Genomic DNA, 144179 nt, shown 5'->3' with positions numbered 1-144179 from the left:
GGGCTACTAGTCTACAGAGTACTGTCATCTTTTCTCCAGTCCCAGTGATGCCTTGTTGTTGGTCTGGACTATGTGCATGTATAGTAGAGTAAAATTGGAACTGAGATGGTAAGAGCTGAAAATGTATTCTTCTGCACCCAACAGAGCCCAGAGCAGCCACAAGGGCAGGAGGATAGATGATAGCACAACACTCACTAGAATACTGCCACAGCCCACTGCTAGTGAAGGATTTGCGGCAAATTTCCGCGTTTCACAGCGGGCGAATAAATTTGCGAAAATTCGCCAGCATCAGAAATTTTTGGACGCGCATTTGTTAAGTCGCTTGCGTCAAAATCGGTGCGCGCCAACGCTATTCGGACGCCCATTGCCTTTAATGCCAACATCAGCTTGGACATGGGCGTCAATTTATGATTTTCAAGATTTTACGTGAAAATGGCAGTTTTTCACGATTTTTTCATGAAAATGTCTGATTTTCATGATTTTTTCGTGAAAATGTCCGACTTTCATGATTTTTTCATGAAGCTTTCCGATGTCAGGATTTTTCCGAAACTTTTTCGGGAGAAATTTGCCCATCACTACCCACTGCATTTTTTCAACAAAGAAAAGCAGCATCCCAAGCTCTGAGGTTAGCAGCTATAGTCACTAGAGGGGATGGGGGTGCCTAAAAATTTCATCAACCCACCTTATCATTTTCTTTTAAAGGTGTGGTTCACCTTTAAGTTAACTTTTAGTATATTATAGAATGGTCAATTCTAAGCAACTTTTCAATTGGCCTTCATTATTTATTTTATATCATTTTTTTTTAATTATTTGCCTTTTTCCTCGGACTCTTTTCAGCTGACTGTTGCCAAATCACATTGTGCCACAAAACTGACCTAACAAAGTCTCCTAGGTTATTATTACCCCTGAGTGGGCCCCGATTGGCAAGACCCTACAATGATTCCCACAAATTGGCAACGTAAAAATGGAGATATGCATATTTGGTCTAGGGAATTCTCTAAATGAAGCAACCCACTATGACAGCTGGAATTAATGTAATATGTGTATTATATTGCTTTTTGAAGCTATTCCAGTTAAAAGGAAAGTTTATTAGATGTTTGTGCATTTCTGACAGGTGGACATTAGCTTGGCTGCTGTCAGACTTGTGTTGGCTCACTAAGCCAAATGAGTATTTCTGGAAGCCCTATGTTTAGCTAATGGCATATAGTGCTGATTCAGCTTATTCTGAAATCTGCAGCAGAGCGCTCAGGTAACCAACAGACCGGCACAGCTACTTCGACACTACGTAGCATAGTTCTTGCCAATTGTCTGCCAATTAAAAAAAGCTATCATTAAGGATGACCCGGTGTAATTGTATTAACCAGCCAAGGCTCTCTCTATTTTAAAGACTGAATATCCAAGCACAACCTAGCAAAATGAAAATCAGCAAGCTCTTATTGCATAAAAGTTCAAGCAATTCAAGACTTTAAACCTATTCACCACTTGAAGGTTTAGTACTGCAGTATATCTGTGACCTTCTATTCTTTATCACTCTCAGCTATTCCCTTGTATAAAATCAGCAAAGCTTACTTGTGCTGCATGCAGTTTTTACTTGTTTATAGAGAAAGAGACAGTGAGAGAGTTTTCAAGTGCAGCTAAATTTGCAAATAGTGAGGTCAGAGGTTTGATTGTGCCACTGTAGGGCAGTCACCTTTTGCTTGATGGACCCTGGTGTTACTTTGGCTTTGTGTTTGGGATCATTGACTTACTTAAAGATGAACTTTCATGTTCTTCTGTTTCAACAAGGTGCCTGATAAAATGCAGCCCCGCAACACCATATTTTTTCCCTAAAACAACATCAAATGAAAAATTGATCATTGCCCCAGTTCTGTGATTGATGTGGCCTTCAAAACGTAGCATTAGTGAGTATAAATGAATCTGATCACTTACCCCTATGCAATCACCAAAGGCACTCATTGCACATTAAAAGCTCCTTGCATGCAGCTGCCTTCTCATTCAATTCTAATTTACACTTTGTCACTCATAACCCGCTCTCTGCTGACACAGGAACTTTAAGGCAGCCATACATCGGACAATCTCCTATGTTCTCCAACCAGTTGGCCCATGGGCTAAACAGACAAGATGCTACACACAGCATGGCCACAAAACTATTGTTATGTTTTTTGTCAAAAGTGAACGATTGATTAGAACGGCAGGAAGCAAAGAAGTGCTGTGGTTCCTCTTCACTCTCTTGTCTTCTGATGCACCATGCATAGGGTTGCCACTTTTGCCAGCAGCAAAAGCCAGGGTGTGAGTGGGTCTATGTGTAGGAGGGCAGGCTGTAGTATACCATGAAGCACACAGCAGACACTCACTTTCAAAACTGAAACATTTTTATTCTTCAGCAGGTATACCAGGGCATCCAACCAAAGGCATTCACATCCACACATTCAAGACACTTGGTGAACATTTCTCATTGGATTGTCTTCCCCGCACTCACAGGATGATTGGGTAGCATTACCTTTTTTCACTTAGGTCCAATTCTCTTCCACTGTCCTTCTTGGGATCTTTCCATTCCCATCTGCCCTCAACAACTCAATGCTTGTTGGCATCCCCTTGTTATTCTTTCCCAGTAATCATGGCCCAAAGCCTGCACTTTATTATTCTAACTAGCACTGCATCCCTAACTGATGGAGTATCCATCGGAAGGCTGCTTCCACCAAGTTGCTGGTTGGGGCATCTTGCTGCCCTTTCTAGCTTTACCCTGCCTATCTTGTGCATCTAATGCACATCATGACTTTGACTCTCCTACTTCTGTCTGAGCCTATTGCTGGGCTCTACCCCTCTATCTGGACCACACCCTGCTTCAACATCTCCTCCTGCCTCTCCCGTTGCCCTGTATATAGTTTCCTCCCTTTAGCTTCCTCTGGTGGCGTGGGGGGGGGGTAAATTACACTACACTAAATAATGAACAGAACCATTTAAAAAATTTCCAACATTTTCAAAAATTGGAACCCCACATACATACTGTTACCCATTACACCACTCACATTCCACTCCTTTCACCTTACATATGAAATCTTGTGCTCATAATTGGAACTGGACAGCACCCTGGAAAACCAGGCTGTCCAGTTCAAAACCAGAGAGGTGGCAACCTTAGCAATGCACTGGCTGATCCTGGATATTGGTTGTATCAGTGTTCATGGACATATAATTGTACAAACGTTGTGCATGCATGTACAGTATAACTTTCATTCCCCAAGTCCCCTGCACCACACCAGTGGGTGTCAGACACAGAGGTTTAATTGGCCATCCCCAAGCCCCCATAACAAATGTATATATACTGTATTTTGTCTAAGCTCAACCGGGGAAGAACAGAGTGATTTTTATATTTTTTGTTCATCTTTTTGCAAGTTACCAGACTTTGAACACTATAACAAAGAGGACTGGTGAAGCAGATATCTCACTTTACATTAAATCATCTATTTTGGTCAGCTACGAGCACTGTAATTCAGCTGCAATCCATTTATATAGATATAAAAATGAAGTTAATTGTACTTTTGACTTGTAGCTAGAAAAAGTTACTAACAGCTGTTTGGAAGCAGAATGTTTATTCTAGTGAACAGCACTTTCTTCAGTGACCCGAGTGTGCTCCTCTAACCATCTGTAATCACATGGTCAGTTGGTTTCTTCTATTTAAAAACACCAAAAATAAATCTATTTGGCTCTTCGTATGTTTTCCCCTTCAATTACCGGTACTCTGAAGCAGAATTCTCCTGTGCAAACTCATGCGGGAAGCAGTTGTGAATTATTAAACATTGTTCATTTGCTTATGAAACTAATCTCCCCTCTGGACACATCCCATTCACTGCACACTAAGCCTGATGCCAGTAGCTGCCTCTAAGCCAGGACCCCGGTACTTCCTCAAAGTGTTTGTGGCCATTCTGCAAAAAACCTTTGCCTATAAAATAGGAATTATTCTACTCTTTCTAGGGTACAGAAAAAGCTTAGGAAGAAAACTTTATAAAGTAAAAACAAGACTTTTAAAGAAACCTTACTACCAAAATACAAACTAAATATTTATATCAAATATTGACATTTTTTCATGTATTTATAGGCACAACGTCTATCAGTCAGTTGCATATACTGTATGGGATCTGTTATCTGGAAACCCGTTATCCAGAGAGCTCTGAATTATGGAAAGGCTGTCTCCCTTAGAGGCAAATTTATTAAAGGGCGAAGTGACAAGAAATTTGCCAGCTTGATGTCATTTCGGTACTCCGGCGATTTACTAACGGGCACAGATGTAACTTCGCTAGTGAAAGAGACTGACACTGGCGCTCATTCGCACTCAATCGCCATGTGATGTTGCGCCAGCGTTTGGCGCCCTGGACACATCTTCACATGTTAGTGAATTAGCGTTGTCTGATCAAATTTTCGCCTGGCGAAGTGTTGCGCTGCCTGCGAAGCCGTCGATGGCGAATTTTCGCCACTTAGTAAATTTGCCCCATAGACTCCATTTTATCCACAATATCCAAATTTTCAAAATTGATTTTCTTTTTCTCTGTAATAATAAAACAGTACATTGTACTTGATCCAAACTAAGATATAATTATTCTTCACTGGAAGCAAAACCAGCCGTTTGGGTTTTTTTAATGTTTACATGATTTTCTAGTAGACTTAAGGTATGAAGATCCAAATTTCTATATTTTTTTACCCTGGAATTAAAATAAAATACAATGTAAAGCAACCAAAGTACAATTCCATATGCAGGTGTAAGACATTTGAGTATAGAGGGGATGGGAAAGCCCATGTTTTAATATCTTCCCCTTAGTAATATTATACACCCTGTACCCCCACTACATATACTGTTTGGGAATGTAATTAAAGACATCCATCACCTTATTGTCCCCAAATATCATGGGAGCAGGAAATGACCGTTACTGTATATGTTTTGACCTGTAAAGCTGACTCTATTGCCTACCGCAGACAAAAGGTAAAGGCATTTAATTGTGAAGTCATAATGGGGTACAAGGCAGCAGAGAAAACCCAAATAAGAACTGTCTTCCAGAACAGATTTAGTAATGGCCAGAGAATAAATGTTTTTGCCTTTGTTTTCATGATGTATATAGTTATTGATAAATGAATAGGGATCGATCTATTCACTATATACTTTACTAAAGCTCTTTTTGGGTGTAAGAGATAAATGTGCCAATGTTAAACTAAAAAGGCATATGGGACTGTTGGGAATCCCTCTGCATCCCCCCAGTTCTCTATATAATAAATCTGCCAGTAATTTCTAATGCTGAAACGATAGAAGAGATAAATTCTGGTTTTTGGCAGGCTGGGAAATACATTATTTATTTATATCCATTTCTTTTCTTTTCTTGGCTCAAGCTTGTGAAAAGTGAGTGTGTCCAATACATAGGATTTATTACCATAACTACCATTTTACGGTTTAACAGACCTGGAGAAATGTTTTTGTTACCATCCTTTTTTTTTCTTACTCTGTCCCTTCTGAAAGAGCAGAGAGTAATCACTGACCTGTTTATACTGCTTTTAAAGGTAAAATGTAACCTGTTTCTTTGAAAATACATGTATACTCCAGTTACATCAATAATATACAGTATATCAACAATAGAAAAATAGAAAGGCACTTCACAGGCTCTCCATCAGTTTGGCCCATGGGCTGATTGGTTGGACGGTGTAGGAGATTGGCACACGTATGGCCTTCTTGAGGGGAAATAGTCGTTTAAGAATGTCTTCTATACATTGGGTAATAAAATATAAAAACAATATGTTGATATATATTCACATGAGTACTTTGAATAAAGATATAGATATGTAATTGCATATGTCTCTGAATGTACTGTGCATGGAAAACATTACTTTAAAATCAGGGGAAAAAATCATTAAAAAGACACAATAGGTCTATGATGCAAGGGGAATTCTCATATGATTACTATTAGTAATTGTATTAGTAATGAGTGATTAATATTAAGATCTCCACTGTGTACCAGGAAATATACATAAAAATGGCAATATAGAAAAAGTTGTCTAAAATGATCATTTACAGGATTACCAACAATCAACATAGCTGCTAATGACAGAAACATCCATATACCTAATACAGGTTTTCTGCTCACTTGCTCTTCTTGACCAAATAGGAGTGGCGTACATGGGGATCAGTGAGAAGCCCATTTGTTGTTGAGAGACCTCAATCAAAAGGTTCTGTCCAAATGGAGGCAGTAATGGACCAAATTAACCAGATTGCTGACATTGCAAACTGGAGAGCTGCTGAACAAAAAGCTAAATAACTCAAAAACCACAAATAATAAAAAATGAAAACCTATTGCAAATTGTCTCAGAATATCACTCTCTACATCAGTGATCTCCAACTAGTAGCTCGTGAGCATCATGTTGCTCTCCGACCCATTGGATTTTGTTCTCAGTGTGCTCAAAGCAGGGGGTTATTTTTGAATTCCAGTCTTGGAGGCGTCAAACAATGCACATATATAGATATGTAGCTATTTATAGCTGTCATTTAATGAAGACAGTGTCTTGATATTTTGGCAACCAAAATATAGCATGTGCTTCCCCTTGAAAAAGGTCACAGACAGTGTCCGAAGCGTTGGGATTTTAAAAAAAATTTTTTAACTTCGAAAGACCTAGCACCCAGGCACCTTTTTTTTTTAGTAGTGTCCTTCCAGATCAGCAATATATAAGATATATATATAAACACACACACACACTTGCAATATATATATTTGTCCTTTTTCAACTTCAACAAACTATTAACTACTCTATACAGTATATGTCTCCATATTTAAAGAACTAAAGTTCACACAACGTCATAACTGGTACATGCACTTGGTCCAAGTCTCTCTCATATCCATTAAGCAAAATACATTTAAATCCTCCCAAAAAACTGCCAAAGGCAGTTTAACAAGGAGAGCCTGATGTTTCTTGTAAGGCCGCTATCTCTGCCTTTGGCACTGAACTACATAATATATCTGCTCATTGTATGAATATGAAAAGCATATCTAAAACTACAACTGTGCATTATAGAATGGCTTGCTTCTGTTTAATGGGATAGGACAAATCCTTAGAGAGCCTTTATGTTGTTCTGGACGGCAATGTAAATGGATGAACATCTCTCCATTCTTTGATGGATTCCCATTATTACACAGACGCCTCGGGCATTTCCTACAAAAAAAGTACCAGTGTTGGACCAGTACAGATGGGACACAAGTTTAATTTCAGGTGAATCTGTACTAGTGTCCTAGTGATAAATGGCTAGGCTGTTCAAAACAGAATTTTTTTTCCCTTGTAGCTTTTCAATTGTTTAAATGGAAACATTTAGATATTATGTACCTATGCTTCCTGATCAAACAGTTTTGTTGGTATTGCTGTGGAAGCGACCCAAGGGAAATGAAACAAACACGGAGGAAATTAGATAATAATCTGTGTATGTATGCACATTTTCTAGATCAATTTTATATTACTATTATAATTTAAATTCTGCGCACCAAGGAGCTTCTATTAATGTTTTATAGGAGCTGTAAGAGCACCAGATTAGTCAAGGTCTGATTAGATACACGATTATCTTCTGTTGTATCAGTCAGACGTAGTTCTGCGTGATTCATCCAAATGTATTAAATCAGTTTCTGCAGCATCAATGCTAGCCATTAATCTTTTAGAGCAATTCTATCAATGCTACTGTATATATTTATATATATATATATATATATATATATATATATATATATATATATATATATATATATATATATATATATATATACTGTGTATATATATATATATATATATATATATATATATACTAAAGGACCCATCTCTCTTTCTATATATATATATATATATATATATTTATATATAGTACACAAGCAGAAGATAGCACGCACACTGATTATCCTTTTTCTCCAAAAAGTTTATTTAGATTACATTAAAATACATCTGGTTTACACCGACATTTCGGTCGTGTTCTGCAACCTTTATCAAGATGTGTTACCAAGTCAAAAAGTTATCAGCAGTATGAGTACAAATTGAAAAGCTGTGTGACCCTGCCCACTTGATGACATCATTACCTTAATTATTCACACATACATAGAAGATCCAAGCATAGGTTAAAGGGAAAGCTAGAATCACAATGTGAACCGCATGGATGTCAGTGTGACAATTACATCTAAATAAATAAGTATATATATTTTGATGTTTATAATAGCCATTGTAGTCAGTTGATCTAAATTACCGCTGCTCTAAAAAGCAGCTAAAACAACAATAGTCATTAAGTCCTGCAGGAGTTAAAGTACCCAAAGTCTTAATCCAAAACGTTTCTTGCTGCAATAGCAGTCGAGATCTGTCTCCACCTCTTATGGGCCTAGGTACATGATCAATTGCTTTATATTTAAACATAGATAGCCTGTATCCTACTTCCAAAAAGTGTTTCACCACAGGTTTAGTAGTCTTCTGATCCCTAGAGGCTGTATTTATGGCTGATCGATGTGCATCCATACGGAGTCTTAACATTAAATCCATCTTGCCAACATATGACAACCCACAGGGACAGGTAATCAAATAAATTACATGTGTAGTTGTACAAGTAATATGATGCCAAATTTTAAATCTGTGCCCTGTCATAGGGTGAACAAAACTATCCCCAGGTGTTATATATCGGCAAGACAGACAAGTGGGACATCTGAAGCAACCTAATTGTTTGGTTGCGGACAACCAAGATGTCTCGGTTATTTGTTTCTTATAGGCATTGATAGGATCATTTTTCACAAGTAGATCTCTCAAATTGGGATAACCTACCATCGGGGGTTTAGGACATAAAGCTCCCAGTCGTTCATCCACCTTGATGTTCCAATTGGCGCTAAAGACTCTACTAATGGGTTTAGACAGATTATTATAACAAGTAGATAAATCAGGGGGTTCACTGTTCGATCTCTCGAATTGGGTGTTGAAATCCTCAATCTAGCCTTAGCTAACGCTGAATCAAGCAAATCTGCCTTATAACCCCTTTGTAGAAAGCGTTCCTTCATTTGTAACAGTTGAGCTTCACAAGAGGAACTATCTGAGTTGTTCCTTAGAACCCTACAGAACTGTTACAATGGAAGTGGATTTTTTAGCATTGGTGCATGGCAACTGTTAGCGTGTAGCAACGAGGTGCCATCAGTATTTTTTCGATATAATGAATATTCTATCACTGAATTATTTCGTTTCAGAAGAAGATCTAAAAAATCTATTTCAATGTCACAGTTAGAGGTGAACTTGATATGATCTGAACACTGATTCAGAAGCTCCATCATCTTATTAAAACAAATGATATCCCCATGCCAAATAAGAATGACATCATCGATGAAGCGTTTATATAGTACTATGTTTTGCTTGAAATTAGACAGAATGTGTTGCATCTCAAACTGATACATAAAAAGAGTTGCATATGAGGGCGCCATCGGGGCCCCCATAGCAGTGCCGGAAATCTGTTGATAGTAATCATGTTCAAACCGAAAATAATTAAAGTTTAAACACATCTGTAGTAATTCCACAACAAAACATATTGGTGGTCCATCATAAGCTGTAAATTCTACGAGAGACTTCTCTACAGTTGACAAACCTTCTTGATGAGGAATGCTAGTATAAAGGCTTACAACATCAATCGAGGCCAACAAATACTGATCGTCATCTGTTAATGTAAGATCTCTAATACAATCAAGAAAGTGAGGTGTATCTCTTAAGTATGAATTAGTTGAACTAACCACCGACTGTAAAATGCTATCAATAAAAATGCCAATTGAATGTAAAAGACCCTCTCTGGCGAACAGTCCTTTAATGGGACCAAAATATTGACTGTAATACATTTTTGAAGATTTTCATTAAGACCCAGACTAACTCATTTAATACTTATTTAAAGGGAAAGTCAACCCCACATTAGTAATTTGCTTAAAGGAGAATTCAACCCCCTAATTTGCACCCCCTTCCCCCCTACCCTAAATAGGCCACCTCCCTCCTCCCTGCTGGTCTACCTGGCACCCTTGGCAGATGCCCCTAACTTTATACTTACCCCTCCTTGCAGGTCCTGTCCAGCGGAGTTCACAGCAGCCACCTTTTCTCCTTTGGTCTTCTTCCTGTAGTGATCGGCATTTTCGGGTGCATGCGCAGTTGGAGGAATCTTCCGTTGAGGAGCTACTGCGCATGCGCCGAAAGTCACAAAATTCTCAATTTCCTCCGTTGAGGAGCTACTGCGCATGCGCCGAAAGTCACGAAATTTAAAATTCTGAGCATGCGCAGTAGCTCCTCAATGGAAGATTCCTCCAACTGCGCATGCGCATACTTGGGGGTGCCAAAAGTTAGGCAGCCCCAAGTGATTGTATTTGCTTACCTGACATCCCGGAGCTGGTGCTCCTATCAGAATAAAACTGCCAATGAGCACCAAGGAGCAATCCTCTTCCTGCTTCTTCTTTCAGCTCGAGGCTGCGCAAGTACAGTATAGCAAAAAGCAAAACTTTAATGAAAAAGCCAGCTATTTAGTTCTGCTGCGCATGCGTCTGCCCCTGGAAATTCAAATAGAGAAGAAGTGAAGAAGAGGATCACTCTGGTGCTCGTTGGCAGAACCCCAGGCCGGTGCTGTTTTTTGCTGATCGGAGCAGCAGCCCGGGGTGTCAGGTAAGTAAATACAACCATTTAGGGTGCCTTACTTTAGGCTTCCCAAAGTGTAAATGACTTTCCTTCTCCTATAAAAGTATAACACAGAAAAAAACATCCAGAGGCATTAAGATGGGAGTTTGTCTGCTTGCTTGTTAGACTTGTTCCACTGAAAACCATTGCCAGATAGTTTGTTACGGGTTCCTGTTAATTCCACCATTATTCTATATGAATAATATTTTACCTTGTTGGAATGTTCAGAAGAAAGTAAGGTATAATACCAAATGAACTAAAGAGGCTCTAAACATTGACACATTTTATGTTTTTGAGAAAGCATTTCCAAGAAGTGATCTATTTTACAGTATTATTTAGTCTCCAAGAATTGCAAACCAGTCTGTATTCAATAGCTTCAAACAGGTTAAATTGGAAATAAATTAAAGGGAAATGTCAGCACTTATTTAAGTCCTGTTTCAAAACATTTTCTTTAGGCATGCTCATATGTGATGTCGCTAGTGTAAGGACCTCTACAAATACAATGCAGCCACTCTTCTAAATAAGAAATATATTCATAAAATAGTAAGAATGATTCCTCAGCATACACTGTATTTGCCTGTCACCCTGTCATTGTACTTGACTCTGATTTAGACCGCCCGGAGTCAAGGCACCACCATCATTTATCCAAGAACTGATGCCTTTATTTCAATTTTAGCTGAGCTCTTCCTTTGCGCAACAGCGAGGCACACAAATGGGAGTCCTTGTTCTCCAGATATTGGAATGAATAACTTTGAATAAACACATGTATTGTATATTTTCATAAACAGTTTCAGAAACATACTGTTTAGTAGAGTTTATATAGATCAATTGAATGTGATTATAGCACTTTATATATTTTATTAAGAAGTTAGTGTTTTTATGAAAGTTTTCACACAGTGTACATGCAACTAAAAAGCAGTCTGTGTACCTTATATAATCAAGGCAAAAGTCTGAATACAATAATAAGGACTGTAAGCTTGTGTTAATTGGATAAATATTCTTTTAGGTAAAGGAAATAGGAGGGCAATTAAAAGGTGGGGTAGTAGAGAGAAGGGGAGAAGACCAGGGGGCAGATTTACTAAAGGCGAAGTGGCTAACGGTAGCGACTTTTCACCAGCATTGCCACCCGCAGGGACATCGCCAAGTACCGGCGCATTTAATTTCTCTTGTTCAGCTTTGAAAAATATATAAGATATATTCTTTCTGTTTCCTCTACACTTTCTGGGAAAATTAAAACATACTTCTATCAATAAGAATTCTCACCAATGTGACTTGTAGGGCAATGTCTGACTGCTGTGGTTTCAAGTTCTAAGTGCTAAGCACCAGTAATATCAATAGTGCTTTTAGGCAATTTCTATTCTTAGGAAAGGGTTGGGGGGGGGGCTTTGAGTACTGTGTACACCTTTGACCTTAGACATTTTGCTTAGCTAGTTCATGAAAGGTTCATTGTTTTCAAATGATACACACCAATTATATAAGTAAAAAAGAAAAAATGATTCATTAAATGAATACAAAAGTTAGTCAGTGAAGTGTGAGTAATAAATAAATAATACATGTGACTAACCTAAATAACTCATGGGATTTTCTAAATTCAGATGCACTTGAGCTCTACTTGGTAATTTATGAACGCACACAGCTTCATTAATTAGTTTTAATGAAATCAAGTTGATATCTCATAATCCCTTCCATCATCATAACGTGTTACATCTCCTGACCTTGTTGTCAATGGTATATGCAAAGTTATGAAAGACAATGGCTGTTTAGCTCAGTTTGTTTTTGTTGTGTATTTCAAGCATATTCCTATGAGCTATAACAGTAACTGGAATAACTTTCCTTGGTACTATAGGATAGCTGAAGTACACACTTAATTAAAAAGAAAATAAACCACAATCATGGCAGTTATTATGCTTCAAATTTGACATTAAATTGCCATCAATTTCAAAAGAGAAATAATAATTGAACGATTAAATAAAATGTTATGTACTGAAAAATGTTCAATTCAAAACAAATAATTCAAAACAAATGATACAGGTACATTGAAAAGATTAGAAATACCAGACACAAGGAGATGATACAGTATATATTAATATCATATGGTATTTTCAGTCTATTATATAGTAACTTTTATATTTGGAATCTAAGAGGTATGTATTCTACATTATCCTCTCTTAAGCATTCTCACCTGATGCTGACAACAATATAGATATTTCACAGATGTTGAGAAGGCTTTTTTAGATTAATGGGGTAAAGACCTACGGCAGCACATATTCCAGATAAATTGCACCTGTAACCCAAAGATGTTGGCTGTTACTGCAAAGTGCACTATACTTGTAAGACAACAGGGTCAGTTACAAGTCTATCCTACCAAGTTAGATGTTAGGGCTTTACCAAGTACAAAGATGCACCTATAGGAGAATGTAATTGTAATGCAATTAAAAATTGTGCCCCAGTGTAGCAACACATTACAGTTGTTTGTTTTTAGAGGCCTGTGATGCTACCTGCTGATTGCTTGCTATAGGTGACATATTATTATTATTATATTGCATCCTTAGGATAGGGTCAGGCAAGGAGGATCCTCTACCAGTGGAGAAACACCACTCCCTAACTAATGCTGCTTCTACTTCTATCTCCTGCCATTGACTTACTTGCCTCTGACTGTCAACATCTCTGATACCCTATATATGGCACCACAGTAAGCAGCAAATAAGGCAGTTTGTTGAGGGACACAAGGGACACTTGTCATCTAGAAAACGTTGATGCAATACAATGCAAGAATACAAAATAGGAAAACAAAAATAATATTGAAATGGCATCCACTGGCACTGGCTGTATATACTGTAGATAGAGCATACATACTGTATCCAGCAATTTAGGAGAATACTGTATGTTACAAAGTTTTGTTATTTGGAAATATTTGCTAGTAATTCTCTGATTTTGCAAACAATGCTGAAAGCATGAACGGAATGTTCTCCCATGTACAGCTATAAAATATATTTTTCACCTCCACCCACAGTAATCACATCTTGGGATATTGACATTTGCTTTTTTTCCACTTAGTAAAAAGGCCATTGTTGATTGTTTCTGACTGTAGAGATCTTAGAGAGAAGACGTATCCAGTATGCTTTTCTCTATACCAAGAGCACCATCATCCACTTTGTCTGCACAAAACACACAACCTCATCCTAGACTTAAAAACATGGGCAGTTTTATTTTGGGTTTTACATCAAGGTTTGTTTACAGAACTAATATTGATTATATTTGAGCAGAATGAATAAAAACTATGCTGTTTGTTTGACCAATGTGAGGTTTAGCAATTTTACTTTCAAATCAAGCTTCTTCTTAAAGATATTGCTGCTGCAGTAGAGGGAAAACTAAGTCTAAGAACATCAATGCTATAATCCCAGACAGGCCAATCGCAATTACCTACTTCAGTGATCCCCAACCAGTAGCTCGTGAGCAACAATTCCTTGGATGTTTCTCCCAGTGGCCTCAAAGCAGGTGCTTATTTTTGAATTCCAGGCTTAGAGGCAAGTTTTGGTTGTATAAAAACCAGGTGCACTGCCAAACAGTCTCAATGTAGGTTAACAATCCACATATAGGCTACTAAATGGCCAATCACAGCACTTATTTGGCATCCCAGGAACATTTTTCATGCTAGTGTTGCTCCCCAAATCCTTTTACGTCTGAATGTTGCTCACAGGTTCTAAAGGTTGGGGATCCCTGACCTAATTAAACATGTAGTTGTCATCTTCCCATTATTATTATTACATGCTGCTTTGCCTTTCCATATCATAACTGAACACACACTATTTCAGGCAAAAGTCCTGCTGTGTAATTATAATAAAACACACTCACATTCAATAAAAATGTTATGTTTGTAACAGAAAGTGTTGTGTAGTCTTTATATGTGTAGAGTAGTTGTCAGAAAATAAAATATTTACTTACACTTTGAAAATGCTATAATCATATTTGTGCTTTCATATGGAAATTCTGATTATTACGTTTCCATCCTTCCTCATATAATTCAGAAATTCTGTTTTATGAATCATATGCTAGGTATCTTTACTGCAGACAGGTGCTGATTAAGTGAACCATGGGTTCTTGGCTCTTCTAAAGATGTGGATCCTAGCTTTTGAAATGTCACCTGCTTTTTAGTTTTACATAGCTTCAGCACCAATGTTTATAGTATAAGGTGCATGACTTTGCCCTGTACTTTTGTAGCACTTGGTGACAGTCATGTAAAGGGTGAGAGCAAGCAATAAGCAGATATTATATGGGGAGACCACCACTGACCGTTGCATAACTATCAGCTATAGTATCAACACAAATGAGTAGAGGTGCCACATCTAATAATTTGTAATGGACCATAGGCAGGACATATTTTGGGCAAGTTAAAAGGATATGAATAGGCCATTGCTTCTCTTAAAGTCACACCAACTTTATAGGGTAACTTTTTGGACTTTTTTTTCAATAGGTTTTTATTTATGCATTTATAACATAAAACAACTTTAAACAATACATATTGGTTCAATGAACATGTGACATATTCATGACTAGGGTACTTCCATACACCTGTAATATTCACTAATAATGTAACTAACCTACTTATGGTGATATTTGGAAACATAGTAGAGATGGAGAACTTTGGGACCCCAGTGGGGAGGTTCATAGTTTTAAAGGGGAGATCAAATATTGTTAGTCTATCGCCGCAACCCATTTCCCCCAAACCTTGGCCTTGGCTTTTGAGGACAACTTCTTGCCATGTATATGAGTTGTATCAGCGGGAGGAAAGCTCTAGGGGGCAGATTTACTAAGAGCGAAGTGACTAATGCTGGCGACGATTCACCAGCGTTGCCGTTTTTAGGCACTTTGCCGATTTACTAACGGGCGCAGGTGTAACTTCGCTAGCGAAAGAGACAGACGCTAGCCGTCATTTGCACTCTATCGCCAGGCGAATTTTCCCTCTGGAATGGACGTTACTCCGCAAATTCACTAAAATGCGGATTTTACTGAACAATAACTCTTTCGCCAGACTTGCCTTCGCCAGCTCAGACCAGGCGAAGTGCATTGGAGTGCATAGATCTTCCTCAATTTTTAGTGGAAACATTTTTAAGTCCCAAAAAACGCTGGCGTCTTTTCCTTTTTTCAGAGTGATAGCCTGCAAAAGTCCTTAAAATTATTTTTGGGCAACCGGGTTCCCCCATACATTTCCTAACATATGGAACATAAACTATACAGTGGGCTCAGTTGTAGAGCCTTAAAACAACTCTATTTTTTTTATTAAGGTTCCCTGGACTTGTTTAATGAAATGTATTTGCTGCAACATATATGTCCATTTAACCTTATAATATTCTGCCATATCCAAATTAGTGAAGACCTCTAACTAAGTTGCACTAGGCTAGTGCATCTTCACTTTGATTGCCGAAATAACGCTAGCGATAATTTGCCAGAATTCGGCACCCTGGACGCAACTTTGCATTCTAGTAAATTAGCGTTGTTGTAGCGATGGGTGCGAAGCCATCACTGCCGAATTTAGTGAATCTGCCCCGAAGTAGGTTGAGCCATGTGGTAAGCACTGGGGAGGCACACGCCATCCATTGAATTAGAATACACTTCCTGGCATAAAACAATAGGGTTCTGAAGAGGGTATGTGTTTCTGAGTCAAAACCAATATCATCCACTATTCCAAAAAGTCTTGGGTGCAAGTATTTTAGGTAAGGATGTTGTGTTCTGGATATAGTCTAGAACCTGTTCCCAAAAGTAATGTATTGGTGGACACAGCCATATGAGGTGGAAGTAATCAGCATCAGGGGCATCACACTTGACGCAATGGGAACTTTTTGTAGTTTTAATAAAAAATGGTTATCCAGATAGAGGTAGAAGCTACTGCCATTCCAAAGGGATTAAGTCATGACATCCAGTAGTATTATATAAAATAAATAACATTTCATGTATAGTATTATCCCCCACAACACAAAACAACAAGGGATTCTTAAAGGGTTAAGTTTATTTTACCTTTCGACATTAAAAATATATTTGTAAGTTTATTTTCTAGCATAACATGTGACATATAGGGGCACATTTACTTAGCTCGAGTGCAGGATTCGAATGGAAAAAAACTTTGAATTTCGAAGTTTTTTTTTTGGCTACTTCGACCATCGAATTGGCTACTTCAACCTGCGACTACGAATTCGATTAGAAAGATTTGAACTAAAAATCATCCGATGATAGTCGAAGTATTGTCTCTTTAAAAAAAACTTCGACCCCCTACTTCGCCACCAAAAACCTACCGAGCATCAATGCTAGCCTATGGGGAAGGTCCAATAGGCTTTCCTAGGTTTTTTTTGATCAAAAGAATTTCGTTCGATCGATGGATTAAAATCCTTCGAATCGTTTGAACGATTATTCCTTCGATCGTTCGATCGAACGAGTAGCGCTCAATCCTTCGATTTCGATATTTGAAGTTGAAGGATTTAACTTCAATAGTCGAATATCAAAGGTTAATTAACCCTCGATATTTGACCAATAGTAAATGTGCACCCCTCTGTGTATACAAGGAATATTTGAAAAATCTAGGTATTGAAAGGATGCCCAAAACGCAGTAGGGGATCTTTTTAAAAATAATTCCTCCTCTTTAAATTGCTTTTTGACAAATACAAGAGAAAAAACTAAATATGTGAGTTTAATACAACTCCAAGTTTTAGGAGCTATGTCCTGTTTAAATGTACTGAAATGAAAACTTCTTTGTACCAAATCACTGGCACATAACAGAAAAGACAGAGAGTCAAAAGAAGATTGAAAATAAAGCTGAAACAGAATTAAGGCCTCGGAGGACAATTGGCTGATATCCATCTGGCCCAGGAGTTGTGCTCACTTTTACTTTGTGTAACAATGCTGGAGTGGACAGCATGCTATTTTTTGGTTTTGGGTAAGAATAAGCAGTACTTCAGTTGCAAAGCTGTTTTAGCTGTTTTACATTTCTGCAAATACAAAGAGTCATTTGTACTGAAGTTCTAGAAAGAACGGTTAGAAATTCTAAACGGTAGAGTGTTCATTTTTATATGGAAAAGTTGTATGTTTCTAGTTGCAACCTATGTTATTTTGATTATTTTTCATTGTTCCTGTGACCAAAACACGTAAGGCAAAACAGGTATTCTAACGGTTTCCGTTTTCTGAATAGGAACTTTCAAATTGAGGTCTAATTCTGTCTTATGGAAAAAGGGAAATAGCTGACTTTGAACTCCAGGCAACCTATAAAGACCATTGTATTACCTTGTTACTGTTGAAGAAGCAGCCTGTACTGACATGGAAAATAGGATTTGACAAATGTCATTGGTATTTTGTTTTACAACCCCCTGGGAGCATCATTAGTTCCTGAGCCTTCAGAACCAGTGTTTCGTATAATGCAACATTTATTTCTGCCTTTGGCTATATTTCACTAAATGCAGTCCTCGATTATTGTAATATATAAACACATGTATATATTATATAGTATATCACAAGTGGAAGTATTCTTAAGGCATTTGCAGAGAAATCTTTAGAATAGACCTGGCGTAATTACACAAACAAAATGACTTATGCAACTGTTCTCTCTAAAAATAATGTTCAATCTGTGTAATCTTTAAATTAGGGATGCACCGAATCCACTATTTTGGATTCAACCGAACCCCCAAATCCTTCGCAAAAGATTCGGCGAATACCGAACCGAATCCGAACCCTAATTTGCATATGCAAATTAGGGGTAGGAAGGGGAAAACTTTTTTTACTTCCTTGTTTTGTGACAAAAAGTCACGCAATTTCCCTCCCCGCCCCTAATTTGCATATGCTGAATATGCCGAATCCTGCTGAAAAAGGCAGAATCCCGAACCGAATCCTGGATTCGGTGCATCCCTACTTTAAATGTGCCGTCTCTTTTCTCATTCTAGGCTGGTTGAGTGCAAATGATTTTTTATTAAATAAACAACTATGTTTGTTGCTTTTCAATGGGTCTTTCTGTAATTTGTATCACAATAACTTTAATGGTGCAAGTTACTGTTTTATTATTACACAGAAAAAGGAAATCATTTTTAAAAATTTGGATTACTTGGACAAAATGGAGTCTATAAGAGAGGGCATATAACAGATAAAAAGGAAATCATTTTTAGAAATTAGAATTATTTCATTATATTGAAATCTACGGAAAATGGCCTTCCCATAATTTTTTTTCCCAGAAGAGTTTTCTGGATAACAGGTTTCCGGATAACCAATCCTTTACCTGTACATACTGTACATACTGTAATAATATCAGCTTGTTAAAAGTACCCAATTTGCTGTGACAGCCTTTAATGTGTAAATGTAAGCTTATCAAGGCAAGGAGAGAGTGCGGCTGACAAATTATTTACAGAAAAAAAGATATGATTCAAAAACACACAGATATATTGTTTGCTAAGAAGATAAAATCAATGTGAGAAAAGGCAAAAAATAAATAAATCCATTCTATAAAGGTAATTACTGTTAAAGGGCATGTAAAGTCTAAAATAGAATAAGGCTAGAAATGCTGTATTTTGTATACTGAACATAAACATGAAGTTACTGCACCGCAAGCCTAATCAAACAAATAATTTATGCTTTCAAAGTTGTCTACAGGGGGTCACCATCTTGTAACTTTGTTAAACATCTTTGCAAAACTAAGACTGTGCACATGCTCAGTGTGGTCTGGGCTGCTTAGGGATCGTCATAAACAAAGTTGCTCGAGTTCTGCATGGCTGGGAAGTAAGGTGGGGGCTCCCTCTGCTGTTCATAAGTATGATTGTTTCCTTGCTCAGCAGTTAGGGACCGTCTGACAATTCCTATCCACAGTAGTAAATGAAGGGAGAATTTCACTGCATACATTCAGGTTTCTTATAAAAACAGTACACATTTTTTAAAGTATATTGGAGATAGGTTTCTTTTTCATTAAAGAAAGTAAAAATGGGATTTTATTTTTTTGCCTTTACATGCCCTTTTTTGTCCCGCTGGGCAAATGCCCCTAACTTGTTACTTACCCTTCTGCGCAGGTCCAGTCCAGGGAGTTCACAGACGACATCTTCTTCCACGCGATCTTCTTCCTGCTTTGACTGGTGTTTTGGCGCATGCGCAGTAGGAGCATTTCGCCGGTACGGATCTACTGCGCATGCGCCAAAAGTCATGATGTACTTTTGGCGCATGCGCAGTAGATCGTACCGGCGAAATGCTCCTACTGCGCATGCGCCGTTCAAAGCAGGAAGAAGATCGCGTGGAAGAAGATGTTGTCTGTGAACTCCCTGGACTGGACCTGCGCAGAAGGGTAAGTAACAAGTTAGGGGCATTTGCCCAGTGGGACGGGTAGGCCGGGGGGGGGGAGAGAGGGTGGGCAACACACGGGAGGGGGGAGGGTTTTTGCACCAACTAGGTTTCCTTCCCCTTTAAGGGCATTCTTTTCCCCCTATATTGATTATTGATTGTATTTTTGTATGTAATCTATATGTTTAATGTATACCCCCCCCATTTATTGTACAGAGCTGCATATGTTGGCCTTTATAAACATGTTATTATTATAATTATTATTATTATTATTATTATTGTTAATAATAATACAAATAATACTAATAGTAATACAAATAATAATTATAAAACTGCATTGTTTGAAAAGAAAACAATAAGCGTCTGGCCTCATATAGAGAAGTGCAGAATCCTATTCTTGTTTACTGCCAAGACACTTTATTATTTAAACTGACAGCAATAAGGAATTATTAGTAATATATTGATCAAAGGTCCACAAGGTCAGAGTTTAGATCCAGACTAAGTGGTCAGAAACTGAAATCAATACCATTTGTAAAATGAAATTATTTTACTTACTGTCCCATGGGGGGTGGGGATGCATGTGTTTGACTGAACATCTATTCACTGAGGCCCTCGGCTGGGAGTTTGGAGTGCTTAATGTGCCAGATATATCTAATGCACTTTCCGGTAGATGTAAATACTTTATGTCAAGGGAGATTGGCAGTTTTAGATCTTTGTTTGTTAATGAATAAGTGGCGTTTTTAGAAATATTGATACATCCTAAACAAATAAAAGGAAAGTGGATTTAACTCTTTGTGTGATGGTAAATCTGTGGGTGTACACCCACTCACTCTCTCCTGCTTTATTATTTGATGAATCTGGAAGCTGACTTTTCTTTTACTCACAGAGAAAGACATTCACGTTGCCAGAGGATATAATATTGGTATCCACTCGAATGTAATATTTCCTGCAGTAGCAACTATTCCACAGTATCTGTTAATGGATTTATATGGATTCATAAGGGCAACCACAGCTACGTCTACCTGCCATATACCTGTGTTAAGCGTAAGAGGGACTGCAGCCATAGAAGGTATCTGAGAAATACAGAGAGTTCATGAGAAAGCCCCATTTCTTAAGACCCCATTCTATCCACTAGCACATTCCCTCTGGATATGGTGACAAGGGAGCTTACATTTGCTTACCTTACATCATTAAAAAAAGAGGAAAAAAAACTACTTTAAATTGCACAGCTAAATGATGCCCTGAAAGAGTAATAGAAGATGGGAACGATCAGGAATTTCCATTTTTATTAAATTGGCAAAGGGACGTGCAAGTCGAGCTGTGTATTCATTAAGGTATATGTGGTGCTGTGCAACTGACTGCACTCTGGGACTTGTATTCCCTTCTGTGCTCAGGGAACCTACGATTTAGTTTACTGGCTTAACCAATAGACAGGAATGAAGCCAAGATTCAACTAAGGGCATGACAACTAGTTTTGCTATTGTCTCTTTTTCTATCCCAGTGTTCAGTACATCAGCCTAAGGTTTTGATCTTTAATGGCTCATAGTAGAAAGTTTTATGACTGATTTGGATTTTGGTTGCAAGGTGTGAAGCTCAGTCAGCTGCAGACACACAGGTTTTTGGTCATTATCACTCCTATAGGTCATGAACTGCTTCTCTTTTATATTAACAGAAAATGATCAGAATTCCAGTGTTTTGGTGAGATCGGTTTTGCCTCAAAAATTGTGACAATCACAAAACCCCCTATGTCCAAATTCCGTGGACAGGTTAAGGGGAAATATGTTATTGGATGAGGACAGCAATATTTGACTACCAAACAAAAATCATTTCAGAATTCAGAGTGTTGGTGTAAAGGGAACAAATGGTGGATGCAGCATTTAACCAGCCTAAGTGGCTAGGAATTCAGAGAAGGGGTTGGTGCAAACTGGGGCCCTGCTGCTAACAGATACCAATATTGAACCAAAAACATTAATTATTTCATTTTAGCATATATGTACAGTATGTATTTATTCATGATTCTGTATTTTAAGAGTTTAAATCCTAAAAATGTTTTAATCGAATTTGGCTTATTTCATGCCAAATTTTGCAATAATGGCAAATGTTGCAATAATTGATGCTTGCCTAGCCTTTCAGGTGTATCTCTGGGTACAAATATACTTTCCCCCAAGTCTTACCCAAATAAGGTTTCAGGTTAAGCCTCCTACCATTGGTTTAACCCCATTCCATGGGGTTAGCCTCACAAGTTTGGAAATACTGGTAGAGGGGCACTGAAAAACTGAACAAATCACCTTGATATACTGTAATAAGAGGTCTGGGGCTGCCTTGTGTAGGACTAAATTAAAAGAGAATCCAACTCCAAAATCTTGCCCAATAGCTTTCCATCAATACATTTTCCTTCATGTACAGGGGCATGTTGGCCATAGCTGCGGTGGGAAAGTTCTGCAGAGTGTACTTCTTTTTGTAGCTAGAAGTAAGGCAAACGTTTTCAATGTAGAGAACTGCAGTGCGTTTTGGTGACCATTACTCAAGCAGTTGTCACTTGTGTTAATCACCACTTATTCAAAATAGCCCCAGCTGGTTATACAATAAATCTGTGTAGCAAAATACATGCTAACATTTACACTGCTGGCGCTAGACATCCTCTCTGCTTCTGATTAGCTATTCACAAACTCATCTCAAACAAATTAACATTTCTTTTCACTGTAAGCAGGGAATGAATGAAACGAACAGTAAATAACAATAGCGGGGCAGCTGTATTGTGATCCACATGCATTGTTCCAGGCTGAATAAATTAAATATCTTACTGTCTGTGCCATGAATCAGGACAGAAAATCACATGGTTGCTGAAGCCCAGTAACTCATTGTTCTGTGCACACAAACCAAAAGCTGATATTTGTACAAGTTATCAAAAATGCAAGTTAAGCTGGAATAAAAGAACAGCTGAGGTGTAATGAACTGGTGTCATTTGAAACTTAAAATGCAGTTGCTGAGCCTCTCACTACAAATGTTATATTCCTGTGGAAAAGCAGCTGAACGAATGGTGAGACGCTTTGGTTTAATTGCCAGTCAGGAAAGCGGCAGGAGGCCTAATGATTTGGTTTAATATTTTCTTACAAAGAACTTTTCTCTTACAGTTAGCATCTGCCATTTGCCTCATTCCACAATTTGGTTGTAAACCTTCTCTAAAGAAACACCACTCCTGCAAAATACTTTAGCTAACAATTAAAAGTGCAATCACCTACGCGATTTGGAATTGAATTCTCTTTAATAACATTTGATACTTGTTTAAATAAAGTGGCCGCGCCACTCCATTATTTAAAGGGATATTGTCGTGAGAAAACATGATTTTTTCAAAACACATGAGTTAATAGTTCTGCTTCAGAAGAATTCTGCACTGAAATCGGTTTTTTAAAAAGGCAGATTGTTTTATATTTAATTTTGAAATTTGGCATGGAGCTAGACATGATGGCTGTTTCCCAGGTGCTCTCAGTCATGTAACTAGTGCTCTGATAATCTTCAGTCACTCTTTACTGCTACATTGCAAGTCGTAGTTATATCACCCCCCTCCTCCCGGATGCTCATCAGCAGCCTATCAACAGAACAATGGACAGCTTACCAGATGGCAGCTCCCTGATACCTCTGCTGAAGGATTCAACTGCCTCCATTCCTTCATGTTGCTACTGTTCTGAATTTTAGCAAGTGGGTAAATAGGCAAAATTGCCTGTACTAGCTCCAAATAATTTAGGGAGGCTTCAGGCATTTCTCTGCCAGCTAAAATACACCATGGATAAACTGTCCAGTGTACAATATATAGTGAATAAAGTACCCCCTCTTGTAAATTATAAGGATATTATAAGTTACCGAGGAGTTTCATGACCATATAAAAACACGAGGCTGAAGGGCGAATGTTTTTATACAGGTCAAGGAACTCAGAGGTAACTTCTAATATCCTCATATTTTGCAACTGGGGGTACTTTATTTATTATAATACACAAATTTTAGTGAGTCATGTGACAGAAATGACATCACAACTCACCGTTTATAACTGATGACATCAGAACTCACCGTTTATAAGGATATAATTTATATTCATGGCTTTTGTGTATTATATATATATACATATATACATACATACTTACATACATACATATATTCAGTATGTACTTGTAAAAAATGGTACACTGGCTTCTATGAACAATAAATCCTAAATACATTATACAGTGGGAGGTATAATCAGCTAACTGCTGATTGGTTGCTTTGAGTTACTACTTCAGTGAACAATTTAATATAATATAACCTTGCACCAGGCACTTACACTGGAATGAAAGGAAGAAATGTATATTTAACTGCTATTTTTGTAATCACACTCTGGAGGTGGTGGATTTGAGATACAGTAAGAGAGTAGATTTTCCTATGTCATGAAGAGGTGGCTAGATAGATGGCAAAAAAGTTAACAGCATGCAAAGAAAAAATGTGCATTGTTTTAAACTATAAAATTATGTTTATAAAAGGATATCATGAAGGATAGCTTTAAGGGCAAAGACAGAAACTTGGTTGTGGTGACGATTCCTGGTGTCTTAGCGGCCATAGGCAAATGTACAAGATGCCACCTGCCACCAGGATAAATCACAGGTCATTTGCTGTATGGCAATAAGTCACAGCTACTCGTTTTAAAAGTCGCAGCAATGAATTGCTACTTGTATCTTTGCCTTAAATGACATGGAGTCCAATCCTTTGTTCCTGACCTGCATTTTACAGCATCACTGTATAACAGGGGTAACTGTCTAATCAGACACCATTATCTAGAAAAATCTGATATAACCTAGTCATTTACATCTCTTACAGACAATCATTTTTGGTGACACATCTGTTTTCTAGCCCATAAACAGATACTTTCATTACATTTTATAATACAGTTTCATATAAACATAGCCTTAAGGGACTACTTGTTAGCCTGCAACAAAGATAGCCACAGTGCACTTAAATTGTAATCTTTATTTGATTTAAAAAAAAGAAAAGAACACAACACAAATTTTTTTTATTACAATTCAATCAGAAGTGGTCTGCTTTTCCACTGGTGAAACAACACAGACAAACATAACTTCTATACCTGAGTGAGCAAATTAAAGACCATGGGGCAAATTCGCCAGCGTGACGTCATTTCAGAACTTCGCCGATTTACTAATGGTCACTGTCGTAACTTCGCTAGCGAAGGAGATAGATTCTAGCGGTACTTTGCTCCCTAACGCCTGGCGAATTTGCGCTCTGGCGAATGGACGTAACTACGCAAATTAACTAAGATGTGGATTTTAATGAATGTTACCTCTTGCGCCAGACTTGCCTTCTCCACCTCAGACCAGGCAAAGTGCAATAGAGTAGATAGGACCTCCTCAAAATTTAGTTGAAAAATTTTCTAAGTCCCAAAAAACGCTGTCGTCTTTTCCTTTTTTCAGGGTGATAGGCTGCAAAAGAGCGTAATTTTTTTTTTGGGGTAACCGGCTTCCCTCCTACATTTTCTAACATATGGCACATAAACTATACACTGGGCACATGTGTAGGGCAATATAATAACTCCAGCGCTGATCCGCACCTTTATGCCGCCTGAGGCAGCCTTCCGTTGCCACCCCATTTTCTGCATAGGAGGGGGTCGGGGCGTTGTATGACGCTAGTGCAGAGAGCGCAATTGCGCTCTCTGCACTAGAAGAGCCGAATTTCCGGGTTGAAAACTGGAAATTCGGCTCTTAGTTACCAGGAGCAGCATTTTTGCCGCCCCTGGCTGCCGTCTGAGGCGAGTGGACCAACTCGCCTCATTGGTGGAGCGCCCCTGAACAACTCTACTTTCTTTTATTAAGGTTTCCCGGGCTTGTGTAATGTAATGTATTTGCTGCAACATATATGTCCATTCAACTTTAACTTCCCGCCGTATGCAAATTAGGCAATGCTAGCGCAACTATGCTTCGCTTGGCGCAGTAACGCCAGCGTTCGGCGTCCTGGATGCAACTTCGGAATTTAGTGAATTAGCATTGTCCTGGCGAAGTGTTGCACTGTGAGCGAAGCCATCGCTGGCCAATCTTTGGAGGTTAGTGAATTCGCTCCACATTCCTATCGATTTGACTGATGATTATCTAGAGGCCAACTAGACAATGATATTTCTTTTGGCTTCTACTATACACACACACACACATAAACATTGAGTAATAACACAAGGATAGATTTCCTTATATATTTTGCTATTATGGAGGCATCACTTTGTTACAAAAGCTGTACAGATCTACTACTTATTGAGTTTTACTGTATATAGATATTCTTTGCTTAGTAGTACTCTATGGGGCATATTTATTATGCTGAATGAAATTAGCTGAAAAAAATGGTGTAAAAATTGTGTAAAATGAATGGAGAGCTTATCAAGGTGTATGTAATTTTACGCCATGTGAATGCCAGATTAGACACCTTTATTTATAAAAATTATTTTACATTGCTTGTGGTGGAAGTCAATAAAAAAAAAAAGTAAAAAATGTACACTTTTTTACGCCTTTTTACACGGCAGAGCCTTGAGATGTGTGGTGTATTATCCCGCTGTTTTTTACACAGCCTAATATTATATTCCCCTATATATTTTAGTGAAAATGTAAATTAGACTTCTTCAATATGATATTCAGATTTGCTAAATTAACATTCAGCCACAGTAGGGGAAACTATCTAAACTGGTACATTTTGTTTATACAGAACAAAAAAATAAATGATTAGGCGAGACAATAAGATATTCTATAACAGAACTCAGTAATTTGATGTGCAGCTTTGCAATGCGAGGAGTAAAGAATGAATAATTTAAATAAAGACTCAATAGAAACTAGGAAGATAATTTCAAACAAAAAGCACAAATTTCACCTTTACTGCATTTTCCAGAGTCAATCCTTTTTATTAATTTGTTCTAAATTGAGGAGAATATAATATTATGGGGGGATATAATATATAGGGAAATAGAATATTATACTGTGTAAAAAACAGTGGGATAATACACCATGCATTGAAAGGCTTTGCAGTATAAAAAAGGCATAAAAAAAGAGTCAAATCTTTACATGTTTTTTTTTGGAGTGACTTCCACCAGAAGTAATGTAAAATAATGACGTCAAGTCTGGCATTCACATGGCGTAAAATTACACACCTTGATAAACACACCATTCATTGTACACAGCTTTTTACACCATTTTTTCATCAAATTTCATTTACACAGCATAATAAGAGTTGTAGGTTAAAATTCGACTGTGTTCTTATAGAATAGTTATTGTTTGCAATATATTAAGTGCAACTGCACATAATTGCACATAATGGCTGGATATACTTTAGGTCAGTCTTTCAGTGTTCCTTCAGATTTAGACATAACTATAAGACACGGGCAGATTAAAACTGTCGATATGGGTCCATATCTGCCAGTGTATGGGGGCTTCCAACAGGTCTCCCTGATCGATTTCTGGCCAAGATATTGATCGGGAAGGTTTGATTTTTTTTGGCAATCTAAGAACCCATCTGCTAGGGTCCTATGACTGCCATCAGAAATCACAGGGCCCCATACAAAATAATTTCCTGGGCCCCCTGGGCTGCGCCCACCACAAGCCCCACCTACAGGTCCGCCCTCCCCACCACACAGGTCCGCCCCCCACCACACAGGTCCGCCCCCCACCACACAGTAAAAAACAAAAAAAATATTGGTGGCTAGGGTTCCCACATGTTAATAAAAATATATTGGTGATCAGCTCCCCCCATAAAAAAACATTTGTGGCCAGGGCCCTCCCATTAAAAAATAGCTGGACCCCACATGAGAAAAAAAAATTGGTGGCCAGGCCCCCCCCCCACATTATAAGAAAATTGGTGGCCAGGGCCCCTTGAACATCCATGCCTTCCCGAAGTCAGCAGCTGTCAGTAAGATGGGGGGCCCAGCTAATCAAGTAAATGTGGCATGGTCGGGCCCCCCTTACCCTCGGGGCCTCCCACAAGTCTCCCCCCTGTCCCCCCCTGATGGCAGCCCTGCTGTCGGCACCCATTCTCTTTGTTGTAATCCAATCATTTGGCCCTAGAGCCGAACGTCCGGATTAACCCGACATTGCCATGCAATTGGTGGACATATAGGGGAAAAATACGCTTGTTTGCCAACCTTGCCACCTTTAGTATAGTATATACTTTTTACCCTACATTTTGGCTTTCTGACTGTTAAATTGGGTTGGATAAAATGTTGTATTTTGTCTTTGCATTACCTATAGGTTCCCCCTTCAAAGGAGTCCAATGCAGTTTATGGGAGACCAGTTTGAAAGTCACTTAAGATGTGCCTTGAGGAGTGAATGCTTGTTTTATTTCCTCAGATGTTATTGGAACTATATAGGTTGAACATGTTTTAATATACAATGGACAATATAAATACTGATTCATTTCAGTGAAAAAAAGGTTTATCATGTGAAAAGTCATGGATGAGATTCAGTTTATCACCTTAAAACTCTTCTATGTGAAAAACTGGAACTGAATTAGGAGAAAAGTTTTTTCTCCTCAAATTGAATCTCATCCATGAATTGTTCAAGTGATAAAGAGGAAAGTTTTTCTCACTGAACTGAATCTGGTGCAACATTTGCAACCTTGTTACGGGCCTGACCAAATGTGGGAGCACAAAGGTGAGCTAAAAAATGATCTGCAGTTTTGGATAATGGAGTGGAAGGGAGTCTGGGGAGTTCAAGACAGAACAACAGCAAATTAAGGCAATGGAAATAATGAAAGTGCACACTTGGAAGGACAATATGAAACAAATACAGAGAGAAACAGAATACAACAGTGATGGCAGTGAGTCAATAGTAAACCAAAGCTACAGGCAAAATTTCATTTTCTGCTACATTTTTTTGTCCACTAAATTTTTTCACTCAAGCTTTTCTAGATTTTTCCTTAAAGAAAACTATTGCGGTCTGTGTAAAGGGGTTACCGTTACATTCTAAGGGAAGAAGAAACGTTCATGCCAAGAAATCTTTGAAAATTACAGCAAAGTACTTTTTAAGATTGAGTTTTTATATATTAAAGAAAGCAGCATTTTATATTGGAAGAAATTGGAAGAGTTTTGCATAGCCAGCAGAAGGTAAAAGCCATATGGGGACTTTGACAAATTGGTCACTTTGAGTATAAATAAATGATACACACAGGGCCACTTTATTCACCCAGAATGATGGGGAGGGAGAGAGTCGTTTGTCTGGCTTACGAGGTTTTTTGCAAGGCTGTGTTGCAGATGGCACTCACTTATTTCCTGTGACAATGGGCACATTTTCTCAACACAGTAATAATGTAGGTTAATGTAACATTAGCCTATTAATGGGTCTGAACCACAGAAAAAAAAATCAAGAGATATAACATGAGGAAAGCTGCTTAGTATGAAGACCAAATGCCATGTAAATGTCAGAACCAAAAGTCCAAATAAATAAATTTGTCTTATGTTTGTTATAAATGTGTTCCATATTATGTCAATGAAGTTTGATGCTGTAGACATAAATAATGACTGAGATAATGATAGGGATGCATTGATTATCCCTTCATGCTCACAGATGTATACATATATATTTAGTTAGTTATTAATTCAGAGCATTTATAAAAGATATATTACTGTGTTCAGACAGGCAGAGGGTAGCTATACATTATTTATGAGCTTGCATGTGTGTTTATAAATAAGGTGGCCAAATCATCCCTTTAATCCAGGACATCTATGAAAACGATCATTCTGCCTGGCTGCATATAAACCAATGGAGTGCTGTTTTATGCATTATTCTTCTGGTCACTTTAATAAATAAATTAATTAATGTAAGTTTTCTTTACTAACAGAAGCAAACATTAAAGAGACAGGTCCTCCTGTTAAGTTTCTAACAAAACAGTTTTTACTGCCTTAACAACTACAATCACCCAGCCTTTTTCCAGGCTAAACTATGGTAGGATAGCTCATTAGTGATGGGTGAATTTATTCAACAGGTCGCGAATTTGCTGCGAATTCCCGGGATTCACCGCCGGTGAATAAATTCACGAAACCACCGTGAAAATTCGCCAGCGCCAAAAAAATGAACACTGGCACATTCGCAAAAACGAGACGCCAGCACCGTTTCGCTAATTTTTCGCCATTTTGGCGAATTTTTTGGCGAAACGCCCCAAATTCACCCATCACTATAGCTCATGTAGTACATTAACTCCGAGTTGCCCACTTAGTAATCTGGTTTTGATATTAAGGGTGGGTATTTTCTCATTGTTATAAAAAAAATCAACCAAACTACCAACCATAAAAAGCACGTGTGGGAAACGTCAGGACTAAATCATATGACAATTTGAACCATGTGACTTTTTCGAATTTGTGGCTCGAAAACCACAACTAGCAAAAAAAATCAGCATCAAAATGCCCAAAACCCTCGAAGATCATGAAGGCAAGAAACACCTACCAATTGTTAAAGGAACCATCTGACATTGACTTCTACATGACTTTGACAGTTTTTAGCTGGAGTATTTTCGGATTTGGATTTGTCGCAGTTTTGTTGCATAATAAATCTCAAAAAAGTCACGCTAAAGTTTTGCAACTTTTTCTGATTTTTTGCAGCAAACAGCTAAACCAGAGAACTGTGCTCCGAACTCTAGCTCATGCAGTTGAGAGATAGGCTGCAGTAGGTATCTGCCCTGGAGCAGAGTTTGCTGTATGTTAGTGTTTAAGATTATAACAGTATATTGAATTTATATGAAGTTGTTACATTTTTATGCATGTCTTTGCATGACATTTCTGATTCTTAAATGAAAACTATAATCTTTATGCTTTGTGAATAGATGCAACAATTAGTGATGGACGAATCTGTCCCGGCAAATGGCAAAAAATTTGCAAAATGTCGAAAAATCTAAAAACACATTGAAGTCAATGGGACTGGCGACTATTTTTGACGCAAGCAACAATTTTTATACGTGTGACTATTTTGTCCAAATGCATTAAAGTCATTGGGCGTCCAAATAATATTGATGCATTCAAGATTTTTCGCCGGCGAATTTTCAATGCAGTTTCACAAAAACATTTGCGGTGGCGAAACATGGAAATTCGCTGCGAATCCATGCCTGGCAAATTTATTTGCTTTTCACTGTCAAAAATGGATGAAGTTATACTGATAATAAATAACAATAAACCTGTTTTTCTCTTATTTTCTCTCAAGCCCTTCCCTCAGTCTCATAACCTTCTTCTAAAATGCTAGATTGGGCGTAGAGAGCCAAATTCAGGCAAACATAAAAAATAGCAATCAGCTACTGAAAAAACTTTTCTCTCTGTAGACTAGTGACTATAGAACAAAAGATCAGAAAATTGTCTTTTTCCTGAACTTATTTCAGCAAAACATAAACAGTTTAGCCTTTTCTCACATCTAGCGCAATGAGACCAACTACAAGTAATGCAGGACGCAGTCATTTTAATGCAGCCCTTTGGCTATGAAGAGTACAAGAGGTCTATTTCTACCCTTCAAGATGAGCAATGGATTTAGTCTACCAGGGTCAAAGCAGCTTTTATATCATTGATGAGTCAGATCTGGTGTAACAGAGTTTCTTTTAGAAAATTGTTATTTCTTGATCATCTGTTGTAAAAACTGAGCTATCACTGAATGCAAGAATTGATGCTGATTATGTTTGGCTTTAATTATTACAGGCCTTGTTGGCTAGGAGAGGATTATGGTAAAGTTCTGTATACGGAATATATGTTACATTTATATTAATGTATTATAGTTACTGTAATTATAGGTAATCAGTAGAAAGCTGGTGAAGGTGAAATGGGGGGTATATTAGTGATGTGCGGGTTGGGTAAAACCTGATCCAGACCCGCCCTCCCTCCACCCGCGCCCACCCGAGACCAACTTCTGGTTTTATAGACCCGCCAATGACATCACAAAAGGGGCGAGCAGGTGCGTGGCTATAAAACCAGAAGTCGGAAGCCACCAGTGTAAGGTGGCAGGCGGGGAGAGCAGGAAGAAGAGTCCAACCTGGACCCGCAAATGGGGGTATGAGGGTAGCCCAAACCTGATCGGCCCGCACATCACTAGGGGATATCCCTATGTAATATTCTCATGCACAGACATTTTCATACTACATATTGTTCTGCCACCTTTTCTGTTCCCAGAAAACAGACAAGGTGCGGGACAGATTACGTCTGGGACAGAACTGGTGACATTAGGGGAGAGGCTGATGATGTCGGGAGCAGGGCTGGTGACGTGGTGATCAGTGATTGGCTGATCGCCATGTCATTAACTTCAAAGTCCCGTCTGGATTTCCCAATTTTGAAATCCGGACAGGATTCACCTAGACAGCCCTTCCAAATACGGGGCTATCCGGTTGAAATCCAGACAGGGGGCAGCCCTAGTTCTATATCTACTTTTTTGTATTTTCCTGTTACTTGTAAATGTCTATTCCAACTTGGTCTAAAAGCCAGTGCTGTCTAATCATAGATGCTACAAAGAGTTTTAATCCCTGTGATGAGAGGAGATCCTCCCATGAGTACTTTGTTGTTAAAGAACTTCAAAAGAATGTATAGGAGTGTGGTTCCTATAAAACTTTTCAATAAACCAGTTCCGACTTGCAGGTAAAACTCCTGGTGCCTTTTACTATTTGGCCCTTCCCACAAAACTTACAAACACCAGCAGTAGCTGCAAATTATATAATAGTACAGATATGGGATCAACAGTAGGAACAACAGTAAAATGAAAAATGTTTCCAGGGTGCCAAAAAAGTGCTGTGATTAGTCATTTAGTAGCCCCTATGTGGATTGTCAAACGACATTGAGACTCTGTTTGACAGTGCACCTGGTTTTTATACAACCAAAACTTGCCTCCAAGCCTGGAATTCAAAAATAAGCTCCTGCTTTGAGGCCACTAGTAGTGATGGGCGAATTTGGGGAGTCCAAAAAAACAGACCATTTTTTTACGGCGGCGAATTTACGCAAATTTATTCGCCAGTGGCGAGTCACGGGAATTTGCCGCAAATTCGCCCCTGCCGAATAAATTCGCCCATCACTAGCCACTAGGAGCAACATCCAAGGGGTTGGAGAACAACTTGTTGCTCACAAGCTACTGGTTGGGGATCACTGCCTTATTGGAAGCAAAACCATCTTCTTGGGTTTATTTAATGATTACATGATCTTGTAAACTTAAGAAATGAAGATCCAAATTACATAAAGAGACATAATTCAGGAAACCCCAGGCCCCAAGCATTTTGGATAACAGGTCCCATACCTGTACCAGATTTCTTTATCTTTATCCCAAGGGATCCAGTTAAAAACTGTGAGTCGCCCAGCAACAATGAATTGTTTTAGAATTAAAGCAAATAATAGTTTTCTATTGCAGAAAGACATTTTAATCAAAGTAAACAAACCATTAAGGTCCAGCCTAAATATCAAATGGACCCACAGGTTACAAATCTTTACTGATATATAGTCATATTAAAAAGTTTGGGAAACCCTCTTAATTCTTTCGGTGTTTTGTTTATCATTAGCTGAGCTTTCAAAGTAGCAACTTCCTTGTAATATATGAATTGCCTTATGGAAACAGTAGTATTTCAGCAGTGACATAAAGGAGCTGGCAGCTATGGAGAGCAGGCCTGGGCATTCAGGGCCCACTGCTTTTTTTCCCGCTGGCCCAGTCTGACCCTGTCTGCACTAGCACTTTTCTATGCTTTTTAGACTTCATCCTACATGCAGTTAGAAGTATATAAGTATCACGCTTAGAATAAACACAGTAACACCACCAACTTGTTTCATAGGAGCTATACTGAGAGAATACTCAATAGAGAGTAAAACTTTAAGGAGAAAAAAAGAAGAAGAAAACACTGCATAATGAGAAACTGGTGTTTGTAGAGGAAAGGAAATGTGGAGGAGAGGTAAATGGAATGAAGGAAAGACTATTGAGTAAGAAATAAAGGAAATGTCATTAGAAAGAGAGAAATTGTGGAATAGTAACAGCATTAAATGAAGAGAAATAGCAAAAATAAACTAGAAGAAAAGGAAAGTACTGGGAGTAACATGGAAATATATGGAAAGAGGAGGAATGCATAAAAAAAGATCAGGTAGGCTTTATATAAAGCTTTTATTGCTGAGTAAGAAAGGTACTCCCAGGTATATCAGAGGTGTCATTCAGAGGTTATTGCTTGAAAAAACCAAGCATTTTGCCTTTATAATGATTTGAACAGTAGGGACAGAACTTCTATATGCTAATATGAGAAATACTAAACTAAAAATATTAAAGGCGTATATGCATATGCGAACATTCCTTGACTATTTCCTGACTGATATATAAAGGGCCTTATGAGAGGAATTAAGGAAGCTTGACCCAGGAGAACAGTATCTGAAAGGTTAAATAATTTTGAAGTCATAAATCAGACAATGATCAGGGCTGCTAGCAAACAGAATGAGCAACCTCAGACAGGTGAGGCAGAAACCTGCATATAGAAATGTCAATTATAGCGCTCCCAAGGCCGGCTATCAGACATGGAACCTGAGTCTCTAGTGTCCTTTAATTTTGAACTGCTGATGTCAATGCACTGACCGATACAGTAAAATCACTGGGTTGCACAGCTTGTAAAAAGTTGTGACAAAGATTGATTGACCTTTACCTTTTCCATGAACAGAGCACACAATCACACCTATCATGATAGTCCCAGGCTAACCCTATCATGATTGGAGTAGAGTTATTTTTAAGTAGAAAACACTTCCAACGGCCTTTAGGATAGATTTCCCTGTAGGAAAATAAAATCATACATTTATATTATTACTTAGTTCAGGGATCAAGAATAATCTAATTAGGCTTTTTGCATTAGCCAGTTGCTCTTCAGTGCATTTTTAGAAAAAATATAAATCAATCCCCCACCCAGCTGTAACTGTTCCATGGTGTTAAATTGTAACGGCAAGTCACTGTTATTTACATTACCCACTATAAAGTTTAATTTGCTAAGTGGCAGACCAAGTCAGAAGTAATGTATTACCATGCAGTTTATTTGCTTTTTTTTAAGCCTAATCATTATATGTATTCCATATTAATACAGAATATACTTGATGTCTTCAATTATTCTCTGCACTAAACACATCTGCACAACTCCACCCTTGACTAATAAATTGCCAGTCAACATACATTCTCTCCATACACATAATGTGTTTTATAGAAAAATAAAGAAAAACTTTAACTAATATTGCACCAGCTAAAAACAATATGGATTGTCTATTGTTGCCATAATGTCTCAATGGGGCATTCATTTCCAACATTTTAACTTGCTATTGGTTACTGATCCTTAGTCATGTTAAATACCAAAACAGGCCCCAAGCAAGAAAATATTCAATATTTTTCAAATCTTTGGATAACTAGAATCACTTGTTAGTTTACAATCATACAAAAGACAGAGGTTTGATCAATGCATATTCCCTGGTCCCCTGTTTCACTAATGATTTGGTATCTATACAGGTGCGTATACATTGAGAAATTTAGTTACAATTTATGTTATGATCATACAATTGACAAGCCACCAGACAACATCAAGGTAAACCCCAAGGTTGTCCTAACTATTTATTTCTGGTCATTTTCATAGGCTGGCACCTCCCTGCATAGTAGCATTTTGGGGGACAAGGCCTGATCAAGGCCCTGGTCGAACATGGGTTAAAGGAGAACTCAACCCCCCCACTAATAAAAACCCCTTCCCAGTACCTTACATAGTTCCCCATCCCTGCCCCCCCCACATAGGTGATAATATAGGTGCAGAGTAAGCACAGCGGAGCTCATGGGCGTCATCTGCTTGCTCTTCGGATTTCTATGAGAAGTGAGGGACGTATTGGCGCATGCAAAGCTGGAGCAGACTTCTGGTTCGTAGCAACTGTGCATACGCCAAAAGTGATGGCAATTGCCAAAGGGAAGAAGCAATTGAATAAATACAAAAATCTGGAAGATGGCACCCATGAGCTCCTCTGCGTTTACTCTGCACTTATAAGCAAGTAAAGTATTAGAGGCAATCATGGGTGTTATCACCTATGTGGGGGGAGGAGCAGGGAGGGGGGAATATGTAGGGTACTGGGTAAGGGTTTTTATTAGTCGGGGTTGAGTTCGCGTTTAATTTTACCTTCATTAGCTTTTAAAGGAGCTAGATTGGCAACACCAAAACAATGGCTTCACAGGATCAATCCTGCCCAGCCTGCGACTTTTAAGAGAACGGTTGCCCAGACCACCACCTATTTTTAAAGGCATAAGACCACCATTAAAAGGAGGAGGTAAGGAGATGTTATAACTGCATGGAAGTTCGGCCATTCTTCTTGCAGAGCTACTCTACTAAAGTATAAAAAATCACAAATTATAGGAGTACTCCAAGGCTACATAAAACACATAAATACAATGGAAGTGCAACTGATCTGGCCAAGTTAGCTACAGACATACAAGAGAGGGGTTTGATTAATGCATATCCCTTGGTTCCCTGTTTTACTAGTAATTTAGTATCTATTCAAGTGTATATACTTTCAAAAACAGGTTTTTAGTTACAAAGTTATATTGACAAGCACTTCCATTGTACTTGCTGTAAGTGTTTTATGTATCCTTGGAGCGTTCCCTACACCATTTTTGTTACATTAAAAAGCAGTTTAAGATTTCAGTAAGGAAAATTAGGCAACTGCCAATTTCCATTAGCAAGACTTGTCAGGATATGCATTTATAGCTTCACGAGAAGAAATTATCACCATTAATCTTATAAGAAGCTCCAAGCTTTTGCCCTTCTATTAGGAGCAGATAATAGTGGATCATGGGATGTATATGAGACCCTCCAAGGTTGCAAGCTCCACAGACCATATACTTCTTTGTATAAGATTATTATTTTATTATAATATTGTCCACTAACATGATATATCAGAGAATTGGTGTATTACATAGAAAGATTGCTACAGTAGGTGCATTTTAGGCAAAAGCATGGCTTTGTGTTTGTTTTATGCCCATGGCTTAGAGCAGTGCTGTCCAACTGGCGACCTCCCCTTGTGTGCCCCCCTCATGAAAGTCTGCCTGCTGTGATTCCTTACCTTGTGTAAGCTTTAAACAGTGTCAGTAATGAGATTAACTGGCCCCTGCAATGTTTATACCTCAAATTCAGACTGTTAGATCCTTCATTGTTCACACCTGTAATCCCCCCTGCTTTGTTGACACCTATAAAGCTCTGTACTGTTGACCCCTCATACCCAGACTGAAAGTGCCAACATTGTTCACTTATACACACCTCATACAAATTGCTGGAGGGGAACCAGCATTGTATGTAGCACAGTTTGAACTGTCTCCTGCTGTATTCTTCCTTCCTTATGCTCCCTGTGTATGCCATACTATGCCTGTCCTATGCTCCTTGTGTGCCATTCTCTGCCTTCTCTTTGCTTTGTGTGTGCCATACTCTGCCTGCCCTATGCTCCCTGTGTGCCATTCTCTGCCTGCCATATGTTCCTTGTGTGTGCCATACTCTGCCTGCCCTATGTTCCCTGTGTGTGCCATACTCTGCCCTCCCTATGCTGCCTGTGTGTGCCATGCTGTTCCTGCCCTATGTTCCCTGTGTGGGCCATACTCTACCTGCCCTATGCTCCCTGTGTGTGCCATACTCTGCCTGCCCTACTCCGCCTGTGTGTGCCATACTCTGCCTTCCATATGCCCACTGTGTGTGCCATACTCTGTCTGCCCTATGCTTCCTGTGTGTGTCATACTCTGCCTTTGTGTGCCCTACTCTGCTCCCTGTGTGCTGGGTGGGTCTAGCCGGCAGGACACAGGGAAAAAACCCGGTGGGCCCCGGCCGTCATGGGCCCTTGCTGGCCTGGACCTGCTCCCCCGGCTGCCCCATAAACACGTGCTCCTGCTCTGTGCCTCGTTTGCGCATGTGCATGCCGGGGATCGACTTTGGAAGTCAGAAGGGGGTCCCGGGCACTGCCAGGAGGGACCTTCATTTTGCAGCTCCGGTGGGCCCCAAGGCTCCAGTCTGATCCTGCCTGTGTGTGCCTACTCTGCTGCCATGCGCTACCCGTGGGACGGGAGCCTGGTAGGGTTTTTTTCTGGGGGTTTCTTAGCATTTGGAAATTGTTGCTATGGGCCCCTAAGGTGTTTAATCATGTCCTGGGGGTTGTTATCCACAGGGGAGGAGGAGGCATATGGATTTAAGGATATTTTAATATTAATATTTTTCACATATCAGTGATATCCTTGCAGTGAGCAGCAACCATTTAGTTTTTAGGTGTGCTACCTCAATTAATGTACATGGTCTTGAAATTTCTTGTGGTAACATGGGTGTGGTTTAAAGTGGGTGTGGATTAAAAAAAGGGCGTGGCCAACAGTAGCTTCCATTATCTGTCCTCCACCAAGTAGACCAGAAAAATTCTGGCCCTCCGTACCACAGAAGTTGGACAGCACTGGCTTTAATTAATTGCCACCAGTGGTTTCTGATAAACTATACGTTTTTGTGGTTGCTTTGCATTTTTATTGCTTCTTGGAAAATGGCCAGTGTTCTTTTCCATTTAATAGACACAGACATAGGACTTAAGCTTTTAGCAATATTATGACAGACAAATCTATTTAAATTGCACCAGCCAAACATTGGCATAGACACATGCTTTACTGAAGGGAAACTGGGCAGAGGAATAAAATAAAACAGATTTATTTTATGTACTAAAAGGTGCAAAGTTTGATACAAATCTAATCTTTTATAACAACCAATTAGCAGGTGGGATTTACTGGCTGCCGATATTAAACCTCTTATTGATTGCTGTGGGTCACTGCTCCTGGGCAAATTTTGTGCTTTTTATTACAAATAGAAGTTACATTTCTAAGCCTATAGTGTTTTTTTTGCTTACTTTTATATGTAGATAGTAAAAAAGTCAATTCTGTAGCTACACAACAGTACTGACATTCTTGGAATGTCACCCATTTTCAAACTCAAATAAAATAATTTATAAAAAGGCAAATTTGTTTCTAAAAGTTATAAACAGGAGACATTTTCAGCATGTGAAAAATGTTTTAGTAAATTTTGCTAAGTGCTTTGAGTGCAGTAAAACCTGACACAATCTTCCCATAGGATATAAAGATTAATTCCAGATGCAGACAAACAGTTGACTGAAGAAATAAAAAAAAAACTGTGCAAAAAAAAGCATAAGTCCTCAAGTGCAACAAAGTGCAAAGTTAATCATGTTTTTTACAAATAATATAACATTAAAAAAGGTATGGAACAAAAAAATGTTTTGGATGCAAATTCTATATACAGGGGGAACTATAGCATTCTGTGTTTCAGGATATGTATATGGCCAATTCACAGAGAATCACGCTCAAACGACTTTAGGCCTCTTTCAAACTGCAGATTTGGGTCTGATTCAGCTGGACTAAGTCAGAAGGATTGACTGACTCAAATCACGTTCTCTTATGATTCACTTATAATATAGTCATGCCAAAACTGTGGTAACTTCCCATCTGCTCATTTTTTGCACCATAACACACGTTGCCAGGTTCAGCTTGATGAGAAAAACATGAAAACCCCAGTCTATGGGGAAAACTGGAATTGAAATTGAAAATACATTTAGCTCAATGCATTAAATCTAACCCTATATCAGATAATGCATTCACCGATTAGATCACAAATCTGTTGTTGTCTGTGTTGTAAAGTAATAAAAATGTAATGCAGTGTTGCCCTGCACTTGTAAAACTGCTGCTCTCCTCTCAGGGTCACCTGCTGCTACGTTCCTAAAGTTGGCACCTGCGTCCTCGCTTGCGCCCTGTTGGTTTTGGCAAACATGTCATTTTATTCAGTGCGGCACTTCTGACATCATTGTGCTTGGCAGGAAAATCAAATATTTAAAAGCGGCTCATCCTTATTCTGGTTGCCCAACGTAGGTATATTCTGAATTTCTTCAGATCTGATTTACTGTTCTAGACCCTTGCCTGTCCTTGACTATGCCTGTTTGTTGCCTGCATTGCTGACTACCCTTCTGTATTCTGATTCTGTACTGCGCTGACTGATTGACCCCTGCCTGTTCCACAACTACTCTTACTCTGTCCCTGTTCCTCCTTCTCTTGCCTGACCAGAACTCTCACCTTGGTAACTGGGTAAATAGATAGGCTTTGCAAAATAAAAAATGTTTCCAATATAGTTAGGTAGCCAAAAATTTAATGTATAAAGACTGGAGTGACTGGATGTGTAACATAATAGTCAGAACACTACTTCCTGCTTTTCAGCTCTCTAACTCTGAGTTAGTCAGCGACTTGAAGGGGGGCCAGATGGGACATAACTGTTTATTGAGTTTGCTATTGATCCTCAGCATTCAGCTCAGATTCAAAAGCAACAGATATGACCCATGTGGCCCCCCTTCAAGCACTCTAGTGCTACTTCACACCCTTACGCCAAGCGAATTTGCGCTATGGCGAAGGGACGTAACTAATCTTATTCACTAACTTGAACACTTTACTGAACGTTACCTTTTGCACCAGACTTGCCTTCGCCACCTCAGACCAGGCGAAGTGCAATATAGTAGATAGGGATTGCTTCAAAAAAGTTGACAAATGCTGGCGTCTTTTACTTTTTAAGGGTGATAGACTGAAAAAGATCGTACTTTTTCTGGGGGCACCCTCCTTCCCCCCTACATTTTCTAACATATGGCACCTAAACTATACAGTGGGCACATGTATAGGGCAAAATAACAACTCTATTTTATTTTATAAAGCTTTCCCAGGCTTTCCTAGGCCTGTGTAGTGTAATGTATTTGCTGCTACATATACGTCCATTGTACTTTAACTTGGTGACCTTTCGCCTACCAGAGCGCAACTTCGGATTTTAGTGAATTAGCGGCACCCTGGCGAAACTTCACCTGGTGAAGTGCGGTGCAACCAACACTGGCGCAACTTCGGATTTAAATAAATTTGCCCCTTGGCATTTGTTCTGGGTTTTGGAATACCGTATGTGACATTTTGCTTCAGAAACACTACTATTGTTTATATAAATAAGCTGCTGTGTAGCAATGGGGGCAGCTATTCAAAGGAGAAAAGGCTCCGGTTACACAGCAGATAGCAGATAAGCTCTATAGAACATAATGGTGTTATCTGTTATCCATTATTTATCCTGTGCCATATAGCCTTTTTTCAATTTCCACCATTGCTACACAGCAGCTTGTTTATATGAACTATAGTTGTGTTTCTGAAGCAAACACATCAGTTTTACCAGTGCAGAGCAACAGTACATGATATTTTAATTACTGTAATTTTTTGGTGTTACTGTTCCTTTAACGCAGCAGCCTTTGCTTAAATTCAGGATCAATGTCACCTTTTCAGTTCACTAAATCAGATCAGTAATTTATTGCAGAGTGATGACAATATCTAATCTCATCTGCGCCTTGCTGGAGCCAACTTTGTAAGGTTTCCGTCAATAAATACAGTCTACAGGAACCCTTGACAAGCCAGGCCTGAATGAAATTGTCTTAAAGTAATTGTACTCAGCTACAGGTGCTCTTTTTTTTTAAAAAAAACATTGTTGTCAAGGTTAGATCTATTTAACAATGTCTGCATTATTTGAATGAATTGAATTCCTATTGTGGATAGTGGATGCTGCCTCACATTCATGAGTTGTATTGTTGAGAAACTTATACTATGCATCAATTCATCCGGTACAATTTTTATACCATTCACCTGATCCTGAACACATGCTGTAAACTGAAGTCAATGATGTATGGAACAGTTTCAGAATCAAACACTGTAAATAAGCATTTTTGAGTATGTTTTCAGGCAACAATCACTTGAAAATTGTCTCTGTTGGAGTTTTCATATTATGCTCTTTGTTGTGATTGCTGAGGCTTTTTGATATCCCATTTTTTTTTAGCTTTGTGCCATTCCCTTTATTTTTGGGTAGAAATTCACAAAAGTTCCATTAGATAAGCAGTGTCCGAACAACGTTTTCCAAATCACTTCTTCATCACAGCTATGGGATTAAAAACGTTAGGAATCGAAGATGCTCATAGAATTGTGACAATATGTTTTATAATTAAGAAATTCACAATTCTTTTGAAAGATTTTCTTTATTGCACTTTTTAACATTTAAATCTAGATAAGAGAAGAAAAAGTATAGAAAAAAAAAGAAGGTAGAACTTCGGAAGGATCCTAAGTAGAACTGAAAGTAAGGAGGGGATGGACCTCCTTTAAAGTAATTGTTCAGTATAAAAATAAAAACTGTGTAAATAGATAGGCTGTGCAAAATAAAAAATGTTTCTAATATAGTTAGTTAGCCAAAAATGTAATGTATAAAGACTTGAGTGACTGGATGTCTAACATAATAGCCAGAACACTACTTCCTGCTTTTCAGCTCTCTTGGCTTCCATGACTGGTTACACTGGTGACCAGGCAGTAACCAATCAGTGACTTGAGGGGGGCCATATGGGTCATATCTGTTGCTTTTGAATCTGAGCTGAATGCTGAGGATCAATTGTAAACTCACTGAACAGAAATGTACCATGTGGCCCCCCTTCAATTCGCTGACTGACTCAGAGTTATAGAGCTGAAAAGCAGGAAGTAGTGTTCTGGCTATTATGTTACACATCCAGTCACTCCAGTCTTTATACCCTGGATCTCCCCCATCCAGGCATTCCATATTTTTCCAAATTTTCCGCTAGCCGCTAGCCGTGTACGTTAACTTTTGATTGGGAAGAACATTGCTTTCCAGGTCATCAGAATGGCTTTTTTGGCAAAATGAAGAAGTTGCAGCAGGCATACCCATTTGCTGGAGCTCAGGGATAATCCTTCTGTTATCCCTAGTAGGCAGAGTTCAGGGGAACATACGTTGGGAAGCCCGAGCTTAGCTTCAGCATAATGTTATATTTCCTTCCAAAATTGTTGGATTTCGGGGCAACCCAAAAATACGTGTCTGTAGGTGCCTTGGTCATTTGGGGCATATATCAGGACATCCAGAATATATCTGGGGCAGTCTGTGAGGAGTCAAATAGACACGGTTAAGAAACTTTGTATGTATGTACCTATCTCTACTGGAGATATTAGTCCCAGGGATTTGGCTCAGTATTTGGGTTTGTTTAATTTAATAGCCAAGTAATAAATGAAAAAAAACTTCATTGCAGGAGAACAGGAGATAGTCAGCCTGTAGAGCTAGGATCCATCTAGGGAGCAGTAATTTTATTGAGAATCAAGTGGGATTTTGGAGGTACTGTTAAGGACAAGCACGACCACATGTCATATATGCGATATGGTACCAGTATTAGGGGGCAGATTTATATTTATAATTAACCCTCGATATTCGACCATCGAAGTTAAATCCTTCGACTTCGAACATAATAAATATCTGAATGAAGTTTGAAACAGGAGGGTGATTTACAAAAGCTGATTATGACAGTGTCTTGAGATCTACTGATCGCCAGCTAAAGGTCTACTGCTAGATCCTGTTCTTCCTTTTGGACACCCCTGGTTTAAGGTAATTTGTTTCTCAAAAGATCTGAATCAAATACAACATATACAGTATTCAACCGAATCTTGCTTGTGAATGCTTTGGGTGATTAAAAGTTTAAAGATGATCAGATCACCCTTTCTGCACATTTACAGTTTAGATATTTAGAGTGCAGCTTGGTCCCTGTCGCTACCAACATTTCCTGCCATTCTTTGTTTTGGGTTCAAAGGGAAATTAATTGATTTTTCATGAGGTTTGGACATAATATGCCCCAAATGTCACTTTCAGTGGTTAGTTTAAGGTTTAAACCACAAAGGAAGATTTATCTGCTTCCCAACTACCTTGTCATTGTATCCTATCTCTATGATTAATTATGACATCAAGGACTTCAATGGACAATGTGCGAAAATTTTGCAAGTCTTTAAAAACCTGTTTTATAGATAAAATTGTTCATTTTAGCAGGACTATAAGTAAGGAAATGATAAAAGAGAAAGGAAATAATTATGCCATGAATAAAAAGGCTTCCTTGGCAATTATGTTTTTGCCTTGCGCTGTGCTTTAAATTAACCATAAAATGTTAGTGTTATGATGTGCCAGGGTCAGACAATGGTCAGAGGAAGCAAATTTCATTATTTTCATAAAAGTTATGATAAAAAAATTGCTGTCAGCATATTAAGTTGTCAGCTATTTTAATCAGAATAATGTAGTATTTATTTGAAATACTCTTATCTGTGGCATTATACAGGTATATTTAACATTCAGACAAAAGATAGTGAACGCTTCTCCTATTTGCATAGTCGTCTGTTACAGTTGAAATTGATCTCAAATACTGGTACTGCCTTTACTGAGTTATAAATGATGGCATGCTATGAGGATTTGTTTATGTAAGCTATATAAAATACCAACATGGGTATGGGATCCATTATCCGGAAACCAGTAATCCAGAAAGTTCTGAATTACAGGAAGGCCATCTCCCATACCCATACATTTTAATCAAATCATTCACACATTTAAAAATGATTTGCCTTTGCTCTGTAATAATAAAACAGTACCTTTACTCGATCTCATCTAAGAAATAATTAATTTTAATTGGAGACAAAACATACTACTGGGTTTAATTAATGTTAAAAGGATTTTGCAGTAGACTTAAGGTATGGAGATCCAAATTACGGAAACACCCCTTATCCAGAAATCTGGATAAGGGGTTGTTTGTACAATCAACTTAAAGTTACAAACTATACCAGGCTGCATACAGTTCTGTTCTTCTTACCCCACTGTAACTATTCTGGATTTGAACTTGTATTTCTCCTAAATAAATTCAATTTGCTATTTGAAACAGTTTCTGTTATTATCCCTGATGAAGAATGTACTGTGACCAGGCCTTCCCTCAAGCTTATGCTACTTGAGATGTTTTAATCAATGCTACTTTTAAAAGTAGTCAGAAATTCTGTTAGTCATCAACAGTGTTCTCCGAAACCTGTGCCTTTGTATATTTCTGGGTGAAGACCAGGCCCGTACTGGCAATCTGTGGGTTCTGGCAAATGCCAGAGGGGCTGCTATAAGGTGATATAGAAATTCACTATTTTGTGGGCTGGTGGGGGCTGTTTGGGCCTCTGTGTGGGCTGATTGGGCCTCTGTGTACCTGAAATGCCAGGGCCTATTTTAATTCTCAGTCCAGCCCTGGTGAAGACATTCTGCAGTCCTTACCATTAATACTAAATACTTAAAATATTACATGTGATATAAGCCTGACATGTCTATGAATACTGGGTTCTTATTTTTAAAATATAATATAATAATATGCTAAAAATATAGAATTAAATATATATATATATATATATATATATATATATATATATATATATATATATATATATATATATACGCCCCTGTTACTCATCTTTCTATTCTGGCTATATTCAGATCACTGCATGGTTGCTAGGGTAATTTGGACCCTAACCTAAATTACTTGAAAAAAATCTGAAATTGTCTCTGAATATCACATACTAAAAATTAACTCAAAGGTGCATAACCCTTTAAGGAAAACTACATTTTAAGGATTAGGCTAGAAATGCTACATATTATGTTCTTTGCTTCTTTACTAGTGTTGGGCTAATAAATTTGTCCGGCATGTATTTGTGGAAAATCTCTGTTTCGCCGCCCGAAAATGTTTTTGTGAAACTGTGGCAGAAATTCACCGCTGAAAAATTGGCAAAAAAATTTGTTGTGCTTCAAAATTGTAGTGCGCATAAAAATTGACGCGCGTCAAAATTATTCAGACGCCCATTGACTTCTGTACAAAATAATCTTGCGTATTAAAATTGACGCTTGCGTCAAAAATTTACGCTCTGCAAAATTATTTTGCACCCATTGACTTCAATGCATTTTGCGAATTTTCGTTGTTTCGCAAATTATTTGGAAAAGGGAAATGGGACAGATTCACCCATTGTTGTTCTTTACAAGCCCAGTGAAGATCTGAAGATGCCTCTGGTAGATCTCATCTTCTGATGATCACTTCTGATGATTCATAGAACATGTTCTGGGGCTGCTGTCAGATGCCTATGCTAAGGGACAAAATATACAAAAATATATATGTCATGATATAAGTCTAGTTAGTAATTCAAATTCACATTACATGACAGGACAGCACACAAACCACTGTATTCTGTCTCCAAATGGAATTAGTATCAGCCCTATGGCATCAGTTGTATCACTGACAGATAAACCTCATTATATGTTTAATGATTTTTGATGACCCCCTCCCCTTAGCTGCTCAACTGCAACTCAGAGCATGATAATGTCACACGTTAATAAAACATATATATTCTCTGTTGCATTATTAGAATATGAATTTATAGAATAATATCAAGCGCTTCCTTTACACCTTGCACTTTTATTTTAATGTCACGCATTGCAATGCTTTGAAGCAGGTTTGAATTGTATTTTTTATGTGAAATTACAGTTATGTAATAAAAGAGATGAGAACATCATAATTATCATGTTGAAGTTGTGCTATTTGAGTGGTTTCTTTAATATGTTTTCAAGGTCACATGGCTTGTTGTAATAAAGATAATAATGTAATACTGATATAAGCTTGTAAGCTGACATATTAGCATCGATGGCACCACGTACTTCCAAAAAGCACCATTCAATGACATTGACATGCCCCTTGAAAGTGCTGAAATATTTTACATTTAAACTCATAGCCAGGCTATAAGCTTTAGGCAGATCTGTTCTTGAACACAGGCAGAAACAAACATTTGATAAACTCAATGGTCATTTTCATTAACCAGGTACAAAACATTAGAAAAATCAGACTTCCCAGGGTGACCTTTTGTAATATATAAAGGGTACTCATGTATTCCTAGTCGTTCAATTTACACCTAGAGGTAAAATGACAAATCGTGAAGGTACTGCAATCAATGATCCATTAGAAAGAGAGACTGAACATATTCCCTGACTACCCTTACCTTATTACAAAAAGCCCCTGTATCTAAAATGAAGAAAAGACACAGATTCACTGCAAAAAAGAGACAAATGAGAATGATCACTGGGCACATATCACAACCAGCCAGTCATTTTGATTTCAGGGTCCCTGTACTAATGGTAAAACTCTATATTGCAGAGCAACAGAAAGGTTTGGGAACAGAAATCCATGTAAATATTTGATAATCTGCAAAGTGGCTCAAATAATGACAAAGGTTTAATGTGCAATTATGATCTAAAAGCACCTGTATGGATCCCATCTGTAAAAAAAACATATTATGAGATACTGACACTTCAAAGGCTTAACTGTATCAGATTTCTATTTCACACATCCCCTCTAAATATTCATAGAATACCTTTGGTACCATGATGCTGGGGGCCGGTATAACTGATGGATCTTTATCATATCTACACTTAATTTGTTCTTTTTTTATGTTTCAACTTGCATGTCCATGTCAGAATAATCCTTTGATGCTTCCATTTCAGTTTCAGAAAATAAGACATCCTTAATATATTATGCCTGCTGAAGAGATGTAAATAAATAATATTAAAATCTCGGGAGTTAGTGTTACAGGTATTATAGGTTCTTGCATCTTTTATGCTTGTAATTTCAACTTTACTTTTTATAATAAATTGAAATAATGATCTGCAATAGAGGAGCCTTTGCCTTTTGTGTTGTTAAAAAGAGATAATAAGCCATTGCAAGAAAAATAAATGGTATTCCTCAAGGGGTGGGAATATGGGAATCAGATCCTGCAACTACTGGTGGGCCAGGACCATGGCAGGCCACATTGGCACATGACTGAAGAGCAATATTGGAAATTTAAAATGATTCTGCTTTGGGGTAAGTCTGTTTCTGTCACTGCTATGGTGTGTGATATTAATAAATCATATATTTCTATTTTTAAAAATATATATCTGCTGTTTGTGATTAAATGGGATAGTGTGTTTCCTGGTACTATGACTGTGGCTTTTATAGCAGGGAGTCTAGGTCTAGATTTTGCATACAGTGATATAACTCATGTCCTATTTATGTGGTCAACTGTGTATTTAGAACCCTGTGTTTGATAGCATCAATACAGACACAGAATTCAGAGTGATCAATCCTAACTTGCAGACAACTATTTCAGCCTTATTTGAGCTGATCAGTGTAAGATATTGGTACGTGGCTTCTGATGAGTGGGACTTGGAGAGTAACTGATGGTGGAAGAACCAGAGAGATTAGGGGGAGGTGGACTAAAGGAGTCACAGGCCATTAGAATTCATTTAAGATTAAAATCACAATTTTTTAGTGTAGCATGAGGCACATAAATATCTTTTGTTTTAATGTTTAACTGTCAGTGATCTACGTCTGGAAATAAGTTACATTAATGGAAAAAAGCTGTGCTGTCCGGCAGTCAAGTAAAGAAAAGGCTTTTACTAAATTCAGCCCTTGCTGTGACTTTACATAGACCAAACAGCGACCTGAAAATGTAAAATCTACTCACTGCAGCCAGGTCCTTGACAGCCGGTGCCAAAGATGCTACAGCACCATGTACAGAAGTCTAGCAGATAATGTTCTGGTTTTAATGAATGCAGCATCTAGGAATTAATCATTCTGTGTAGAGAGATGTTGTCTATGTTGGATTGGGGTGCATAATTTAATCAAAGAGAATGTATATTGTATTTTTATTTTGTTGTAAAGTTTCTAGGTATCCAGAATGCTCGGGACCTGGGGTTTTCCGGACAATGGATCTTTCCGTAATTTGGGTCTTCATCCCTTAAATCTACTAGAAATTCATTTAAACATTAAATAAACCCAGTAGGCTTCCAATAAGGATTAATTATATCTTAGTTGGGATCAAGTACAAGCTACTGTTTTATTATTACAGAGAAAAAGGAAATCATTTTTAAAAAAAATTCCGTAATTCGGAGCTTTCTGGATATTGGGTTATCCGGATAAGGGATCCTCTACCTGTATTAGCAGTGCCCAAACATTGTATTGGAGTAAGTTGCTTTACTGCATTTTCATTGCAATTTAGAATTGTAACCGACAGTAATGGCAGCATACACCTGGGATCCTAATGTAAACTTTGCATTTGAGTGAGATATAAATGTATCTTATAATTAGCAATGAGACCTGAATGATAATTGATTGAGAAATGCAGATCCAGAGCCAGTCTTGCATTTTAATTAGTCTGTAATGATCAAGGCCCATAAATTTAGTTCTTGGCTAAGCTTCTTTATTTGTATTTTCTACTTATATGAACCGGCATATAATACAATTAGCATCACAAACAAAACCAGAATCTTCCCTTCTTCTTTAATATACAGCATCTAATTCCTGCATCAGTCCCAATACTCATTCCTCATCTCCTTCCCTGTCACTTCTGCATACATCTGGCATAATTACCCCCATTTTCCTTATACCAGATCGGCACAGCCTTATAGGTAAATGTGTGTGTGGGAGGTTAAGAAAGGAGTATGAGGAGACAGAAATGTAATTTGCAGCAAGTAATCCAGTAATAGGTATCTCCCTTGAAAATAAGAATTGCTGAGAATGTTCGATTGAAAATACAGAGCTCACATAAAACTGCTTAAAACTGTAGGTGTTTCTTGAGGTGTCAAGCTAATTCTCAGGCAAAAATTAATAAGACCCATTCTGTTAATTTGCTGTTGGATTGTTATTGGACCCCCAGTTGTTAGTTGCAGGTTATACGGGTGGGTGTCTCCCTGCTCTAGAACACAAGCTAGCAATGTACAATTGTTTGTGCTGTTATTTTGTATTGGGTATTAAAATGCCATTTTTAAAAGCTTTGTGTGGGTAAGTTGTAGAGTAGTTACAGTAAATCATAGAAATATGCCTTTTTAAATGACAGGAGCTGGCTTGAGCATTGTGTTTATAAATGACAGCCATTGGCTTGAGCATTGTGTTTAAAATACAGTTGCAATCTACATTCTGAATATTCTTAATGTTAATGCATATACCTGGTAGTGAAATGCAGAACAGAATGGCCTTGATTACAGGTACAGTATTATGTGGGCTCATTTATAAATTGGTAATGAAGTGCTGTTAGCCCACATGCAATGGCTTCACTTATGACAAGCCACAATGACATCCCGTCTGCACCCTGCAGACCCATCTCCATACTGTTAATAGTCCATATTAGAGACACAGGATTATGCATATGTCAGTATGAACAGAAATAGAAGAAAAAATAAGTGCAGTAAGGTTGTTTTTGCAATGTCTGCTCAGTTGGGTCAGGGAATCTGTATCATTTCTAGGGCAGCAATCATGTAGTCATATATTGGATCACAGATGGCTGTATTGTTGACTGTGTAACAATGATTTCATGAATGGTCCCTGAACACACCACTCCCATCCCTTCCCTCAGAAGAGCTTTATTTGGAAGAAAATGTAGATTTAATCATTTATAAAACTTGATCTGTCATGTTTAATTTAGATATAACCTCAGCATAACTTTTTGTCTTTTTTTATCTTTTTTTTTTACATCCATTTTAAAAAACTTAGTCATTAACCATCATAGCCAACTCAGAAATCGGAATATTCCATTATTTCCTGTGGGATCATGAAACACTTCTTTTGGTAAAAATAAGAGAATTCTTTTTCTTCTGATTATTTTGTAGATATACCGTGTATGAGAGGCTATCTGGATAACAAGGACGCTGCTACTTTTTGGTTTAAATTTCATCTTTTGACACTTTACAAGGATTCTGTCATGATTTTTATAGTGTCGTTTTTATTTTTGCATTGCACAGTTTACATTGCAAATAATTCATTTTACAATTTAACATTTTATTCTTGAACCAATAAATTATTTTTTTTACTTGTAATACTGGTGTGTAGGCAGCCATTTCAGGTCATGTCACCAGATCCTATGCTTTCAGAAAAAGCCAGCACTTCTCAATGAAACTACTTTAGATAAGCTATTTTTTCTCTTACTCAGTGTAACTGGAGAAGTCATGACTTGGATGAGTCAGAGTTTGATGTTTTACTACAGGGCAGATTTATTAAAGGTCAAATTTAAAATCTGAAATGGAATTTTTGAATTTTTTTTTATGGTCAAAACTCTCAATTTTCGAATTGTGAATTATCCAGACTCAATTTGAATTTAAATTTGAATTCAAATTGCAAGATTTATTAAACCATGGTCCTTTAAAATTTCAAATTCATCATAAACTAGAACCTGCTGAGTTCATGTATAAGTCAATGGGAGAGGTCCAGTGACCATTTTTATGCTGTTGGTAGCCTGCCTGACAATCAATTTTTTGGAGCAAAAACTTGATTCGAGTTTTCAGGCCGGTAATATGCAGGTTTTAGATTTAGATTTTTTTTATTAAATAACACCCCCAATCGAATTTTGAGTATTGTGTATTCAAATTTAATAAAGTTTAAAAAAAACTCACATGAATTTGAAACTTCGACCTTTAATAAATGTACCTTTATGAGTGTTAGTCTCATAAATACCACTAGGAGGGGCATGGGACCATTTTTAGCAGTAGGGGTTTCAAGGAACTGCTATCTTGTTACTTTTCCATTGTCCTGTTGATAAGCTGCTGGGGGGGGCAAGGTGGGGAGATACCATTTGTAGTGCAGTAGTAAAAAGTCTAAAGTTTATCAAAGCACAAGTCACATGGCTGAGGACACCTGGGAAACAACAACATGTATTGCCCTATGTCAGACTCATAACTATTCTCTCTAGAATAGTTAGAGCAGGATTGCCCATACTTTACTAATGTGGGGTCTACTTTTTGTAATGTTGTCCCATTATGATCTATATTCATAAAAGCATTGTTAGCATTCTGTTCTACTGAAAATATTACTTAAATATATTAATTAATGAGCAAATGTACATTGCTATTTTTAACAAACAACTAATCTAATGTAATCTTAATAAATAAACTGTAATACATATCTTAATGAAAAGAATTAAACAAGCTGTTTGTTGACAGTGTCTTGAGATCTACTGAGCATTAACTAAAGGTCTACTGATTGATCCCCCATCTCAACAGGGCTGAGATATCCAAAGAAAAACATTTCTCACAACTATCTTGTAAGTCAAGTTCATTTAGGAGGCCAGATGCTGAATATCATGCTATTACATTTCTCACATAAAGATTTATACAAAATCACTGCATGGGACCAAAGGGATAAGATAAATCATTCTAATGACTCAATGGTAAGCAACAACAGATAAGCAAGGAACTGTAAGGGTTCAGAGACAGGAACCATAAATTCTTAAGCTGTTAGATGGGGAAAGGTCAGAGGGTAGTCAGAGAAGGACTCTGAGGAAGTGCCGGGAGATCCGGCAAGAAACGCGTAAGTCAATCAGCCCTGCATACCCACCGCTGTAACCCCAACCATGTGTGTGTTGAAATAAAGCCTACCTTTTGCACCGATGCTGTAGTCTGCTAATCGTGTCCTGGAACAGCGCCGAACGTGATGAGAATATCGAGTGTCTTGTAGTCAGAGAAGGACCTGGAAATGACAAGTCTGATCTCCTGGCAAGAAGGAAAAAGTCAGAAAAGTATGTCAGGTATTCAGAGGTTTCTCATACTGTGTAATAGAAAATGTATCTGACAAATAAAGACTAATGGGAGAATGAAATATCGGTTCCTAATGTAAAAGTTGTTGCAATTTGTTCATAATGCAAATTAAAATTATAGTGAACACTTTGTGAACACTCTGCCCCTCACACGACAGTAGAATATCGATTGCGAATTTTATAGTTTGCGATAGAGGGCAGAGTATGTAATAAAACTTCTTAATGAAGAAGTTGTTAGGTTTGCTCCACCTTCACACCACCTTCAAGCAGGTGTTTAAATTCTGCAATGCGCAATTAAGATTCACAATGCAATAAAAGCCTTATGAAGAATAATATATTGGGACATGCACATTTTTATTTGCAAATTTGTTCTTGTTATGTTTTGGGTAGTCAAGGATGAGTAGAGTATAACAGTGCTTTATTAGCAGGCTCTCATGCAGGCATTACACAACAGTAACTTTCACTTTTAAGCTGTCCAGGAAATATGCACAGATAAGTCTGGGCACAGTGACATCTACAGGCCATTTGTATAAACACCACATATTCCCCCTATAGTAGGAAAGCATTTGGACAACTATAATAAACAGCAACAATTAAACAGTATGCATTTTAAAACAATATTGTACATTCTTCACATCACAAAGTCCTTGGTCCATGCAGGTAGTTTTCTGATTCTCTCAGTACGCCTTATAAGTTCACTTTCTTCAGGCCTATTGCAGTTGACATCAGGAATAGGAAAATGTCCTTCATCAAATGGAGCTTCTCCAAAGTCATATCTAACAGGAGCAAGACAACTTGCATTCCATATGCGTCCATCAGACAGATCATATGTGTATGGTCCTCGCTGGCATCTTACTTCAAGTTGTGTAGTAAATTTAGATTGTCCTTGTTTCAGTATTCCTGATTTCTTATTTCTGGCTAAAGATCCAGGCTGAAAGTGCACTTCTCTTGCCCCACGCGTTCTGTCAGTATAAGCCTTTCATTTGGCTTGTTGACGGTTCACAATGTCAGCAGCAGATGATTTTGTAGGCAGAGTATTTTGTGGAAGTTTGATGTCTGCAACATGTAACTTAGTGTGTATCTGTCTGCCATGTAATAATTCAGCTGGAGATGATTGGGTTGTTGCATGGCACATTGCTCTGTAGTTATGTAGGAACTCTTTTGTAAATACTTTCCAAGATTTCCCAGTAAGATTTGCTGTCTGTAGTGCTTCTTTTGAATCACTCGATTTCTCCATTTGCTTGTGGATAATTCACTGAAGATTTCCTATGCACAATATTCCTCTCTCTCAGAAAGGATTCAAACTCAGATGAGACAAACTGTGGTCCGTTGTCTGATATTAACTCCTTTGGATTACCTTCTCTGCTGAAGACTGTAGACAGAAATGTTATTACTGTAGCTGATGTTATATGAGAAACAAATGTAATTTCTGTCCATTTACTGTAATAGTCTATCAAGGTTATTGCAAATCTGCAATCTATAGGAGCATCTGTAAAAGGACCCACAATATCAATAGCAAGTTTTTCCTATGCTGAATCAGAAAATGGTTCTAGTTTGACATCTGGTCTCACCTTAACTTTGTGTACAAAGTTCTTTGCACAGCCCAGTGAAGTGTTGCTTTGTAGTGAAATTTTAGACACTGGCTGTGTGGCAGGCACTAGTGCTGTAGTAATGAGACCATCAACTAATTGTAGGTTTAATGCAGCAAAGAGATCCCTTCCAAGTATAGCAGTATCCTTATTCACAATGTAAAAGTCACATTTTGCAGTATTAGATTCAAATTGTACAGTCACTGGCAAGCAACCAAGCACAGGGATTGGATCCTTTAAGTAACTGACCAGTTTCAGGGCAGGTGCACCAAGCGGATCTTTTGCAAAGTATTTCAAGAAAATATCCTTTGGTAGTATAGAAACAGCTGAACCTGTATCAAGCATCAGGTTAATGGAGTGTCCCTTGTCAGCAGAAGCAGTACTGACATATAAACTTGTCTGGAATAAATGTAACAGCTTTATCCACACTTAATACTGTGACATTTGTAGTAGTGACTTCATGAACATCTTTAGCAGAACTATGGCAGATCTTAGCAAAATGTCCTATTTTTGTGCATTTGCGGCACCGTTTAGCTTTTGCAGGACATGTAACATGATTTGCAGTGTGTTGTGTTGAACCCCAGCGATAGCAGTATTTTCTATTTGTATTTGCTGTATGGTTTTGCAGTGTAGGTGAATCCCTTTCCTTAGCACTGTATTTTGCCTGTGACTGTGCATTATTAGGCCACAGTGTTGAATTCACTGTCTGTACATTCCCAGCCGTTCCCTGACTGAGAGTTTTAGCCTCTGCCACTGCTGTTTAAATTTGGCCAGCAACTGTAATAGCCTTTGCAAGGGTTAAATCCTGCTCTAGGAGCAGTCTCTCTCTAATGTGAGGTGAGTTTGTTTTTTCCACTATTTGGTCTCTTAGCATTTCTTCTGTTAGATCCCCAAACTCACAGGTAACAACCAGTTCTCTCAAAGCTGCTAGAAATTGTTCTGTGGATTTGCCATTACGTTGTCCACGTTGGCAGAATTTATATCTTTCAACAACCACATTTACTCTTGGCACGAAAAAGTTCTTTATAGCAGTAAGAGCAGTTTCATAAGTATCATCAGGTAATGGTAATGTATAGAACATCCACCGTCCCTCTGCTCCCAGGCAGTGAAAAAGTAAAGCACGCTTTCTAGCAGCAGAAATCTCCCCTTGGTCAGCAGCAATAATGTAATTTTCAAACATACGGATTCAAGCAGTAAAAGGTATGGTAGGCTCACCAGGGTTTGGAAGAAAGCTGCAGGCTGCTGCAGAGGTAGAAGAGCCATCCTGTCGCCAATCTGTTATGTTTTGGGTAGCCGAGGATGAGGAGAGTATAACAGTGCTTTATTAGCAGGCTCACATGCAGGCATTACACAACAGTGACTTTCACTTTTAAGCTGTACAGGAAGTATGCACAGATAAGTCTGGGCACAGTGACATCTACAGGCCATTTGTATAAACACCACAGTTCTCTTTGCGAATTTTATTACATTTCCCCCTGAAGCTTCATCTGCACCCATTGAATCATAAAACATAGTTATAGATACTTAAATACATCCATATTTAAATGTTTTAATGTGCTCCATTCAATATATCACTGTCCTCTGGGTGCCAGTAGCCAGCTTTGAAATACTACTGTAACTCTCCCATCTAGCAATTACTCCAGCTTTCCAGGATAATAACTGGGGGTTGGCATATACATCTGGTGCAAGGGGCAGTTGCAACTGGAGGGGAGCTGGGGTAAAAGAGATCTGTGTGGACTGAAAGGTAGGGGAGAGGGTAGCTCCAGCTAGAATATTGCAAAAAGATAAAATAGACAGGCTAGCAGCACAACAGTAAAAAAGGAAGTAAACATTAAATATGTAGCACCTATTTGGCTGTATTTAGACAAATACCCACTAGTATGATACAGCATTGGCTACATGCGACTTACACAACAGGGTCAGGGCCTTCGCCAAGTGGAAGCTATCCCTTTAAGATGTAGTATAACTGCATAACACAGGCTACTGTATACAAAAATAGATTGGTTGGACGCCAGGAGGTTCTTTGGTGCAAATAAAGTAGATGGTTTTTTGTAACATATGCAAATGCAAGTGACCACAGGTTTACTCACGCAGGAGATGATATAGGTGTAGCATATCACAGAGGAGGGAGGATAGCAGAAGATGATACAGCACAATGAAGACTGTCACTCCCATAAGGCATATTAGTCAAGTGTACATCAATTCCCAGAAGACAGATACACCTCTGTGGGGATCGGGATCACCAGTGGAGTAGTTAGGGAGATGAAGTCTAAAGCCTAACACCCTATCCACTGAGTCCCTGCACTAAATGCAAACAAAAAGCCTTTGCTACTATCCTTGATGGAACACACAGCTGCTCGTGCTATATAAAGCTGACTAACTCACTCTCCTAGAGAGTCTATTAAAGATCTGCCCTAATGATAGCTAACCTCGTTCACAGGGTTTCCTGGTCCCTGACTTAATCACCAAGGGTACAGGTCCCTGTGGGGCGAATGGCTTTACTGGGGCCTTGGTGATCCCAGGCTCAATGGGAAACACCTAGCTGGAAGGACACCAGGAGCCAAAAAGGAAGAGGCCACTCCCTACACAACACTATATAGCAGTGTGGCAGGAAGTGGTATTACACCCTTTGACCAATAACAGTGTACTAAATGACAAGTTACAGGCTAATGACCAATAACAAAGGAGTAAAGAAAGGTAGGGATTTAACTCTATAGGAGCCTAACAGATCCTGTAGGTCCCTACAACTATATAACTAAAAATCAAAGAGTTAGATTGTGCCAAATTTAGACCCTTGTCTACTTTAAATCAGCTTATCATCTTTAGTCTGTTCTATCAGTGCATTGGTGAGATGATTGAGTTCACAGTGGGCACAGGGAGCATTTATTGCATTAACTCTGGAGTGTTCTGTACCCACTGCATGTCTGTTCCAAACAAATGCTGCACATACAACTTCTCTGCATGGGGTAATACATTCCTTTTCTATCATAGCAGGTAATGTACTGTATGTAATATCAGCTGTAGCCACAGTTTACAGAGCTGCTCAAAAATGCCAGGCCACTAGTACCCTAATAAAAACAACAACAAAAGTGATGGGGAAGAAACCAAAGGCACAAAGTAATACTGCCAGCAAGCATACCGAGCAAGGAAAACATGCAGGTTACATGCATAATAATGCAAAGGGACAGAGAAGACGTAGCAATGTTGAAATGATAAATTAGTGTACCCTAATATAAAAGCATAATTGTCAGAATTGGGGATGCTGGGAGCTGCTGTGCGATTCACCACTGACACCCCCTTTCAAAAACAGTTAAAAGCACAAAGAGCTACTAGGGACAACTAGCTTCACATCATCTAAATGTTACAATACACTAGACCTGAGCAGAACTGCAAATCAGAGAATAGACTTAAACACTAGCTAATGGTGATGCAAATATTCCAAATGGCATAAATGCGACTGTAGAAACATCTGCACCCTGAGCGAATTTCCATTAAATAATCTGCCATCTGCCTTTATTGTTTTCTTCTTGTTTTCTTCTGTGCTGTAATGATTTTGAATCTTAGTGCTGCATGAATATCCCACATGTACAGTATCACATCTCATCTGGTTTACATATCTTTTCTGTTTTGGGCTTAAAGGAAAAGTATATTCTTTAAGGCAGTCAGCACAAAAAAAAAGGTACTTTCTCCATGAAAATGCAATAAACATAGAAAGTTGCCGTAATTATTTCTACAGGTATAAGAATTCATTTTTCTTATGGATATTTTTCTAAAGACATTCCACTGGCCAGTTCTACTACAGCAAATAAGCTCTCATGGAGGTGGAATTGATTTGCAATGAGCCTCAGAACAGAGGAAGGTCAGACAAACATGGGAGATGGGTGAGATGACAAAATCTGCACAATGAAGAGCCTCAAAAGACAGATTAAAACTGAGCAGGAAAATATGTTTAGTACTTCTGATATGTCCAATGTGAGCTTACTATAGAGTTACAGGGAGCCCTCTACTTTACTTATTTGATATATATATTTATATATATATTATATATATATATATATATATATATATATATATATATATATATATATATATATATATATATATATATATATATATAGATAGATATTCCTATTAATTGCAGCACTAGATATGTATAGGAAACAATGAAGTAGAAGGCTGACTCTTATCCTGGGTTTGGGGCTAAAACCTTTTGATCTATGGCATACACTGTGTCTTCTAGACAAGGGATAGGAATCACATCTGAAAGGAATTAAGTGCACTTAAAGGAAAACTATACCCCCCAAACAATGTAGGTCTCTATTAAAAGATACTGAGTAAAACAGCTCATGTGTAAAACCCTGCTTCATGTAAATGAACCATTATCATAATAATATACTTTTTTAGTAGTATGTGCCATTGGGTAATCATAAATAGAAAATTGCCATTTTAAAAAATAAGGGCCGCCCCCTGGGATCGTAAGATTCACTGTGCACACATACAAACCACATGTAAGGTCACATGAGCCAATTAACAGACAGAGTTCTGCCTTTTGCTTCCTCACTTCTTCCTGTTACAGTTAGTGTTATAGTATTTCTGGTCAGGTGATCTCTGAGGCAGCACAGATAGAGTCACGAAATGGTGGTTCAAGGCAAGAGATGTAAAAGGGCAATATTTATGTAAATATATATTCCAGTTTGGTAAGATTCTTTAATATGTCATTCAATTTGATATAAACTATCTGTTGCTTAAGTATTCATTTTGGGGGTAAAGTTTTCCTTTAAGCAAGTGTTGTGCAGCAGAGGCAGAGTTTCAGTGGAGCTTGCGACTGGGGTGGAGGGCCCCCAGGTGGTAGCCCAGTGGGCCCTGGACACCCCTGTCTGACACTGACACCTATTATAATTAGTAGGAAAAGGAGTGATGAATTCAGTCGGATGCAGTGGGTTGCTGCAAAAACTGTGTTTTTTATTTTAACACGTGTTAAAATAAAAAACACAGTTTTTGCAGCAACCCACTGCGTCCGACTGAATTCATCACTCCTTTTCCTACAAGTTATTGTCTTCATTGGACGGAAGCACAGTGAATGAACAGTCTAATTGAATCCGATCGATTTACCTATTATAATTAGCCCTGTCTACATTTAATTGCTGTTAGAATGTACCTTCAATGTCAGGTTCTCCAGTGGGCCTTAGGAGGCCCAGTCTGACGCTGCAGACAAAGCAGGGCACCCCGCAATTTAGGACTGAGTTAAGTGGTCAGACTCATGTTCATCATGGTTCATGGGAATGGGTTGTCCAATTTTTTTCAGTTCACCTTTTATTACTGTAGGTTTCCATTGCGTTAATGTGTCTATGACCACGAACAAAACAAAGGAAATAGTTGTTGACTTCAGGAGAACACGTGGTGATCACCCTCCACTATACATTAACGAATCTCCAGTGGAATACAGTAAAAAAGCCACAGCAGCGTCTCTACTTTCTGCGAAAGCTGAAAAAAGCCTACCTTCCCACCATCTATCTTTTACAGAGGATCTATTGTAAGCATTTTATGCTGCTGTATCATTATCTGGTATGGAAACTGTTCTGCATCAGATCGCAACATCCTGCAGCAGGTGTTGAGATCATTAGGGTTTCGCTTCCCACCATTATGGGTATTTACCACACCCGCTGTCTCCAGAAGGCTACCAGCATTGTCAGGGATGGCACACACCCTGCACACAATCTCTTTACCCTCCTGCTATCCGGTAAAAGATACCGCAGCATTCCGGCATTGACTTCCAGAATGTGTAACAGCTTTTTTCCACAAGCCATCAGGCATCTCAACTCCGAAGGTTCTTGTACTGAAAACAAACTCTTTGTTTTCAGTACAAGAACCTCCTAGTGAACATTCTTTCTATTTTTATTGCACATTAGCCTGTGGGAGTTGAAGTTACACTACAACACATCTTTATTCTTCCACTTAGCGAAGGCCCTACCTGAAGTGTTAGAGTCACATGTAACCCATGCTCTAAACTCTAGCTGGACATTAACCTCGTTTGGTCTCCCTAGCCCAAGTTAGCATTACATTACATTGAATTTGACTGCATTGTATCACCATTTCAGGATGCCATTTGTAATAATGGCTGAATACTGGATAATCTGAAAAAATTGCCCTTCATGTTCTTCTAACCCCCCCCCCCTCTCTCTCTCTCTCTCTCTCTCTCTCTATCTAACTGGACTTAGCCAGAAACTTATTCTAAAAATCAGTAGTGTTTTTAAATTAAATTTCACCTGAATTAGAAATGGTTTGTTTGTTCACCTATCTGTTTTAATAAAAGGCCTTTTCCTTTATATGGAAAAGCAATTTAGTTTACGAGTTAGTATATTTAAGTACAGGGCTTCATTAATACACCATATATTGATTAAAAACAAACAGAAGACTTTTGAAAGATATCGAATGGTAATGAACCAATTACTTTGAATTCAAAGGATATAGAGGTGGGCAAAACAGTTCAGAACTGATTGTACCACAGGGACTGATAGTGATGGGGTTAACTTGTGTAGCTCTGTACCACATTGGAAACCTTCATCTGCCTACTGAATAATTAATGAATAGGACTAAGAAGAGAGTGTCTTCTTATTTATAAAGATGTCTGAGCCCTGGCTGTTATACTTACATATATGTTATATAGTATGGATTTGGGGAGTTTGACCTTCCCAACTCGTACAGGCCCCCCCCATGACCCAAAATGAGTTTATTAAAATGGGTATATAGGAATGGGACCTTTTATCCAGAATGCACAGGTTTTCTGTATAAGGGATCTTAAGTCTACAAAAACAAATAGTGTAAACATTAATTAAACCCAGTTGCCTCCAATAAGGATTAATTATATTTCAGCTGGGATAAAATACAAGGTACTGTTTTATTATAACAGAGATTATTTAAATTTGTTTTAATAATTTGATTAAAATGGAGTCTTTGGGAAGTGGTCATCCCATAATTCAGATCTTTCTGGAATACAGATCCGACACATAACCTTCTCCCCAACACAGTGTTGTGCAGTCAGCAAAGTCAGCCACTGGCACTGATATTTTAAACCAAGTATATAGGGACTTTTTTTTCTTTTTACAGTAGGGACAACACCCTCAGTCATAGTAGCCCCTGTACAATACCACTCCTGTTAATATCCATATGTACTAAATCATTATCTCTCAGTAAAGCTAACCACCTCTGCCTTATTTCTGCTTCACATATTTATAAGATAATTTACTCTCCATTATACATTAAATCCTTATCTTATACACCATTAAACAGGACAGAGCTGTGCCCAGGGCAAACGCTTTAGATCACTAAATGGTATTAAAATGTGAGCTCTGAAGTGTTGGTGTAATTAAATATATTACTTAGCATTTTATTTACGTCTATATCTGAGCAAACATTCCAGTCCAGTAAGTCCAGTAAGTAATTATAACCTACTTGACTTTACTATAAAAACTTAAGTGAAAGGGTGAGGTTTATAGTATAAGATGGCCTTGGGTAAAGGAATGGTGGATCTATCTCATCATACCATCATCAACTGGGATGTGGGTGATGGTTAATTAACTAGAAACCCTCTGAAGCTACACTTGCTGAAAATAAACTCAATTTTATCTGTGTAATCTACAATACTGCTGGAAACTTCCATCATCATAGATCTTATATCACCATAAATATTATCAGTATCGTTGCTGTCTATTGTCCATTGACCTTCTTGCTTCTCACTCATTGCTCTCTTATTATACTTATTATACAAATTTACTTATGGTGGAATATTGAGGGTTAATTAACCCTTGATATTCGACTGCCAAATTGAAATCCTTCGACTTCGAATATCTGCTTGGTAATATGATATATACCCTGCCCTAGTCAAGGTTTCTAGCCATGGCTTTCCCTTTGCCTGCTGGCCGTGTCCCTGCCCAGCTTTATTCTCTCAATTTTGTGCTTGTTTATTCATTCAGACCTAATACTTTGTTTCTAGCTAGCCCAGTCTTGAATTTAAACTTGTCATTTTAACCACTGTATTTCCTGACTCGTATGGCAGTTATGAGTCAGCTGGCCTCTTAATCTGTGACTAAAAAAGTCATTGTACAGATGTGTTGACATCTATGCAGCACCAGTGGGTATAACCTCAGTCTTCCCCTTTAAGCTGGAGTGCAGGAGGCCATGCAATTAATACCCAACTGCAGAGATTTCAGCATATCCTACACAGTATGATTTTCATCAGTATATCTATATAGAGGGAAATTTAAGAGAGTATTGCATGGGATTTGCCAATCCTCAAGCAGGAATTGTCTTGATTCCTACAGTAATTAGTGACTATATTACTGTATGCATAGAAGAGATAGTAAAAGATGGTGTAATTATTAAGGGGCACTGTGTTGTTTTTTATTTGTTTTAGGAGCTTTCTTATATTTCCTTTAACATTAAATGTATATATATATATATATATATATATATATATACAATATCAAAACAGGGGGGTTGTGGGAGCACTCTAAAGGCTTTAAAGTATATATATATAAGTATAATAAATGCTATTGCATATGTACCCAAATAGGGGTTATTTTGTTACAAAGTTATGATCATAAAATTGATAAGCCACCATACCACATCAAGGTAAACCCCGAATGGTGTTTGTTTTGGGAATATCTCTCCTTTAAAAGCCTGATTGCTGGCTGGGGAGGATTTAGCCCTCAGTGAAAAAACAGCGTTCAATGGACATTGATTACAGGTAATGCTAGAATGCACATATAAAATAAAACAAGTTAGGGACCGCCATTCGGGGTTTACCTTGACGTGGTATGGTGGCTTATCAATTTTATGATCATAACTTTGTAACAAAATAACCCCTATTTGGGTACATATGCAATAGCATTTATTATACTTATATATATATATATATATACTTTAAAGCCTTTAGAGTGCTCCCACAACCCCCCTGTTTTGATATATATATATATATATATATATATATATATATATATATATATATATATAAAACCACTTTATTCAAGTGCATTTTAGTTGCTTAAGGGGTGATGGACCTTGGCCTTAGTCTCCCTGCAGGCACAGCAGTTTCATCTCAACTCTTTCTTTTCAAATTCAGACTTCAAGGGCGCTCAGCACATGTTGTTGTTTGATCTCTGCTACCCCCGAGAGAGAGATGTGCCTGATACACTATACAGAATTATAGCGGTTGATTTTTGAACATAGTATTCATGTCCATATCCAGCTTCCTGATTGGCGCTAATACCTTGATTGTGTAGTCCATTCCCTGTATCCCTTCACAGTCTAAATTGCTTGGTGTGTGAGGTGTTAAAACTTCTCAAACAAACATTTCATATATTCAGTGGCTTCCAGCCCTCATTGAACTGCAGCTCTCAGCATCCATGGGCAGCCCTTAGTAACACTGGGAATTGTAACTTTACTATGACAGCCTGAAGGTTGCTTTCTTGCTACACAGCCGACAGTAATGATGTCTGGAAGAAAATAATTCATACTGTATGTGAAATATTAATTTTACATGTACCTCCCGCACCCAGCAGGGATCTGGTGTGAGGTCTCTTTTTCTGTTGATCAATAGTAATGCATGTGTAAGTGTAATAAATGCTTTTGTTTCTGAATGCGTGTATCCCCACACAGCACTGTAGGAATGTGGAGAGCACAGTTCTGTCTGATTGTCACTGTGCTTGGGTAGATATCAGTTTATAGGATTATCACTGATGCCAGTCATATCCATCAGTGCAAGCTTTGTGGGGACTTTGGCTATTCGGTAAGCATCTTGGGAATTTCAGGAACCAAACCAGAGCAGTGCCCGGGTGATACAACTATTAAACAGGGATTGTTTCCTGACCACTATGCATCCTTATCTTCTCAGATCCTTCATTCTCACATTAGTCTTTTTCCAGGCTGCTCATAAGAGAGTTGAAGTGATTTAAATCCCTAGCTAAGTAAGATTGTTATAGTATTTGCTATTTTTTGGGGGCGGGCGTAGCCGCCCGGGTGCCTAGGGTGCCCTGTCAGCTTGGCCCGGCCCTGGTATCAGAACCCAGTCGGACTGTGGCACCTCCTCTGTCCATGCACCTAGTCACAGTGGTAAAGTCACCGCCAAAAACGACCAACTGGGCTGTAAAAGGAAAGGGTTTAATCCTGCTAAAAAGGTCCTTCTTCGTCCTGTTTCACTGAGGACCATAAATATGAATCAAAGGAACATCTTGCCCGTTCAGCAGGATGTCAAGGACCATGCAAGGACCCATTTCTACTTCAATCACCGATCTTAAAAAGGACCACCACTCCACCTTAAGGTTCAGCTGCAGGAGACCAACAGGAGGGACTGTGACCATTCCTTTTTTGTTTTATGCATATTAGCCAGGTGACATAGCCTGGTCTCTTGCAAAAATAAAAATTTTGCCTCAATTTGGAAGAATGATTGTTATGATTTGTTCATAAGTATGATTATTTCCCTGCTCAGCAGTTAGGGACCATCTGACAATTCCTATCCACAGCAGTAAATGAAGGGAGAATTTCACTGCATACAGTCAGGTTTCTTTTTCATTAAAGAAAGTAAAAATGGGATTTTATTTTTTTTGCTTTTACATGTCCTTTAAACACTGGAGCATTAAAAAGGTCACAAGGTGGCACTGTGAATATTGTTAATGTATGATTACAATGATCTATGCTGTTGTATTTCTGCACTCTGTTATTTCTGTTTCCTTTTTGTGTCTCCACTATATAGTCCTTGATCTTCCACACTGTTAAATGTGCTCTGTATTATCCCTGAGTGATTCACAAGTAAATCCTTTCTCAAGTTGCTGTGCTGAGTGTTCCCTGCATGATCATCATACAGACCACCTCTGCCAACAGAAACCTCATCTCAAACTCCACCCGCTCCGCCCAACATGGGGGCCCAAACCTATTTTCCACAAGGGGCACAGTCACTCTCCAAGGTAAACTTCCCCTCAGACTTACTAGGCTTTATTTTACCCATCTTTTTCCTACCCCTCTTAGGTTTACCCACCGTAGACTAGCCCTCTTCCCTCCGATCACTTTGGTTAGGGTGAGAGGATGAGGATGTGTGTGGGGGGGGAGAGGATGAGCAAAGGGGAGAGGGCAGGTGAGAAGAAGAGGGTGGGTAAGAGAGTGAGGGAGCAGTCAGAAGACTATCAGGGTTGGCTGACTGCCTAAAGGGAAATACCCTCCTATTTGAAGTTGGTCCATCCTTGGGATTCCCTGCTGCACCCTGAAGTATGGGAGGAGTGCAAGATGTAGCACCCGGGGGTTGCATAAACAGGTTTGACTATCTCTTCAATACACGCATTCTCAATACTTTGCCATGACATAGTACATTTACTATATGTATGGCCAAGTTCTCTGCAAAGATTTCACCGGATACTTTTCAGGTATCCCTTTGCCATATGCCCAAAGCCAAGGCAAACTTCAGTCTGTCACAGTCCATACTAAAGTGTCTGGCATTTCCAACACTGCCTTGGCTGGCCTGGGTAGAAACAGTAAACTCTGCATTTACCAATGTATGCGGATCTGGGCATATGTTGTGCGACATTCCCGATAGTACCTAGCTCAACCCAGGTCTGCCAACCCCCAGCCCAAACAGGGGCGATGCGCCAATGAGGCGACTCAAGAAACTCGCTTCAGGCAGCAGCGCCCCTCTAGATACCAGGGGAGGAAAAAATGCCAATCCTCGTACTTTAAGGGCTGAATTTCCAGTTTTCAAACTTTAGCTCTTCTAGCGCAGAGAGTGCAATTATGCTCTCTGCGCTAGCTTCCTAGCTCCTTCTGCCACCCTTGTGGATCCCCCCCCCCCGACGGGGAGGGGGGACAGCAGCAACAGCAAGCTGCCTCAGGCGGCGGAGGGGCCAGGATCGCCCCTGAGCCCAAATACCACATCCTTTTGTACCCCTTCTACAACCATACTATTTTTACTTTGTCCACAAGTATTATTACTTTCATGACCCAGGTCTAGACATCACAATGGTGTTTAAGACAACCCAATTACCCTCTGCCCCAGAAAGTTACAAGGTCCTGTAATCTGACAAAACTGATAGTGTAGTCTCTAAACACAGTATTGAGGATAAACATAAAAAGGTCTTCTGACAGGAACCCTAATTCAAGCACCTTATCAATAAAGGACCTTCCCTTAGGTGGGGGCCCTCACCTATCCATAGCAGGTTCACAACATTCCAGTGTCTAACAGCATCCAGTGAGAACCCCCCCATTACCCCACCATGAGAAGGAGGAATACTGCCAGTGGCAGCAAGCGGATAAAGAGGGTCTGTGCCCCCCCCCCACAGCTGAACCAACACAGGAGTTTATGACCCTTTTATGAATGATGGCCCCCAGATGTTACATTAGCAAAAGATCTCTGGACAGTGCCAGAAATTGAACTCTCACCCATCACAGAAGGAGGAACACCACAAGTAATAGCAGGGGGACTAAGATAGGCAGGGGGCCCCCAGCAGCTATACTTACACAAGTATTTACAGGACCCTTTACTGAATGATTGCTCCCAGATGTTACATGAGCAAGGGATCTCCGGGCAGCACCAGAAGTGGATCTTTCTTGCACCACAGAAACCCCCACACTCTCAATCACAGCAATCAAAAAAATAAAATAAAATTTCCTCTTGGACTGATCGATAAGCTGAAAGATATCCAAGGCTTCTGCCAATATCGGTTAGCTCATCTCCCACCATACACTCACTGAATATTGTACGAAAGTTCATTCTGTACAATAATATCAGTGTATGTATGGCCACCTTACGTATAGAAGCTAGGGAAGGCAGAAAGGGGCAGATCAGAGGTAGGCCAGGGGTGAATTGATTAGCCTTGGCTGGTATTTTACTGGTTAGACCGGCTGGGTGGCAACCCGAATGGGAGCATAAGCCAACAGGGCGTGCATACCAACACAAGTCATATCCAGGGCAAATAACATTTATACCTTATGGTTTTCTGCAGGGGAATGTGTGTTCATATTGGGTTCTTGCACTTTTTCACTTTGGACCTTGTTACCCCTTAGTAAATGAGTGCTCAGGTATGCCTTTGTCTCTGAAGCAATCTTTTTAAATCACAACCAGCATTGTCACTCACAGGGTAACACACAGAACGCCAAGCATTATTCGCAAGCCATTGCCTGACAAGCCTCATCTGAAAAAAAAGTCAAAATTCAAAAATACCTGCAGGATATCTCAAAAGCAGGGCAGGTAGAGTCTTTTTCCAATAGGAAACAAGTGGGTAGTACAGGTAATCGGGAGATAATATGACAATAATTTGCCATATTAAATATGTTTGTCTTTACTAGGCTGGTCCTAGCTATGGCCCTCTAGCTCTATCCTGTGTTCCTCCAGCTGGAGGCGAGAGTGGATAACATACAGTTATCAGGAAGGGTCTTGTGGAAGTTGTAGTCCAAAAACTGCTGGAGGGCTGCTGGTGTTCTTCATTGCGTGCTTATACTTGCATATACTTGCAGTTTAATGCTGAATACTGAATATAGACTACTGCCATGGTGCAAATCCCTTATCAGAAGGCAGTCATTGTGCGCCCAGACACTGCCCACAGTCGTGATCAGAGGAAAGAAATTTTTCTCCTTGCAAAGCTCAATCCAGTCCTCTATCGCTCAGATTAGATGCAGCAGCTCCAGCTCATCAGCTTTCATGCTTTGAATCTGCACAAAATAATAATTAGATCCCCCACCACCACCCCTACCCTTCTCACAAGCCTCTCCCAACCGCAGAGCCCTGGCGCCTATAGGCTGATGAGTTTCTCTGCCCTCCCCTTGCCCCTCCCTCACTATTCTCTGATCTGCACCCTCTCGGCAGAGACTCTATTCAAGCCACAGAAGCTGCAGAGTGCTTACTCTGTCCTGTCTTTGAATTTGCAACTCACTGACCGTGCAGGTCCCTTCCTAACCCCAAATACCTTAAAGCATCAGCTCTTTTCACCTTTATCAGCTCATCACACTTTCCATGTGACTGCCGGAGCTGCCCTTGGTGCTGAAAAATTTGGCAGTACCTTGACCTGTTGTGCTGCTGAATTCTCCAAACTTCCTTGGATGTTGGCGGAGGTTATGGGATGTGATATGATGGCATGCAGATGTTCTTGCTGCTGCAGGGTCCGGCATGTGGAATTGTGCTGATGGTGCAGAGGAGATGTAAAGAGGGCTTTGGAGTACACATGAATGTCGCCTTCATCTACCCAGGGCTGAGGAGGAAGACAAGGGATGCTGTTGATCCCCTCCAAAAAGAGTTTTTGGCACCAGGAGATGTTTCTGATCGGTCTTTTGATTGCTTTACGGGAATCCATGGCAGCCCCAACCCCTACAGCTGAGGATATAAATCGGGGAGTTGTAAGTGACCAATTGGGCAGTTGCTCTCAAATATATCAAGGCTATGTGTGTATGAAGAAGGGACCACCCAGGGATTACATAGTCCTCACCCCCTTCCTATGTTTCTAGAGAATAATCATTTTATGGTTTCATATTTGTTTTGTGGGGTTAAAGCTCATTGCGCTGTCTATAAATTGAGGCTGTTAACCCAGTAGATACTGAAGGTGAGTGTAATTAAAAACTGAACTTTTAGTATAACTGGAGCTATGAATGAGACAGGCTCTCTTATTTTATGCTTAACTGTGTTACTGCTAAGGGGTGAGAGGGCTGAGCAGTCCACTTCTATTCTGTAGCCAGGGAATCTCAATTAAAAGGGTTTGGGGAGGGGTAAATGAAACCTCAAGAAGACAGAGATCTATTGATCATAGCATGCAATGTGTTTATTTTACACATCTTTACACTACATTCTGGAAAGAAAAGGACACTGAGTTATGGAACACTGCCAGATGGGCTTTTTAACAGGCAACTAGGCAGCATCAGCAGAAAAAAAGGTTCTTTAATGAAAAATTGGTGATCCCTTTTAGACTATATATCATTATATAATGAAGTTAGGCTCACATTTACATGTTTCCTTTTCCTTTGTTGATGAAATAATTAGCCATTATGTGAAGGGGCAGTGAGGGATGCAGGATTGGGCATGTCACAGCTCCAAAAGTGGGCACCATTTTGGGAGGTGCTTGGTATCTGTATAGTTATGGGTGTGCAGCTGAGATTTTTCAACCTATTCAGAGTCTCGAAGTCTTGATATCGACTGTAGCACTATTATATAAGGAGTGTGCTGTAGTTGCTGGTAATATCAACAGGTGTAAAATCTTTTACAAGGACCTAATAAAAGAATATTTGCTTTTATTTGTTTTTCTTTATCATGCAACTACATTATTTTTAATTAGGATTCTATCTAGGGCTTGATTTGTAAATAAGACAGTCCTTCAGGGGGGGGGACTATGGATTCATTGGTATGTATAGGATCACCGAGCCAGAGTTGACACAGGCTTGCCCTTTTGCCTTATGTTATTAACTTGTAATTAATCTACAGCAATTGCCTGAGACAGATTTATTCACCACTTGTGTTTTGACACTTAAAAGCCAAAGTATCTTCAGTAACAATTGCCTCTATGCTCGTCTTTCTGATAATAGCTTTATTATACGGTCAAGTGTGAAAGGGCTGCTTGATCTATAACCGTGTTCATTCTAAATCTCAGTCTCTCTGCTTCATTTCTTCCTGTGGAATAATTTGGAAAGTCAACAGAAAGTGCATGGTGTTGACAACCTAGTTAGCACTCTGCAAACTCATTGGGAGCTGTTGCCTTATTATAACATACGTATACTATACTGTTTATATAAATACTCACCAGGTTGTGCACTTGTACAACCAAGATCTTGAATTACTGTATGTTTAAAGAGTGCTTCTAATGGCAATACACGTCTAGTGGGTACTTGTTTGTTAATTAAAAGTTTCACTTATCCCATTAATCCTCCTTCAACCCACTTACACTATAATCCGTTACTTTCTGCAAAGTGTTGTAAACACGGTGGTGCCATCCAATTCCGTTTCCTTTCCACACAGGCAAATTATTACATTACATTTATCATGTATAATAACTCAGTTTTAATACTAATATTTCATTGATTGGATGTAAATATGTGATACTGTAATATCCAGCGCAAGTCCTGGTTTGTTAATAGATGATTACCGTAAGTGAAAGTTTTATAAATGATTGAAATAAAATGGCAAGTTCTGGGTAGGCGATTAACAGTAAATTTTGTGTTCCTTGGGTAAAGAAGTATAATGTAGGTCATGCTAAATGGCCCCCACCATGGAGCCAAGTGCAGGGTATTGGCATACATTAATCTTTTGCTACCAACAAACAGCAATATGTTAGGATATCTTTTGCAAGCCCCTCTTGGGAAGAAAATAGCAGGCAGGTCGCAGCTGGGCCAGATCAGTAGCACAATAAATCTGACTCTGAATAATGTCTCTGGCACACCTTTATAGCCACACGCTGCTAAAAACACCTGCCCTACTGTGACTTCTGCCAACAGAAACTGAGAGCAAGGTGGTAAATATATTCCATCCTCCTTACCTCCTTACTGTTTCTTATGGTGTCATGGAATCATCCTGACACTGATATCAATGGCATGCAGAGCATATGTGATGTTCCTTTATGTCTCATGACAGTGCTGTACCTGTGGATGTCAGCAGAAGAGATTTACATCTTAGTAACCAGGGGGGACAGGGTATGAATAGTCACTTTCTTCTTATCTTAAACAGAAAACAGATATTTTTCCTCTATGGTCTAGATAATGCTGCATTTATCGCTGGAGAGTGTTTCAGTACTCAGTAATGTTGATCTCTGGGGGAAATAACATTATATCTTATGGATATCGATGAGGGAATGTGTGTTCATAATCATTTAATACCAAACACCTATAGAATTTGTGTGCTGTATGGCTGATTACCAGTGCTACATGGCATTATGGAAACAAATGCAGTCTACAGTCTTGCTTCTTATCTGATTAGTAATCTTGTTAAGTGTAAAATTATTTTCAAGCTGCTGTGTGCAAGGCAACTGGACTTCATGTTTTCTACTTTTGTGGGACAGATGGAAAACTGTTGGAAACTGTTTTCTCAATAATGTGCAGTGCCATATGTTAAAATAATAAAGTGAATTTAAAGTAGCGTTGTTACTGTAGAGTTAGCAATGCAGAGGAAGGCATGCACGTGTCAGTTGCAGAACTGTGGGGGATGAACTGGAATCTGGCAAGAAGAAAAGAGTTTGTTCATGGCCAATGGCCATGAAGACTGACAGAGTATTTGCTGCCTACTGTACCACATTGGTCTCTAGGGAAAGCTTATAGTCTGTCATGATTTTTAGGTCAATTTAGTAATGATTGTTGTTAAATTCTGTTGAATATGCACTATGAACTGGATTCCCTTTATTAACCTTTGGCATTTCCAGCCCCCCCCCCCCTACATGTTGAGGTATTTACCAGAGTTGGATGCAGAAAGAGTTTACCCAGGCATTCTCATGCTTGCTTTTGGTTGGCTACCATGGAAGCGGTGTCTTGTTTGCAGAAGTTGAATGTCCCTAGCAACAACTGTTACAAACCTGTGGCCAATAAATAATGATAGGTGTATATATACAACATATTTTTACTCATTCTGTTAGTGTTTAAGCCCGGCCTTGATGCATACAAATATGAGCTACATACAAGTATCACATGGTCTAGATCAGTGATCCCCAACCAGTAGCTCATGAGCATCATGTTGCTCCCCAACCCCTTGGATGTTGCTCCTAGTGACCTCAAAGCAGATGCTTATTTTTGAATTCCTGGCTTGGAGGGGGTTTTGGTTTAATAAAAACCAGGTGTACTGCCATAAAAAGCCTCCTGTAGGCTGACAGACCACAAAGGGGCTACCAAATAGCCAATCACAGCACTCATTTTGCACCATCCAGGAACATTTTTCATGCTTGCATTGCTCCCCAACCTTTTTTACATCTGAATGAATAAAAAAGCTTGGGGACCCCCGGTCTAGAATCTCAAACCTCAGTGATTACCAAACCAACACAATAATTTGTGATTCATAATACCCATATGGAGCCATCCAGCTCTTGTACCATTCCAAGGAATGTGATATACTCATCGCAGAGTGGAAGGTTCTTTTTCCAACTGGGGAAAAAACTTAAATCTTGTTATCTTGCATTAATTATTGCAACATAAAGGCCAGTTTAATTTCCCATTGTGCCCATTTATGCAAATGTTGCAGAATTTTGATCATGCCCATAAGAATATGAATTCCCTGGCAGAAGTCAAATCATTAATGGAGAATCTGGCACTTGACTAAATTAAATAAAATAGGGTTTGGCAATTATATTAGATTTTAAATGCCTCCACATAAAAGTCAACGATGTTATTATTATGTATTCTGGCTCCAGGCATTTAGTAGGGATTTCAATGTAAATAGCAGCTTCTAATGCTAACATAATTAAGTGTTCACAATGAATTGTTTTGCTAGTAAAGGCATAATGTAGTCAGTTACTCAGCCCTGATAATAGAAACTGTTCAGTCTGCTTTCTTGTCATTAAAATAAGTCACACTGCGAAGCTGCATATTGAACAGTATAGACTGTAAGCTCAGTGCAACTCTCACTGGGAATTCAGGGACATTTAAAACATAAAAATCAAGGGTGCATGGGTCATTTACAGCTGAGAAATCAGAAGTATGATGTTACTGTCTCTTTGAAGAATATGGGTTTGATATTTCTCAATTGGGCCCATTATACAGCAATCTGCAATCTAACATACTGTGCTTTAGTGGAATTACTGTGGAGACTTGAGTTAAATGGCTCCAGATAATGTGGCTCTGCTTTTAGCGACGGCTGAAAAAGCGAATGAGCGAACTGTTAGAATGGAGAGGTTCCAGCTCTGTTGCCAAAGGATTCCGAGTGGAAGGGTACACACCGCATGTTGTTGCAGTTTCATTATCACCATGCTTCTTGGATAATACGAGATAGCAGCATGTGTTTACTTGGAATGGAATGCTGTAAATACCCATCTGAATGCTGAAGAAAATGAGTTAGAATTCTGTTTAGTATTCCTCAAGCTTTGTGGTACAACAGGGAACCACAGACACAAGGGTCTCCACTCACTTTCACTAAATGGAAATGACTGATGCAGCATCTGTTCAGGACATGAATCAGAGGGGTATGTGTGTTACTTACTGGAAGTGTAAAGTTCAGATTACTCAGTCCATAGTGCTATTAGCATTATAGTTAGTATGGGCAACATGCAGCCTGGCATATGTTGTTTAACTACAACCTACTCCACCTCCCACCTCAGCTCTAGACCGTCAGGGTACTGGTTGCCTCAAGTTGTCAATCCTTGGACTATAGAGTGATATAATTATAATTCTTGGAATAAATCCGCAAGAGCTGCACTGTTTGTTAAATTAAATGCAATGGCTGAATACTGGGCTAAAATAATGTTACACACGAAACAGTTCTTCATTTACAGACCATCTCCCTTTTAACTGCTGTAAAGCTTGGTTGTAATGGCTGATTCACCTTGCAGTTTTACCCTTAAACTGATACTATCTTAGGTTGTCCACAAATGTTCTTATTTTCTCCCATAGCCCTCCTGTTGTGTTATAGTGCTCTTTAGCAAGGCATGGTCTTACATTATCTGTTGTGTGCTCAGCTGGGAACAGAATAAAAACAATGTTTTACTGGTGTAGCCACAGCAAGGATGAATACCTAGCTATTACAGTATCATAAAACAATGGCACTGTAGGTATTCCCCTGTACTACTCACTCTCTGCAGGAAACCATAGACTGACAGTTTCAATTGGCTTCTTGTTTAAAGGGGAACTATCAAGAAAATGAAAATGTAATATAAGTGTAGGGACCCATAAGTGTAATGGCCCTTATGGCTTCATTCCCTTGCCAGTGCCTCCTTTCCACTGTTGCTGGGTTAAACCCCATGCAACATATTATACATTATTTGCATACATATTCTATTGGTTCTAGGTAGTGACCACTTTCTGCAGTGCTGTAACAAAGTTCTTTGCAAGGTGGGGCATTTTCTCTTTGGCCTGCAGCAGTCGACCTGGGCAGTTGTTTCACCGAGCCTTGAGTCAAAAAGACCCCACAAGTGTCGGGGGTACCTCTGTACGGTTTTTGAAATAATCACGTTTATCTTCACTATTCCTCTCTCGGCTTTCTGTCTTCATTCAGGAGTTGGGTGTCAGATGAATGATCCAATATATGTTATAGGGGGGTTCCTTTTGCCTAGAAGATGTATCAGAGCTCACTCTTAAAATCACCAGACATCATGTCTCTCTACATGCAGAATTTGTGCAAGAGGCAGTTATTTTGTTAGATTTTGTTTGTACTGGGATCAGTTATTTGAGTGAGCTCTAATACATCTGCTAGGAAAGGAAGATATAAGATAAAATATAAGATATTTTGGATCATTCATCTGACACCCAACTGCTGCATGAAGAGAGAATGAAGAGAAACAGATTCCGAGAGAGGGATCGTGAACATAAACTTGATTATTTCAGAAACAATGCAGAATTTTTTCATTGAAAGTTTCTTACTTCAGTATGAGGAAGCTTATATTAAATTTTCATTTTCGCGATAGTTCCCCTTTAATGATTCATGATAATGTATATACAGTTCCAGTTTTTATTGTTTAGTATGGTTTATTCCCTTTTTTACTTTTGTCACGGGGGAATATTTTATATGTGCTACTTTTCTGACCAGTACACGTCCTCTAAACCTCCAGCAAATGATCCTTATTACAGTAAGTCTGTGATTAGATTAGCTCTTTTCAGGCTCATTTCCATTTGCTGTCATATATCTGCCATACTTGTCTCTATTAGACATATTGCCAAGTTATCTCTGCGAGCTACAGATTCATTAAAGAATGTTTATCATGCCGCAGAAGCTCTATTATAAAACAAGTATGGTTGCTCTGTCATATAACACAATTGGGCTTGTTTAAGCTGCTCAGTTTGATTTCACCCAAAATCACAGCCAGCCTCATAAAAAGAATAGGAGATGCAGATTATTGTATTATGTGCTTGTGTATTGTATTACATTGTTAGGGGCAGATTTACAAAGCTCGAGTGAAGGATTCGAATTAAAAAAACTTCGAATTTCGAAGTGTTTTTTTGGCTACTTCGACCATCGAATGGGCTAGTTCGACCTTCGACTACGACTTCGACTACGAATCGAACGATTCGAACTAAAAATCGTTCGACTATTCGACCATTCGATAATCGAAGTACTGTCTCTTTAAGAAAAACTTCGACCCCCTAGTTCGGCAGCTAAAAGCTACCGAACTCAATGTTAGCCTATGGGGAAGGTCAACATAGGCTTGCCTGTGTTTTTTTGATCGAAGGATATTCCTTCGATCGTTGTATTAAAATCCTTCGAATCGTTCGATTCGAAGGATTTAATCGTTCGATCGAACGAATAATCCTTCGATCGTGCGATCGTACGATTAGCGCTAAATCATTCGACTTCGATATTCGAAGTCGAACGATTTTAGTTCCTAGTCGAATATCGAGGGTTAATTAACCCTCGATATTCGACCCTTAGTAAATCTGCCCCTTAGTGTCAAAGCCTTTTTCTTTATTAGGTTAAAAATGCCAAAACTATCCACAAAAAACATTGTTTTTTGGACTTTTTTTTTTGATAAGGAATATGTTAGATCTGCCATCTCTGCTTGCTTCCAGGGAGCATTCTGCTGTAAGAATGCATTGCAAGTAAGCATGCCTCTTTCTCTGTCAGTGATGCTATAGAGCAGATTATTCAGAGCCGAAGATCACACAATCTCACATAAACAAAATGGCTTTGCAGCACTGTTCTATCTAGAGTATGGCCTCTGTCGTGGGATAATAGATTGGCATCTGCTGGGGATTGATTGCATCTTTGATGACATTTAAAAGGATTAAAGTTTCAAAGTTTTCCTCCAAGTAATTTATTTTGTGCATGTGCATGGCGTTGATGTATATGTCTAATATATGCAGAGCTTTGTAATTTAATAAACAGGAAAGATATGTCTCCATGGTGAAGCTGTCAATCTTTAAATAACAGCCAGCATCTTGACCTGGTTTATCTTTGGCATGGCATGTTCATTAGCTATGCAGTCACGCTTGCTTTGCTAGACCCCTGTGTCCATTGGGAAAAGGATGCTCTTTCCAAACAGGTGCCATATGTACTGGCTTGCTCTTTGTGTAATTAAATTCCGCTGTCAGGCTTAGTGATGTCTCCTGTAGGACTCCCTTCCAATGCAGGCAACACAGGCTGGAATTCTGCTGTTTCTCTCACAGCCAATGTTGATTACACATTTGTTGGAAACGTGTCTCTGGCACACAGTAAGGGCAAGACCTCGAGTTGAGTTTTGCCATCCACTATCTGCCAGAATACATACACTTTATAAACAGAAGGAGCTTGCACTGAAGGGATGGAACAATTACAAGTTGCTCTGGAATCTACAATGTGCTTTTTCTTGTGAATGTTCCAAAGGAACAAGAAAGCTTGACCACGATTAATGTTTTTATGTTCTCTATGTATATAGTGGCTTATTCCACAGTGTTTTACAGATATTACACATCATTCACACCAGTTCCTCTCCCAATAAACCTTAATAACTAAGATCCCTAGCAAGTTTCAAACACACTATGGACAGTTTTATCAGAAGCCAATTAACCTGCTTGTATGTTTTTGGGGTTTGGAAAGAAGATCAAAAACCCAGAATAAGACACATGAAGAGCATACAAACTCCTTGCAAATAGTGCCTGGAATTGAACAATGCAAATGCATGACCAGCATCAGAATGGGGGTAGCTGCCACCTCAAGGGCCCCACACCCCTACTTACCCCCAAGGCTGCCGCTCAATCCTGGAGTCCAACTAGTGACCCAGTAACCCCATTCTTCTCCTGTAAGTAACTGTACCCTTGCGGCCGCGGTTGGGGAGAGGTAATGGAGAGCACTAGACCAGCCAACGGGTGGGTTGCAGGAGCGGGTCTTGGTTGGCGTGGTTCACGAGGGCCAGGCCCACTGGGTTTTTTCCTGGTGTCCTTCTGGCCCAGCCCGACCCTCTGTATGACCCCCATTTAATTTACAGAAAACATCTATGAAAGGCTAATTATTCATGTTTTCAACACAATGAATAGTCTGTGATGGTACAGATAGTTATAAACACATAGACCTTTCTACTGATGGCTGATAATGCTGGTTCATTGAGCTGTATCAAGGCAATGCTTATAGGATCATAGAGCTGATGTTGTGGTCAGTGTCATTCTATGGGCAGGGTCCTCCTTTCTCTCTTTTCTTTAACACTTAATCTTGAATGTAAACCTGTTGTGTTATAATATATTGTATTGACTCTGTCTGTCTTTTTAATGTATTGTGCTACTATACATGCACACGTAGCGCTACATAAATAAAAATATATATTCTTTACATGAATAAAAATATATATACTTTATAATAATATATATTTTACAGTGACCTAGCTTGTGCAGTGCTTAAGAGGTTATAAAATAACACAGGGAACATTTTCACATATCAGCCATCAGCTTTTATTATTTTCACTGCACCAAACCAGTAAATGCTAACTGGCGATCGTTGCCATAGGTTACTGTAAATCATAGGTCACATATATTGTCCCCTGGAATATAAGAAGTTATTGTAATATTGCCCACTTATCTCTACTCATTGAGCCATGCTGTTTCAGCTGTTTGTGTTGTCGTCCGGAGGCGTTCCATTTGTTGCTGATGTGAATACCCAGCATTGCCCACATACCATTTTCTACAATATTTTGTGGAGGAACACACATAGTCTGCAATAAAAAAATAGGGTGGTGTCATGTTGCACTTTGTTGTGCTGAATGTAGTAGGGCTGATTGAAGAATCTGGTTTAATAGGAAAGGTTGTAAAAGAAACCTGTTGTTTTCTCTAACTATTAATACCTCTTAGGCTTAATGCGCATGCACGATATAAGTGCATAGAAATGCCAATGCAGCTACTGTGAGCTTGTATGCGCTTAAAGGGGTAGTTCATCTATAAATAAACTTTTACCACGATGTAAAGAGTGATATTCTAAGACAATTTGCTATTGGTCTTCATTTTCTATTATTTTAAGTGTTTCAATTATTTAGCTTTTTGTCCAGCAGCTCTCCAGTTGGAATCTCAGCAGCAATGTGGTTGCTAGGGTGCCATATACCATAGAAACTGGGCAATGTTTTAAATGGGAGACTGGAAGGTGAATAGGAAAGGACCCAAAGAGAAATACAAGTAATTAAAGTAGCAATAACTATAATATTGCAATCTCACAGACCAATAGTTTTATTGCTGCAGGGGTCAGTGACTTACTTTGTGTTCATTTAATCATCGTACTAGGTAGCTCTGCAGAATATGACTCCTTATGGGTAGTAATACTAATGAGCAGAATCGATTCTTTCGGTTCATATTGCAAAGAGTTTATGGGTTTGTACTTCAACAGCCACAGGCCCCACAGGTATCTAATGCTTTATACATGGACAAGAAAAGTTATTTAGCAAAGGTTGGCTGTGTTTATTGATTCACTGAGCTACTTGTCAGTAATACAAGAGAGAGAGCGATGAAATATGAGGCACTGAGTGCCTCGGCGTTATGACTTTAGTGAGAAGAAATGGCTAATGAATTGGATCCTGTTGTTCCGTTCAATCACATCACCTTCTTTACCGATAATGAAGTCAGAACGTCTTGTGACAACTTCTCAGAAGTCAGTGCTTTGGGAGTAAATAGTTTGCCACTTCTTAGATGATCATGAATCCGAGTGTTCACATAGACATCCCTACTTCTACTGAATGTTACTGAGACCTCCCGCATCCCACTCTTTCCTCTGCGTGACCTCATTAGTTTGCTCTTCCTGAACTCTTTCTTCGCCTTGGACAGCTGTATACAGAGGAATCTTTAATGGGGGTGGTGACGGGCTAAATGGTGATGAGGGTGGACTGTGGGTCACATCTCGGCATGGAAGCGCTTTGTGAAATTATGTATTTTTAGCGTTGGTTTTGGACTATTTATATGTTATATGGAGATGACTGCAGAACGAGAGACAAAGCTCTATTATGGCCTGCAGACATGGCACAAGAAAGCTTGTGGCTCATTAATTTTCCATTCACCCCGAGACCTTCGTATTTACTGTCCTATTTGTTCTTTCTAATTTGGCTTTTCCAGAATACTGCTGAAATGCACTCACTAAGCTGAAGGATATAGCCAATATGCGACACATTTGTGTGTATGTGTTAGTTTTACTAGTTCTAGACAAGTCAGGTCAAAAATGGGAAGTGTAAGTTGAAGAAATTCAGCTATTCTGGAATGGGGCATAACATGGGGACATATTGTATGGGATTATTGATATAAGCTCTTACTCCTGTTAGCAGATAATTGTGTATTAAATACCAAGAACATACCAACTATGGCCTTTCACCTCTTCTTGTACTATGTCTCCTTGCTTCAGCTGGTAAGAGAATTCTGGTAACTGTAGCCAACAACAGCTGGGAGGTTACAGACAGGACATTCTTGCTACACATACCATTCTGCTTTCCCTACATTACTGATTTTCTGACCTGTCATTGGGACACATCAGTGGGAACTTTCACACAGAAACAGATTGATTTCTGTTTCTGTGAGGATAACTTCAGATGGACAACAACCATTTGGTTTTTGTATTAGTAGACTGACAGTGTAGGGCAGAGACCAAAAAATAAAACTACACCAGGCAAACACAGGGATCACAGAATGTAAACTGGGAGTGGTCCTGGGGCAGATATGGTACCACAAGCTGATTTATTCTTTTCTATATATCACGTGAAAATGCTCAGACACAAATAATTCCTTGTTCTCTTACAGCCCAACAGCTTTGCACTGATAATTAAAAATAATACGCTCCTTAGAAATGTTTTATTAGCTCTTTAGTAAAAACAAAAAAAAAATTAAAAGCATGGCTGATATTTTTTAATAAATGTTGCCAGAGCTCCCTCTAGTGGATATTTACATTTTAAGATTTTTTTTTTCCACCAACCAGTTAAGATTGTATTCCCAGCACATCTGCCCTGAAGCCAGGAGCGTTTAGATTTCTCTTGGGAGTTGTCAGCTCTGCTCAGATTGTTAAGCAAGGAAAGCTCATTATATAATAAATAAGCCTTTGAATTATTATTGAAAGTTTCAAATAGGTTATTAGGTTGGAATCTTGAGAGTTTTAGGTGCAGATGCAATATAAAATGGAGATACTTGCACCACTAATGGGAGGAGAATAGTTTATGTCATCATTTTAGCATGATAAATGATTTTACCTTATTTGTAAAAGAAAACAAATCAATGAGCCAAAATCACTGGGTTGTGACAATTTGTTATGCATCCCTCATGGACTCTTCTTTAAAGAAACATATTGGGTTGCTCAAGAGAAAAGTACCCCTTAGGCTGGGAGCCTAAGTTAAAGATAAGAGCCACTGGGATATGCCTAACAAATTGTCACCCACCCGTAAATTTGCCTTTTGTTGTCCTTATTTCCATCCACAAATGTAAAAATTTACAGTAGACAATGATTTAGTTGTGTCATCTGCCTGTCACATCCAGTTGTCTAGTCATGCTGAGATTCTGTACATGCTGCTGCTTACAGATCCCCTGTCGGATGTACAGAAATATTGTCTGGTATGACAGTAACAGAATAAGGTACAAAACAAGAAAACAAGTGGAAGACATCAGAATGACATATTAAATCAGAGAAGCAAAATGTTTTGTGCACTTAAATTTTTTTTTATAAAAAACGAGTTGATGGGAACCTATAGAAGAAATGTAGAAGGCTTCCTTTAGTAATGTGATGCGTGTTATTGAAAATGGTTGGTACTGTTCCACTTCCCCACCCATTGCAAATAGAATGTGAATCAGATGAAAAGTGGAACTGGAACCTAACTACTAATTAGTAGCGAATTTTACGCTTTCGCAGACAGCGAATAAATTCTCAAAATTGCCACAAAAAAGTCCAAATATTTTTACGCCGGTGACAATTCCAACGCCGGAGACAATTCTAGGCGCCCATCGACTTTAATGGCAACAGAATTGTCGCCAGCAGCGGAATTGTTACTGGCGTCAAAAATATTTGGACGCCGGCGTCAAAATTTGCGTTTCGCAAATTCTTCACCGTTTCGCAAATTACACGGGAAATTCGTGAATTTTTTCAGAGAAACGCGAGAAATTTGCCCATCACTACTAACTACCAACTGTTCCCAGGGATAGTCCCATATTTCTACTCCCTCTCCCTGGACTTTTTTTTTGTTCATGAAAATGCCCCCTGTTTTTTTCTTACTGATTCTAAAATTGTTATTACCTGTTAAAATTGAAAATGAGAAAGATAAAAGTATTATGCTTTTTGCACTGGACTTACCGTACCAACCCAAATGGACAGCAATCAATTGAAGTAATAACCCATGTTTCTGAAGCTGCATTTAGAACATCTACATCCTTATTTAATTGTTTGGTCTGTTCTTTAGTGCCTGAGATATGTACAGTATATGTGCTCGAGCAAAGCTAAGTTCAGACATTGTCATAAAATATCAAAAGTACTTTTGAATTTGACATTATTTTTTTCAGGTTTTCAAGATAATAGCAATTTTTTAAACCACTAATACAGGTATGGGATTCTTTATTCAGAAACCCATTCTACAGAATGCTCCAAATTACAGGAAGGCCATCTCCCATCCAGTCCATTCTACGCAAATAATTCTGATTTTTAATATTGACTCCCTTTTCTCTGTAATAATAAAACGGCAGTGTGTACTTTATGGTAACTAAGCTGTATGAATCATATTGGTGGTAAAACAATTCTACTAGGTTTATTTAATGTTTTAATATCAAGAAAAACCATTCTGGATAATAGATTCTATACCTGTATAATGAATTCGAAACAACACCTGCTGGTCATTTCAGGCAAATGGTGATAGACGACTGATTATGAATGTAGTGAGACAAGAAACATCTTGTAATGTTTTTCTCCTTAGAAAATGAAGTTAATGAGCAGAGAAAAATAATCTGACATTTCTGTGATCCATTCTAGGCAGAACAACATCACAAAATATTTCTTTTCTTGCAACATTAATTTTCAACCGACTGAAGCTACAGTCAGCCAAAACGAACAGTAGGTGGCGCAGTTGTTTCAAATTAATTTGCAAATTTGCATAGAAGAGTACTCTTTGCAATTTTACATTCATTTATTTTAATGGTTTACATATCCTTTAACCCAAATAAGGAGAGAAATGTTTAATCCCTTAATTTTCCGTTTTACTACTTACTTACTACTTTCTGATGCAAACATTTTAAGAGCAATAAAGTTCCCATGCCTTTAATTAAACTATGTAGATATCAAACAAATTAACCATTCTTCTTGTTTTTAAATGTATTAAAATTAAATATTTAAAAATAAAGAATAAAGACTCTTCCTGAACATGAAGCAAATCAAACATGTTCGAAAAAATGTTTATAGTCATGCATTGGGTCAGGTACCCACACAATACCCAAAGGGGTTTTGGGCAGAAACCTCTGATTATATGATAGACCGCAGGGTAATCTGTCTGGATACCCGGCTAAGTTGCAGGACTGGGCTCTCCTGCCCTCCCCTCAAAGTTGTGCCAGTGTGATGTCACTTCCAGCTCACAGTGACATCACTTATGGTTTTGCAGGTCCTGTGTTGGGAGGTAAGCAAATTGTTTGTGGGCTGGGTCAGGAAGGAGAGGATATTGGGTTGCGGGTGCAGGTCCGATTGCAGGTCAGAGGGTTTGCGTTGGGCACAGCTCTGGACCCGCGCAGGACTTTAGTTCATAATAAAAAACAAGCAAGGGAAATGATACTGGGCTTCTGATCAATGTTCCCCATACACTTTCCAGACCAGATTCATAAAAACGATTATATCCCAGATGCATTTCTCTACTAAAATGAACACTTTAGTTTGATACATGTTATAGAATGGAATGGAAACAATATGCACAGAGACAGATCGCTAGTCCCAAGCTGTTTAGAACAGTTTTAGAACATCCCTGCACAAAGCTCCTGTTCAAAGGCACAAATCAGTTTACTCAGTTTCATTTACTGCTGTGGAAAGGAATTGTCAGATGGTCCCTAACTGCTGAGCAGGGAAACAATCATACTTATGAACAGCAGAGGGAGCCCCCGCCTTACTTACCAGCCATGCAGAACTCAAGCAGCTTTGTTTATGACGATCCCTAAGCAGACCACACTGAGCATGTGCACAGTCTTAGTCTTGCAAAGATGTTTAACAAAGTTACAAGATGATGACCCCCTGTAGCCAACTTTGAAAGCATAAATTATTTGTTTGGTTAGGCTTGTGGTGCAGTAAGTTCATGTTTATATTTAGTATACAAAATACAGCATTTCTAGCCTTATGCTATTTTAGACTTTACATGCACATGCACTTTAATGGTCACTATTTGTTGGTATATTTCTAGTTAGTGGTAGCTTTGGGTATTAGACATATGAACACTGTGGTTGTTTTGATAATAACCTTCTCTCACAGCAAGTGTTTCATCTTAATCCAGTCAAAGCTTTCTGCTAAACCTGCCATCCAACCTTATGTACCATAACAGCCTTGTATATCCTTCAACCAGACATGTGAAACCTATGGCTTTACAAGCTGTTCCTCATTTATGACTGTCTTCACCCCCAGTGTGTATGGCATCACCTGTTCTGCAAAAGCTAGAGGGCCACTAAATTAATGTGAGCATTTCAGAATGATTGTCATGCTGTAGTCAGCAATTTTATATGGACTTCTCCTACTTTATAATGTCAGGAGGGACTCGTGGTCAAGACTGGAAACATACCAAGAATGACCATAGGCCAAAGGTGAGCCTTATGTACTATAACTCAGTACTAATGCATATTTGTATTTCCAATAAAGAAGCTAAGGGAGTCCAAGTTTTTGCTTAGCCCCATCTCTTGCTAGGCTTTCAAAAAGCGTAAATAATGAAAACTGTTTTCCTTTAGTATTTACTTTGTTTTCTGTCTCTTTATATTTAATCTATTTGGATAGCATATAAACCTGTCGGCCAGGTTTTACTGCAATGTGGGCTGTGGAAAGCCATATTATTATTTTATTTGTCTGCTACAGAAAACAGGATGGAATGAAGCTGGTTAATTGCAAACTGAGATCCTTTCAGTGGCATTTGCACAAGAAGGGGCTTCCAGCTCACTGAGAGAACCAGCTGCCATTACCTAATCCCCCGTGTGTTCCAGAAAGGCTTTTAGGGGCATTCACAGAGCAGGCATAGCCAACCCATTTAGTGCTTGGCAATGACACGTGGCACAGTGCAAAAACCCCATATCAAGATCCAGCTTGACATCTCCAAATGCACAACCCCTTCATTGGCAGTGTAGTCAGGAACACCCTGCAGAGTGACATGGCACAGATAATATTTATCACACAGGCTTCTATATTCTAGGACAGCTTTATATCCTGTTTGTGTAAGTCTTAGAACAAGTTATTTATTGCCGGAATTTTCTTATTAAGCAAAACATCAGCTATTTTGGTTGATACGTCAAGCAAAAATACGATCCTTCAAGACTGTCTGATGCATTTTTTATTAGGCAACTGCCCAAGCCCAATTTGGACTTTAGGTTAGTGAACCCCCTAAGAAAATTAGGGAAAAGATGAAGACAACTGTCCAACTTGTGACCCTTCACCTTCTATTCAAATACCATTTCAGGTGCCAAGGGAAGTCCCGGAATGCCCCGCCTGCTGGATATACAGCAGATTATGGGTTACATGCAGACTTTTTAGGTCTGCAATATTGTGGAGGGTGCTATATAATATATGTGGAGCACCAGATACTCTGGGTGCTAGCGGGTGCCAAACAACAGCAATGCATTAAATAACCAGTCAATTAAAGTGAAGCTCAGCAGTTTCGGTAACAGTAAAGTAACTTTACTAACTGCAAGAATCCCTGGTTTAGTGCATCAAGGGGGAAATGCAAATAAAATCGCAAAGAGCTAAACTCAATGTAATATTTTTCAATAGGCTTTTATTGCATTGCAAATCTTTATTGCGCATTGCGAACCTTTAACACCTACTCTACAGTTTGGTTAAATATTTTGTTGCAAAAAATGGTTTGCGATAGCAAAATATTATTACATACACTGCGAACGTTCGCAAACTCTAAAATTCGTAATCGATATCTTAATGTCATGTGCAAAGTGTTCATTTATTCACATTGTGAATGAATTGCAAATGATTTTTGCGCTAGCGACCAATATTATTCCCCCCCCCCTTGAGTCTTCCTTCTAATCTAATCCTTATACCTGCCATTAGTAACTGGTATGTTATCTTCTGAAATAGTAACAGTAACCCCTTTACAATTTTATAGTAAATGTTACAGCTGCTTTGCTACCTAGTCATAATCAACTTATACAACCAGAGCAATCCATCATAGGATCAAGCCCTGCGTGGAGTAATCATAATTCCTAGGGTCCCAGCTTCATCTTAATCTTCCAGTAGGGCATCTTGACATACACTACATACTCCATAAGAAAAAAAACATCTCTGGTACCCTATTACACTCTAGAGGGGTGTGGGGTTGAGTCCTGTCCGCCAAACGAGACACTAGAGATTTCATAGAGGATCTTATATGACCTAGACCTCCAATCTGGTGTCTGTAGGCTTTCTTATATTGTATGTACAGATGTAACACAAAAACTGTAATAAGCAAAGCAGCAAATAATCTACGAAATACAACAGAGATGTATAAGGCAGAATTGACAGCTGCTTTAATTTGCCGTTTAATGTCACTGTCTTTGAAGCACCATGCTCTCGCTTGACATAGGACAATAGGATAAAGTGAATAAATCTTCTGGATGAGTTGATATAAAGACTGAAAGAACTTACAGTGATCATGGTTTAGTAATAAGCAGGCAACTATTTATAATCTTCAAGGATTTGGGCTGTCTAAGATGGTTTTGTTAAGGAAAGACATTGCAAAGATAGCTTTATTCACAAGGATACAGGGCCCAGTTTGTAATTCTTTAGCATCAATGCAGTAGATTGTGATTCAGGAGAGGTATTATGTGCAATTAGGCTATCCTTAATTGACTCTAAAATAGCTCATATACAAGTGGTTCTTTACAGTTCTACTGCAGACTGGTAGCATTGCAGCTGCATATTATTTTGGTCAAAGCCTATAAATCTTGCAAAACAATGTTGCCCAGACAAAAGGGGCACTATTGGTCCAGATAAAGGGGTGCAACATTTTTAATCATTTTGGTGCTCAGATGAATGTATATGCAGAGCCCAATATTTTATATAAAGAATGGCTATTAAAGCTCTGGCTATTCCATTTTTTTACTCTGAAGAACATAAATTGTTCCTGTCCTATGTTAAGATAAAAAGAAAACAATTTTTGTTGCATCTTTTGATCACACTTAACACGGGTGCAGCCCTAGAGAAATGACCGTCACTAATTAGCATGTGCTAAGTCAAGGAATGCATTAAAGCATACTGTAGGGCACTGTATTTTTCACCACTGAATTTTGACCTTTCAGTGTATGCTAGGTTCAGCCGCATTATTACGTGAAAATCCTTTTCTTTGTACAGGTATAGGAACCATTATCTAGAAACCTTTTTCCGGAAAGCTGGAAGGCCATCTCCCACAGACTTCATTTCATTTATTTTAAACAAATAACTCATGTTTTTAAAAATGATTTTTATATTATCTGTAATAATAAAACAGTACCTTGTACTTAATCCCAACTAAGGTATAATTAATCCTCATTGGAATTTTAGGGTTTTTTTTACTATAAAATCTGAATTTTTCCTAAAACTTTTCGAGATTAATTATACCCCATGGATGGAAAAAATCTAAATCTGAAAATCCGGCATCTCAGACCTACCGTGGTTTTATATACTGTGAATCAATGCGAGAGGTCCCTATCCTGTTTGGAAGTTTCTGTGGTTTACACTGGAATTAGCCTGAAAATCTGACTATTTTACAGTTTTTGGGCAAAAATTTAGAAGGCTTTCTGGAAAAAGGCCTGAAAAAAAACGAGCGATTTGGGGAATAAACTACGAAGAAATTGTTTTCCACTAGTTTTTTATGTGTTTGTCCCCAATCCAAAGCTTTTATTGGCCCATGTACAGGGGTGCTGTACAATGAGGCTTTTGTACTGAAATCCAGTTTTCAAAAAAGCAATTCAGCAGATTTCTTTAAATTTTATTTTGATATCTGACATGGAGCTAGACATATTGTCCCATGTGCCCCCAGTCATGTGACTTCTCCTCCTCTAAACTTCAGTCACTCCAAACTGCTGATATCATGATATCACTCACTCCCTGTAACCCCCACTCCCTGTAACCCAACCCCTGCAGCTCCCTGACACAATATAACAGCTCCTTGAAAAATATGAGAATAGCACTAAATAGTAAAAATGCAGAAAAAATAGCTAATCTCAAATCAATTCCACAATGAAGTGCCGGCTCTTTCTGAAAGTACAGGATTTGGCAAAATTACTTGACTACTTGGCTGCCTACACTCTACAATATCACAACAAAAGTATACTTGTTGGTTCAGGAATATATATATATATATATATATATATATATATATATATATATATATATATATATATATATATATATTATTTGCAGTGTATTTCATGTTATTATGTAATCATGTTAATCATGTTATTTAGAAATAAAAAACTACAGCATAAAATCATGACAGATTCCCTTTAAAAACAGTTTTAAAAATCCATGTGTACATAGAAAAAGGAAACCCAAAACTAGTTTGTCCTTTGATGAAAGGAAGGTGAAAAAGGAAAGAAGCCAGTCCCTGCCTGGGCTCTCATGCTTTAAATTTGTTTTGCAGGCCGTCTTCCTTCCCATTTCCCTCTATAATGTATATGATTAGTTACAAGTGCTGGATTTTCTCTCTCTGTCCCTATGTGAAGATGTTGTACAAAAATTGAGTCAGATGTGATTTTCATGCTGTAGATTCAGTCCTACAAAGTTGATAAGCCCTTTGTGTACTTGGTGCTGCTTGGAGAACTGCCACAAAAGAAAACCGTGCAAAACATTATGGCAGTTTGTGGCCATTGACGGATTGTGATTTGCGGCTTGCCCATCCCAGTATTGTGTAATGCAGCCATCAATTATATGTAGAAAAACAAAAAAATAAAATAAAAAAGGATTTAAATTGATACTGTCCTCCCTAATTCCTAAATTTTTAAAAATTTATTTTAATTGCACTTTTTTTAATGTAATGTTCCTAAAAATATCCAGTTTTCATACATACTGGTTTTGGTTTGTTTGCTTTGCTTCCCTAACTGTTATCTCAATCCTTTTGCTAAGTGATCCTACTAAGGGCAAACAGAAAACAACCTTTTTATGTAAACCACTTGAACATTATAATTTGTCTATTCTAATTAACAATGTAATATTTTAAGCAAAATGTATGCATTATATTTTTGGATGGGTGTCCCTTTAATATTTGACTTTTGAAGGAGAGCAGGTCTCGCTTGATCTAGAGCTAGGAGGGTTAGGAAACTGTATACAGACATATTCATTGTCAATCAAGCTCTACAGGGACATTTATTCATCAACAAGACTGTGCAATGAATACAAGGTCATCGTCCTTTTAGAGGGCACAAGAAAAAGAAAACAGAAATGGTAATTTACAGGTCTGCAAATGTATGTAATATTCTGTGTAAAAGTACATTTTTTCTTTAAAAGGGCTGAATCCTGAAAAGGATATATGGCACAGAGATAGAAGAATTCAAATAAACACTGGTATCCAAGCAGAAATCACATTTCCGTCATACCAAGAGGAAAGAGGTTTTTTTTCCTATCAAGGCATAATTTCAGTTTTCCTTTGGCTGCTTTCTGGAGAGGGCAGACGGGATCTGCAAAAGGTTGAGCTTGATGGACACATATTCAAGCTCAATAACTATGAAAGATGAATTTCTTTATTACTGACTTCGCTAGGGAAATGCAGCTTCAAAGAAGAATTGAGATAAACTATCTAACTGTTTTTACGTATATATATGAGGGTGTATACAGCATTTGACTATAATACAGGCAAAATGGTTTATCACTTGTGATTATTCTGCGGTATCTACACACCTGCCCTGTCAGGCAGTTTAGGAAAGCATATAAAAGCCTGCATATTGTATTAAAGTCACAGTAGAAATTTTAATTAATTAAAAAAATAATTAAATAATCAAGTTAGGGCAGGCAGCTTTTCTTGGTCTCATTGTGGCATACTGGTTGCAGTTTAAAGGTGCTATTGTCTTAATTTGTAGTCTCTACTTTGTCTAGTATTCAGGGGCCAGATTTCTGTTTGGGGCGCCCCTAAGACAGAGAGTCACCCACCTGCCCCCTTCATATGCAAGCGCGCCACCCCCTCGCATGCGCAGGCTACCTCTGAAGTATTGGGGATTAGGTGCAGTGCGTCCCCAGTGCTTCTGGCAAAATTGGAATGCAGCAGGATGGCATCCTGCCCTAAAATCTTGCTGCCTTAGACCCAGGCCTCTGTGGCCTTGCCACAAATCCGGGCTTGCTAGTCTCCTCTTTCATCTCTACTTCTCCAACAAGCAACCTACTGGGAGCAGGCAGAAACTTACCATGGGAAAGGTGTTGGTAACAGCCCCTAAACCCATTTAAAGGCTATACAAAGACATTAGGGGTCCTTTGCAGTTGCATTTAGCCACAGTCAATTGCATGAAAAATACTTTTCCATAAAGGTACTTGCTGTCACGGCCGGCACCCAATACCAGAACTAGAGCCAAGCACCGTGGTCAGAGCTCTCTTCACCAGTATGTGTGACCACTTTTGGGCTTCGGGAAGGCCCTCCGCCTACTGGGGTGCCACCTGGACTTATGAGTGGGCAAGGCTAGAGTTCTGGCAGGCAATGGGGCACGGCAAGTATCTAGAGTCTTTTGGGCCGAGGATCACGGTTACAGGCAAGGATGAGGCAGAGAGGATAGTCAGACAGGCTGGGTCGAGGCAGGCAGATAGCAAGGATCGTCAGGCAGGCAAGGGTCAAAACCGGGTATCAAGCAGAAGGGGTTCAGGCAATAGAGTAGTCGGGTATCAGGCACAGGTCAGGATTCAGATGGGAGTGTCGTCAGGAAACAGGCAGAGGTCAAAAACCGGATAACTAGCAAAATAAACACGAACAAACAGCACAAGGCTTCAGGCAAAACCACAGGATAAATCCTATCACGGGCAACCAGCAGTACCAATGAATGGGCTTAAATACCGTTTGAAATTCGCGCCATTGCGCGCTGACGTCATTACGCCAGCGCGCCTGCGCCTTTAAATAATGCGCATGCGCGCCGCGCGCGCACTAGGACCCGGAAGCCGACGGAGGAGCGCGGCGGCGTGGCGGCCGTCCACGCCGCCGCGACTCAGGTAATTTTCTTACACTTGCACTGTATAATTGCACTTGACATTCTCCTGCTCAGGGCCGAATTTACATAACGGGCGCCCCTAGGCCCACTGCCATTCATTGCCCCCCCCCTTCCCTTTATTTGGGCAAATTTTGGTCATTGGGACCAGATCAATGGGTATTGGTGCACAGGATATTTAAAAAACTATCATATCACTTGTGTATCCCCAGTGTTTCTGAAAAAATGTGGGTTTGGTTGAGCAGCATGCCGCCCCCCTAAAATCCTGCTACCCTAGGCCCGGGCCTTGGTACCCTTTCCACAAATCTGGGCCTTCTCCTCTTCTGTGTCAACTGCTGCAGCACAAAAGAATTGGTTGCATGGCAGATGCCAGCAATGACACCAAACACCATTACACATTTTTCTGTGCTGTTTGCATCTGATTTGCATCAAATTACAAGCACAGCTGTGTCCAGGGGTGTAACTACAGAGGAAGCAGCTGCAAGAGAGCCCTGGATGTTTAGAGGCCCCACAAGGCCCTAATTCATATATAAATTGAATAAATATTCGTAACACAAGTCAACCTCTAGATCAGGAGTGCCCATACTTTAGTAATGTGGGGTCTACTTTAAGTGATGCTGTCCCATTATGATCTACATCAATAATATTACTGTTAGCATTCTGTTTCATGGAAAATATTACTTAACTATTACAGTATATTGATTTATAAGAGAATTTATATTATTGGATTTATAAAACAATGATTTCTTATGTAACCTTGACAGACTAAATATCTGAATGAAAAGAATGAAACAGGAGGATAATTTAGGCAAGCTGTTCCTTGACAGTGTCTTGAGATCTACTGATCACCAGCTAAAGGTCTACTGGTAGATCCCCATCTACTTATTGGACACCCCTGCTCTACATATTTTGGGGGCCAGAAAAATAATTTGCAGTGTGGCCCAGTAATATGTAGTTATGACATTCGCTGTGTCAGTTTTGAAGCATTGTCCACAGTTGCTTGAGGCTCTTCTCTCCCTGATGACTGCAATTTTGCTGGAATTATGGGAAAGCACTGCACTGTGGGTACAAAAATGGCAACTGTACTAGGAATTGCACTTAGCCAACTGATTTATGTTCACAGATTATCCCTATAGTATATCTCTGTCTAGGATAGGGCTGTCCCTATAATAAGAGAGTTCAATAAGGGCATTTTAGAATGGAATTCTCTCATTAATCTTTCCACGAGGATGTGTGACCCCCAAGCCTCTGAGTTTTGGAGAAAACCAACAGATTACTAAATAATCTAATGTCCTGCTTTATAAACCTGCTGCAAAGGCATTAAAACCAAGGAGTCATTTTAATTTGCTTAAAAACTATACTCCCTACTTTAAATTTCCTGAAGAAATACTCTTATTTATTGAAGAGAATGAAGAGGTTTCTATTCTGTTTTAGCTTTCTACAGTGTCAGAAGTACAGGAAAGTAATATATCCCTCTATTTTGTTTGAAGTTGTGTTTGCTTATTGCCGCCTGTGAAAAATAAAGCACTGTTTATATTGAATATTTTTCCACTTTCTTTGTTGCTGCCTAGAATGTTATTAGAATATATATATTGTGAGAGTGTGTGGGGTTTTTTTCTTTTTAAATTAAGTAAACCTGCTTTTTTTATGTTTTTTTCTGAGAACATCAGATTAAATCATCCTTAGGTACAGTATGCACAGATGTCTTTTCTCCTTGCTGAACACAGTGCCTTATCAACCAGGAGGATAACCAGCTGCCAACTGTGCAAACAGCAGTGCCCATGACTTACCCTGCCAGGCAATTCTGCCAGTTACTCACATTACCATCTATTGTGTCACAGTCTGGCAGAGGCTGGTGGTAGCAGTACGGGCTGATTTATCAAGAAATTAGTATTCACTTCTTAACATCTCTGATGTTAACAAAAAGTTTCAATTTCTGGCTATTTGCTGTTATTGGCAGCAACTTTATTATCTACCAAAACAGGGGAGACGCATGCAAAAAATTAGGGATGCACCGAATCCACTTATTTTGAATTCAGCCAAATCCCTTATCAAAGATTTGGCCAAATACTGAACCGAATGTAAATCCTAATTTGCATATGCAGTGTCTATGGTACCGTCTATTCAAGAGGGGCGATCATAAAATTCTTTTCATAGGTTATAATGTTTTTGGGGTTTTTTTTGCCAGCTCAAAGTTGTTAAATTCTTTTGTTTGGAAAAATCTTAAGACAAAATTGGGAAGTTATTTAGTATAGCTTGAAAACATTTATCGTACATGAATAAGCACGAGAAAAAAATATTTTTAAACAACGTTTTGCTCTTCTGAGCAGTTTTGCAATTTACATGACATTTTTTCTAGTTTTCAAGATGTTAACAAGTTTAAATTGTATGAGACTGAAACAACAGTGTTAGCTCCTGGTTAGTTCTGCCAACTGGACTGACAATTGGGAGAAAATTCTAGAAAGGGAAAGTTTCTTGGTGTTAGAAAAGAGGACAGAAGTTAGTTGACATGTTTCTTCTTTAAGCACAGCAACAACAGAATACGTATCTCTTCTTCTCTTACATATTAGTCGGAGTATACAACCTATGATATATAACCCTATATAACCCTATGATATTGTAGAAATCATCCCACAAGTCTAGAGGTTTTTTTTGTGTATCTCAGCCCAACAATATTTTTGGTGTGTTAGCATGTGCTAGTAAATGATTAAAGCATTAGACATTTTATTATTAATATATACTATTTATTGGCTAAAGCGACATTGACAAAATGCTATATACTATTGCATATTGCTTCCCATGACAGTCAAAAGCAACAGCTATAATGGTATTGTTCTTCTCTGTACCCTATATCTAGTTATCTAACTCTTGACAGGTTTAAGCACCTATTTCCCATGGTTCCTAATGCCCTCTATGTATTGCTGCCACTCTCAAGCTTGGCAAAATATTTCCTATTTCAAGCAATCAAAGAAATAAAACAATTCTAAAAAATCAAGGGGCATCTTTAATGCTAACCATTAAGTAATCCCCCACAGTCTGTGTATAGCAGACTGAGTTATGTGTAGATACTTAAATCCAGATAATACTTGTGTTTCCTGACTGATGTGGATTATGCAGATCTGACAGCAGTGCCAGAGATGAAAATAAGAATGTTAGGCGGAGTGAGAGGCGGCTGTTAGATCATCCTCGCGCTGTAGGGTATTGACTGCTTTCATCTTGGCTACTGATCTAGCTGTCTAACAAGGCTTTGTTCTTCAGCTTAAAACCTCACCACTTCGTCCAAATCCTTGTCAACCAATAGGAGATTTGGAACACATTGCTAATATTGGCAGTGGAAGCTAGAAATCTTTATGACATAGGAGTAGAATTAGTCTAAATTGTGTTTAAATTAAGATATTTGCTAATTTGTTGAAGCTCGTATTCAATGACACTTTCATCTTTGATCTCGTTGGGCAGAAACGATGATTGGCATTAGTGAGATGAGGCTGCTTTACCCCTTGTCTAAACAGCTGTGGAAATGAACATGTTAGATGTTATTTCATTGGAGCTCCACACAAACATTGCAGATGAACTTAGGGACTTTTTAAAACATTCACATGCCCATAATCTTTACAAGTTTAATGCTGTTGCACACACAGCCTCAAAAGTTATACAGTAGCAGTGCAGGGTGCTGCATTTCACAGATATGTTGCTGGTATTTTCTTTCAACATTGCCGTATAGGTGTCCAGCCCAGTTTGCAAACTGGAGACCCACCAACTATGGTTTTCAAAGCCTTGCTAGTCCTGACCCTGTCCCTGTAGTCCTTTACTGATGGTGTGCCTATAGATTTGCTAATCCCTATAGAATCACTATAGACTGCTTCTTTAGCTTGCTTGTATTTGGTAGTATGTATTTCGTGAGAGGAAGCAGGGAAATTCTACCCCATAACCATCCCTTAACGTGTGCATCATATGCCTATGGCAAGTGCTAAAGAGAGGGCTACATTGCATCTGCCAGCTGCACCAGGTTTTTTATGTGCTTAGAAGTGCATGACCCCAGATGCAAGTGCTTCTTTAAGGGGTACCATTTTGCACCTCCCCCCATAGTGTTCTAGTGCTTGCATCCAGGGTCACAGTAAGTGACACCGTAGTGTTTGTTACTATTGTTATTATTGTGAGTACAGCTAATTGACTTTTTCTTTCATTTCATTTCCTACTATGTAAATCAGTAGAAAGCAAGAATCTTTAGCATTCCCTAATACTGATTCCTCTGTGACAATATAATTTCATTGCTGAGGCTAGTCTAGGTGAGAGGACAATACTACTATGTAAATCAGTAGAAAGCAAGAAGGAAACACAGGAGATACGAGTCACTTAATTAGCAAGGATCCTCTGGCTACACCAGCAGAGAAAGTTATTGTACCTAAGCAACTTCCCCACACGTTTCAAGCATACAGTAACTGGGAGGAGGAAAATCACAATCGCCAGTTCTCTGATCATTCCCCCTCCTGACAGTTTTATTATCTGCAGTTCATTGAATTTGTCACCTCACTCCTCCCTTCCCCCCCCCCCATATATTTTTCAAACCTTCCCAGAACCTCTGCCTTCTCTTTGGCCTCATTTTTTTTCTTTTTAATTCTGCCACTTCTTGCTCAGGGCACAAAAAGGTCCAGTCATGTGGGAGTGGGAAAGTGGGTAGATAAAAAAGATTGTGATCAAAGAACAGGCACACTGGGGGCACAAGAGGGAGAGAAGAGTTGGAGAATTTCTCCTTGTTTTCTCCTTGTTTCTTTGTTTTCAGGAAATTGGCTATACACAGTCATGAACTCAAGGCTATATTTTTATCAGATTATTCTGTGCTATTCAATCCACAAGGGGAATTAAATATTTTATCAGTTTACACCAGCAACAGTCAACCTACTTAAACTCAAATAGATACATGCACAGGTATATAGACATATCTGAGCAGCCTATAAAATATTTCCTGGTCAATCCCAGTACAGCATAAAGGGACAGTATAGTTGTCGGGCATCACTGCTGCACACCTTCAGCTTTTATAAAACATCTTCATACTAATAAAAAGGGGAAAATTCACTAAAGGGCAAATTTTTGCCTGCAAAGGATTCTCCACACTTCGCGCCACTTTGGCAGGTGCAAATTCGTTACTACTACGCTAATTCACTAAAATGCAAAGTTGTGTCTTAACAGCCGAATGCAGGTGAAGTTTCCCTAGCGTTAATTCACCATTGTGAGCATTTCATAGAGAACCTTCACTATTGTTCGTATCTGCCTAGTGAAACTTCAATAGTACACTTAGGTCAATTTGAATAGGGCAGGTACATATAGGTCATATATATATATATATATATGTCTATTAGATATGTTGGTGCAAATGCTTGAAGTGGCCACTAATTATTAAAAATGTTCAAGGAAGCAAAAAAAAAGACAAAAGAGATCCTCTAAAGCCCTAGACATGAGCCCTCCCTAGAACAAATGTGGCATGCCCCTCAAATAGTTAAAACAAAAATTTGTAATAGTTACACCTTTTAAAGACAATCCGACTTTAAAATATAAAAAAAACATTGTTTTTTATCATTTTAATAACTTTTCAACATACAGGATATGATGTCACTGACATAAGATTCAGGAGGATGTAGCTTCATATTATTAGTTCGCTGGGTATAAGCTGAACATGGAAACACTGGCGAAAGAGGTAACGTTCTGTAAAATTTGCACTTTAGCGAATTTGTGGAGTAACAATCGTTCGCCTGACTGAAGATTCACCTGGCGAAAGGTCGCTAATGATGTTCTCTTTCGCTAGCGAATTGTCCTCTATGCCTGTTAGTAAATTGGCGATGTCCCTGGGATTTTTACCAAATTTTCACTAGCGGTGCCCACTTCACCCTTTACTAAATCTGCCTCTAAGGGTTTTACTCAAGAGACCATTGGCTGTTACCGCAGTCCCTTTAGAAATTGGCCTTCATTAATTGAGTATATAAACTTACATTTTATAACAACACCTTATTATATACTGTATATTTATATTTATATATATATATATAATGATTTTCCAGCCTGCAGTGTTCCTTGTTAATGATCTATAGCTTCTGCCAAGAATAAAAGCCTGTAGGGTACTTCTTATACTAGCGGTTCTGTCAGATTGATATTGATTGACATTTTTGCACCCTCGCTGCATTACCTGGGCCCCCTGTTCTCTAAAAGTGCTTTAGATGGCAGATTTGCGAGCAAACAAAGGGAAACAAGCAAGTAACATTAATTCATTGTGTGTGCCAAACTAAACACCCGCTGTATTTTATGCATCTCACACCCCAAGAGAAGTGCATGTGTGTTTTCCCCAGATCTCCTGAATGTAAAGCAAAGCAGTCCTTGAAAAGGGAAATCACTATTGGCCTGGATATGGATTCCTACTAATCGTTTCATTTTCTTCTGTGTTTTGGCAGCAAATGACATTGCTTACAGCTGTGTGCAGTTGGTGAATTTATGTGAATTTGAAAGTTGCATATAACGTGCTGACAGTTTTATAACTGTCTCTCTCCCTTTATTCCGCACCATCAATACCCACAGCAAAAATGCTGAATTACCTTTCATCCTAGGTCCTGTAATAGCCACCCCTACAGAGCTCACCCACCTGTGCACCCTGCCAGTTGAGTTTGGAAGAGCAGAGCTGTCACTCAAATACCTACAGCCTTAGGGCTGCTTTGCATTTCCTTTGTACTCAACACAGCACTGATCGGAGCCAGCGGCTGAGAAAAAGCATAAAGAAAATGCATTATTGTAACTCCTGCTGACCAAGCGGGGCATGCAAGGTTATAAGCTTCAAGGCTAGCTATTTCCACTTCTTTGTCAGATGGATGCTAGCTTGAGCACTGCAACCCCTGATACAACAATTACCTGTTTTACATCCCACAAAGTGTCTTGATTGTGGTCATCTTATGAGAACATAAATAATAACGAAGTGTAGAGTCTATTAACACAGAGTGCTATAACATTGTAAGGAATGAACGCACCTGTACATCAGTCTCAGGTCAGAATAGATAACTATGAAGACACGTTTCAGTAACTTATTTATGATTAATGATCTGTTTTCATGTACCCTGAAATATGCAATTTTTTGCAAATAAACTCACATTTTATAAATCTGATATCTATATCTGGTGTTACAGAATGTACCTTGCCTATGAACAAATGCAAATAAGCTTTCAACTATACATTAAGACAATAAACTAAATACAGTATATGCAGTTAATCACCAAAAAATAAAAGTAAAAAATATCGCTAAGGGAAGCATAATTCAGTGCCTGCCCAATAGTATTCAGTTATTGAAGAAGCAACTCTAAACCAGGCTTATAAAAACAGAATATTGGTTATTGTACAACGTCTAATACAGCCTATAGACCAATATTCTGCTTTTACAGATATTTTTACAGGTCTGATTTGAATGTGCTCATTGAGTGTCTGCCAACTGTCCTACTGTCCTTTGGTATCACCTATAATATTTATAATTGCATTTGATGTTCATGAAGGAAAAAACAATGCTTCATTAACATGTTCTTAAGAAATGGAGAAATACAAAGAAGTCTACTTATTCAAGAACATAGGTGGGGAGTTCTACTCTAGTACTATTGTGTAGTCTTGCATAGGTAGATGCAAGACTAGATGCAAGACTTTTCTGTCCCTGGCTTCACCACTTTTTAAACCAGGCATTTTTAATCTTTGAGGTACAAACCAAATTCTGTTGCTGTTCTTGGCTCACAGTGCTGCTGTCAGCATATATTCTTCTGAAGAAACACTTGTGGCTCCTAGATGGTTCCTAATTTAAATGCTGTAGCTTCCCACTTTCACTGGCTGACATTCTGCTCCCAGCTCTTTATGGGGTGTAGAATATAACCAATGTAGGAAATCTGCTTATTGACTGCACTATTTTTGTGTGAACAACTACTATTTATATGATAAACCTCATTGATTGTATGAGCAGAATATCTACAAAATCCTTCTGTTTTGTTCCATTCATGTCCTTTTCAGCTGACTATACCCTTAATAAAATATTTTACAGGCTTGGCTCAGACACAGCTTCAGAAAACATTAATAGTTTATTGCTTAAGTGATTTTAGTGCTCTTTGGGCAGGTTGATTTGTTAGATACAATTTTGAGCTTCATGACTTCGAAACATGTGGACAAGGCCTAAATCATATTTCCAGAAGGTTAGTTTAATGGATAGATATATACCCCAACAGATACCTCCTATGGCCTGATCTGTTGGTGCTGCAAGAAAGTCGGCTCTCGCACACCCTAAGTTAAACAAAGTCACAGATACCTGGTGTGCTGAGGTAGTGGTTGGCCACCTCACATATGATGCTCATAAAAGAAAATTCCAGAGGCACACAGGACTAAGTGCAAGCAAAATTGCCTTGCATGTTTAATGCGGAGTGCAACGTTTCAGGGTCACGTGACCCCGAAATGCTGCACTCCGCATAAAATACGCAAGGCAATTTTGCTTGCAATTAGTCCTGTGTGCCTCTGGAATTTTCTTTTCTGATCTGTTGGTGGCCTTGATGACCATAGGAATACTCACTAATGTTCCAAGGAAAATGCCATTTTAATGCTGTTTGTGATTTGAAAAATGTTTATGTTAATTTTCCACTAACATTCTTTAATGCCATTATGGTTACATTTCCCATATGATGCGCTCATTAATTCATTTCTGTAATATTTGTCAGCCCCGTCACATGCCCAATTAAGGAAAAACAACATAAGTGACTCCTGGGGGAACAATCTCATATAAAGTAATCAATATAGTGTCAAAGAGTAGTCTACCCTAGGAGAGCAACTGCTGGTAACAGGTGATGGCTCCCTAGTCTGAGAATACACTGCCAAGAACATTTAACCATCTGGCTCAATAAAGAAGCCACTTGAAACCAGACATCTTAGGATAGGATTACAGCGGCTCATGGTAGCATTTAACACTTATACCCCTCTCAATCCTATACCCCTCTCAATCCTGTAGTGAGCACTGAATCATGTCCTACAAAGGATTCCGGTACTGAAAGGGTGCAATATATTTGGCTCAAAAGGTATTTGCTGCTTTTCATGCTCCATTTTGAATCAATATATCTGTTACATGCTTCTAGCACAGACGCTGCATATTGCTGGGTTTTTTTCCCCCCACACAGCACAATGCTTTTGGGAAATGAATTTGTAAGATATTTCTGCTGGTAGATTCTCTGTAATCATTTTCATTGCCTTGGGTGTCTCATACAATTATTTGTGAGGACTTACTATAGTACGGATACAGGCATCCTTCCTACCTCATATTGATTTTGCTTTCGATCCGTTGGCAGAGTTGCCTGGAACTGGGGATACTTAGATGCTGGGAGAAGGGTGATGTGGCTCAAGGGGGAGGGAGAGTGATCAAGAGTTTACAAAAGGGAGTACATTGCTTAACACCTGCATCCCAGATGTCCATTTACTGCATGGCATGCACATAGAAGCAACTAATGAATATTATAACAATGGAACAATGAAAGTCAGACTGGAATATAGATATTATGTTAATTATCAAGTTAGAGATGCATACGTGATTGCTGAAAAAAAGTAAGAAGAAGGATATTTAATGCAGTTCAATACTTCCCAGTCCAATGACAATGAAATTATTACACAATATGGAGGAACCAGGATACCCAGAGAGAACATAATCAAACCTCTGGCCCTAACACTGCAAGGCAAAAATGATAACCATTACACCGCCATGCTGAGTGCCGGGCCAAATGACAAGGGCACCCTCCAATTCACTCTTCTCCATTGAGTTAAATCCACAGCAGCAAGTGATTCAGGAACCCAAACTAGCGGTTGGCAGGCAGAAGAGGTGAGTGCCTAGCAACCCACCCCACACACACCATTGCACCCTAGGTATAATCCTCTTCTGCCTACCTCTAGTTCTTGCACTGACAAGGCTGGTTTAAAAAACTCAAATTTTAAATAGTGTGTATCTGTATGATTTCAATGATAACAGTTACCGTATATACTCGCGTATAAACCGAGTTTTTCAGCACTCAAAATGTGCTGAAAAAGTCTACCTCGGCTTATACGCGAGTCAGTACCTTACACGTGAGTGCCAAGCCCTCTCCCGCTGCCTTCTCCCGCTGCCTTCTCTCTGCGCACGCCCCTGGGAGTCGATGAAAAGGAAGACGTGCAGAAGCGTGACTTACGGCGGAAGTATGAATGCGCACTGTTTGCGCGATCACGTTGAGGAGCGGCGCGTCCTGGCATGTACCGGTATACGGTATGTAGGGAGTGTAGGAAGTGATATCTGGACCTGGTGTCGGCAGCAGCAGTAGCCTCCCACGTACACAGAGGAGGGACAGGCTGATCCGCCGCCTGCAGGTACCGGATTTTTTTTCTACGAGTGCAGCTAATTACGGTAGGCAGCAGCATGCAACGCCCACTCCCCTTACTTTCTTTCCTCCTTTGTACTCCGATAACATCTGTCCTTAATCCCCCCCCAGCCCTCATAAATTAGACTTCAGCCCTCACCTCTCGTACAATATATCTCTCCACCTTCCTCATTCATTAGCCTCGCTTTCAGAAATTTAAGTACAGCAAAGCATGCCCTCTCAAGTTCTGCGGAGTAGCAGAAGGCATCGATATTTATTGTACAAGAAGTGAGAGGTGCGGGCTGACGCCTGAGGGGGAAGGAAGGAGATATGTGAACTGTGTACGGAGGCCTTAGGAAGGATGAATGTGAAAGGAGACAGGAGGGGTGAGATATGAACTGTTAGGGTAAGTGCCATGCTGAGTTAGTGTTTCAGCTGGGGCCCTCATTGGCAATTCATAATTGGGGTTTGCAAGAAAATGTGTGGAAGGTTGAATTCCCCTTTAATGGAATTCCTTGCAGAACAGCAGTCATTTATGAGACTAAAGGGTAGTGGCAGAGGGGTTAATACCCTCTAGGACTGTGGCTGTGGGATAGCAGTGACAATTCTGAAGGGAGGGGTTAAAGGGCTGAGCAAGCAGGACAGAAGCAGGAAGAACAAATGAATGAAGCAGCTGAGCTGTTTGCTTTTCAGAGACCAGAGTAAGAGGTATGTAAAGAATGTAGTGAGCCATTTCATTAATTAGATTTTTGTTGTGACCAAATTTAGGAAAACTTACCAGTAGCTGCTGCATTTTTCAACCTAGGCTTATACGCGAGTCAATATGTTTTCCCAGTGTTTGTAGGCAAAATTAGGTACCTCGGCTTATACACGGGTCGGCTTATACACGAGTATATACGGTATGTTACAACTGAAATAGAGAGTTTTACAAAGAATACAAACCTCTAACCCAATCATTTAAATTTTGGAAGGTTGATTATTCTTAATGGATTGACAATTTATAATACTGTAATTTGTGTTAAAGCATATGACCATATTCTAAAATGTTAACTAACGTGAAGTTTAGTTATTAAGCTATCACCTGTAAAAAAAAAAAAGTGCACGATAAGGAACCACATCAATGTGATCCTATGGATGTGGGAAACACCTTTTGTTTGCTATGGTCTAAAATGTTTTTTTACCTCTTAAACTTAAAGCAAGTTATTAAAAATAGATTGAAACCCAGAGAGACATTAAATATGATCTTCTTTTCAACCCTTGTTACATTGTTAAAATATTAGGTGGAAACAAGTGAAAAGGGGTCTTCTACAGAAAGAACCATTCATGTTTACCTGATGTTTACATTATTGTGTCAGTGACATCAAATCCTGTACGTTTTTTCATATATTTAAGGGGTGGTTCACCTTTCAGTTAATTTTTAGTATGTTATAGAACGGCCAATTCTAAGCAACCTTGGTCTTCATTATTTTTTTTTATCGTTTTTAAATGATTTGCCTTTTTCTTCTGATCCTTTCCAGCTTTAAAATGGGGGTCACTGACCCCATCTAAAAACAAATGCTCTGTAAAGCTACAAATGTATCATTATTGTTGCTACTTTTTACTACTCATTTTTCTATTCAGGCCCTCTCCTATTCATATTCCAGTCTCTTATTAACATCAATGCATGGTTGCTAGGGTAATTTGGACCCTAGCATCCAGATTGCTTAAATTACAAACTGGGGAGCTGCTGAATGAAAAGCTAAATAACTCAAAAATCACAAATAATGAAAAATGAAAACCAAATTTTCTCAGAATATCACTCTCTCCATCAGTGTCAGAATGGCCGACCGGGATAACATAAAAACTCCAGGTGGGCCCAGGTGTCAGCGGGCCCTCATGCTGTTAAACATTTGGCATATTTCATATAATAGATTATAATATGTAAAGAAAAGACACTAGGAGAATAGAGGTTGAGTGGGGAGAGGAAGAATAATAGTACTGAGAGTGGGCCCCTGGTTGTCCCAGGTTTTTGGGTGGGCCCCTGTTGTCCCAGTCCGACACTGCTCTCCATCATAGTAAATTTAATTTAAAGGTAAACAACCCGTTTAATGTGGGATTATGTTTACAAGTTGTAACAGTTAAATATATGTTATTTACACTTTAAATAACATATATGTTATTTTTTTGTTTTAGAGTAGGCACATGATTAGGATGATGGAGGATCTATAATGTCTATCTTTGCTTCCTTGGAGATTTTTAATAATAAGTGGCTACTTCCAGCAACTTCACTAATAAAGACATATGACCTTTATGTAGCTGTCATATTTAAACTGACGTAAGTGTAAGTATGTTAATGAAGTTTCGCCCCCGTGTCTATAGCAAACGAATAATATAGTTATACTTTCCTGAGCATTATGAATCATATTCAGGCAGAGTAACCACATTTTAATAAGGGTCTTTCACATGTCTTGTTTATACCTAATGTAGTTCTCTCTCTCTTTCTCTCAGCGTAGGAGGGATGTTGTTTACCAAGGACATCTTGTACAAAGGCCTTGAAGGCTGGAAAAATGTCTTGAACTAATAGGTACAGGTGGAAGGCTATGTAAAACTAAGCTATGATGAAGATGTTAATGGGAACATTAATGTTTATTGCGTGCTAAGAGGGAACATAAGCAGTAAATGTGAAGCGCTTAGTACAGCTCTCTGGCCAAGGAAACAAGATATCACATTGTTCTTTGAAGAAACTTCTGGGTCGTGTTCTATCGATGTTTATTATCAATACTCTGATAACAGCTAATAATATTTAATGTCTTTTGAAAGAAGCTTATAAAAATCTTTTGCATAAAATGTTAAATACAGCCAGGAAAGGCAAGGAGTTTTTTGTTGTTTCTTCTTGGCACTTCAGTTTCCTCCAATGCCCCAAAACCTTACAGCCCCTGATAAAACTAAATTGTACAAAGCAGTGAAAAATTGTAAAGAAAATAACTGCAATATCTGACCACACAGGGATTGTGACCCCTGCTCAAGCTATTATCTCCAACAGAAGTGGATAAAGTGCACACCGTCACAGTACTCACTATAACACAACTATAACATACACTATAACACAACTGGTAATTTTAAAATGACAGAGCACAGTGGACCTTTTCTCAAGTGTAAAGGCCACATCCATTCCCTACCTTTTAAGCCTACTAACATAGCAAGTGTAGCAACCTTGATTCATTGTTAGATATTGATATTTAATGAGTGATGAACTGGATACATATTGGCCAGATATTTCTCATCACTGTCACCCCAAACTGTAGAAAATGCATGTGGTGAAAAGCTGATGAAAGGTCACTAGCCTTAGCCAGCAAAGTGGCTGGAGAGAGGACTTACCATTCAGCAGACCCCACAGTTGGGGGGGGGTCAGGCCCCCTGGGTCCCCCTCCCCACAGTCTACCCTTCATAAGCAAATATGTTAGTATTTATGTATTTTTTCCCTGAGCAGTAACTAGCTTTACATTATTTTAATGTTTAAAAAGTGTAAATAATTTTGTAACACAAAAAGTCACCAGCCTATGGGTCTCTTTGAAATAGGAATATCCAGCTCTTGCGCTGAGAAAACATAAAGGATCTGTGGATCCTACTGTTCTATAAACCTTTTTTATTAATTTAATATAAGTCCCCTGGTTGTAATTATAGTATTGTAAAGCACTGCGGGAATTGCTAGCTCTATATAAATCAACAGTGATAATGGTGATGATGGGGTTTTAGGTTACAGTCATGGCTGAATGAGAAGGATGAAGGAATCTCAGTTTCGCAGGTAAAAAAACAGATGTACTAGACCCACTAATGACTTTATTCTCCAAATCATTTGTTCTTATGAAAATAATGAGCAGAGCTGCTGTTGCTGCTGGTATTGAAACAAATGTGTGCCATTTTCTCTCTCTCTTTGGAAAACATTTACTCTTAAATAACCGAGAACTGCTGAAAATGAATATTACCTCTGGCTCCAGGGGGGATAGCAAGCCAGCTTTATGATTTGTATGATCAGCCCTTTTATTTCACTTGTATAATAGGCATAGTCCCAGTGGCTCACCTGCTTAGTGTAATGGTGAAGATGGACTGGACATAAGGCTGCAATTGTATTCATTTGGAAAGGAGCAGTTTTGCTTGGGTCTGGCAGCTTAATTCTTTGTGTAATAAGATGTCATGTAATAGCAAGTAGAATCTGCATGTGAATAATACAATAATTTAGCATAATAAAGAGAAATATTCAGATGTTGCCTTCTGCCTTTATCTTAAAGTTGACATATGCATATTTTAAAATCACACTCATTGTCCAACAATGAATAATATATGGTGCCTGATTGCAATGTTGGCTAAAAAACACTTATCTTTTAAAATTATACTTTTATTGAAGCTTCCCAAAGATAAAATTCAGCTCCCTGTACAGTGTGCCTACTTGCTCATTGGTTGGCACCCTACAGTGCGAAGTGCTGAGGGGTGCATACTCTACTCCACATAGGGTTGCAACCTGGCATAGACAGAAAAATACCTGCCAATGCCATGGCTGGTATTAAAAATTTACCACCAATGTATTTGTAGTTGCATATTCCTTCCCAATCCTATGTCTGTCTTACCTTTAATCTGTTCCATTCCATCCAGAATTTGCCTGCCTACCTGCCCATTATGCCACCTCCACACCTCCATATCCCCCCCAACCCCTTCCATCATGGCTCATTCCTCACTTTGCCAGCCACCCCATAGAGGACATCCCAGCTGGTATGATGACAACCCTACCTGCACAGCCTAGGAAAGTTATCAGCAGGAAATGGAATAAATGTGTTTTGGGGAAAATTTTAGTAAAGGACAGCAAAAGGCAACTTATTTTGTTTTATTATTGGATGTATATAATATAATGGCAAATATTCAAAGGTTCATTTACAAACAAACTTGCAGAGCAATTTTTTGCACACAAATTGCCATTTTATTACCCCTGATGCAGTGTATTCAGAATTTTAGTTAATTCCGACCATGTGGGGGATTTTTCCAATTGCAATTGTGCTTGATCTGTCAAATCAGACACAATTGCACATAATCCTCTTCACAAATCTGGTACAAGTTATAACCAACCTTTTTAGATTTTGAATTGCATCAATTCCAGAGCCCTGAAAATAACTCCATGTTCAGCTTTAGAATTCTTATTTATTACACTCACTTGCACACAATTCAGCAGCAGAAGAAGCACAGATGAACAAAATGGTACATTGTGCAACCATACAGAAGTGCAAGGGGAAATAAGCATGCCCAGAAGTGCCATTTAACTTTGAATCCATGTATATACAAATGTGGTGTGCCACACTTTCCCACACATTAATGCTGCTGCTGCTGAGACAGTATCAGTTTTTGGATGGAGCTCTTAGGGCTCTCTTTGCAAATGGCCCCCTACATATTTTGTTGGCCTGAGAAAGTTAAATTAATGATAGTAATATCCTTGGCAATATTATAAAGCAGTTTAAAATCGAGAAACAGATTGTGGCCATTTTTTTTTAAATTAAATAAATTTTTCCAAAACTCATTTCCTGTCTAACAGCTTTAACAGTTAGGAGTACAACCCCACTAATCAGAAAATGATTCTCCAGACACAAAATGATTGTTTAACTAGAATTTTTGAAACTTCCATTATCTGTTTGCTTATTGTAAATTCAAAAGTATTTTCCTTGCATTCAGAAGGCCAATCAGTTTATTATGAGTCCAATTTGCTAGCATTAATGCATAGTTTTAAACAGATGCTTAAAGGGAAAGTGTACCCCCCTTTTTGACATGAGCTCATTCAGTTGTTTTTATGTAGGGGGTTATACTTTCTCCAAATGTATTTGGCCTATGGGTGAAACAGTTCTGTAGTGCAACCTGACACTTGCCACTGCTAGGGGGAATGGAGTTTGTGTAGCTCACTGCCGAAAATGTTTCGATGTGACATGACATCACTGCCTGCTGGTACAGATAAAACTGTACATGGATAGTTGCTCTACTGAAATACGGAATCACAGCACCATGCAAATCATGTATAATCTTAAAAAGCCTTTATTGGATTTTTCTGGCTTGGATCTCAAACGAACAACGTTTCAGGCCTCCATGGCCTTTTGTCAAGTTAATGAACTACTGCAGATTGCAAGGTTTTATACTCACACATTAGATCGCCCTCTATAGGTGAGCGATCAGAATTAATTGATACAAAGAAAAAATATATATACACATAAAGGCAACATTGTCAGATACATTGTAGTACATAGATAAAGTGTCCACTTATTTCCTGGTAATTGTATTCATCACGGTAAAGGTTTGAATCTCATAGTACAGTATCTGTAAAACAATAAAAATGACCAATATTTATAAAAAATTGTCTGATCATAATGTTATGATTAAAAACAACCTTTAAAATTCTATCGGTATATGGGATGCAAGTCATATTCGCGATTAAGGCCATGGGGTTCCAGCGTTTCTAGGCGGCGTATCCATTTAGCTTCTTTTTTAAGTAACATTTTAACACGGTCACCACCGCGGCGAAGTTTTGGAATATTGTCTATTACTTGAAACTTTAATTGCTGGACCCCATGACCCTTTTCAGCAAAATGACTGGAAACCGCCTGATCCAATTTTTTAAGTTTCACTGCAGATTTGTGCTCACGTATTCTATCCTTGATGGCACGGGTTGTCTGCCCTACATACAATCGGCCGCATGGGCATTTAATCACATAAACTACAAAAGTAGTATTGCATGTGTAGAAGCCATGAATTTTTATCGGGGTGCCCTTCCGCGGGTGATATACGACATCCCCTTTAAGGACATTGGAGCAACAGTTACACGACAGACAGGGGAAGGTGCCATTATTTCTAGGGCGTAAGACCCGTTCTTCCCTTAAATTTCCTCCCAAATCTGATTTAACCAAAGTGGATCCAATGGTATTGTTCCTTTTGTATGACATAAGTGGCATATTTTGGAAAGATTCTACCTCAGGGACCCCATCTCTTAGTATAACCCCAATGTTTTCGTATAATCTTGGCGACCTCTTGGCTCGCTGTATTGAATTTAGAAACAAAAGGGATACGTTTTTGATCCCTTTTGTGATCACATTGGGGATTTACCAGAGGATCCTCAATCCCCTCACGTTGCTTTTTAAGAAGGCCTGGGGGATAACCTCTCTGCAAAAAATTATTCTCCATTTCATTCAGTCTTTCCTGTTGTAAACTGCCCTCTGTCACAATCCGCTTGACGCGGACAAATTGCGATTTGGGTAGTGATTTTTTAGTTTGCATAGGATGGAATGAATTGTAATGGAGCAGAGTGTTTCTATCTGAGGATTTACGAAACAGATCTGTAATCAAAGTGCCACCCTTCTTGATGGAAGTGTCCAAAAATGCAATCTGTTCGCTATCTGAATTCAGAGTGAACTTAATGAAGGGTAAGGCAGCATTGATCTCTTGATGGAAAGCATTAAGGGTCAACTGTGGCCCCGTCCATATAGCGAACACGTCATCGATAAAACGAAACCACGCAACACAATGTTGCTTGAATAATACTGTATATTTGAGTATATGAATTTTTGTTCGAATTCATTCATGAACATGTTCGCATATGACGGGGCCACATTTGAACCCATTGCTGTACCCCTTTTCTGTATATAGAAGCTGTCCTGGAACATAAAATAATTATTACAGAGGACCAATTCCAAACATTGCATGATAAACTTTTTTTGTGATCCATCCATGGTAGGATCCCTTGTCAGTCCGATGCGGACAGCCTCCAGACCCCCATCATGAGGGATGGAGGTGTAGAGGCTCTCCACATCGAACGTGACCAGGATCGCATGCGACGGAATATGTGTAAATTTTTGTAGTTTAAGCAAAAAGTCATTTGTGTCCTTTAAATAAGATCTATGCTCCAAGACATAACCATTGATTATTTTATCGACAAAGATTGAGAGTGGAGACAAAACCGAATTCATACACGATACAATTGGACGGCCAGGTGGGTTATCTAGTCGTTTGTGGATTTTTGGCAATATATAGAATATGGGGGTAACAGGGGCAGCTTGTTGAAGAAATTGGGCTAATATGTGATCTATAACTTTAAGCTGTAGAGCATCTTTGATAAGGTGCTCTACCTTTTTCTGTATGGCAAACAGGGGGTTAACATCAACACACTCATAGGTATCATTGTCTTGCAGTTGCCGTCTTATTTCACTTATGTACATTGCCTTGTCCATAATGACTATGGCCCCACCCTTATCAGCCGGCTTGACTATTAATGAATCATTTTGTTTAATGGCTGACAGGGCATTATATTCACTAGTAGAGATATTGTGGGGTACTTGATGAAACTCCCCATTTCTATATTTGACCTCCAAATCCACAATATCACGTTTTACTTGTGTAACAAATGCATCAACAAAAACATTGCCCCCCTCCGGTCTATAATTACTGGGTGCTTTTAATCCCAAAGAGTGTCCCATGAACGTATTAATACAGGGATTGCCAGAGTCACTTGTATCTTTAACGAATTGTGCCTTCAATTTAATGTCTCTGAAGAAACGGTATAGTTCTAGGTCTAACTGAAAAAAATCCGGACCAGTCACTAGGGCATAAGATAGCCCCTTGGCTAAGACTTGTTGTTGGTCTAGCGTAAGTGAAATACTAGATATATTTACCACTATTTCCGCCTGCGATAGGCTCCCTGGCGGCCTCTCTTTTTTTCTGTGTTTTCTCCCTGCGCGCCTTCTCCTTCGGATGCAGGGTCTGTCGCTTGTGATCCACTTAAAAAAGAAGACGTTGTGGAATTTGAGTCGGATCTGGGGCGTACAGGTGAGTTGCCTCGTGGTGGATGTGCTCTATGCCCCCCGCGGGTTCCTAGGCTGCGCATTTTTCCTCCCATACCTTCATATACAGGCCTGTTCCAACGGTACACGTTGCCAGTGCTGTAGTCGCCGGCGTCTCTTTGGAATTTGGAACGCTTCCGCGCTTCCACTTCACTCCGGAACTTCCGAACGTGGTCCGCCAGCTTTTCGGTTCCCTCTGAAACAATGTCAGAAGGAAAGGAGTTCCGTATCTCCAGTTCCTGCGTAGCGATCTGCTGCTGGATCACAGGTGATTCTTTTTGGAGACGCTCCATAGTGGCTAGGAGCACTTATTAATAATGGCTTCCCATTTTTGGCAGAAATCTTTATCCTCTGCAAATAAGGTAGGGCGTAGATGTACCCTCAGACCCCTGGGAATGCGGTTAATCTTCACATACTCCGATAGAGTTCTCAGGTGTAGGTCGTATACCACTGATTTCCTTTGAGAATTTTCCAATTCTCTGAAATTCTGTTTGCAATCCTTGGTATTAAGGAAGTCAGTGGATCCTCCTACAGCCTCAGTAATTCTCGACTTGTCGAGATCACTATATGCAAAAGTCATTTTAAATTTTAGATTTAAAGGACACAAATGACTTTTTGCTTAAACTACAAAAATTTACACATATTCCGTCGCATGCGATCCTGGTCACGTTCGATGTGGAGAGCCTCTACACCTCCATCCCTCATGATGGGGGTCTGGAGGCTGTCCGCATCGGACTGACAAGGGATCCTACCATGGATGGATCACAAAAAAAGTTTATCATGCAATGTTTGGAATTGGTCCTCTGTAATAATTATTTTATGTTCCAGGACAGCTTCTATATACAGAAAAGGGGTACAGCAATGGGTTCAAATGTGGCCCCGTCATATGCGAACATGTTCATGAATGAATTCGAACAAAAATTCATATACTCAAATATATTATTCAAGCAACATTGTGTTGCGTGGTTTCGTTTTATCGATGACGTGTTCGCTATATGGACGGGGCCACAGTTGACCCTTAATGCTTTCCATCAAGAGATCAATGCTGCCTTACCCTTCATTAAGTTCACTTTGAATTCAGATAGCGAACAGATTGCATTTTTGGACACTTCCATCAAGAAGGGTGGCACTTTGATTACAGATCTGTTTCGTAAATCCTCAGATAGAAACACTCTGCTCCATTACAATTCATTCCATCCTATGCAAACTAAAAAATCACTACCCAAATCGCAATTTGTCCGCGTCAAGCGGATTGTGACAGAGGGCAGTTTACAACAGGAAAGACTGAATGAAATGGAGAATAATTTTTTGCAGAGAGGTTATCCCCCAGGCCTTCTTAAAAAGCAACGTGAGGGGATTGAGGATCCTCTGGTAAATCCCCAATGTGATCACAAAAGGGATCAAAAACGTATCCCTTTTGTTTCTAAATTCAATACAGCGAGCCAAGAGGTCGCCAAGATTATACGAAAACATTGGGGTATACTAAGAGATGGGGTCCCTGAGGTAGAATCTTTCCAAAATATGCCACTTATGTCATACAAAAGGAACAATACCATTGGATCCACTTTGGTTAAATCAGATTTGGGAGGAAATTTAAGGGAAGAACGGGTCTTACGCCCTAGAAATAATGGCACCTTCCCCTGTCTGTCGTGTAACTGTTGCTCCAATGTCCTTAAAGGGGATGTCGTATATCACCCGCGGAAGGGCACCCCGATAAAAATTCATGGCTTCTACACATGCAATACTACTTTTGTAGTTTATGTGATTAAATGCCCATGCGGCCGATTGTATGTAGGGCAGACAACCCGTGCCATCAAGGATAGAATACGTGAGCACAAATCCGCAGTGAAACTTAAAAAATTGGATCAGGCGGTTTCCAGTCATTTTGCTGAAAAGGGTCATGGGGTCCAGCAATTAAAGTTTCAAGTAATAGACAATATTCCAAAACTTCGCCGCGGTGGTGACCGTGTTAAAATGTTACTTAAAAAAGAAGCTAAATGGATACGCCGCCTAGAAACGCTGGAACCCCATGGCCTTAATCGCGAATATGACTTGCATCCCATATACCGATAGAATTTTAAAGGTTGTTTTTAATCATAACATTATGATCAGACAATTTTTTATAAATATTGGTCATTTTTATTGTTTTACAGATACTGTACTATGAGATTGAAACCTTTACCGTGATGAATACAATTACCAGGAAATAAGTGGACACTTTATCTATGTACTACAATGTATCTGACAATGTTGCCTTTATGTGTATATATTTTTTTCTTTGTATCAATTAATTCTGATCGCTCACCTATAGAGGGCGATCTAATGTGTGAGTATAAAACCTTGCAATCTGCAGTAGTTCATTAACTTGACAAAAGGCCATGGAGGCCTGAAACGTTGTTCGTTTGAGATCCAAGCCAGAAAAATCCAATAAAGGCTTTTTAAGATTATACATGATTTGCATGGTGCTGTGATTCCATCTTGCATTGCTTATCCGGTTGGAGTGGACAACCTCGCACGTGCACCTGCTTGATAAATTTATGGTTTGGGTGAGTGCTGACCAATTGTTCTAGTTGCTCTACTGAAGCCACTGAATGCTGTCTGCTCTCATGCTCTTGATGACGTAACTGAATACTTACTACTGGTGTGGGGAAATCACCGGAGAACCTGTAAAACCTTGGGGAATTAAGTATGGTGACAGGAGGCCAAGTGGAGTAGGCTAAAACCAGCTAACTCCCAACAAAATTAGGGGCATTGAAAGCTATTATGCCGTTCTGGATAATCTTGCGTATGCCTACATTTAGCCCATAGCCTTAGTGACAGACTAGGGGGTCAGAGCCCACCGGGGCTACCACACCTACTGGCCCCAACCCCCCACCACTCCAGCCACAACCCTCCTCAATCCACCTCCCCCTGACAGGTATGTACCTGCAATCATTCTATTGGTTGGAGAGATATAGGACCACAGAATGTCAGGCCCACCAGAGTCCCTCTGGCCCTGTGTAGCCTGATATGTACAGTATATACAAACATATGTACAGGACAGTAAAGCATTTATTGTTGCCAACAGGTTATTAATGTTTGCAACCTTTACTTGAAAATTTTTTTTAAAAAAATTGATATTTAGAATAGTTTTTACTAGTTCGCCTGATACAATGCTGGGTTTGTGGCAAACCCTGTTATTCCTCTGTAAGCTTTGTTTTGCACCTACCTTGTTAGTGCTTGCATTGCTAAAAGGGTGCAGGTTTTCAGTACAGGCCCTGTGGGTTCTGGCAAATGCCAGATGGGCTGCTGTAAGATACTATAGAAAGTGACTTTTAAGTGGCCTATTTTGAAACCCAGCCCAGACCTGTTTCAGTACACCAATGAGCTGGCACCCAGAAAGTTCTAAAGTACAAAAATGAGGTGGGTAGAGGGGACTCATCTGCTGTTGTCTGTGAGAAACTGTATAAAGAGAACACACAGCAAGCTGGATCTTTTGTTTCCCTAACCCTAACTTTCCCCTGTGCTCACCCGCTGTGTGTTCTTTCCAGCTGTACAGGGGGATACAGGAAATCTGACTGTTCCCAGAGGACCACGCACACACCAGCGAGGGGATTCTGACCTGCTCTGAATAATATTGTGCGGAGTGAAGAATTTGAGGTTTACTACCGGAGCTTTATACTCGTCATTAGTTAATTTAAGATCCCCACAGTGGACAATGCAGTTCAGTTTCCTTTTCATGTGAAGCTTCAGACAGGCTGCACTTGATGAAACTGCTTGCGCACAGCCTTGATTGATATTGCCTATCTGTACTGCCTTGCATGTCCCATTTGCCCTTGAGCAAGGACTCTATTTGTAATGGCAGCATCCTGTCCTCCAGTAGTTCCACTTTTTTGCTTGTATTGCTGGCAAACACAGAGGAAAGCAGCCATGGGCTACTGACTGAAATACTGTATGGGGCACATTTACTTGTGAAGGATTCGAAGTAAAATTTCGAAGTTTTTTTTGGGTACTTCGACCATCAAATAGGCTACTTCGACCTTCGACTACGACTTCGAATCGAACGATTCGAACTAAAAATCGTTCGACTATTCGATAGTCGAAGTACTGTCTCTTTAAAAAAAACTTTGACTGCCTACTCCGCCACTTAAAACCTACCGAGCACCAATGTTAGCCTATGGGGACCTTCCCCATAAGTTTTCTAAGCAATTTCTGATCGAAGGAAAATCGTTCGATCGAGGGAAAATCGTTCGATTCGAAGCATTTAATCGTTCGATCGAATGATTTTTCCTTCGATCGTTCGATCGAAGTAAATGCAGTAAATCCTTTGTCTTCGAATATCGAGGGTTAATTAACCCTCGATATTCGACCCTTAGGGGCAGATTCACTAACTTCGAGTGAAGGATTCGAATGAAAAAAATTCGAATTTCGAAGTATTTTTTGGGTACTTCGACCATCGAATTGGTTAAATTCGTTCGAATTCGAACGAAATCGAACGTTTCGAATGAAAAATCGTTCGACTATTCGACCATTCGATAGTCGAAGTACTTTCCCTTTAAAAAAAACTTCGACCCCCTACTTCGGCAGATAAAACCTACCGAAGTCAATGTTAGCCTATGGGGAAGGTCCCCATAGGCTTGCCAAACTTTTTTTGATCGAAGGATTTTCCTTCGATCGTTGGATTAAAATCCTTCGAATCGTTCGATTCGAAGGATTTAATCGTTCGATCGAACGAAAAATCGTTCGATCGATCGAACGAACGTTTAGCGCTAAATCCTTCGACTTCGATATTCGAAGTCGAAGGATTTCAATTCGAGGGTCGAATTTCGAAGTATTTTTTATTTCGAAATTCGACCCTTAGTGAATCTGCCCCTTAGTGTTGTAGTGAGTGGGAAGATGCAACCAGAAAAAGTAGTAGTTTTAGGCGACAAATCCAAAAAATTTGTACGATTTTGATTTTTTCAGGTCTTTTCCAGCACAAGAAATTTTAGTTTTTAATTTGGTCAGAGTGGTTTTCTAACAGACCGAGTTGGCAGCTTATCGGCCCGTATGTGGGGCCCTCCGACAGCTTCCCCGATCGATATCTGGCCAAAAGTCAGATGTCAATCGGGCAGAATTAAACATCTGGTCATTGATGAACGTTTTTTTCTCTGCAAAACACAGCAAAATATTTCATCATCCCTAGTGTGTACCACTCTTGTTTGCTCTAAGTAGTTAACTGCGTGCGGGTGATGCTTGGAGGAATGAATTAAATATCCGACTCAGCTTGAGAATAGATGGAAAGACTTGTCACAGACAGTTTTTCCTTAAAAGTCAGCAACAAAGAAAGAAGCATCATAAATGTTTTTGTTGTGTACAATAAATAAATGAAAAGCAGCAGGGGTGCATTCAGTAGGGCAAGCATGGTGCCAGTGAATGCAACAGAATAACATTTCAGTGTAACATTCACTTCTCCTCCATGCCTCAAGACATCCACAATATTTAGATATAACTCAATGTCACGGAAATATAGCCTTGTTATAAGACGTATTTATCCATTTAGATATAAAGGTATAAAGTATGTTGGGCACATAAGGGTACTTCTGGCATAAAGTGGCCAGATGAATAAATGTATTTGTTCTTTTGCATATGCCCCTTTGTCATGGGGTTGAAACAAGTTGGGTTCTATTTGTATATATAATAACAATTATATTTTTTGGTGTATTAGAGCACCATGGGGTCCATTTGCTAAAGTTCATAAAAATTGTCTATAACCCATCACTGAGAATATTCTTGTGACAAAATTAACGCCGCTTGCATGTTAACTAAAGTCTGATGAGACTTGCGATAATCTGCATTAATTATGCAAGCGTAGCAGACCGTTCCATCATTATTTCACATAACGCCACTCTCTGGTAGGAGATAAAAATTGGCGACAATTTTGTCTATATGTGGTGACAATTCTGGTGATAATCTTTAGTAAACCTTGCAAGACAACTTAGGTAGCATGAATGTGATAATAATGTGATAATAATATATATATTCACCAGAATATTCGCAATGACAGAAGTGCTCACACTTTAGTAAACTTGCTCTCGTGGATTTTCTGTTATTTTTCTGACACAGGCTATTAGCGTTGCATATGGCACCTTAGTAAACTGATGCCCATATTCCATTGTTTTCTACTTTTAGGGTGTTATTTACTTTTTTTTTTGGTCGGACTTTTAAAAGGGAAAACACAATTTTTTGTAGAAAAAAAATCAAATTTTTTGCAATTTATTAAACCCCAATGGTGTTAAAAGTCAGAATAAAAAAATACTCCATCTCAGACCTGCCAAGGTCACATAGAAGTCAATGGCAGACGTCCCATTTACAATTGTAAGATATCCTGATCTGAGCTGGGTTGCGTTCAATAATCTGAAGATTTCGTGATTTTCAGGCGATAGTCTAAAAAAGTTGCAGGTTTCAGGCATCAAATCTTAAAAAGTAGTGGTTTTTGGCGACAAATCCAAAAAATTTGTACGATTTCCATTTTTTCATGACTTTTCCAGCACAAGAAATTTTAGTTTTTAATTTGGTCAGAGTGGTTTTCAGAAAATAGTAAGAAAATTTTGGATTTTCTTGTAAATTCTGGCCCTACAGTGTTTAGCTGGCCATACACAGGCTGATAACAGCTGACAGACCGAGTCGGCAGCTTATCGGGCCGTGTGTGGGGCCCTCCGACGAGCTTCCCCGATCGATATCTGGCCGAAAGTCAGCCAGATGTCGATCGGGCAGGGTTAAAAATCTGGTCGTTGATGAGCCCCCACGATCCGACTGCCCGTAGTGCATACATTATGATCTGATCGTTGGGCCCACGGGCCCACAATACGATCAGCCCGATATCACCAACCTCAATGTGGGCATATTGGGGAGAGATCCAATTGTTTGGCAAATTTCCGTGGATTTTAACATGAAATTTTACCACTCATAATAGCTGTGCATGCTAAGTGGCCCAGCCTGTTATGTAGAATAACTGCACAAATTGTGTCAATCTTTGTTGGCTTCTTTATCAATGGTATGTTTCCATGTACAGGACTGCTATAGGCTGGATATTATGTAGGTGGTACTCCATTTATACTGCAGCATCAATGGTTCCAGCTTTGTTGTTCCTGACCCACCAAAAAAATTCTGGCACTCTCTACCATTAAGGACCCGTACAGACAAGCAGGATTCCCTGCGCTCCCCTGCACTTTAAAATGAAATGCAGGGGAGCGCAAGGAAAACTGCTCATCTGTACAAGCCCCAAATATAGTGTCTTGCCACTTTTCCTCTGATTTGTACTCATAAAGCATCTTCTGGTACCTACACACTGTAAATCGATTGCCTGTCTGCACATATGATACTATCACATGCTAAGCAATCAATTACTTAATATACTGTTCAAGTACTTCTTATTTTATAGTTTTTTTTTTTTCCTTTTCATTACAAATGAATTAGCTTTTTTGCATAGTCAATTCTCTAAGTGGGATCTGTCATAGCTATGAACATGCACCCAAGCTGCGGTGGACATTCAATATCTGCTCCACAATAAAAAAAATGTAAACATATTTATCCTCTGATTTTGGTAAATGGTTTATAAGTAACCTCCTTCAACCTAACAATTCCTTTCCTACTTCAAGCAACTGAATCCTGCTGTTTGACAGTTTAATATTTGTGTAATATTATATTTGTTTAATATTTTAATGCATTCCATTTTAAACCGGGCTGTACACTCATGGATACATGTAAGCGCCAAATGCAGGTGGAACAAGCATGCTGAGTTTGTGAGTATGGGCCCCTTTAAATGAATATGTTGCATTCCTTGCTGCTCTCCCCTTCGGCTGAGCACTTTATAATGGAATGCAGGGGAGCGCAAGGAAAAACGTTCATCTGTTCTAGACCCAAATCTTTTGCCACGCCACTTTTCGTCTGATTTGTACTCATTAAGCATCTTCTGGTTCCTGCACACTTTAAATATATTGCCTGTCTGCACAATATGAGACTATGACAGGCTAAGCAATCAATAACTTAATAGACTACTCAAGTACTTCTCTTTTAATAGTTTTGTTTTTCCATTTTGCTTCTTATTACATATTAATTAGCTTTTTTCTAGTCAATTCTCTAAGTGGGATCTGTCATATCTATGAACATGCACCCAAGCTGCAGTGGATATACAATATTTCTGCTCCAAAATAAAAACATTTTTTAACATATTTATCCTCTGATTTTGGTAAATGGTTTATAAGTAACCTTCTTCAACCTAATATTTCCTTTCCTACTTCAAACAACTGAATCATGCTGTTTGACAGTTTAATACTTGCTCTGTTCAACCCATTAGACCAGGTGAGTCTCTGATTTACACAGTGGTGTGTAACTACCAGATGTGCAGGGGCTGTGATCTCACCTGGGCTTGCACCCCCTTGGGGTCCACCAGAGCCATAATAAGGCTTATCTCAGGCAGCAGGGCAGGGAAGTGTTTGCACACAAGCATCTGAACGGTCAGGGGATCACGAATCCAGAGGAAAGAGGACTCGGTGTTAGGCCAACGGATTCATGGCATGAGTGGGTTGTGCAGTTGAAAAAAAATGTTACATTAAGGATCTCACAAGTAGCAGCACATGGGGCAGATAAATGCGTTGGAACTGTGCAGTGTTTCCATAGTCAACATGCATTTGAACCCAGCCCTGGATTCAGCAGACCAGCAACTCCCTTTTCTACATGGTCCAGTAAAGAACACTTTTAAAATGAGTGGTTTGTTAGTATAGTCATCTGCATAGCTATCCCCTTCCCAGCTGTATGTATTTCTCTTTCTCCTCTAACTAGCCCTTTCATAAATTACACTTTTGAGCCCAATTCCCATTACAGTTTGCCTTTCTTTCAGTGGTTTTAATTTATTACCAAGTAAATTCTTTGTAGAAGATTCTCTGCCTCTCTGGTTCAGCTGTAAAAGCCTGTCTTATTTTAGTTCAGTTGACATGGGAGATATTGCAGTCCCCAGAGGTACTTTGAATTGCAAAAAAAATACATCAAAATTTGTATTACAGAAGGGTTCTGAGTTTTTATCTTTCATATCACATACAGTATTCTGTTCAATTTATTCATTTGAACCCGTCCTTCTGTTGACTGTTTTAGAAGATCTTTTAAGACATAAAGATGATTTCACTATGCTTCTTTCTTCCTTTTTATCTTCAGTGATTTTTCTTCTGTATAACTATGAAACGAGCTTATATGCTATTGTTAACAAGCAACATTCTCACCATGCTCTTAGCGACAATGTGACCACATACACCAGTCCTGAGTTTAGGGCCGCAGCACAAATGATCATCCACAGATGGTGTACATAATTCTTCTGTTAGACTTCAGTTCCCAGAATCCTTAGCCAGATATCCCTGCAGCTGCTATTGCTAGTAGTGGATACCCAGAATCACCAAACAAGGGGCACAGCTAGATTTACGTGACGGCTTCTTACACACACACTTATAGGATAAATGAAGGTGAGGCAGGTTAAGAACAATAAAAACAGTATATAATTTTTAGTGGTTCTTTTTCAAGGTAATGAGTTGTACAGCCTGCTATAGGTCCAAAGGAGAACTAAAGCTTAGCTAGAAGTAGCTAGAAATGTTGTACATTATTTTTTGGGTTTCTGTACCAGCCAAGGCAACCCCAGTCCTTTAGATATGTATGTAAAGATATGTATCCCCCAAATATGCCCCAGTAGCTCCCCATTTTCTTTTCTGCTGATTCACTGCACATGCTCTGTGCTACTGTCACTTACTGATCTTAGGGACCCACTCACAATATACAGTACACATAGAATAGAAATGTCACAATATAAGGCTGATTAGTAATTAATACAGATAATTACTACATGGCAGCTAAAAATCAACTGGTAAAATGTAGGTCGGCTGTTTCAAAAAAACATCTAATTTGATATGGTTTAATAGACTTTAACTTTACAAACTTTACATTACCCAGAGCATGCAGGAAGAGGCAGAAAATATGGAAATTATTCCTCAGTGATCCACCAATTGGTTTAGTAAATCAGACTCTTCCACAGACCAATGGAGTAGCCATCTCCTCCTCAGTAACATAAAATAACAAGAAAGTCTGGAGAGTCTTTGCAAGTGTGTAGTTTTATTATCGCACTACATGTTTCGGACCCATCTGGTCCTTCCTCTGGTGCATGTTATAAACAGTGTAAGAAAAAACAGCTTTTAAGCCCTCCATTACCCATAAGCCCCACGTGTATCTACAGCTCCATCTTGTGGCCAGTAGATAACAATGCAACAGAATATTTTTAGCATATGAATACTATGTTACCATCTATTCATTTGCAACACCAATAGCACTTCCAGTAGTTTAACGATACAGTTACAAATATGTTTCAAAAGCGTTTAAATAGCAGTAAGTTATATCCTCACCATGGTTATTTAGTTATAATGTCCATTGTGTCAGTGCCCTCTTGTTCGAGACAACTGCAAAAAATACATATGCAGATTTTCAGTTAGAAATTTAAAGATTTAAAGAAAAGGCATTTGTCTCAGCAGCATTTTCAACAATTTCACAAAAAACATTTAAGACTCCAAGCTTCATTAATCCCGAAAGGTTCAATACAATTTAGTCTTTCCATCCATCTGGCCTCACATTGTAGCAGTATTTTCTTTCTATCCCCTCCTCTTAGAGGGCGATCAATTTGTTCAAGGACCATCCACCTAAGGATGCTTTTGAAACATATTTGTAACTGTATCGTTAAACTACTGGAAGTGCTGCAAATGAATAGATGGTAACATAGTATTCATATGCTAAAAATATGCTGTTGCATTGTTATCTACTGGCCACAAGATGGAGCGTGGGGCTTATGGGTAATGGAGGGCTTAAAAGCTGTTTTTTCTTACACTGTTTATAACATGCACCAGAGGAAGGACCAGATGGGTCCGAAACATGTAGTGCGATAATAAAACTACACACTTGCAAAGACTCTCCAGACTTTCTTGTTATTTTATGTTACAGAGAGAAAATATCTATAGAGCGAATATTATACCCTTATTGTGAATTATTAGTCACCAGGGGGGTGTGAGTCCCGTGATGTTATATCTAGTGAAGTATCTTGTTCCAACCTTGTTTATATGAATCACAATTGTGAAATCTCATTTTAGAAATTGTTGAATGCAGTAATTTTTTTTTTTTAAAACCATCTTTTCAATTGTATATTATTATATAAGGAATAATAACAATATGATTATTTCTTCAACAGGATTGGTTGACTAAATTTGGATATCTGCCCCCGCCCAATCCTGTTACAGGGCAACTGCAGACACAGGAAGAACTGTCTAAAGCCATCAAGGCAATGCAAGAGTTTGGTGGCCTGAAAGCTACTGGGATTTTAGGTGAGATATAAAAAAATTCCATGCTTTAGCTGTCATGTTGAAAAGCAGTAGTAAGGGAGCAGTAAAGAGGCCTATGGAGGGACCCTGGGACAGGTGGAACAGAGTAAGGCATGACTTAGGGACGAATAGGAATTGAGGAATGGTTTGGCTGGTGTATTGTGGAGATTGTATGCGAGGTGGAGCAAAGGAGGGGGCAAGGCGAGATTATAAGACGGGGAAAAAGTGCAGGAGAGCAGTCTTACCTGTTGGAAGACAAGGGAAGCAGTGTTTCCCGCCCGCCCACCCATCAAGGAGGATAAGGGTTAAGTTGTCGCAGCTTTGGCGGTGTGGGGCTGCCCTAATGGGTATAATGGGTAGCCAAAAAGGGGGCTGGAGATTGGCCTGGGGCTAGGCTTAGGGGCAACGAGGCACACTAAGTGAGGAAGTAGGCGACGGAGACTTGCTTAGGCTGGAGAACAGGTTGGTTAGGAAGAGTTATGTGAATTCAGTATAAGCTACTGTTGAATGTTATGCAGCCTTAAGCAGCTATTGTTTTACAATGTCACAGCTTATTCATGTTATGCATTTGTTATAATAATAATGTGGGTATGTTGGTGGATAATTTTTTCTTAAGCTTGGTGAGTTTAATAAACACAAGCTATGGCCTTTTTCATCCAAAAATGTTGTATTGTGTTTTATTAAAGTAAAGAGTCAATCAACGATATTGAGTCATACGTAAGTCATGTCTGGAGTCTTTGCAGCTATGCAATTTTCAGTGATGTTAGTTTGCCCTGCATGCTTCACCTTGGGGCAGAATGCAATATCTACTGATATATATATATATTCACTTCGACGATATCCATTCTTTTGCTTTAGTAGTAAATGAGTTACTTATTATTCAACTAGGGTTGCCACCTGTCCGGTTTTGACCTGGACAGCCTGGTAATTTGAGGGACTGCCAGGTCAAAACTGCCTGTCTGGTTTTCCAAATTAGAAAACCCTCTGCCACTGGCCACTGTGAAAAACAGTGGTGAAATCCCTCTGACACTGTTTTGTTGCTTTCTGGGAGCTGTGAAAGTGGTTTATATATTTATTTTTATAATGGGAAACTTTTTTCACTAAGAGGTCGGGATTAGAACAATGATTTGATTAAAAGGATTTAAGGCTGATCATTATTATATTCTATATATAACATGCCTGTATGAAGAAGCTGCAGTATTTTATTTAATGCAAGCTGTCGCCGTCTCCTCTCTGGTTGCCCTCCTTCGCCTACCGGCCACCACTCTTATGTTCTTTGCAAAGGGCCTTTTGGTTCACTGTGGAATGCACGACCATCTTGGATTTTTTTATGCTGCATATAGAGCAGGCAGTCAGACAAAAAGCATGCACCAAGCAGCCGTGGGAGCACATAGAAAGTGTTTTTTATTTTACATTTTTCTGTGATTTTTACTGGCAGTTTGGAATTGATGGATTGCGTATTAATGCTGGGATATTTATACTGTCACACCTGAGGTTAGTATATATTGATTAATTTTCTATAGTATTATACTAGTATGTCTATGGTAAATATCCATGTATCTATTTTACTTAGGGATTAAATTGGCATTTCTGGGATTCATATACTTATTACTCATTTTGTATAGAAATTAAACAGGTTTATCTGGATTGTGTTGTAGTAAAATGGGTGTTGTATTTAGGGGTGTGGGTATAAGTGGGCATGGTTTCCCACCAAGTGCCTCTTTGCCCAGGGACCACCAAGGACTTAGGCTCTGTATCTATGCTTCTGACTCAACTCTCTGATTAATGGTGAATGTTTTAAAGGCAATACAATTGAGCAGTGTAACACAAATGTAGATTCCTAAACGAGGACTGAAAAAACTTATTAAAGAGGTTGTTCTCCTTAAAAGTAACTTTTGTTATGTAGACATCAAAATCACATGGCAATTTGAAGGGTTTTTTTTTTGTTTTTGTTCTGCAGATCACAATCTTTCCATTTAAACAGCTTTCTGGTTACTAGAGTTTATTGCCCTAGCAACCAGGGAGCAGTTTTGAAATGAAAATGGAGGGTTAATAGTAAATGGCCTGAAAAAAAATAAATAAATAGAAAATAATGAAAAAAAAGATGCCCTCAAAATAAATCCTTTGTTTGGTTGCCAAGGTAAAACAGCAAAGTGCATTTGCAGGTAAAGGCTAGAAAATGCTACAGTAGGAGGTTTAATAAGTAGCAGATAGGTTGCTGTTTGTAACTGCACCAGTGCAATTTAACAGCCATATTATATTTAGTGCTCTTCTGTTAGAAAAAAAACCTAAGAACAAGGTTTCATCTGGTTTGGTACCAATGGATTGGAGAAAAATTGATCTCATTCCAATATTTGAAAAGGGATTACGATCTCAGCCTGGCAATTATAGGCCAGTAAGTTTGACATCTGTGGTGGGCAAATTATTTGAAGGCTTGTTAAGGGATCACATTCAAAATGTTGTCCTAGTGAATGGCATTATGAGCAGCAATCAGCATGGCTTTATTAAGGATAGACACAGAACACACCGGCACAACATGGGTAATTCTAGCAGGATTAACCTTGCTCGTTTATTGCGGATGCAACGTTTCGGGGCGTGACCCCTTTCTCAAGCATGTTTCGGGGTCACGCCCCGAAACGTTGCATCCGCAATAAACGCGCAAGGTTAATCCTGCTAGAATTACCCATGTTGTGCCGGTGTGTTCTGTGTCTACGCTGTTTTTGAGGTTGCCACCTCTAGCATCGAGCACCTGGGATTCGTTTGATTTTGGACGGCCAGGGTGTGCGAGTGTAAGTTTTTCTTTATTAAGGATAGGTCATGTCAGAGGTAAGTTAGATTCTGGACAGTGGTGGGGGCAGTAGATGTGATCTATTTGGATTTTGCCAAAGCGGTTGATAAAGTGCCCCACAAACGACAACTTTCTAAACTAAGGTCTGTTTGGCTTAATGAAGTTGTTTGCACATGGATAGGAAACTGGCTACAGGATCGGGTACAGAGGGTGGTTGTTAATGGTAAATTCTCTACTTGGAGTAAGGTTCTTAGTGGGGTCCCCCAGGGCTCGGTATTGGGTCCACTTTTATTTAACTTGTTCATTAATGACTTAGGGGAGGGTGTTGTAAGTAATGTATTAGTGTTTGCAGATGACACAAAACTATCCAGCCCAATTAATTCCATCCAGAATGTGACATCCTTGCAGCAGGATCTTGACAAACTGGCAATCTGGGCAGCTAAGTGGCAAATGAGATTCAATGTTGATAAATGTAAAGTCATGCACCTGGGATGTAAAAATATCCAAGCCACTTATACCCTTAATGGGACTGCACTAGGCAAATCTATCATGGAAAAGGACATTGGAGTCCTTGTAGATGATAAACTTGGCTGTAGCAAGCAATGCCAGTCAGCAGCATCAAGGGCAAATAAGGTCTTGAGCTGTATTAAAAGGGGCATAGAGTCAAGGGAGGAGGGGGTCATTATTCCACTGTATAGAGCACTGGTAAGGCCCCATCTAGAATATGCCATACAGTTTTAGTCTCCAGTGCTCAAACAGGACATTATTGAATTTCAGAGGGTCCAGAGAAGGGCAACTAAGCTGGTAAAAGGTATGGAAAATCTTAGCTATGAGGAAAGACTGGCCAAATTGGGGATGTTCATGCTGGAGAAGAGGCGCTTAAGGGGAGATATGATAACTATGTATAAATATATAAGGGGATCATATAATAATCTCTCTAATGCTTTATTTACCAGTAGGTCTATCCAGCTGACACGAGGTCACCCATTCCAATTAGAAGAAAAGAGGTTCCGCCTAAATATTCAGAAGGGGTTTTTTACAGTGAGAGCTGTGAACAGGGCAGCCATCAGGGGGGGATAGGGAGGAGAGTTGTAGGGGGCCCTGAGGGTAAGGGGGGCCGGCCACGCCGCACTTACTTAATTAGCCTGCCCCCCCCCCGCTTTCTGAGAGCTGCTGACTTTGAGAAGGCACTGCGGGAGCACAAGGGGAGGTATCTTCTGTCCAATACTTCCCCTTATTGGTCACTGAGTTTAAGTCCCGGTTGAGCTGCTCAGCTGAGGTTTGAACTTCTCCTCCAGTTCATCCACTCACCATGCAGCTTTACCAGGACTTGTAATTCTGTGACCAATAAGGGAAGAAAATGCTGTCACTGGAATGCTTCACAGCCTGTGAAGATGTGGAATTCTCTTCCTGAATCAGTCATACAGGCTGATACATTAGATAGCTTTAAGAAGGGGTTGGATGGCTGTTTAGCAAGTGAGGGAATACAGGGTTATGGGAGATAGCTCATAGTACAAGTTGATCCAGGGACTGGAGTCAGGAAGAAATCTTCCCCCTCAAATTGGAGAGGCTTCAGATGGGGTTTTTTGCCTTCCTCTAGATCAACTAGCAGTTAGGCAGGTTAAAGTAGCGTTCAGTGGTTGAACTTAATGAACATGTGTCTTTTTTCAACCTTACTTACTATGTTACTATGGGTACAGTTAAAGGAATTTTGTGTGCATAAACCCTCATAAAAACTGTCAAGAGCATGAAAGCTACTGTATATTAAATTTTCAGGCTTATGCTAAAATAGAATATAAAATATTTATAAATGTACAAATTAATAAAGTGTGAAAAAAAACAGACTCAAACACATTTGCACAACAGGAAGGATAATCCAGCCCCTAAGAGTTCCCATAGGTAAACTTAACTTAAATATAAACCTTACAGTTACACCGGTAGCAGCAAACTGACTCACTGCTTTCATTGAATTGCTGCTGCTCAGAAATGATCTGTGAATTGCACATCTTAGATAAACCTCTGGAGAGCTAAGCCAGGGTGGTGGAACTTGGAATAGCAACTGTCTGTATCTTCCTTCCACTCATATAGAGTAGGCCCTCCAGCTATATTGGCATAGAAGAACAAAGCCATGGGACACACATTCATTTTCAACACTGTTCATCTCTTGGTTAAAGAAATGGTGAAATTATTTCTTTATATAATTAACAAGACTATGACTATTTTAATGAATGATAAAAATGTAAATATTGGGTTTTTTTCTTTTACATTGTACCCACTGGGGATAGTTTTTCAGTGGAGTTTATGAATGGAAATTTATTTTGGTTGTAACCAAATGAGTAAATAGTATAGACTAGTAGTGTAGAATTGTATACTTTATGAATGTTGGTGAGTCTAAAGTATTTACTCACATTGCCCTTACTTCTTTTTATTCATCCCTTTCATCTTCAGTCTCCAGTTCCTTTACTCGGGGGGGGGGGGCACTTACACTTTCTTTTACAGGACTTCAACTAATGGTACCAGCTTTGCCAGGTGCTTTCCGAACAGCTTCTTGAGCATTAGGCTTTAAGCACACCAGGGTCCTTTCTATACCCTGTACTTTCTACTTGGGCCCTACCTAACTTGCAGGGTACCCATCAGAATACTAACCCCATCTCACTCCTAGGTGGGGCACAGAATGCTCTTGCTAGCTGTTCTCTCTGCCTCTCATTCCTAGGATGAGCTATGACACAAGTTATCTCTGTCCTGGCAAAACTGGACAGCTTTTTCCACTTAGGGGGAAATTCACTAAAGGGCGAAGTGACTAACATTAGCGAAAATTCACCAGTGTCACATCATTTTGGGACTTTGCCAATTTACTAACGGGCGCAGGCGTAAATTTGCTAGCAAAAGAGATAGACTGTAGCGTTACTACACTTTTTAAGGCCAGGCAAATTTTCACTCTGGCGAATGGACGTAACTACGCAAATTCACTAAGATGCGGATTTTAATGAACGTTACCTCTTGCGTCAGACTTGCCTTCACCACCTCAGACCAGGAGAAGTGCAATAGAGTAGATAGTAGGACTTCCTCAAAATATAGTTGAAACTTTTTTCTAAGTCCCTAAGTTTTTAGGGTACCCGGCTTCCCCCCTATATTTCCTAACATATGGCACATAAACTATACACTGGGCTCATGGGTAGGGCATTATAACAACTTTATTTTATTTTATTAAGGTTCTCTGGACTTGTGTAGTGTAATGTATTTGCTGCAACATATACGTCCACTGAAATTTAACTTCCCGCCTTATGCAAATTAGCCAACACTAGCACAACTTCGCTTTGCTTGCCGAATTAACGCTAGTGAAACTTCGCCATTGTTCAGCGCCCTGGCCGCAACTTTGCATTTTAGTGAATTAGCGTTGTCCTGGCGAATTTTCACCTGGCCATATGAGCGAAACCGTCGCTGGTGAATTTGCGCAGGTTAGTGAATTTGTTCATAGTTTGTTCTTTCTAGTGTCTCAGGTTTGCTTTCTTAGATGTTCCATTTGGCAAAAGAGGACCACGCCTGATCCTGCCTCCCTTTTATACCCTTTGGTATACATTATACAAAACACAAAGTTTTAACTTTGTTTATTACACTAACATCTGCTTAACCCCTTTCGTTACCTTCTTACAAGTTGGCACATGGAGTGCTGTTGGGGGTGTAGGCTGGGCAGGACAGGACAGGGGCATGACTGGGTGGTATAGGCGGGTGGAGCAGGCATGGCCAAGAGACACCCCGATCTGAGGAAATCTGATTTGGCTTTTTTGTTATATACTCCTAATACTTTATAAATATTGACAGAAACACCAAACTTTACAAACTTAAAAGAGGACGAAACGTAATCCCCTTGCGTCTAAGTGTTGTGAGTAATAAACAATGGTGCTTTTACAGTAATACTTATATTTTTTTAAGGTTTTGTTCTCCTTTTATTAAAATGTTTTTAACAAAATAAATGTGCTGTTTTTAATTATGTGACGTTAAGAACAGCATAATTACATTTAATATGTTTAGTAGGAATATCAGTAGATATGGGTCTATTAATAAATGCTTTAAAACACCCACACATGAAAAAACAATAATTCTTTGCCTACAAATCACAGGGTTTTTTTTTTTTTTGTAGCTGCTTCAGTATCCCTGTGGGAGACAATGGGACAGCTTAGATATATTGCAGGAAATCAGCAAGCAATCTATTTCAATGTTTTAAAATGTTTCAAAAAAAGTACATTTGTTAATGTTTAAATGCAGGTAGAGATAAATGCAGAGCATAAATGTTTTGGTTTGCTGAAATGATGTGATCTCATCGTCATTCCATCTCCCGCTTTGCCTTAAAAATTGAAGCAGTGATCACATCTTCCCCTTTAGCTGAAAGTCTTTTCTCCTGGGCTCTTTGCAAAGAAAGAGGCTTTTGCAGTAAGAGGCCACTAGCAGGGTTCAGATCTGCAACACAATAGCGAGCAGATTTTATTCAGGAGCACATAAAAGTTTAATAATATCCATATACTGTATACATAGTTAATAATGTACCCCCTATTGTAAAATATAAGGCTATTATAAGTCACTGAGAAGTGCCTCTGACAAATTGTGTTGCATGTATTATATTGCATTGCACCGAACCAAAGCCATTAACTCTTGAATCAGCAAAATACAGATGAAAAGAATTATGAATTTTGAATAAAAATATGTTTTTTGAAGTAAATCCAAGCTACCCACTGTGGGTTGCATCATTATCCACAATACGCAGCATGCAAGCGAATCGTATGCTTATGCCATTATTAATGCCCCCTGCATTGGCGTGATGGACTTTAAACCATCTCCACTTTGATAAGACAAGGCTTCATTAATGCACAATTAATGAAAATGCATACATGCCGGCAGGACCGCAATCAGAAATCACAGGGCCCCATACGACAAAATTTCCTGGGGCCCCTGGGCTGCGCCCACCACAAGCCCCACCTACAGGTCCGCCCTCCCCACCCCACAGGTCCACCCCCCACCACACAGTAAAAAAACAAAAAAAATATTGGTGGCTAGGGTTACCACATGTTAATAAAAAATAAAAAGATATTGGTGGTCAGGGCCCCCCATAAAAAAACATTTGTGGCCAGGGCCCCCCCATTAAAAAATATTGGTGGCTAGGACCCCACATGAGAAAAAAAAATTGGTGGCCAAAATTAGTGGCCAGGGCCCCCACCCCCACATTATAAGAAAATTGGTGGCCAGGGCCCCTTAAACGTCCATACCTTCAGGAAGTCAGCAGCTCTCAGAAAGATGGGGGTCCGGCTAATCAAGTAAGTGTGGCATGGCAGGGCCCCCCTTACCCTCGGGGCCCCCTACAACTCTCCCCCCTGTCCTCCCCTGATGGCTGCTCTGCATGCCGGTGTGTGTTTTGGTGGAAATGCATGAGAAAAAAGCATAGTGAATTTCTTATGAAAAGTTCACTTTTGTTTATGTGCATGTTCACGTCCTTCTTTCTGAATCTGATCTCTACACTGAAATTGCATTCCACATTATTTGCTTTTATTCTAAATGTACAATGATACAGTTATTTACCTTTAATGAGTGTTAGAAAAGACATCAGCGGAAAGCTTAGAGAGATGTAATACCAGAGAATCTACTATTATCTCTGCTGGTTTTTAATGTTTTAATAGCTGATGTTAGTTTGGAGGTTTTTAATGTTTTAATAGCTGATGCTAGTTTGGATAACACTCTGACTTATAAAAGCTCCATTCTTTGTTAGGTTGTACATTCTTTTAAGGCTTATCATTAGTAAATAGGATTCTGCTCCATACTAATTATATTTAATCTTCTCTGAATGCTAATAAAATTAATCATGTTTAAGATCATTGGTAGGGTCTGTTAAACAGAAGGCAGGGATTAGTGCTATTCTCAGAAAGAGCTGTTAACAGGATGTACTACACACCGTTCTTTTTAAAAAATAAGAACCATATGGTTTTAAAGCCATTGTCAATTATTATTATTATTGAAATGTCCTTATGTTTTCGTCAACAAACATGAAGTTCAAGTGGCCACTTGAAGAATGTACAATAATAAATGGAATAAATCTCAATATTACACAATATTACTGGGCATAAAATAGTTTTTTCATACCCCAAAATGTCTAGGGATTGGCTTGTTCTACCCCTATACTCCCTGCAGTGTCATTGTCTGCTTCATCTGTAGTAACACCCCTGAGTGCTTACCAGCTAGAAAATGGGTGGTGATTGAAGGAAATGGGTAATGGGGGAGTGAAAAAAAAGGTGAGCCCTGGCCAAATTCTGTTCCAGGGTCCATGGGTTTGATGGAGAAAAGTCAATAGGGTAGCGAGGCCTGTTTATCAATATAGGGAGTAGCAGAAGTATTTGCAAAAAGTTAAAAGATATTTATTCGTACATGTGTAGCCTAATGCATTTCGTGCCAAATGGCCACTTACTCATAGGCTAGCCTAGCCCTAGCCTATGAGTAAGTGCCTATTTGGCACAAAACAAGTGCTAAACAGGCCTCATTACCCTATTGACTTTACTCCATTTTTTGTTAAACCCTTGGATTGGGGCATTTGTTGTAAGACTGCAGTACATTAACCTCTGTATTTTTTGTATTCATTTATACTTTTGAAGCAGACATACACACCTTCCCTTTTTGTTTGCCCGTGGGTCTGATGTCTCAAATCATAAAAGGCACCTATCTGGTGAATTTGAATGAACAAAACAAAACATTTAATTATGTGGAATGATGGAGTCCTGGTCAGGTTTTCTTAAACCTGGTATAATGTTCGTCAGACCTTAGTTTTAGGGTTATCAGATTTCAGGAGAACATAGTAAATTTTATCTGGCTGGCAGTTGTATCAGTATGTGCAAGTGGACTGAACAGAATCTTAGCTGAAACTGGCAATGCAATTGGGGCTATTTATTGTATTCTGATTTTTTCTGGTTGTACTTTTAAAGGGAAAAAAAAAATTTTAAGTAGGAAAAAAACTAAAATTTTTCACAATGTATGAATGGTGTTAAAGGTCCGAATAAAAAAGTACTCCAACTCAGACCTGCCGAGTACATGTAGAAGTGAGATGTCCTTAAGATATCCTGATTTGTGCTGGGTTTCTGAAAAATTCTTGGTATTTGGGCATCAAATCCAAAAAAGTTGCGAATCCGGTATTTTGATTTTTTTCACTATTTTATTGAGTTTTTTCCATACAAGAAATTTTTTGGAAAATGTATTGATAAATGGGGGGGGGGGTTTGTGCAGATTTGGTGGGAGAAGTTTTCAGTAAATTGTGAGAACTTTTCTGATTCTCATAAATAACCCCCTAAGTGTATTCCCAAATTGCCTTTTCATCTATTTGTTCAGCTCTTAAGGCAAAAGGTTAGATATGGCTGTGTGTTAAGACTCCAGTCCCTAATTTCAATCATCTTTACTTCTCATAAAATGTTATTCTTCTAAATTAGGGGCTACAGCCAGTACTAGTTTTAGGTTAGGGCAGAAAGGTAATTTAGCCAGAGCCTCCAGCACTAGCGCTTCCTCGAGAGAAAAAACAATATTACTAGTTGACATTTTCAGGACCAACAATGTTGCAAAAACTATAAAATGTAGATTAAATGTTAAAAGATTAGGACTAAAAGTAAAGATATTTTTTGTCTGAAATGCAGATGAGCCAACTTTGATGCTGATGAAAACCCCTCGTTGTTCCCTGCCTGACCTGTCCCACTCACAGGCTTTAAGAAGGAGACGAAGTGCCCAGCCCCTGACAAAGTGGAATAAAAGGAATTTGTCCTGGCGGTAACCATCAATCTTTCTTTTACTTTGTGTCATGATGTTCAGCTTTCAATAGACAGTGAAAGATGACATATTCCAGCTGAGTTAGAAGATTGCAATGATTCATGTTAAGCTCCAAACATTGATTCATACTAGTATACTTAAGAAGAGCATGTTCACGGACATCAATTTTACTCTGGGGCACCATTCCTGGTATTTTGAAGGGAATCTTTTCTGGTAAAAAACAGAAATGCTCTTTCAAAATCAGACTTAGATTGTTATTTAACATTTGGGAGCTGTTTCTCTATTACAAAAGCTTGTGAAAAATGTAGCATGCAGCACCATGTGTCTATATAAGTTACCTCTGTAATTCTGAAATGACATATAATGCTCAGCACAGCGGCTCTGCGTATAAGCTTGGCAAAGCTGCTAGAGAAGAGCAAATCCTATGTAACTGGCACTCACAAATGTACATTTACTGCAAACTGTTAATATGCAGAAAGTGCTTGTATACATGCACTGAGCAGATATCTTTTTTTTTATATATATATATATTACAACCAAGTTCCATGAATTGTACATTTTAAATAATATATGTTTGGGGGTTTTTTTTTTTGCAGAGAACCGAGCAAGTTAAGCAATAGTTTATTCACCTATTCTAAACCACTTGTGCTGAAATGTTAGATCCCTAAATTATTGTGTGTTCAGTTTACCTTACATTACCTGATTGAAGCTAGTTGCAGACATATTTAAATAAAGGCCTATTTGGGCCCTGGAGATATGAACGTGGACGCCTCATTGTAGGAAATGTTCAAATTAAATTATTGCTCTCTTTACAGGCTAAGGAACAAATATAGTTAAGAACCTAATATCATAGAGGCAAACAAATAAACTTGGCTCACATTTATTGCAGAGATGTAATACAGAACACCCACTTTTGAAGAATGCAAACTTATAGACACAAAGGTTAATTTACAGCTGCCAAGGCAGTTTGCAAAGTGCAAAAACAGGTGCAATGCACCAAACTGCTGTTTATACAGTACAAAGTGCACACCACAGCAGAGCCCTATGGTATTCTAGGCAGAACCGAGAAAGCAGCAAGCAACCAGTTTAACATTATTCATAAGCTCTAGTGAAACAGTGGCCACCCTGTGGCCTTATTGCCATGAAAATCATGTTAATACTTTTTACAGAGATTTTTTTTCAAACAAAGCACCTTTCAGAACTATTAGCAACCTTCTTCTAATCAGAAAGCAAAGATATATACATATATATATATATATATATATATATATATATATACAGGGTCAGACTGAAGCCATTGGGGCCCACCAGGGCTGCAAAAGAAAGGGCCTTCCTGACAGTTCCTGGGGGCCCCCTCTCGACTTCGAAACTCCTGTATTGTGGTGAGGTCACTACTAGGATACCTGGGAAAGTCCTCAGGAAAGTGATCCCAGCTACCTAAACCCTTTCAGTGTGTGCGTATATGTATATGTGTGTGTGTGTATATATATATATATATATATATATATATATATATATATATATATATATATATATATATATATATATATATAGCAAAATGATCAAAAAAAAACGCACAACCAGGACTTTCATAAGTGTTGAAAAAAACAAAAATTTACTTTATTTTCGACGTTTCGGCTCCTAACTTAAGCCATCTTCAGGAGGTGAAAACTGCACACACAACACACATATTTAAATGCTAAAATGGCGCCAACCATGAAATGATGACGTCATCACACCACTGTGTTTTCATTGGTGATCGTGAACACAACGTGTATAGCCCCCTAGTGGGTGGGTTCTAAAAAATAGTGTTCTAGTGTCTATAATTAAGTCCAATTCAGGACTTATTAAAAAACCATATATTAAAATCTGTGAACAGTGACACTTGTATTGGCGTGCTGCTATCCGGTGTTGCTAAGTGAATTTAAAAACATTTCTTCAACATAGCGCCCACCTGATGCGCTATTAATCTCATGTCCCCAGGAATAAACAAACAGCGCATATGTTTTACCTTATCGCCGCCTCTGTAGGACACATACCTCCGATCCATGCAATAGTAAGCCCCTCATGCCCGCATCGTACAACCAAATCCAACAGCAGTCTGTGGGCTGAGCGAGCCCTTCACGACCCCTGAGCATCCAAGCGTCTGATTGGAGTACGTTCATCCATCAATCACCCTGTGGCTCGCAGTGTATTCGTCCCCCTGCGTCAGTATGAGGTACCGGCCTCTCACCATAACACCGATCAGCATGTGTGTCACCGGCTGCCAATAGGAGCCGGTGTTCACGCCCATCAGTGTATCTTGTAGATATGCGTCGGACTCGCGATGGAACTCCTTCACCCGCAGCTCGTCTAGTCTTCATCCTTATTTGGCGATATGCAGCGCCGGCCACTAACAATACCACCGCTGCATATCGCCAAATAAGGACGAAGTCACAGATTTTAATATATGGTTTTTTAATAAGTCCTGAATTGGACTTAATTATAGACACTAGAACACTATTTTTTAGAACCCACCCACTAGGGGGCTATACACGTTGTGTTCACGATCACCAATGAAAACACAGTGGTGTGATGACGTCATCATTTCATGGTTGGCGCCATTTTAGCATTTAAATATGTGTGTTGTGTGTGCAGTTTTCACCTCCTGAAGACGGCTTAAGTTAGGAGCCGAAACGTCGAAAATAAAGTAAATTTTTGTTTTTTCAACACTTATGAAAGTCCTGGTTGTGCGTTTTTTTTGATCATTTTGCTGTTTATGTTTTAACCAGCACCTAGGCATTTACTAACACTTGGGAGTGCTACAGACTGTGAATTATATATATATATATATATATATATATATATATATATATATATATATATATATATATATATGCGCAATGGCTGTAACTGTAATATCAAGATTGTTACTAGTCGATAAATGCCTGCACCTTGTTTTACATATAAAATAATAATGGAGTTTAATGGAAGGACCCGCATTTGGTTTTTTTAGGCATTTTGAATGACCTGTCAACTGCAAAATGGCTAATTAAAGGCTAAGTGCAGGACAAAGACATATTATCTTTTGCTTATGCTGCCTTTTTGCCAACTGGAAGATAATGGAAGTGTGCAGTTAAGGATGCTAAAATATCATGCTATCACAGTCTCGGAACCTTAACATCCATCCTCTGTGGAACTGGTAACTGCAGAAGTCATGCATTCCAAAAATTCAAGCTTCAGTGTAACAAGAGTGCCCTCTTGAGAGACTTGGTGTTACAACACTCTGCTAGAAACAAACCGAGTAATTCACAAGAGTGATCATTTTTTAAAGCTAGAACAGTGTAAAAGCATTTAAGAAATATCTAATTAATCATGATCTTCACCATTTATTTATATGGTGCCTGCGAGTTACACAGCACATTACATTCATTCTTACAATAATTTGACAAACATAATACAGACTAGAAATAACATCAGAGGGTCTTGCTCACAAGAGCTAAAAATATGAGTTTACACTGTCATCTCTGTACAATACAAGCCAAAAATGATTAGTTGTGGTGTTTGTACTTTTTATATTTATTTCCATGTAGTAAGAGAAAATATTTTGGTATATATTAATCACGTTTTTTCCAAAGAAAATGGTGATGCAATGTCTGTAATAAAAGAAAATGCTTTCTTCATTTTTAGGGTTCGAAATTTCCCTAAAGAGTCTTCACTTGGACATGACACTGTGCGGGCACTGATGTATTATGCCCTTAAAGTATGGAGTGATATTACCCCACTGAATTTTCATGAGGTGGCAGGGAATAATGCAGATATTCAAATAGATTTTTCAAGGGCTGATCACAATGATGGATACCCATTTGATGGCCCTGGTGGGACAGTAGCTCATGCCTTCTTCCCAGGAGAACATCATACATCTGGAGATACTCACTTTGATGATGAAGAATCTTGGACCTTCCGGTCATCAGGTATGTAAAGTTAAAGGAACAGTAATACCGAAAAATGAAAGTGTTTTAAAGTAATTAAAATATAATGTACTGTTGCCCTGCACCGTTAAAACCGGTGTGTTTGCTTTAGAAACACTACTATAGATATATAATATTATAAAAATAAGTTCTGTGTAGCCATGGGGAAGCCATTCAAAGATGAAATGGCTCAGGTTACATAGCAAAGAGGAGAAAAGTTCTATAGAATATAATAGAGTTCTGCAGAGGTAATTCTTCCCTATTTAACCTGTGTCAAAAATGTCCCTAACTTCAGTCCCTCTGCTAAATAAATCTTGCACTGCTACAGTATCTGCTGTTTCCACCCCTAGATATTCACGGCATGGATCTGTTTGCTGTGGCAGTGCATGAATTTGGCCATGCCATTGGACTGACTCACATTTCAGACATGGAGTCCATTATGAGACCTTATTATCAAGGACCCGTGGGTGACCCCTTAAAGTATGATCTGCCATATGACGACAAAGTCAGAATCTGGCAGCTATATGGTAAGTACTCTTCTCTACATTACCAGCAAGTTGTTGTAGAGTCGCATATACAGCATATTTGTCTGCTCAAAGCATAATGTCTTTCTCTATTCTTCCCTAGTCCTATTATTGCCATTGTATTTGCACCTTTACTAATTCTTGGTGGGTCCATACACTGTACTTTATAAGAATTATTATGGAATATTTTGCAACATTAATGGCTTTGCATACAGTAAACTAATGCTGCCCAACATTTTTCCATTGACTTAATCTGGTCTATATGCTAAAGGACTCAATTATATTAATGGTATGGGGCCAAGGTAATTAACAAGATATGGTAAGATCTATGCCAAAATGAGTATTAGACTTTTGGACAAATACAGGATGATAACAATGCCAAAACACTGTCAGAGTGCTACTTATAGTCTATAATATTAATGTGTTCTAGCTTATAAACATGTAGTGTAATACGTGGTCACAACAGAGCACTGTCAACATTAGGAAAGCAAAAAAAAAGCCTCTGAGATAACCTATGTCTATGAGCAATGGCATACAGAAACTTGGCACCTCCAGTATAAAGTAGTTTAGTATATATGGGGTCACTATCCTTAAAGTTGCCCCATAACTTAAAAGCACTTGTGCAAGTGATTGTCGCTTGGAAATGTTGACTACCACATTTCCAAAAAGAGTACATGCATGACTGCTTTCAGACAACTATAGATGTTAATATGGGTTTGGCTGCTCAAAAATACAATTTAAAATTAAATTAAATTAAAATTTCCCATATATGCCCATGTGTTGTCCTAAAAGCACCATAGCATCAAAATTGTCCATAGAATTATTTTGTTGAATTATGAGTTATGCGTGTTCTTTTAGGCATACCTCTTGTGATATTAGTTATTTCTGTCTCTTATTTTTTGTTCCAGTGTCCTACATGGCTTCTAATGCTTCACCCTCTCTCACCCCAGGAGTCCGAGAGTCTGTGTCCCCCACAGCAAAACCGGATATTTCAAAAACAGAAGATCATCCTTTTCTGCCTGATCTGCCAGAAAACCGCTCTACCACTCAGTAAGATGACTTGACTTATTGAGTAAGGGCCATGTTCCTGTAATCATCTGAGTAATTCCATGGCCAGCCCATTGTCTATCTCATATGCCCTGTTGTGTATGAATGTTTAATATTCCATATGATCAATAATTAGAATAGATAGGGTAGTAAAACAGTACAGTATAATAAATAAATGCATGAAAACATCTGCAGTAGTCAAGAAAATATTAAAATGTTCGTTTGATCAAAATATATAGATTTTTCATAGCCATAATCAGGTAAACTTTCTTGTGGCAGTATTTGTAGGGATGTAGCGAACGTCGGAAAAAATGTTCGCGAACATATTCGCGAACTTGCGTCAAAAATGCGAACGGTTCGCGAACGTCGTGAACCCCATAGACTTCAATGGGAAGGCGAATTTTAAAAGCTAGAAAAGACATTTCTGGCCAGAAAAATGATTTTAAAGTTGTTTAAAGGGTGCAACGACCTGGACAGTGGCATGCCAGAGGGGGATCAAGGGCAAAAATGTATCTGAAAAATACATTGTTGACACAGCACTGCGTTTTGTGCTGTAAAGGGCAGAAATCACACTACGTCACTCAGGTGATGTTTCTGGACACGGAATGTGAAAAAGCTCACACAGCTAGGTGGCACTTAGTTAAAGACTGAGCAAACAATGCCTGCAAGGGCAACGTATACAGTAGTGGATACGGAATATATTATTGCTGCTGTAAAAACATCACTCAGGTGATGTTTACGGACACGGAATTATTATTGTTATTTAGACAGAATGTGAAAAAGCTCACACAGCTAGGTGGCACTTGCATACCTCCCAACTGTCCCTCTTTTGACCACTCAACCCCCTGTCCCTCTTTTGTACTGGAAAGTCCCTCTTTTCTCTGCACTGAACAGCCAGAAAAAAAACAGTTTCTAACTTAATTGGCTTTTGGCAGAGAGCTCAGAACAGCTAACAGGTGCAAATAAGATACTTTGTAATAATTTTGACTCTGGTTGGTGCTGGTAGTGGTGAACTACTAGGAGGAGCAGCACACCAGTCCCACTCCCCAACACAGCTAGACTAATAGCACTGGGCTCTTATAGTAGCAAAGTAAAAAAACAAAAAAGAAAATAAAAGCAGTCCTTACAAGGACTATTGGGTTACAGGCAGCAGTCAGCAGATGAGATCAGCAGCAGTGCCCACAGCAGCTACATACAGAGCACTGCAGTAGAAGGTAGATTACTATCCAGCAAAGCTACCTAACCTAAAATGTCCCTCAAATCCCTGCAGAGTTCTGTCCCTACAATACAGAGCAGTATCAAGTAGATTACTAGCCAGCAAAGTTACTATCAACTGTCCCTCAAATCACTAACAGCTCTCTCCCTACACTAGCTCTTCCAAGCACACACAGGCAGAATGAAAAAACGCTGCAGGGCTTCAGTTTATATATGGAAGGGGAGTGGTCCAGGGGGTATGGGGGTGGTCCAGGAGGGAGAGCTTCCTGATTGGCTGCCATGTATCTGCTGGTCTGGGGTGAGAGGTCAAAAATAAGCGCCAGCTAAGGCGAACCCAAATTGGTGAACGTCGCGCGACGTTCGCGAACATTCGGCGGACGCGAACGGTCGATGTTCGCGCGAATTAGTTCGCGGGCGAACAGTCCGCGACATCCCTAAGTATTTGTCTTTCTAAATTCCCCTCAAGCTGCTTAGGCATTTTGCAACTATGTTTAGTCTCTATGTGAAACCTACTTTACTCTGATGAGATTTTGTTCCTGTGAGTTTATCTGCTCTCTTACTGTAGTTACTGGAAATTGATAACAAGTTCTGTATCTTATACATGGGGTTGACCCAATACCTTCAATTGAATTTAAGTGCCATCATTGTGCAGTCCTGAATTTCACCCGGCAAAGACATTCTTATTGATATGCATAATTTCCTTCAAATAATTATCTTTTATTGTGAAAAAAGCTGTACTGTAGTTGGCTTTAAAAAAATATATGTGCTGTCCTAAAATGTTCTTAGAATAGAGATGTACTTTCGTTCTCTTTTCTTTTTTCCTGTCAGGCCAAGGAAGGACGAGCCTGACCGATGTAGCACACATTTCGATGCAGTTGCTCAGATCAGAGGAGAAGCATTCTTCTTTAAGGGTAAAAGCTTAACAATGTATTACCATCAAGAATTACAGTATTTCTCTCTCTGGATGTAAAAATGAATATAAGTGCATGTTTTTGTTGCTGCTTAACATACCTATTGTAGCAGTACAATAGGTTTTACCCAAATTGCATATATTGTCTGGGAGACTCTAAGGACAAATGCTCTGTTTGTCCTGCATTAAATTGTAATTTGTTAATATGACAAACACAACAATTAAGTACCATAAAACTACCAAGGAACCCTATCAGAGTCACTGAATTAAAGCCAATGTTTGTCTGTCTATATTCCACAAAATAGGTATTCATTGTGACACCATCTGTTCCTTCTCTGTGCATTTGCCAAAATTCTAGGATTTTTCAATACAAAGAGCAGCTGGCTCCTAGGGGGAAACGTGTATGCTTTGATTTAGTAACCTGTTTTTTGTGTTCGCCCAGGCAAGTACTTCTGGAGGCTCACAAGAACAAAGCATTTGGTATCCCTTCAGCCGGCTCAGATCCATCGTTTCTGGAGAGGCCTCCCACTCAACCTGGATAGTGTGGATGCCGTATATGAAAGAACTACTGATCATAAGATTGTTTTCTTTAAAGGCAAGTTATTTCCCTTGTTCAATTGGTTTGAATTGTAAAGTAGTAGGAAATGAGAAACTCATGTTTAATGGGGTTATATCATCTTATATGTAGCCCAAATAATTGCATCCCTGTTTATCTCTATGGCATTGCAAATTAACTGGAGTGACTGTAAATTCATGATGCAATTTAAGAAAATTCATGACTAGAACTGCAGCTACTAGAATTGGAATATTGCTGGTAGAAAAATATTTAGCATATAGCATTTATATACTATATACATATTCACAGCAAAGGTCTCAACACTACACAGTTTTGCTCATAATGACGTTCTAATATGATTCATAATACAGCTTTCCTGATTGGTGACCCACACTATATAATACCAATTTTGGAATTATAACTTCAGATAAGCAACTTCCATTTGGGAAGAAGAAGTGGAAACTATGGCAGCAGCAACTGCTAATCTAGTTATGCAATCCATCATTCTATGGTCAATATTCCTATCATTACTTTAATAACTATTTTAGTAGTAGTATTTTAGCTTTTTCAAGCTTTGAAATAGATATAAACACTCATGGGCCAGATTCAATTCAACGAGAAAAGGGTTTATGATGTAAAGGACAAGATTCAATTTGAGATGCGATTCAGAAAAACTTAACTTACAGTTTAGCACATGAAAACTCTATTGAAATGTATGGGGAAAAACTGGAACTGAATTTGGAGAAAAGTTTTTTGAACCTCAAATTGAATTTTGTCTGTGACTTTCTCTAAATTGAATCTGGCCCATGATGTGCCTCTTATACTCCAATTCTGTCCCATGCACCTTCAGTGATAATATTCTAGTCGACTCTATTCAAAACAATTCAGGGTTATGGAGAAACTATTTACTATTAGAAACCGTTTCCTGCACCATTCAAGAATTTTAATAGCAGTGCACTTTTAAGCTTAGAAGAAATCCCATAATGACAAATGTTACACTCTGGCTTTTGAACTAGAAGTTAACTAATTGTATCAAAGCATCTTAATCCTTCTTCACTTTCAGGAGATCGATATTGGGTTTTCAAAGATAATAATGTTGAGGAGGGATACCCAAGACCAATCACAGACTTTGGACTGCCACTAGGAGGTGTTGATGCTGCCTTCTCTTGGTCCCTTAATGACAAGACATACTTTTTTAAAGACAATCTTTTCTGGTCGTATGATGACAAAGAGCATAGGATGGATGAAGGATATCCTTTAGAGACCATTCTGTGGAAGGGCATTCCTGTTACTTTGGATGATGCCATGGGATGGTCTGATGGTAAGTTTTTATATGTATATACTGTATAGTGGCTTCCCTGCTTAAAAAATGTATGTTTTGTATTGTGTTTTTCTAAGTATAACAAGGGTAAGCCCATTTGTTAGATGCTTAGCTCAGGAAGGAGTGTTCAGCTTGGCTGAGCCAAATTATATAGTCACACTATAGTTTGAGTCCTTGCTAATATAAAGTCTTTTGAGCTTCACTCTGTATGCAGGATACAGTGAAGGTGACATGTGTTGGCACTCTGGAATATCCCCTTGTATGATGTAGGCCAGGGGATAAAAGGGACTGGAGTTCCAATTACTAAATGTGGCATGGTTCTCTTACAGCCAATAGTTATAAACAGGGATAATCTTCTGCATTAATATACAGTGAGAGACTTCTGTACAGTTATAGAGAGACGCCCAAACCATTATACAGAAAATCATTTTGCAGAGAGACATCGTATAAATATAGACTTTGTTGCTGTTACACATAAGTATCCATCATACAGACATATCTGTGCTGTTATAGAGACATATAGAGATTTTGACGCAGTGGATTTTTTCGCCGGAGAATTGTCTCCGCAGTTGTACGAGTTAATTCACTTGCAGCGAAATGCAGAAATTCACATAGAATTTGTGTCTTGCAAATTTATTCGCCCTTCACTAGTGGTCTGCTAGTCTTTGATATATCTGCTTTAGACACCAAGCTTTTCAAGAGCCTTTTTGGTTAAGGCTCCCTAGACAGGGGGGATTGTTAAAATAACAGAGGAAAATACTTACAGCCTAAAGTAGAAAAATTACTTAAAAAAGCAAATGAAAATAGGTAATAACTAGTTTTGTATTGTAAAATGCCAGACATCCCACCCTTTGGGATACAGGGTTAATAAAATAAAATGAAAAAAAAAAGCTATGTTATGCCCTTAGAGAAAACAATATATAAATGGATTACCCCAGAGCAGCAATTTTTAACCTGTGGCTCTCTGGCTCTTGCAGACAATAAATCACAATATATGAAATACGCAGGTGTCCTTTTTGAACATCATAGTAGCGTGTAATGGTTTAATTGTTATATATAAGCCTCCAACAGCATTTAAACTTTGCCTGTCTCAGAGTTGGGCATGTACAAAATGATGTGAAGAGAGCGCAAACTGAGCTAGTCAGAAACATTTAATTACTACATTTTGTCACAATAATTGTCAGCCATGTCCTTATTATTTTTATGAATGCTCCTTTAAAATTACCTCTCCATATTGCCCACGGACACAAACCGATAAAGCAACCACTTGAAATGGAAATTGCTTTGATAGCAAACGTGCATTCAAAGTAGTCAACCGTGACTCCTGATACTTATTCACATTAATGGGATAAAGAAGTGATTTCAACATGGCCACAATGTCATTATGAATGATATGCTAAATAACAGTTGATTTTCATTTGAATTTGTTATCAGTGACATCCCTGAAATATGCGCTGAAACACATAATGTTTTTGCTTCCAGGAGCAACTTATTTTTTCCGAGGTAAAGAATACTGGAAGATTGTGAACAGCAACATGGAGGCAGAACAAGGCTATCCACAGTCTACTGCAAAGGACTGGCTTGTTTGCAGTGACATGCTTTCAGATGGACCTGGTTCTGAAAGTACCCAGACTGGTGCTCATTCCAGGCAAGGACATCAGGATGAAAGCAGGTCAGAAAATGGTTATGAGGTCTGTTCCTGTACATCCTCAGCTGGGTCTCTTTTTGGGACTGCATACAATGACCTTTTGTGGTTCCTGTCTATAATCCACTTGTTCACAGCAGCCTTGATCTCAGTCCTATGATGTCATGACCTAATGGACTCCATCATAAAAAAGACTGAAGGATCAAGAAATGGGATCCCAACAGTGCCGCCCAAATGTCGGCCAAACATTCCGAGGAGCTTGGAAGTGAAAGATATCAAATTCTCCATGAGAAATGACCTTTTATTTTTAAGATAATATTCTGTAAAACAGTGCTCAAATTATTGGAGAATTGGAAAGGCATTAGCCAAGGAATAGATGAGCAAAATTCGATGGTAGCCACATGCCTCAAAACTGTCTTAAATAGGTTTCTGTGAGAAGTGTTTACTAATTGGGTTAAAGATCTGAAACTTATGAAAGATCAGAAGCATTCTCTCTTTGCCAAAGGTTTTGCTAATTCATTCCAAAGCGTTAAAGTTTAAGAAGTAGGGTGACATATAATAGGCTCTTTATTTTAGTCTTTAATTAAGTATATTTTCAATTCTCAAGTGGCTTAGCCTTCCCAGTGGTTACACAGGAGGAGATAGTAGAGGATGACCCAGTAATCTGAGCACTGTTAATTGGATTCTGCTTCTTTGGATATTTGAAAACCGATTGTACAATAAAGAGGCACATCTTGTTTACACCAACCGATGTTTAAAGCAATGGCTTTGTTAAAAAGCCTCAGATCATTGTTTAACAGCTCTATAATGCTTGTAAATGGTTCTAGCCCTTTTCATAACAAAGTAAATTATGTACCAGAACTTAACAGCGCCACAATTACTAACATCTGAAAAGTGAAATGTGAATGTTTTTGAATTTGTTTACGAATGTGCCCATTTAATACACCAAATGCACCTGTTTTCGTCATAGTAAATAATATGCAGTATATATATATATATATATATATATTTATTTTTATATATTGCTACTTTTTTGCAGGGTGTTCCACCAATATTCTGGCACAGCAAGTCTTTGTCCAGTTCAGTTTATAGCCGAATTACATTTACCTGGAACACAGTGCCCCAAGGTCATTGATGCTTGCATTAGAAAGCTTCCCTGAATGTATATTTTATCTTCTGCCCACACTACCCCAACAATTGTAAGCAAAAAGGAAAATCCATTGGTTAGAATTGGGTTCCCAAGGTAACATTGCAAACCTAGTTGTCTATGTATATTATAAAGAGCAAACACATTTTCAAAACATCTGGAATGGAATATCAGGTTGAATGGATTTATGGAGCTACAGACAACATTTAAAGGAAGAGATGACAGTGATACTAAGTATTTATTGTAGTAGGGCAGGCATGTTAACACATATAACTTAAGCTGGCCATAGACACAAAGATCCGA

The 144179-nt window shown here is 38.9% G+C and overlaps 1 protein-coding gene across 3 annotated transcripts; it reads left to right on the top strand.

Annotated features, from left to right (window-relative positions):
* Positions 1 to 67881: 67881 nt before the first annotated feature.
* mmp17.S (matrix metallopeptidase 17 S homeolog) lies at positions 67882 to 143721 on the top strand. 3 transcript variants are annotated; one of them, XM_018244170.2, is made up of 10 exons: positions 67882 to 68410; positions 120853 to 120985; positions 131432 to 131561; positions 135231 to 135514; positions 135862 to 136038; positions 136986 to 137085; positions 139126 to 139208; positions 139650 to 139802; positions 140827 to 141084; positions 142567 to 143721. In XM_018244170.2, the coding sequence occupies exons 1-10, from the start codon at positions 68285 to 68287 to the stop codon at positions 142887 to 142889; spliced, it is 1767 nt and encodes a 588-aa protein (XP_018099659.1). In that variant the 5' UTR covers positions 67882 to 68284; the 3' UTR covers positions 142890 to 143721. The 3 variants fall into 3 exon arrangements, with proteins under 3 accessions (XP_018099659.1, XP_041436257.1, XP_041436258.1); XM_041580323.1 differs by having other exon boundaries at positions 136944 to 137085; XM_041580324.1 differs by lacking the exon at positions 67882 to 68410 and adding an exon at positions 100545 to 100789 and having other exon boundaries at positions 136944 to 137085.
* The last annotated feature ends 458 nt before the right edge of the window (positions 143722 to 144179 follow it).

Source organism: Xenopus laevis, chromosome 1S (genome assembly GCF_017654675.1).
Source record: "Xenopus laevis strain J_2021 chromosome 1S, Xenopus_laevis_v10.1, whole genome shotgun sequence".
NCBI lineage: Eukaryota > Metazoa > Chordata > Amphibia > Anura > Pipidae > Xenopus > Xenopus laevis.
This window is presented reverse-complemented; position numbering and strand designations above follow the sequence as displayed.

Bases quoted from the DNA above. Each gene is read 5' to 3' on its own strand.
- mmp17.S (XM_041580323.1), top strand. From the start codon at position 68,285: ATGCTGTTGATCCCCTCCAAAAAGAGTTTTTGGCACCAGGAGATGTTT. The intron at 139,209-139,649 runs GTAAAAGCTTAA...GTGTTCGCCCAG, and splicing joins AGAAGCATTCTTCTTTAAGG to GCAAGTACTTCTGGAGGCTC. The intron at 141,085-142,566 runs GTAAGTTTTTAT...TTTTGCTTCCAG, and splicing joins TGCCATGGGATGGTCTGATG to GAGCAACTTATTTTTTCCGA.